Source organism: Abramis brama, assembly GCF_963993115.1.
Source record: "Abramis brama genome assembly, chromosome: 22".
NCBI lineage: Eukaryota > Metazoa > Chordata > Actinopteri > Cypriniformes > Leuciscidae > Abramis > Abramis brama.
Window position 1 is genome coordinate 25,401,860 of NC_139984.1, and position 144,179 is coordinate 25,546,038.

Genomic DNA, 144,179 nt, shown 5'->3' on the forward strand with positions numbered 1-144,179 from the left:
TCTCTCTCTGAAAGCAAGAGCAGCAAGAAGGTCTCACTAGATCAACTGGTTCCAACCATACAGTAAGATGAGCTCTCTGGGACCAGTGCAGCCACAGACTAAAGACAATGTCCCAGCCTCTGAGAAGCTATGAAGCCAAATGAATTGAGTCAGCTGATATTAATACAGTATAGTTTGTGTATAGTTTTAGTACCTGATTCACAAAGGGAATCATGCATATCGGGTAAGGATGCAAACGGGCCCAGATAATCGTTTGAACGCAATTCACAAAAAATTGTTATTGCAATAGACAAAGAGGTTTTTTTACATAGCAAGTCTAATTTACATAGAAAGCATTTTTCTGCCTCAAAGTAAAAAATAAATTGTGTGATAAAAAGTGTAAAATAGGAGATAAAGTCACATAATGAGCTATAAAATTAAAACTATGAGAAACAAAGTAGCAATTCCAAGTTAAAAAAGTCACATTGTGAGATATAAAGTCCCACTGTGAGATATGTCCCAATGTGACAACGTTATATTGTTTCTCACAGTGTATATTTATATTTCACAATGTATGAGACATAAAGTCATTCTGAAATAAAGTCTCAATTAAGGCGCGTTCACGTATGGAAGCTTGTTTTTGCCACAGAATGAAACATTTTAAAAGATTTGGGAGATATAAAGTCAGAATTGCGTGATATAAAGTCGCAATTGCGTGTTATAAAGTCAAAATTGCGAGAAATTTCTTGCAATTCTGACTTTTTTACTCGCAATTCTGACATCTTTTCTCAGTCCAATTCTAAGGGAAAAAATACTTTTTTTTCCCCCAGAATTGCGAGTTTATATCTCACAATTCTGACTTTATAACACTCAATTGCGACTTTATATCATGCAATTATGACTTTATATCTCCCAAATGCGTGTTATAAAGTCAGAATTTAAAGTTTATTTCTCGCAATTGTGAGTTTATCTCACAATTCTGACTTTATAACACGCAATTGTGACTTTATATCATGAAATTCTGACTATAACACACAATTGCGACTTTATATCACGCAATTCTGACTTTGTAACTCGCAATTGTGACTTTATATCACGCAATTCTGATCACGCAAGTCTGAACTGCGAGATGTAAACTCGCAATTGTGAGAAAAAAGTCAGAATTGTGAGATAAAAAGTCGCAATTACCTTTTTTATTTTTTATTCTGTGGCGGAAACAATCTTCCATATTCACGCCATGTAATTACGTAACGATTCTTAACTGCCTTGAAGTTTAATTTTCTGAGAGCTACGACTTGTACCACATGGCCGCTGTACCACCTGACCACTGCAGATTTGAGGTGTGTTCAACTTGAAACGGTGTATGACATCAAAGTACGGCAAGAGTGATTCGAAAGCATACAAAGCTTTATTTACGGTAATTACGGCATGGCGTGAACGCAGCATTGCCTTTTTAGCTTTTACTATGAGGTGGAAAAGAGCTTCCATGGCAAGGAAAGTGTTTATGCTTAAAAAAAAGTATAGCACTTTTAAGGTGTAATTAGTCTGATTAAACTTCATTATCAGTGGTTAGTGCATAAGGTGCAGGTTTTGTGCTGATATACCACATGCAAAAGTGGCAGTAGTTTACTTAATTTTCTCTGAATGATCTAATCGAGACTCTATTCTAATTGAGTCAAAGCTGCCAAATATATAGTCAGTTCACAAAGTAAAGTGTCAATTCAAAGATTTCACACACTTCAGCAGTAATTTCTCAAAACCTTGTTGCTTGGTTTAAGTTCAAAGTTCATATACACAATCAATGATACTTTGTTTGCCTCATCATCCGACAGTTGTCTCAGTGGGTGCTGGGAACGCCATGGCCCACCGTTAGCTGAATGTGATCGCTGTGCTTGAAAATGAAACATCATCGAGGTTTCTCATGAATCAAGCTACACAGTTGGCGCTTTGGGTTCTGTGACTTGAGTCTATGATAGCATTTCCCAGGGGCCAAAACCTGCAGAGTGAAGAGAAAAAAGAGCCTTTAACCAGAGGACTGATCTCTTCTGTGAAAAAGTCAAGCTCAATGGAGTGATATCAGTGCAGAGAGCACACCCACGTCCCACTCCAACCTAAACAAACCTATGAAATAATGAGGTACACAAGCCAAAAAACGCTGACGCTAAATTAAAAGGGGAAGAGAGAAAAGATGCAGGAGACAGATAAAAAGCAAAAGTCAGGAAGGCGAGCTGCCAGACCTCCTGAAGCCAAAAGTTTAACGCTTCTGGAAGCTTAATAATGTCACCTTTCAGAAAACTGTTAACAACAACTGTTCTCAATCAGCGGGGCGGTGAGTCAGCATTTGAATTAACTTTAATTGAAATAGCGCTCACATTTGGGTTGACCCGCAAAAGACTAGTAAATAGTGTGGCAGAGGAGTTTGAGGAAAAAACTGTACTTTACAACAGTTCAAAAACAAGATGATTTGATGCCAAGAGTAATGAAGTGAAAGTGTTAAGAGTCCAGAGTGCTTCGGAGCTTTAAACAGCGAGGTGTATTTGAAGAGGTGTTTCAGAAACGGGGCTCTTGCAGTGCTGTGATAACTATTCGGCATTTAAAAAAAGAATGTTCGAATGAATTTAGAATGGAAATACATTCAGTGGATGACTATTACAGAAACTCTGCATAGAGAACTGATTGTTGAAAACAAAGTAAAATGAAAATATGACTAAAAGGATGGAACTTGTTTTTGCAGTGAAATGTATACACTGAATTATTTTTTCTTTTTGACTTGCTTTCCAGTAAAAATATTTAGACAAGATACATTTACTGCATAAGATATTAAGACTTTTCTTAGATCTTAACTATAATATAGACTATATACACTTTTTTAAAAGTTTTAAAATTAATACTTTTATTCAGCAAGAACACATTAAATTGATCAAAAGTGACATTTAGAATTCTATTGTAAATAAATGCTGTTCTTTTTAACTTTCTATTAATCAAAGAATCCTGAAAAAATTATCACTGTTTGCACAAAAATATTCAGCTGCACAACTGCTTTCAACATTGATAATAATCGGAAATGTTTCCTGAGCGGCAAATAAGCATATAAATGAGTGAAAGGATCATGTGACACTGAAGTTTGGAGTAATGATGCTGAAAACTCATATATTCAAATACAGAAACAGTTATTTTAAATTGTAATAATATTTTACAATATTACTGTTTTTACTTTAATCAATGCAGTCTTCGTGGAAATAAGAGACATTCAAAAACATTTTAAAAATCTTACCGACCCCAAACTTTGGAGATGTTTTTTAAACATTTTTAATATAAACAAGTTGATAACAAATAAATCTGCCAGTGCAGTAAGACAAAATACATTTACAGTACTGTATTTAAGATACAATCAATAAAAAACAAGTCTTAATATCTTAATATTAAATATATTTTGTTGTGTTTGAGATATTTCTTTATATTTTTTTTTAGATATTTTGAATGTTTTAGATATTTTAGTTGGACAATTAGACTAAAATACTTATCAAGACTAGAATGTTTGCAGTGTAGAACTAAAATACATTTTCATTGGGCTTTAGAAGATGTTTATTCTTCTTCAGCTTATTGAGCCCTTGTAAAGTTTCATGTGACAATATTGCTTGTGCTTGGTTGAGCAGGCCCACATTCCATGCAATCGCATTATCGTTCTTAGAAAAACACTTACCAGGAAGTAAGTAGGCCTACTTACTAGTATTTGAATTACTGCCAAAGTGTGGCTTCAGTCTTCAGGGTTTAATGGGGAAATGAACATAATTTGCTATGCGAGTCATTGTTTTACTAGCAATATTATGTAATGATATATAACACATAGTAGCAGCATGATAAAGGATAGAATCATCTGAGAAGTCATTTAATACAATCATTAAAATGCTGAAACGCGTGTAATGTGGATCTTTGGAACCAGGCATTGATCTTCTATTCGTTTACCATCTCTGAGATATTTGATATGGATACTTGCTATAAGACTAAAAGGTCTTAAAAAGAAAGACATTTAAAAGAGTGATATTTCAAGTATACTGTATCTAAAGTGAAACACCTGGTCCATAACATCGCAGTAAAGAAAGAGGCTCTGAAGGGTTGTTTCTCCTCAGAGATGCTCTTCTCTGGGTTTCTTGACCTCCACACAGAAGCCTGATGAGATTTCACTGCCTGCAGTCCAGTCATCTGAAAACAAGGATCACACATGGTTCACAATTTGACTAATATCTAAGCAGGATGGTCACATGGAGTTGGCTTGAAACTTGCCCACTAAAATACTGTATGTTTTCACCATCCCTACACTGTACCTGAAATGGCAATAATAACAAACAGTAAAAAAGAAAGAAAAAAATCTGTACAAAATGTTAGCTATACACAGTCATGTTTTTTTTGTTTTTTTTACTATGGCGATACCATGTTTTAGACATTAACCATTTTTCCGGACATATACTATAGTAATATCATGTTTTTTAGGACATGGTACAACATGTACTATGGTAATACCATGTTTTCGGACATGTACTATAGTAATGCCATGTTTTTTAGGACATGGTACCACCATGTTTTTGGACATGTACTATGGTAATACCATGTGTTTTAGGACATGGTACCACCATGTTTTTGGACATGTACTATGGTAATACCATGTGTTTTAGGACATGGTACCACCATGTTTTTGGACATGTACTATGGTAATACCATGTGTTTTAGGACAAGGTACCACCATGTTTTGTTTTTTTTTTGGGGGGGGGGGTGGCGGCGGTTGACGTACTTCAGTAATACAATGTTTTATTAGAACATTGTACCACCATGTTTGTTTTTTGGACGTACTGTAATACCATATTTTTAGACATTTACTATAATGCCATGTTTTTTAGGACATGATACAACCATGTTTTTTACATTTACAATACAGGTTTTCAGATATGTACTGCGGTAACATCAAGTTTTTTAGGTCATGTACCATAGTACTACCATGGTACTTAAATTAGTATTACTAACTGATACTGTATCATGGCACGACCATCGTACTTTTTTGGACATGATAAATCTACTGTATTACTGAAGTACCTTGCACAAACCATGTGAATATAAGTAAAAAAACTTTCACTTAAGAATAAACTTCTGAACCCACACCAGCTGAAATTATTCTTCCCCCAAACCAAAAAGTTTTTTTCAGCTGGTTCTGTTGTTCTCCTTGGTCAGTCTCTCACCATCTCAGGTGTCATTAGCTATTGTGCGTTTCTTTTTATTTTCTGTGTAATTCTGTTTACAAAACTGCCAAAGCCACAATTGCTAGGAGACCCATTGTCAAGATTCCTGCTTAAATGAAATGGTGCGGCACAAAAAAAGCTTCTCCTGAAACCTGTGTGTGTGTGTGTGTGTGTGTGTGTGTGTGTGTGTGTGTGTGTGTGTGTGTGTGTGTGCGTGTGTGTTTTGTTTCACCCCCAGACATTCTTATGGAAGTCTCTGGCAGAATATCAGCCCTGCTCTGCCAGCTCTTGTTCTTTTAGCTTTTTTTGCAGCAGACGATTCTCTCTGTTCACAATCTGTCTCTCTATATCCCTGCAATGGTCATTAGGATCAGTATTACAAAATACAGTATGAGGATTCAAAAGTGAGGGATGGAAATCAGTTTAAGCGCGTTGTTGCGTGACTGTAGAGAACGGAATGATAGAGACACATGGTGGGTATCTGGCTTGGATCTCTTTTTGTTGACTATAGCCTGACATATGATGTTCAGTATTATTGTTTTTTTAGTCAATTTATTGTGAACGGCTCGACTGAATTTGTGGAATATTTTGTAACAATGAACAGCAGCACATTTGTAATAAAATGCATCTCTCAGAAGTAAAATCATGTTCATATGTATCAGTCTGACGATTGATCAAAGATGAATGGACACCATCTTATGTGCTGAAAAGCAAAAACATACTTTACAGATGATGTTGTGGCGTTTTTGCAGAGAGAATAATGCGTCCTTTGTCTTAATGACACATGAAAATACAAGTTCATCTCTCATTTGCAGGATGATGAATGGAGCCTGTCCCGTTAAATTCTATCATTTAGCCCAGAACACACTACAGAGGTTTAAACTATTCACAATTACAAGCACGAACACAATAAAAGCTAAAATGTATTGGTCTAAAAAACACACAAATGCTTCAGCTGTTGGAATTTATCATTCATGACCAGATTTCATTTGGAACTGTAGAATATAATCATGGCATATTTTCACATTTCTCTCCTTATATAATGAATACATGCAGAATAATAATGACTGACCAATGGTGCATCACAAATGCTTATGAAACAGGATTGTTTTCTCGCTCCTTTGCTATATATTAAGTGTCATCCTCAAAATTTAGACATACTGAATGGCACATAATTAATATTTTAGTAGACACATAAAAGTTATGAATAGCCCGCAAAACATCGTTAAAAACCAACATGATGTCATTATAATTCGTATAAACGTCTTTATAAAGCATGGTTCTCGCAAAGGTACATTTTTGTATGTTTGTATAGACACTGAAATGTAAAATATTACTTACAGCATCAACAATTTTTACAACATCAAAGCATAAACTTTTACATACAACTTGTCAGATGTACAAACGTTTGTATATCATTTGAGGTTAATGCAATGTTGAATTCATGGAATTAATAGGTTCAGTAAAAGAGTGAAACATGTTAAGTTCCAACTTTCGCCCAATCTACCTTTTCTTTCCAAAATATTGGAAAATATTGTTGCATTTTAGGTTCGTGCTCACCTTTTAAAAAATAACGTTTGAAAAATTTCAGTCCGGTTTTTGTCCATTGCATAGTACAGAGACTGCCATGGTAAAAGTTGTTAATGATTTGCTGATGGCAGCTGATTATGGACTCTTAACTATACTTATCCTACTTCATCTAAGTTCTTTTAGATAGATTATTCTCTCACCTGGTTTAGATCTTATCTCTCTGGGCGCACTCAATTTGTCCATCTTAAAAATTTCAGATCATACTCTTCATCTGTTACCACTGCTGTTCCTCAAGGCTCTGTTTTGGGCCCTCTTTTATTTATCATTTACCTACTATCTCTTGGTTATATTTTTAGGAAATATGGTATTAGTTTTCATGTGGATGACACCCAGCTCTATTTGTCTTCCTAGAAAAATTCTACTCTTCTTTCTTCTTCCCTCTTGGACTGTCTAGAAGATATTAAACCCTAGTTTTCACACAGTTTTTTCAAGCTGTTTCTTCTTGTTGGCACTAAATCCAATTTGGCAAAATCCAACAGCTTTTCACTTTCTCTCGATAATTCTATAATCTCCCCATCTCCTCAGGTTAAGAGTCTGGGTCCTTGAAAGTACTTTGTCTTTTGAAACACATGTGAACAATGTTACCCGGTCTGGATATATCCACTTACGGAACATCAGCCGTCTTTGTCCATTTCTCAAATCTAATACCACAGCCATTCTTGTACACACTCTTCTCACTTCACGCATTGATTATTCTAACTCTCTCCTATTTGGGTCACCTCATAAACTTCTTCATAAACATCAGTTGGTCAAGAACTCAGCTGCCCATATAATTACTTGAACCTTCTCGCTTTCCTGTTCTTTATCATTTTCACTGGCTTCCTGTTAAATGTCATGTTTACATACTAGTTTTTTAAGTCATGTTGATGATATTTAATCACCAAAGAGATTCTAAAAATATGTTTTTTCATAGTCATTTCAAGATGTCATAAAATTTCGTTCAGTGACCGTTTTGATGTTTCTTGAACACATTACACAAGGTCTGCACATTAAATGTGTAGAAGAGTCTGAGAGAACAAAGGTTTTTTTATGAAAAAAATGAATTGTGCCATGTTCTATTTGTTTAGAGGTATGCAGTTATGCAGAAAAATGAGATGTTATATTGCTGATGATCTTGTAAAAAAAAAAAAAAAAATATATATATATATATATATATATATATATATATATATATATATATATATATATTGATGGTCTGAATGAGATTGTTTAGCTAGAAAATAGAGACTGTATGCATACATCAGTAGATTCAGTACTTTTTGTAAGTTTTTACATGCATAATTTTTAAGTGAATTAATGTTCAATAAATGAAATAATTTGTTTAAATGAAAGCTTTTTTTATTGTTTATTACAAAAACACATTTAAGTAACAACATAAACCATTAAAAATGTTACCAAAAAAAATATGTAAAGATAACTTGATTAGATTGTGTAGAATTAACATGATCCAGACATGTATCTAAAATAAAAGAATGTGAATATGTAGGATACTGTGTACCCAAAAAAATTATGTGGAACCAGTGTCCATAATTCAATTGAGTAAATCCAATGAAAAACATTTTCAGTGTAGAGTACAAGATTCAGCTTCTCACTTTTAAAGCTCTTCACAATCTTGCACCCTCATATCTCTTGCATATCGACTTGCTCCATATTAACATCCCCAAGCGTACTCTTAGATCTTCTTCATCTATTTCCCTTGTTGTACCCTCTGTTCATTTAGCCACTATGGGGTCCAGGGTATGTCCAATTTATACTAGAAAGGGATTGTCTGACTATTTTTAAATCATGTCTTAAAACGTATCTATTTAAATGAGCTTTTTCTAATCAATTTTAAATGATCTAATATCTAATTATCTAAATTGTCTTGTTTTTTATGACTATCACTCAACTGTACAGTGTCCTTGGGTGACACTGAAGACTGAGGTAATGATGCTGAAAATTCATCACAGGAATAAATTACATTTGGAAATTTATTCAAATAGAAAACGTTACCTTATTTATAAGAATATTTCACAATATTACTATTTTTACTGTATTTTTCATCAAATAAATGGAGCCTTGTTAAGCCTAAGAGACCCCTTTCAAAAATATAAAAAAGATCTTTCCTAATTTTGAATGGTAGTGTATGTGAAAACACTAAATACAATTTTTTTATGAATATGAATACAAGTTCACCCTGTAAAAAAAAACATTTAAAGGTATTAATGTCAAAACCATGAATACATTAACATATGACCATCCAATCGCCCTCCCGCTCGCCTACATTTACATATCAACGCTATTCAGTAACTGCCCCAAGAAGGTAGATCAATCATTATTCGGCAGGCACATGATTCCCCTACATGTATGGGACCTGAATACTGCCATCTTTGCTCATAGGCACAGATGCATGTTTGTTATTGCCAATGGCACCACTCATTTTAATCATTTTAATCTTGTATCCACATATCAGATCTACGCAGAGAGCTTATTATAGTGTGTGGTAGGAGTTGAATTTAGTCTCATTTACACCAACTCACATAAGTCAAATTGAAATGCTCGCCTGCCATTTCCCTGTTTTGTATATTCAACCACATACAGTGAATATAAGTGGGCAGGGGGTCTTGTGTGATTGTGGGGGCTCAGGAAACAGCACCTCTGCCTCGAGCCATGCTGTGCTAAGCAAACACATAATGAAGTTATGCAGCCTTAGTGTTTTTGAGGACTGCAAGCTTTCAAACCACAGCTCCGTTACTGCGCCTGGCGGCTTCAATCCAGATGGATACAGTAAAAGCACAGAACTCATGCACCGCAAATCAGAATTTAAAACCCCATCAAGATAAATTACCATGTTTACTAGGTAAGATAATCCCCGGGTACAGAAAGAGTTCTCTTTCCGTCTCTATAGCCAGGCCTAGATAGTTTTGATCTGGCTCTATGGACAAAAAGTCATCCACAGTGGAGACAACAAGCAGTGCGTTTACATGCACCCTCATAATGCGATTATAATCGGATTTTGGCAATATAACCTTTACCTCATGTAAACGCTCAAACTGCATGTATGTAAATACTTCGATCAAACTGCAATTAAGCTTATAATCGTAGTAACCATATTCGCATTAAACTATGCAATAAACAGGACCTTGGAATGACATGAGTGTAAGTAAATGATGACATTTTTGAGTGAAATTCTTTTAATGTAAACTGATTGAAAAGGCAGGAAATTACTTATATTCAGAGCAGTGACATGCAGCATGTCGTACCTCTTGCAAAAGTGGGTGGGAAGCTATGTGCCTTCAGACTTTGGATGATCCTCAGACCATAATCACATGCTTTTTGAATCACAAACTGGCCTTCTGTCTTTCGACATGGTACAGTGGCCACACTCTTTCATATTAAAGGCCTGAAATCTGGCCATCAATCTTGTGTCTCAATCATAGAAATGATGCCAACTCCATTAGTAAGGTTTTAAACCACCGGCCCAAGGATTGCTAGTTCGGATTGAGTCCCTGTGATCCTGGCATGGGGTCAGAAAGCTTGTGGAAACAGTGGAGGGGGGAGAGTGCCAAAAGAATGCCGCTCTGGTATCCAGCCACTCTTATCAGCTGACGGTCACACCACTGTGACCCAACTGTGTGCGTCCTTACATACTGTACATTAGTCAGGTACTAGACACATGTGACTGCATGTGACTGCACAGGTATAATCAATCTTACACAGAAAAACAAACACTATGTGTGTGTATATATATCCATACATATACAAATAAATTATTCATTCAAATACATTTAACCTGATAGGTCATGAGTTCTGGGGTGATTCATGAGTCTTTCTGACCAATTCACTGAAAAGATTCATTTTTGAATCAAGCTTTACTGCTTGCACTATATGTTTGCATTGTTTTTCCATTGGCAAAAGACTCTAGACATCATTAAATTAAACATGAACAAACTAAACATCTTCAAAGTCATTCGGCTGCAGTGTAGTTGTTGCTTTAAATGGAACCAGTACAGAATGAGAACCGAATCTTGATTTCCCAACCCTACCCTGAACTCCTATTTTCATGTGGCCTTGGGTGCAATTCCTGGGTGCACACCTTTTTGAAAAACAGCTTTTAAACCAATCAAACAAACCGGGCTCTCACGTCAATGGACTGTGAGGCACACCAAAATCTAAAATGTTAAAAACGCTCTCAAACGTACACACACTTTCGCAGAAACACACATGATGAATTTTCTAGTTAGTATTTAACCAACAGAATAGAATGATGATTACTATGATCCATACAGTAAGCCTCATTCCTGCTTAATTGGCTCCATACCCACCGGTGAGGCTTACGAGCTGTTTTACCTAAACACACTGCTGTCAGCCAAGAGCAATTACTGCTGGGACAGTTTAGGCTGCAGGGACTCAGTGGGGAATGGTGCAGCACTAAAAAAATCCCTCAACTTCAATTTAAGCTGCACGAATGTTCAGAGAAACTGAGATGTCGTGCACCGTGGGAAGTGGAGGCTTAGTTTCAGAGTGATTATTTGAACCATACTGAGTTGTTGTAAATCATGTGTTTTCAAACAGATTTAAATTAGCTGTATTTCAATTCCTTTAGTAACACTTCACAGTGTTAACAGTAGAGTAGAATTTAAATGTCAAAAGTAAACATTTGAAAATTATGAAATTGATAAGTCTGAAGTTTCCAACAAACATTGAGGAGGAGTAAATCACAATGCTAAAGATATATCAATGGCTTCTTACCACACTCCGGTATTCTGAAGAATTCCATTGGAATACTGGGCGGACCTATCAGTTTTGACTGACCAATGGCAGACGGCGGTAGTGATCGTAAAACATGTTTGAAAATAATCATTATTTTGCAATTCTGTTAGTCTTTAGGTGCACATAAATTGGCACATTTAAATTGTATATTGGAGGTATTCAATAACCTTAAACATCTGTTTTCATTTTTAATACATGTGTTCTTTATTTTTGGCATTATCCTAATTTGCATACAACATACTACTTCTCCATGCTATGTGTACTATAATATGTGCTGTTATATACTTCACTGGTGACAAGACTTAACACTTTTGTGTAGTATACAATATACCAGTAGAGGAACAAACTATCATGTCACAACAATTGCGTTTGTATGCAAGTGCACTGGTGATGGTTGAGGAGAGATCCCCTGATATGATTGTAAAGCGCTTTGGTTGTACAGTAGTACATATGAAAGCGCTATATAAATGCTTCATTCATTCATTCATTCATTCAAGTGGCTCCTCCTTGTACCACAACTAAAGCCGAGTTCACACTGCACGATTTTTGTCCCAATTTTCACTCGCCGACAGAAATCGGAGGCAAATCGGTGCTCGTTCACACGAGTGACAATCACGCAGTGTGCATTATCAAAGACGCAGACGCCCGTGAGATATTTGGCATGCCAGAATATCAGAAAGCATGGCTTCGGCTCCTTCTCTGTCTATTTGGACCCAAGAAATGGGGGAAAGTTTAGTCGAACTTTGGACCAAGCATCTTGCGGGCTACCATTTTTAATAACAATTCCGGTCTCACTCGTGATCTTGTGTTATTTCCTTATCACTTCTCACGTGTGTTTGGTTGTGAAATGTAGTTCGTGGACCAGTCAGAGCTGTAACCTCCTGTCGCCAATCCATCCAACAGTGATCTGACGACTTTGAAAATCGTGCAATGTGAACTCGGCATAAAGCATTAGATCCGAATAGACGTCATCTGGAGTAGGAAAAAAAATCTTGAAAAGGTTATACAATAATTGGTGAATCTGACGTCTTGCTAGGAGCTGTGGATTGTTCCATAATATCAAAATGGAAAAAAACATACACAACCCATACACTATTAAAATCAGGCACTTCTACCAAACTGCACAACTGAACAAGAAGGGCAATTGTCAGTGAAGTGACCAAGCAGCCAGAATTCTTTGGACAAAATGGAAGAAACTGTGGATGTCTGGACAATCTCTCAGCGTGTCAGAGATTTGGCCTCCATGTGCGAGTGGCTAGAAGGAAGCCACTGTTAAAGAAGGCCAACATGAAGTCACTCAGTTTACCAGAAGACAAATCACTCTACATTTTAGCACTTTGTCTCAAGAGAAAAGCTCCATGTGATGCAATCAAACAAGCAAAAAATCATTTCAAACAAAAATGATGTCCAATAATTCTGTGTAATTGCCAGTCATTTAATTAAATCTAATATGTTAAATAAAATATGTTCTGGTACTACCAATGAGCCCAAGTAAGTTTAGATCAGAAAGAAAAATTCAAGACATCAAGTATGTTAACCGGTCACATTCAAAGTATTGGCGAGTAAATAATTCTGCAAAAGAAAAAATATAATTAATTCTGAAGAAAAGTAGAATATTAGCTTCCAATTAATTTGTGACAACAGTCAACATTTTACTTTCTTGCATTGACTATAAATCCAAACAAACTTTGGTCATCATAAATCTGAGGTTTCAGTAATTTTAAATGACTGAAAGGGAGCGGTCTTGTGCGTTGATTCAAATGCCCAAACATTTACAACAATTTAAAGTATTTTTTAAAATTAGGTTTAATGTAATGTCCCTGGTATTGACGTCAAGCCTAAAAGTCCCTGACGGAAATTGTGCACTGTCTGCCCTGTCCCAGACCTGCATTTCCTCTAAGCCGTTGATGATGGGCGAGGCCGGCACTTTACACAGACCTGCCTGAGGTGTTAAAGAGCTGCTCTCACTCACCGCACACACCGGCCTGAAAAAGTAGCTTTTAGCATTAACACTCATGATTCAACGCTCCTATTCAGCATGTTTAAAATTAGACCCCATCATCACAGAGATACAAACGGCCAAGTCACAGAAGTACTACGGATATTTCCAGTCCCTCTGACCCTCTCGTGCTTGTGCGAAAAACACCCAGAGCCGCGTGTAAGTATGCCACATACCTGCACTATAAGCGGCAAGCACACCTGTCTACCCCTGAACACGGCGCATCCCGCAGCAGAGGAAGTGCATGTTAACTCTTATGGTTGCTGACAGACTTCTAGAACTTGCCTAAAGTTACAAAAACTTACTGTTTTTTTGTCCTTTTTTGTGTTTACATAATCTCAGATAACCTCAAGGTCTGTTCCAAATGCAAACGCTGAGCAAGCAACGTCAGTCCAAATCAACAGTCACAATAGCTGCAATATTGTGAGGAAAGATCAGCAAATCCTAGAAATTAAACCTTGTCATTATTAGGGCCCAAGCCCTGAAAGGGCGAAGGCCCTATTGTTTCCGTAAGGATTATTATTTATTTATTTTTTTATTTTTTATTTATTTTCTGCCTTTTTGCCACTTTTGGGGCCCTTAACATTCTCAAAAACTCTTGAAATTTTGCACACACGTCAGAACCTGCGGCCATCAGGGCCGGACTGAAGCTGGTACCCGGGCGTGGCAGGGGGGCTCGACAGCGCCCCCTGGAATGGTGTCCGAAAACTTGGTCCATAAATCAAACACGCTTGCATGTAATAATATGAAACTCATTACACATATAGATCTCATCGGGCCGAACAACTTTTGTGCTCTAAGTTTTACGCCAGCCCAACAGGAAGTCGGTTATTATACGTTGTTTGGAAAACGCATACAATGGAATGTGAAATACTCCTCCTAGGGAATTCATCCAATCACCACGAAACTCGGTGTGAATGAAGTCAAGACATTGAGGATGAATTCTTGCGAACAGAGCCGGACAACTTTCTAATTTACAGTCATTAGCTCCGACCAACAGGAAGTCAGATATTTTGGTTTGAATGTGGATTTCTTTGCAAAATCGGCCTCTGAATTTTTACCCACTCATCTTAAGTGGTTTATTTTATCCCCACCAAACTTTTTCAACATGATGAAAATACATTAAAGATGCTAAATTGTGAACGGATAATAAATATCTCAAACGGTTTTGCTATGGCGAGGGATTAAAGTAATGTCAAAAAAGGAAACACTAAAAGCCTCATATCTTCTAAAAATGTAGCCTACATTAAATTTAAAGGATTTGTTGTGGAATATTTTGAGTGTACAGTGAGGAAAATAAGTATTTGAACACCCTGCTATTTTGCAAGTTCTCCCACTTCGAAATCATGGAGGGGTCTGAAATTGTCATCGTAGGTGCATGTCCACTGTGAGAGACATAATCTAAAAAAAAAAAATCCAGAAATCACAATATATGATTTTTTAACTATTTATTTGTATGATACAGCTGCAAATAAGTATTTGAACACCTGTCTATCAGCTAGAATTCTGACCCTCAAAGACCTGTTAGTCTGCCTTTAAAATGTCCACCTCCACTCCATTTATTATCCTAAATTAGATGCACCTGTTTGAGGTTGTTAGCTGCATAAAGACGCCTGTCCACCCCATACAATCAGTAAGAATCCAACTACTAACATGGCCAAGACCAAAGAGCTGTCCAAAGACACTAGAGACAAAATTGTACACCTCCACAAGGCTGGAAAGGGCTACGGGGAAATTGCCAAGCAGCTTGGTGAAAAAAGGTCCACTGTTGGAGCAATCATTAGAAAATGGAAGAAGCTAAACAATGACTGTCAATCTCCCTCGGACTGGGGCTCCATGCAAGATCTCACCTCGTGGGGTCTCAATGATCCTAAGAAAGGTGAGAAATCAGCCCAGAACTACACGGGAGGAGCTGGTCAATGACCTGAAAAGAGCTGGGACCACCGTTTCCAAGGTTACTGTTGGTAATACACTAAGACGTCATGGTTTGAAATCATGCATGGCACGGAAGGTTCCCCTGCTTAAACCAGCACATGTCAAGGCCCGTCTTAAGTTTGCCAATGACCATTTGGATGATCCAGGGAGAAAGTCATGTGGTCAGATGAGACCAAAATATAACTTTTTGGTCATAATTCCACAAAACGTGTTTGGAGGAAGAAGAATGATGAGTACCATCCCAAGAACACCATCCCTACTGTGAAGCATGGGGGTGGTAGCATCATGCTTTGGGGGTGTTTTTCTGCACATGGGACAGGGCGACTGCACTGTATTAAGGAGAGGATGACCGGGGACATGTATTGCGAGATTTTTGGGAACAACCTCCTTCCCTCAGTTAGAGCACTGAAGATGGGTCGAGGCTGGGTCTTCCAACATGACAATGACCCGAAGCACACAGCCAGGATAACCAAGGAGTGGCTCTGTAAGAAGCATATCAAGGTTCTGGCGTGGCCTAGCCAGTCTCCAGACCTAAACCCAATAGAGAATCTTTGGAGGGAGCTCAAACTCCGTGTTTCTCAGCGACAGCCCAGAAACCTGACTGATCTAGAGAAGATCTGTGTGGAGGAGTGGGCCAAAATCCCTCCTGCAGTGTGTGCAAACCTGGTGAAAAACTACAGGAAACGTTTGACCTCTGTAATTGCAAACAAAGGCTACTGTACCAAATATTAACATTGATTTTCTCAGGTGTTCAAATACTTATTTGCAGCTGTATCATACAAATAAATAGTTAAAAAATCATACATTGTGATTTCTGGATTTTTTTTTTTAGATTATGTCTCTCACAGTGGACATGCACCTACGATGACAATTTCAGACCCCTCCATGATTTCTAAGTGGGAGAACTTGCAAAATAGCAGGGTGTTCAAATACTTATTTTCCTCACTGTATCATAAAATCAGAATAAGGTAATAAGGTTTCTGTCTTATATATATATATATATATATATATATATATATATATATATATATATATATATATATATATATATATAAATATAGCTGCGAGCAGCGATGAAGGGCCAAAGCCGGCGGCACCGCCACCCCGGTGCCTTTAGGTAACCTGCCTTTAGGGCCACCGGCTTGGGCCCGTAATCGCTGCTCGCAGCTATATTTTATTTATTTTTTTTGTTGCAATTTTGTTCAATTGTTCAAATACTATTGCAGTTTGATTTGTAGAGCCAATTAAATAAGCAATTTCTCTGAAAAGTGTAAGCACTTTGGAAACATTAATTGAGCATCCTGACCAGCCCAACACAGCAACAACAGCTCAATGGCAAATTGGAAACCTGTTTGAAAACCAAACTACACACTTCAGATGTATGGCTAATCTATGGTATATTTGCTATGAATGCTGCATTCACATCATGTCAGAATTACAGCAATTACATGATTCCAGGTTGTAAAAACCATCCACCTCTTTATCAAACTCATAATTACAAATTATAAAAAAAATGAACTCAAACTTCTCTCACATGAACATTGCATTGTAATGTCATGTAAAAATAACCAAAATGACAGCACCTTAAGTTAAAGGCAATTCAACCAAAGCAGGACATGAATACATTTTGGAGTTATGACTCATGATGAGTGTTCATAGAAACATCTTAGTTTTATTTGTTTAGCACTTTTCACAATCCATGATGGTTCTAAAACAAACAATTTCTGAGGATGTGAGAAAAGACTTAGCCTTAGCTTATCAAAGACTTAGAGAAAAGACTTAGCTTATCAAAGTATGCTGGCTCATCCATTCATGCAAAAATGTGTACTGTACTGTTTATTAGAACTCCTGGGGTGTTTTGAATCAGTCAATCTGTGTGTGGGGGGGAGGGGCGGGGTGTATGGGTGTGTGTGTGCACACTGTAAAGACATGGTGAAAGAACTCACTGTTTCCACTTTTATTTTCCACTGAATAAACAAACCTGTTAAGGGCAAACATGAACCTCACCTTCAGAAAAGCACAGCATAAGGCTTTTGCATTCATGAGGTAAAAAAAAAAAAAAAAAAAAACTCATCTCAATCATTCCATACAGATTTTAGCCGATTATATGCAGGACTATTGAGTTTCCGTTTGATATGCTTTAATGAACAAAACTGAAAATTAATGAAAAATGCATGCTTTTTTCTCTGGCAGAGCACAAGCGACATACAAACTTCTACAATCTGCTTTACATTTGCAACAAATATCCCTCTCAAAAACACAAAGCTATAAAGCTCGCTTTGCATGCGTTTAAGCGCTCCCCGTTGAGTACATGTGCGTGTGTGTGATTGAAAAGCAACCATCGTGCAAAATGTTCCCCTGTACAAACTGCACACAGTGGGGTCTATACATTCATAAAAGTTCTTTGAGAGGGCAGAGAGCACAACTTTACCAGCCCAACATGCAGAGCGCGTTTTTATACAGCTTCACCTTTGGCTCGTGATGAGTTGTTTTGCAAAAAGAAATGAAAAGTGAATGTAAATAACATAACACAGGCCTCATGTCCCCGAACTCATAAATTACTGTGAAAAGCAGCACTTTATGGGCATTCTTTTGGCCTATACAAAACGGCCCCCATCCACCCTCACATAGAATGGGCCTCTTTTTCTCTCGCTCTCCTTCCAACTGTTATGTAACAGGGATCATTATCAGCTATCTTTGAAGTGAAGCGAGGGAGGGGGCGGAGCTTCTCTAGACCCTCAGTTTCATTCTTGTTTATGGTTACTGTTGTCACAGTGATAGTAGAATCCGTCTATCGGGTCTTTAGTGGTTTTATATCCTTGTGTTTTTGTGACTGGTTCTCTTGGGAGATTGGGTTTCTGTGTTGTTTTTTCTCTGTACACCACTGTAGCTGACAAACTTTCTCTCTTCTCCCCACTCTTTCCTGTTTTATGCACTTCATATTTCCATTCCACACTTCAGTCTTTTTCCTAATCAAAATTTAATGAGTGGCAGAAAGGAATTAAAGACACACACACACACACATTCTGAGGCACTGACAGAAATGAAGGCAAGAGGTTTTTTTTTTTTTTTTTTTTACAATTTCTTAAGAAAATGTGAGTGCTGCTTTCCCGAGTCCTTTTCTTATTCTAAATCTGTGCATTTTTTACCAGCTTTATTGTCCACCAGTTAAAAATGTACTTAGAAAAGCACTAGCACATGCTGCACGATTTGAGGTATCATGTATGTTGTACAGACCGGTAAAGGATTTAAATTGAACACTGATGCAGGGTTTGTTCAGATCAGTAAAAGCAACAGTCATAGACAGTAACACTTACCTCAGCAAACACTTCTAAAAATGTAGGTCATCCATAACAGGCATCATTTATGAATATAGAAACACACACTGTTTAATGCAAGGCTGTGTTTACTCTACAGACGAGCATATCTGTTTTGAGAGAGCGAATTTTTTCAACTACCGAAATTGGGTTTGGGGTAACATAAGTGAGTTTATTTACGAAGCAAGTTTATTTTCAGTTTGAGTTTGATTTTAATCCTTGCGGTGCCGCTTGTGTAATTTTCGCCACACCTGAACAACTTCTAGGTAAACGCTTCACCGAGCTGGGAGTCTATGAGGATCCCATGGTAATAATGTAATTAGGGAAAGTTCAAACACTTAACAGTTTTTATGTTAATTTATTCAAGACGCCTTGTTCTCAAAGTCTTCTGAGGACATGATGAGGCCAGATCATACAGCATGTTTACAGACACTTGCACAGCTTTTAGACAGACTGTGGGCCTCACAGTACAAGCACTGGGTGAAGAGAGAGAGAGAGAGAGAGAGAGAGAGAGAGAGAGAGAGAGAGATGCAGTGAGAAAAAAAGAAGGACATACAGAAAAAGCAGCGTGTGGGTATCAGAACAGAATCCTGTTGTGAGGAGTTTTGGCAAAGTGCCCTGGTGGCCACAGATTGAGCCATACTGAGGTGACGAGTCGGCACTGGGGGGCAGCCAGGAAAAAATAAAACCAAGCTAGATTTATAGAGTCCTTCATAGTTTGACAAAGATACCCCCCATAAAATGATTTTACAGACTTTTACTTCCTGTTAAAACAGGAAGTTGGGATGACTTGTCATATTGTTAAATAGCCAATAGTTTTTAGTTATGTCACAGCCATTACTTTATACCATATATGGTATAAAGGGGAGGGACATTCTCATTCCAGAAAGAATTGTATTGGATAAAAGTCTGTGTAGTGCAGGATGAGTCATTAATAGTCTGAATTTCCAAAAGACTAAAATTCTGTATTCTGTATTTCTGCTAAAAGTGAATTTTATCAGATTTTTCTAAGTACACTACAGAAATTGACAGAAAGGACACAAAACTCATAAATGTGATAGTATAAATGTAGCCTAGTTAACGTAGAATCGCTCTAAAGATGATGACTAAATAAAATAAAATAGGGCACATTTTTGCAGTGGTGTATAAATCATTTGTGTGAAGCTATAGGGAAAAAAGCTGACATTTAGTAATGGCATGCAGTTGTTTGCAAAAATAAAATAAAATCTGATCTTAATAAGTATAATTGACTTGTTTTCCATTTGAAAATCCTTTAGACAAATTTACTGTGCATAGATATCAAGACTTGTTTCTTTCAGACAAGACATCCATTTACTGATTTTTCCTGCATAGCAATTTGGAAGAGAAAACGAGAGTCTGTAATCGTCTTCCTTTCATTTCATTCATCTCACAGGGGCCAGAGTGAGTCGGAGGGTAGTTTTCAAGGAACCGTTTTTCAGAGCGTGCTTTGCCAGTCCTGTATTTGAGAGCGAGTTTTTTCACGGTCCCTAACTGAGCCAGAACGTGCTTATTTTGAAATGTGCCGAGTGAAAGACTTGTGGAGCGTGTTTGGGCATGGGGATAGAGGGGCCCCACAACACCCCTCCAAGCGATGAAGGGCCCCAGCAACACCCCCTCCCATTCTTGAGGAGAGTCAATCTATGGCCCAAATGGAGATTTCAGTGTGTGAGCCGTGCTGTCTTGTGCTAAGGAAATGTGACTACACTCAGTGTTTACACTCTCTCTATGACCCCCTCTGTGATAAGTATAATATATTCTGATCATGAGAGACGGCTCCTTGGCTCTCGATTGGCCCAGTGCGATGACATCATGTTCATAAAAGCATGTTAAAGGCTATTTTAAAATATTTTTTCAGAACAAAGAGAAAGGGTTTGTACCTTTTTGTCTCAAAGGCATGCACAAAATGTACCGTACACTCTGTATCTGTGTGAATACTGTGTGGATACATCTTAAGGCTACTAACTCGTACAGTATATGTGATCTGTATAATGCCTCGTTTTATTTTTAAAAGTAATGGAGCAGACATGTTAAAAAAGGGAGTAGGAAGGAACCACAAAGGGCCTTCTGGTGCCCGTTCGTAGCCAAAGACACAACAACACTGATCTAATTTGATGTGTTTGGCAGTGAAAGGGCTGTGGAGGGCACAAAATGTACCAGTGTTCTCTCTCGCTTTCACAAACACGTGAAGACAGGCCCACATAGGTGTATTGCAAGTGTAATCATTAATTTATCCTAGAAATGTTTTAAGGACTACATTCACATCAATATCAATCAAACTCCCCAAATATGATTATCGAGATTATGATCATTAGCAAAACAAGCACACAAAAATGCCAATGTTATGAGCCATATGTGCTTTTAATGCTATAATATTATGTGAACCTTGCTGGGTTGGACCCTGTTTTTCCTTCTGAACTGCCTTAATTCTTTGTGGCATAGATCCAACAAGGTGCTGGAAACATTCCTCAGAGATTTTAGTCCACATTGACATAATAGCATCTAGGGATGTCAATTTACACAAATTCCCATGATCAATCGATTAATTAATCGATTAATCGTTTGCAATATGCGTCCACTGCAGTGGCGTAAAGCCAAAAGCATGACAGGATGTGCAAATGCTGCTCAAAAAGCCATGTTCCTCACCAAATGAATGAGAAGGGTTTTAATCTAAATAAAGGACTAGTAGGATTGTAAAATTAGTCTATGTGATTGATAATTTATTAAATGGCTTATTTAATAATCAAATATAACGACTAATACAACGTGTCACCAACGCTGCCTCAGATGCGTGCTAGTCAGAATGTGTAACTCATGTTAACACGGCAACTAAACCCAAAGAATTCACGATTTATTAAAATAGTGTTCTCATTAATGTTATGTAATGACAGTCCCAATCATAGTTATTATTAGTCGTGCATTGCTATTTGAGCTGCGCACACTGAATGAACACTGGTAAACTGGAGCACTTTGCTAGCGCGTTATTTAACTCAAAGAAACTCATCATATATGAGATTAATCAGTACAAAATAAGCACATTATAAATTACATCTGCACAAAATGATGTGAATGTACAAGTGCACATGCATGAACCTGCTTACTTGACATCGATTAATCGTTAACTTCCCTAATAGCATCACACAGTTGCTGCAGATTTGTCGGCTGTACATCCATGATGCTAATCTCCCGTTCCACCCCATCCCAAAAGTGCTCTATTGGATTGAGATCTGGTGACCGAGGAGGCCATTTGACTACATCCTAAAAGTATGTACTCTTGTGAGTTTGGGCCAAACAGATCTTCACGGAAGTTCACATTGTTGTTGCAGGTGAAATATAACATGGATAACATTAAATAAAAAACTTTTTATCAGGTTAAATGTTGCTTATTAGTCACTAAAACGCTTTATCTAAACCTCTCTACTTAACTGTTGGATGTGCACATCCACCATGTTTGTAGTTTTTCTTAACACTTTTTATTGTGTTTGTAATTCTGAACGAATCCTCCTATATATATATATATATATATATATATATATATATATATATATATATATATATATATATAAATTTAAAAAATTAAAATTTAAAATACATTTTCTGCAACCATGACAAGCTAAAACAAATCTTTATCATATTATAGCAGTTATATTAGACTGAGGGACCCTTGTACCCCAGATGCCCTTAAAGGCACACTGTGAAACTTTTCAACCTTCATAATATATTTCCAAGACCCTTGTGATGGTACATCGACTTACAATAGGTTGAATGACACGTCTGCCATAGCCTGACGGGGTCTGTATCGCTTTTACTGGCACTATGTAACTTTGGGGTTCGGGTAGTAACCAGAGCACAAAAAGAACTACAAAATTCGACTGCTTTACGGCATACGTCACTTCCCCCACCACTTCGTCAAATTTGGACGTGAGAGGCCAACCAGCGTTTGTTTTCGGCTTTCGTGCGTATGTTTTTGTCATGGGGCTGTTTACACCTGGCCACTTCATGCGTTTTCTCAGATGGGATAGCTATCTGATCGTGAAAAGACCAGGTGTAAATGCCCTCCAAAACGCATTCAAGACGGATTTGAATCCGATCGCTCAAACCACTTCAGGAGGAGGTCTGTGCAGCATTCCAGACGAAACTGGACAAGTGTAAATGCATCATGTAAATTGTACTCCTCTCAAAAATGCTAAAAATAAAAACGCGTGAGAGCGTGTTATAGGCTATATGTTATAGACAGATATGACGACGCGGTAACCCTTCCTTTTACAGTCCTCTAATTACTAGGTATTTACCTGGTAAATATATGGTAAGTTATAGTTGGTTATTGGTAATTACCACAGGTAACAAGTATGTAAATGCAGAGAAACTACAAACTAATTACTAGGTATTTACCTGGTAAATGTATGGTAAGTTATAGTTGGTTATTGGTAATTACCACAGGTAACAAGTATGTAAATGCAGAGAAACTACTAAGTATTTACCTGGTAAGCATATGGTAAATTATAGTATTTTAGTGTGTAATTACTTAAGGTGATTATATGCAATTACAGAGAAACTACCAGGGAAAAAAACACCACTGTTAAATATCAACTCAACAAAGTACTGTGTACTTGTTACCTGTTTAGGTTGGTAATAACTCCGATTTAATTGTGTACTTCCTCAGAATGTAGGCAGACAATTTTTAGAAACACCTCCAGTATTACCCATCAATTCAAGTTAGGTTTGTAGTTATCCTATGGTTATGTTGGTAACAGTCCATGTTTATTTATTACTATCTTGAAATTAAGATGGTAGTTTCCAATAAATTACCTTGTCTTACATAGTTGTTGTTCATTGCTACACCCATTTATAGAGAGTTTATCAAATAATGTACCTTACACTTACCTGGTAACTACCCCGCAGGAACAGTTTTCCCTAATGTCATGGCACATCTTAAATACTGGGTATGTTCTTGCAGATGTTTTTACAATTTACTCAGTAAGTAAAGTGCAACTGTACTGTAAAATGAAGCCTTGTTTATTTCCATGGTATTACCGGAATTGTACCATATCATTCCCTTTTCCATAGTCACATTTTTTTTTTTTTTTTTACCTCGTATGTCCTGCAACGTTACCAAGGAAAACATGACAATTTAGCAGCTACTCGGTAAGTAAAGTGTAACTGTACTGTAAAATGAAGCCTTGTTTATTTCCATGGTATTACCGGAATTGTACCATATAACTTGATCATTCCCTTTTCCATATTGTCACAATTTGTTTTACCTCGTATGTCCTTCAACGTTACCAAGGAAAACATGACAATTTACTCAGTAAGTTAAGTGCAACTGTACTGTAAAAGGAAGCCTTGTTTATTTCCATGGTATTACCAGACTCTTACCACATCCTTTGCTACTGCTTAAACATTTTTGAAATCACAAACTTTTACCGTGTGTTCTGCAACTTAACTAAAACATTCCAGCCTGGTCTCATTGTTAATACGTAGTATTAATACGTAATTTTCAAAGATAGAAAACTACATAGGCTACAATTATGAAGAAAAACAACATACGTGTAATCACAATAATTTATTTATTGCGAAAATGTCAAAACCGGTACCAAAAGTCGTTCACATGACGATGTATTGCAGTCACAGTCCTCTCTTTCAGTATATAATAGTTTTGAATGAGGTACAGAGCAGAATTTAAGTTATTAATCCATGAAAATGTTAATCCGTCTTTGCTCTGTGTGAAGGCGCGCGCGCTTCTCCATTTCAAATGTAGTTTACCGACTGTAATACGGCATGTCGCAATCTGTGACGAACATAGACGAACAGGCGAGAGCCAATGAGCGTTTGATATCACTGCCGTAAAACATGTCGTAACGCTTCTTGAGGGCGCAATTTTTGAATTTGAATTCATCATTAGAGGTGGGCGATACTCCAAATTTTGGTATCGATCCGATACCAAGTAAATACAGGGCCAGTATCGCCGATATCGATACCGATACCGATACTTTTTAATTTTAAAAGCATGCACTTGAACTTGTATGCACTTTCCTGTGCTAGAGCAGTGTGTCATGATTTATGAGGTGAATGCATCATTAATATGCTAAATCTGAAAACGTTTTCATGACTACTAAATATTTTGTGATTTGTGCTCTCAACTCGCCTGTAATTATTAGTCAGTGACTTTTACAAAACTACCCTAATTATAGTAAAAGTACTATTGTACACTAGCCTACTGTTCAAAAGTTTGGGGTCTGTAAGATTTTTAATTTTCTTCTGCATTTATTTGATCAAAAATACAGTAAAAACTGTAATATTACAATTTAACATAGGCTATCTGTTTTCTATGTCATACTAACTGTAATTTATTCAATTGATCAAAGCGTAATTTTCGGCATCATTACTCCAGTTATGATGATAATTAATTTTAATATGCTGATTTACAGCTCAGAAAACATTTCTTATTATTATCAATGTTGAAAACAGTTTCATATTTTTTTTGTGGAAACCATGATGCAGAATTATTTGATGAACCAAGTTGAAAGAACAGCATTTATATGAAGTAGATTTTTTTAACAGTGAAAAACCCTTGACTGTCACTTTTGATCAATTTAATTGTTGAATAAAAATATTAATTTCATTAAAAAAAATCTTACTGTCCTCAACATTTTGAACCGTTATATACACTTTTGCTTTGTTTATTGCAAAATAACTCCCGATTGTTTCTCTGTCATCTAAGCAAGGCTTCGTTTCCCAAACGTGCCTGTGAGCTCAGCGAAGCACCAGCATTGAACGCTCTCTGTGATTGATTGGTTTCGTCTTGTATCCAGATGACTAGGAGAAAAAGTTTATCCTACACAATTAGCCGCTAACATTCGCTTATTTTTCCACTTAGAAGCTTATTTTACGCACTGAATTGCGTGCTAAATTAATAAAAATTACTGGTAAAAAAACACACACATTTGGATCGATATTTTTATGTGAGGATCGATCCTTTTCGATACCACGTCAGTATCGAAGTATCGATATTTTAGGATCGATCCGCCCACCTCTATTCATCATCACGAGCGCGGGATTTGACAGTTACAGACTGCGCTGCTGTGATAGCCTGTGAAATGGAGATGAAGATCACTCACTGGATAAAGGGCTGAATTTGGATCTCTTTCTTGCAAACGTATGGATTCTAAAGATTTGGATTATATCAAGTATAATAAAATTGATGTCTTTTGTGAATTTATGTTGGGTTTTGGTGTATTATTGTTCTATTGGAGAAAACGCATTTTGTGTCTCACTGTAAATAAACTATAATATTAAAATGGTTAAACGATTAAATAAGGTATTTTTAAGGTTTTAAAGTGTATTCTTGTTTAACTGCATGTAGGCTAATCCTCCGAAACGAGTTTGCAGCAGAAGGCACGAACAGAGCGAAATGTTATTAGTCTATTTCTTGAGTAAACTGCATAAATGCGACTGAAAACGTAATTGATAAGACATTTGAATGCAATAGAGTCAAAACATTAATGCCACGATTTTAATATGTAAATAATTTACGTTTTTGTGCTGTTAATACGTAAACATTTTACGTTTTAGTGCTGTAAATACGTCAGTATTATACGTTTTTGTGTGTATAAAACGTAAGTAAATGTACGTATGGTAGAATTACACTTTGCGTAAAAATACACACATATTCTCATGAGATCACGTTGAACATTCTCAGTAAGTAAAGTGAAACTGTACTGTAAAAGGAAGCCTTTTTATTTCCATGGAATTACTGGGATCTTACCCTATAATCTGTAATAGCTACAGCTACAGCTATTACAGATTATAGGGTAAGATCCCAGTAATTCCATGGAAATAAAAAGGCTTCCTTTTACAGCACAGTTACACTTTACTTACCGAGTAAATTGTCATGTTTTCCTTGGTAACGTTGCAGGACATACGAGGTAAAACAAATTGTGACTATATGGAAAAGGGAATGATCAAGTTATATGGTACAATTCCGGTAATACCATGGAAATAAAAAGGCTTCCTTTTACAGTACAGTTTCACTTTACTTACCGAGTAAATTGTCATGTTTTCCTTGGTAACGTTTCAGGACATATGAGGTCAAAAATTGTGACTAATATGGAAAAGGGAATGATCAAGTTATATGGTACAATTCCGGTAATACCATGGAAATAAACAAGGCTTCATTTTACAGTACAGTTGCACTTTACTTACTGAGTAAATTGTAAAAACATCTGCAAGAACATACCCAGTATTTAAGATGTGCCATGACATTAGGGAAAACTGTTCCTGCGGGGTAGTTACCAGGTAAGTGTAAGGTAAATTATTTGATAACATTTACATTTACATTTATTCATTTAGCTGACGCTTTTATCCAAAGCGACTTACAATTGCTATATATATGTCAGAGGTCGCACGCCTCTGGAGCAACTAGGGGTTAAGTGTCTTGCTCAGGGACACATTGGTGTCTCACAGTGGATTCGAACCCGGGTCTCTCACACCAAAGGCATGTGTTTTATCCATTGCGCCACCCACCTAAACCCTAAACTGATAAACCCTCTATAAATGGGTGTAGCAATGAACAACAACTACGTAAGACAAGGTAATTTATTGGAAACTACCGTCTTAATTTCAAGATAGTAATAAATAAACATGGACTGTTACCAACATAACCATAGGATAACTACAAACCTAACTTGAATTGATGGGTAATACTGGAGGTGTTTCTAAAAATTGTCTGCCTACATTCTGAGGAAGTACACAATTAAATCGGAGTTATTACCAACCTAAACAGGTAACAAGTACACAGTACTTTGTTGAGTTGATATTTAACAGTGGTGTTTTTTTCCCTGGTAGTTTCTCTGTAATTGCATATAATCACCTTAAGTAATTACACACTAAAATACTATAATTTACCATATGCTTACCAGGTAAATACTTAGTAGTTTCTCTGCATTTACATACTTGTTACCTGTGGTAATTACCAATAACCAACTATAACTTACCATACATTTACCAGGTAAATACCTAGTAATTAGTTTGTAGTTTCTCTGCATTTACATACTTGTTACCTGTGGTAATTACCAATAACCAACTATAACTTAACATATATTTACCCGGTAAATACCTAGTAATTAGTTTGTAGTTTCTCTGCATTTACATACTTGTTACCTGTGGTAATTACCAATAACCAACTATAACTTACCATATATTTACCAGGTAAATACCTAGTAATTAGGGGACTGTAAAAGGAAGGGTTACCGACGACGCTACTGGAACACGCATCACCGCAGATGAGCAACTGAGCATAGGCTATTCATCAAGAGAACGTGCAAACTATCGCAAATCAAAGTGAAAGTAAGTCGCAGACGCTTAACACACAGTCATCATCATTAAAAGTAAAGAAATGAAATGATCTTACCAGGGCTGTTACTGCTCTCTCTTATTGCGGTCTTTGATTTTGAAATTTTAGCTGATGATCAATAAAATGCTGTTCATATCTGTTGCTTTCGGTGACGTGCACTCCATTAAATCTGCATACAGCGCGGGAATTGAAGATCGGATTTAAATCCGTTTCGCAAAAACACATTTATGTGACCAGGTGTAAATTGAATTGTTTCGATAAATCAGATCCGATCTGAGAAAACGCATGAAGTGGCCAGTAAATAAATCTCTTATTTGTAAACTTGTTTGCATTCTATGTTGTATGTTGTTGCGCTTGCTTGTAGTATGTTTTTTTATATGCTGTTCATTCATTTATTGCTGATAATTAGACCAGTCCAATAATTTCCACATATGTCTAGCTAGCTTTCGATTATCAGAGCTGTTAACAGACTTGCTAAAAAAACACTCGTTTCTCTTACGTGTTTTTTGCGTTATGTTTTATTGCCTAGCTTGCCTCACGAACTAGTTTGCCAGCTGACCTCTTCTTCTTCTTCTTCTTCGTTTTATTGGCAACCGCAGCCAGCTGACCTCAGGTGTTGTGAGGTGTATTTATCACGTAGTCCTGAGGGATATCAGACGACGCTGTTGACGTTGATTCTTGCGATTATCATGAGAACAGTTTTTAATATCTCACATAATTATCAGGACATAAATAAGCCTAACGTAGAGGTTGTAAATAGTGTAACGAGCACAATTTGCAAACTATTATGATAAATTGCAATAATCATGTCTTCGGAGTCTATCTGTGCCTATTCCATGCCCGATGCAGGTACCGGTGTACAGGGTGGGAGGTGGGGGGGTGGAGGGGTATTTACGACAGTGCAAGTATTCCATAGCGACTCTAGGGGTCGCTGTTTGACAAAAACACAATTTCTTCACAGTGTGCCTTTAACAAAAGAAAAACACTGTTGATCCAGCACTGACCCAGTGTTCCAGCAACACGCGAACACACACAAACAGAAGACTGTGGCCTACTTCATCATTCTTTGAAACCAGCTTGTTAGAAGCTGATGAGGGCGGCCATTTCTGATGAGTTCTGACAGAGTGAATTAAACAGGATGCAATCAAAGTCTACCATTATCTATTCAGTGTTTTCTCTGGCTCACATTCTATTTTGGGCACAAAGACTTATATCCGGAATTCATTCCTTTTGAAGCAGCACAAAACAAATTCTTTGTCATGTTGGCAATACTTCAGGATAAGACAGATAGTTCAAACACGGACTCATTAGAAAATTGCAACAACAGTGAATTGCTAAATTATATAACTGATATGAAGCACCCAGATTTAAAAAGTACCAAGAGTCTAATTTTCCTTGTAAACTGCACAACGAAATTGTACTATAATACAATATGGGTAGTTATTATAAAGAAATGTAAAAATTTGAGGTAAAATGTGTAATACTATTTGGCATTTATTGTGAAGACGTGGGTTTCCTATTCGTTTTTAATTATCCATTAAAATTGCACTGAGAAATGTTTTTTGTTGTTGTTGTTGTATGCAAGGGGGAAAAAAACTGTACATCTGAGAAATATCATTAAGAGGATGAATCCAGTCCTGTTAGTGGCCTAGAAATAACTTTTTAGTGTAAATGGAGTATATGGCCCTTTAACAGCCAATGCCATGTTAAAGTCACATCATGACCTGCCAGGTCATTCAAACAGAGTTACTACTAATAATAACAGCAACAATAATATGTTTGCTTTGAGACTTTCAAAAAATATGTTTGCTTTATATGGGACTTTCAGCCAGTGTGCAAGCATAAACATGAAAAAGTGTTTGGTTCAATCCAAAATGTCTGTTTCATTAATGTTTAGTATGAGACAACAACAAAACAAAAAATATACAGCTTCAGTATGAACTGGGCAGCAAACCTCATGCATCCACACTGACAGGCATCAATATAAAGTTCAAAACCACTGTGACAAAAAAGAGCCAGTGACGTGGAAAAAAAAAAACATACTGAGTGAAACTTTAAAGTTGATTTATATAAAATGAGGGCAGCCATTTTGAAATCAAATGACCAGCCATGTCTTACAATTGAAGTTAACAAACAAAACCATCCGGCCAACTTACCACAAACTCTAGTATCTCTAAGAGAATGTGAACTTTACATGTCATGCACAAGCCAACCTGCAGTAAAATCACATAAATGTGTGGATTCTCCAGACCTGGTGGGGGCAGCAGAGAGACTAATGATAAACTCCTGTGCTGCGCCCCAATCCGCCTACTTCTATGCCCTACTGTTTATCCTACAAAACTGCAAAAAAATTATATAATCCAGCAAATATATTTCCCTTAAAAGCACTCTATCTTCTAAACAATCCTAAAAATAACTAAAAAATCAGAGGCATGACCTGACTGTCATCAGTATCCACTTCTTCTTTTTTTTTTTTTGCAATGCATGAATGAATGTATGAGACTTTCAATTCCTTAGCCACTATGTAAATAACTACAAAAATAATAATATTCAGTAAACAGTAAAACTATTTGCTCTACAAATTAGTGTTTATGGTTATGTTAATAAATTAAAGTACTTCCCTATTGTAGGCGAAAAAAAGTGTGTGACAAAATGTCCAAATTCACAGTACTCGTAAAATAGAAGACAAAAAGTAACTGGATAACCTACTTCTTCTGACGAGATTCTGAAGTGTGCATATACGATGGACACTTTACAATCCCATGATGCCATGAGAGAGGATTTGTGAATGGCAGTGAAGCGACACAACTGACACTGATACAGTAGATCACAAAATAATGACAGCATGACAAATGTAGTACGTCAAGATTACAAACTACACACTGAATAAACAAACCTATATAAATACTATAGAATACTATATATAGAACTTATTCAAAATAAGAACCTACTCAAGAGAGCATGCAATTTCAGATGCAGCCATAGTGGATTCAATGCACACTGGAAAGCTGCACATTAGTACAGCGGTTTAAAAAGCACATTGCAATAAAAACACAAGACTTTGGTCTTTGGGCAAACCTGAGGTTGTACCTAATTTAGTAGGTACTTTTTATTTCATAAAAATAGTTTTTGCAGATATAACATTTCAACAAAGTGTAATTTTATAACATTCTATTGCAACATTTAATCAAAGGGTAGGTCTGGCTAAGCTCTGAATATCAAGTGACCCTATAGAGCCGTCTCTGCTCTGTTCAATGGCCCTGTAAAACTGTTCAAGATGTTGCCCATCTGTTCTTTGAACCATTGATCATCGATCATTGGCTCACAGCATGGAATAAATTCAGCAATGGCTCCCGATTAGTCCAGCAGAAATGACTCAGCATTCATGCTATTCAGGGAGTCTGAATGCGTCACACACTGCTTCAGCAGAGAGATCCATGATGGTGACATACAGCTACGGGCGGCTTTTATGAGATCAGCAAAAAATTGGCAACCACAAACTCTCAAGTAAAGCAAACGAGAAAAGCTCTCATTGGACATAAGAGTGTTGTTCCACTGCACTTAGTAACTTAGAAAAAGCTTTATTTAAGGTTCGCACCGTTGAAGGGAGCCCATTGTATAATGTTACACAACACTGAGTAATTCTCCTCAGGCTCGTTGGCACAATTGCTCAGTTTCTTTCTAAATTGTGTCTCTGTGTTGGTGGTTCAAGACCTGATTATACGATCAGTAGTTTGTCTGGAGGGAATGTGCTTTACTACTAAATTCTGTGTTGATTTTGGCTTGTTTCTACACATTGGCAAGCAGAGCTATTGTATACATGCTTAGATTGGAGTATTCCATCTTTGGTTGAAGATTAATGAGACAGATTTATGCTATTTTTGTTTTTTGCCAAGTGAGTGTTGGCAGATCATAAGGTGATCGAAATAACTTTTCATTACCGTAACGTTTTAGGTATGGGTGCACAGAAAATATTTCAACTATGTTCTCTGGATTCATGCAGATTGTCTTTTGCTAGGTGAAAAGTCTAATCACTTAGAAAAGTAATAGCACGCAGATACGCAATTTGAGGTATAATTTACGCACAGAAGTTTAATACTTAGCCTTAATGCTTTTGTATAACCCCAAATCTTAAGTATGAGCGTTAGTTATAGTGATGTTTGCCTTAGCACTAAAAATACTTTTGGAAAAACTTATGTTGCATTCTCAGGAAATATCCACATTGATAATTACAGAGCTTTAAAATCTTCAATATCAACTGACAAATCATCAAAAGACAGGGCAAACTCTCAGTCCATTTCTGAACTAAGATGGATTGGCGTTCCACCCCAATCAAATCCACATGCTTTCCTCGACAGGCCACGGTTACATCAGTTAAAGATGCATTTAATGGCCCCGAAAACACTGACGTCATAAATAACTGCAGAAGTGAAATGGAGTCAAGAAACATAGACATGTTCATGGGCCTCTATACACTACCATATAGTAAATATGGTCTTGTCTTTACTGAGACAAGAAACCATCTCGGGTTACGACTGTAACCCAGGGAACGAGACGCTGCGTTGAGAATCAACACATTGGGGAACGCCTTCAACGTGACGCGTCTGAAGCCTGTATGGAACTAGTCCAATCTCAATTGGTGTTGCGTCATTGCGTCACTTGTGATGTTGCATGTGACGGTTATGTGGAAGCTATAAAAGGACGCTGGATCACAACAGAGTCAGCTTCTGATAGGTCGAAGCAAGTCGTTCTCAGGAGCGCAGGAAGAGTGGCCAAGGGACGCAGCGTCCCGTTCTCTTCTCAGGGAACGAGGGTTACAGTCGTAACCCAAGACGTTCCCTGAGAAGGGAACTCGCGCTGGGTCAAGAATCGACACATTGGGGAACGAAATGCCCACCGCGCCACACTGACTAGTATCCACCCTGGTGTGAAGCAGTTGGGCACGAACCTTTGGACGAGGTGTCAGAGATATACAGTATGTAAACCTGAAGGTAGCCTTCCTGCTAGCTCAAGACGAGAGAACTTGTGAACCCAGTGTAGAGGGCAGATCCAGTCTATAATGTTTTATGAAGGTGTATGGGGAGGCCCAGCTGGCGGCATCACAGACCTCTTGGAGGGAGACCCCTGCTAGCAGGGCTTTAGAGGACGCCACTCCTCTAATTGAATGGGCTCTTATCAGGAGAGGACGAAGGCTTATTGCGTGCCTCGTACGCTGAAGAAATAGCCTCTACTATCCATCTGCTAATAGTTTGTTTAGAGGCAGGGGAACCCTTCTTAGGTGACCCAAAACACATAAGCTGACTTCCTCCAGCCCGAGGACCTGTGTACGTAGGCCTCCAGAGCTCGGACCAGGCATAATAGATGTAGCTTAGCTTGATCAGGTGACACATGCGGTGGAGGATGAAATGCCTGCAAGATTACAGACCGTGCCACATTTGCAGGCACCTTAGGCACAAAGCCAGGTCTAGGGTGGAGAATGGCTCTCACTCTGCCAGGAGCAAACTCCAGGCAAGAGGGAGCAACAGATAGCACCTGCAGGTCCCCCATTTTTTTTAGGGACGTAATAGCTAGCAGGAAGGCTACCTTCAGGTTTACATACTGTATATCTCTGACACCTCGTCCAAAGGTTCGAAGGGTGCCAGGGATAACCCTTCAAGAACCACTGCCAGGTCCCACGTGGGGACCCTGGTCTGGACGACAGGCCTCATCCTCCTAGCTCCACGAAGGAAATGTACTATTAGTGGGTGTCTCCACATAAGAGGCGTGTGGAAGGCAGCTATGGCCGCCACATAGACCTTAAGCGTGGACGGGGAGAGCCCGTCAGAGAAGCGATTCTGGAGGAACTCCAGCACTGAAGCCACTGGGCAGTTAACTGTGTCCAACTGATGTTGTCTGCACCATAAAGTAACTACATTACATTTTAACCCGCTGGGGTCTGAGGTGTTTTCTGGGCCCTGGAGGTGTTCTGACATGCTCTGACATTTGTGCTTATTTCTGTTACTTGTGACATTTTCATGGCTAAAGTCTGATTACACTGTATTCAGCACAAACTCTGTTACAATAATATGTCAGCAGCATGTATGTAAAAGTTTGTAGTTTTGAGATAATTACATTTGTGCGTGGTTTGTCAAAAAAAAAAAAAAAAATTGTCACTGAAATAAGGTCATGAAACCCATACTGATTATTTATTCACAAGACTTTTGAAAATTGTATCACGTAGCCTTGAATATTTGCTTCAAAACTATGTGAAAATCATCCTGCATACTCATTCAGATAAAACAATATATTGATTTAAAATTTGTAAGACATGTTTTGTGTTTGAAAGCTGTATACGAGGAGGCGTGAATCATCATGAATATTGATGTGTTTCACACCTGAGAAAGACAAAGACCCTCCCCTAATGGCCCTATCAGGTGGGGACTGTGAGAGAACTATAAACAAAGAATGAGGAGAGATTTAAAAAAGAATGGCTTTTTGATTGTTTGGATTTATTTACAACACAGCATAATCCAAAAATAATCCACAACAAAGGACAAAAAAAGCACATTATTGAACACACTGATCTAAAGACAGAGACTTGAACAGTCACACACCTTTGTGCCATTCCTGAAACCTGTCATTTCCAAGGTGTTTGATTTTTCATTTTACCATGTTCATGTACAGAGACTCATGTGAATGTTTAAGTCAGCAGGACTCATCAGTGGCACCTGGTCCCTGTATAAAAAAAAATAAAAATAAAAAAAACTGTGAACATGCTGCTATCAAGAGAAACTATAGGGCTGCACGATTTTATATATATATATATATATATATGATGAACACCAGGTTTGTTGTGCCTTGTAGGCTTATACTTGTAGGGCTTCATAAAATAGTAATAACAATAGCCTATAGTAGGCGGTCTATATATCATTAAAAAGGAACACTTCAGTAACACTACACTAGAGAAAAATATACAGGTGAAACTCGAAAAATTAGAATATCGTGCAAAAGTTATAATTTTGATGATTATGGCTTACAGCTTATGAAAACCCCAAATTCAAAATGTCGCGTTTCAGAATGAACTTCACATTGAGAGAGACGGCAGAACGTGCATTTTGTTTTTTATTATGAGTGTACACAAATAAAAGAAGACATTTAACAGTTTTGAATGATGTATAACACTGTATAATGATGTGCAAGATCAAAATCAACAGAGTATTTTGAGTCTCTTTTGCACTGATAAGAAAAAAAGCGAGCTGGTCACGCCGGCGTGACTGCCGACCCCAGAGGGTTAATGCATACAGTTTCCTCATGGAGGAGGCTCTAGAGTTTAGGATCGGTGGAGCTAGAGCAGCATCCATGCATTTCGTGAAGGTGCAAGTGAAGGGAAGAAACCGATATTGGTACGCCTTTCCCCCGAAAGCGAACCTCAGAAACTTCCTGTGATGGGGAAGGATGGATATGTGGAAGTACGCGTCTTTTGGAGACCAATGGGAGACAGGGAGAGTATTCAGGAAACCTGCTTGAAAACAGTATTTGCAATTCTCTTTGGTGAAGCTTCTAGCACAGAAATTACACACTTCAGCTTTAGCGATTGTTAAAAAATCAAGACTTCTAATCAAAGAGCAAATAACACAGCATATAGGACTTTTTAGATTGTACTTTCAGATTGTACTCATGGATTGTCATCATCATCCATCGAGGTGAAAATGTCCCTATGAACCATTTATCTGTCAGAGAGCAGACTGTTTGGAAATCATTTACGTCATTGCTACCTGAACAGCAAAGGTTCACAGAGACAAATATTGATTGAATCTGAGCTCTTACCGTCACTGTAAACACATGATCGATAACACAGAGGACTGAGAGAAAGTTGTGTCTGGTCAAGCCAGGCAAAACTGCGTCAGAAAGCGTCAGAGGTTTCTGTTTGTTTAAATTATATATTTGAACAAAATTATTTTAATTACAAACTAGTCTCAATACATAAGACTTTATTTGCCTTTCAGGTTTACCCATTAAAAAAGTTTTACACATAAATTATTACTTTTGTGAAAAAATCTGAATAATCATGGCTGACTGATTAATATGAAATAATTTTCTTTCCTTAAAAGCACACATTTCATATGACGATTTCTTTTTTTTATTACGTGACAAAACATATTTTGCACTGTGCAAAGATTACACATATCTGACACACATTAACTTAGCACATTCTTATATGCAATAAAAAAATATACTACTAATAATAGTAAATATGAAGAAAAAACGTACAATTTCCTATACTGTAAATAATGTAATTTGATATCTTTGTACTGGATCAAAGTCTTTTTTATTTGTACAAATTCTAGCTGACTAAATCCACATTAAGTTATGTAAGTTTCCAGTGTTGATGACTGAACCACAGATAACGGTGTTTTCTAGAGCTGTTGGTATGATATTCTAGTAAAGACTTTGATTCCTAAACCATCAAATTATGGCCACTATGCAAGTTGTTGTAAATTGCTTTAGCTCTATATGAAAAACTCACAGAGGAAAAACTCACAGAGTCTGTGAGTGTTTTATTATGGAAGAAAGATTACAGCCACTGTTTCGGAGTTTCGGCGAGTTCAGGAGAACAAAGTGTTGAGAATCATTTGCATTTCCTCCACGTATCGGATCCTAGTGCTCAGACTATAATAAAAGGCATGTGATGTGCTTCCAGACATTTGGATATGACAAAAATCTGGTAAAATAAAGCATCTGGCATTATTGCTTTATTTCATTATTGATCAGTTCAAGTGTTGAAACTGCAATGTTCCCAAGGGCTGACCAAATTTTCTTGCATGCAACAGGCTCACACACATGAGATGAGTAAACATTTTTCATCAGGATATTTATTAAGTTCCAGATGAGGTTAACGGGTTTGGAAATCTGATATTCTGGTCTCACATGGGATAAAACAGAATCTTAAAAGGGATAGTTCACCCAAAAATGAAAATTCTGTCATCATTTACTCACCCTCATGTTGTTCCAATCATCTATGACATACTTTCTTCTATGAAGCACAACCAATATTTTGAACAATGCTTCTGTGTTTTTTATCCATACAATAAAAGTCAGTGGGGTTCAATCCTGTTTGGATAACCTGTTTGTTATTTTTGCAGTTCTGTTTTTTGTTAATTTATGTACTTTTTAAATGTAGCACTATTACCCACTATTACCCATACATGCATGCTAAACACTAATATACACACAACATACATTCATGGATCACCCGAGACAGGCTAAATTGCATGTCTCGCAATGTAAACATTGCACAGCTGTGTGAAATGAGGCCATCACATTATGCAATATTAAACAGTCTTCAGAAACCCTCCTGATGAGGGATTTTGCACAACGAAGTGCATCTTTTCTCAATGTCTCTCTCTCTCACACACACACACACACACACACACGTACACACAATGGGGCTGTGAGCCAATAACCTTCAGCAGAGTGAAATGAGTGCATGTCTCCTCCTTTCGCTATTGTAACACCATATTGTCTAATGATAACCCCGGTCCTTGCCAGCCTCAGTCAGCTGGTAATATATTTCTTAATCTGTATCGAAGTGGAACAGAAGTGCCATGGGGTTTATGAGTAATTCATTCCCAGTGCAAAAAAAAAGAAATATTTATTCTATGCAGTCAATATATCACAGCAGTGCATCCAAATACTGTTCAAAAGGATTTTTGCTCATCTAGGCTACATTCATTTGATCAAAAATACATCAAAACATTTTATTTTTTATTATTACAATTTAAAGTAACTGTCTTCTATTTTATTATATTCTGAAATGTCATTAAAATGTCCTGTTATGGAAAAGCTGAATTTTCAGCATCATTACTCCAGTCTTCAGTGTCACATGATCCTTCAAAAAGCATTCTGATATGCTGATTTACTGCTCAAGAAATATTTCTAACAGCTGTGCTGCTAAAAAAATGTGTGTGGAAGCAGTGATACATTTTTTTTCATGATTCTTTGATGAATACCAAGTTCAAAAACAGCATTTATTTGATTTGTGTGTGTGTGTGTGTGTGTGTGTGTGTGTGTGTGTGTGTGTGTGTGTGTGTGTGTGTGAAAAAAAAAAGAAATACTGATGTGAGATATTAGACAGGGTTTTTCCATGCTTGACATCTTGTATTGTGTTGCTGTCCTTTCTCTTCAGCAATCAATTGCCTTTCCTTTGAGCTGGGAAGGAAAAAAGGGCTTCACAGCTAACAAATACACTTCTGTTTTCAGGCTTGTACTCGCCAGGGAAAGGAATGGCTGCCAAGGTTTGAGGCCTGACACATGCCGCATTTAGGTCTTGATGCCCAGTTCTGATTTGTTGATTATATCCAACCAGCTTTTAAAAGTGACCCATATCCGATATCTGCATTTATACTTTACACTTACGCGAAACCACCAAGGTAGACGTAATGAACCGGAAAAGCTAAGGCCGAAAAGGAAGTAAAAACGGCGTGATTTGGTCGGTAAAACATATCACTGAGGACTGAAACTGATCTGAGAATGTTGGAATCCAGTTGTTTTCTGCTTACATGTGTCATAAATACAGAATTATAGACGATCAAGTCCATTTACCTACGTTTTATATACATCATATGAGTTTCTTTCTTCTTATGAACACAAGAATATAATTTAAAGAATGTTGGTAGTCAAAGAGTCGATGTAGCCATTGACTTCCATCGTAGTAAAAAAAATACCATTGAAGTCAATGAGTTCCGTCAACTGTTAGGTTACCAACATTCTATAATAACGTTCAGTTGTAAGCCATTTATAAGTGATTAGTTAATGATGAACTAATCATTTACAAAACATTCATAAATGAGTAGCATTTGAGTAACATTTTATGTATGTTTTGTAAATTGTGTTACAAGTCATTTACAATTGATTAGTTAATGATTAACTAATCATTTAAAAAACATGACTAATCATTCATAAATGATTAAGTAGTGATATGTTCATTATATGTTTTGTAGATTCAGTTATAAGTCATTTACAATTAATTAGTTAATGATTAGCTAATCATTTACTAAACATGACTATGCGTTTCATAAATGTTTAATAAATAATGTTTCATTTTTTTGTATGTTTTGCTCACATCAGGTGCACAGTGGTTAAAGACTCCATGTGTTTCAGAGAAGCTGTCTATACCCTCACCAGTCAGCACTTACACTGCAGTACACACTACAGTGTTCAACACCTGTTATAGATGTGTAAACGCATGAATAAATCATTTACAACACTTTCTGCATCCCCTAATCTAAAGTGTAAACTATTCATCACTTGTAAATGTGTTACATATACCTACAAATGATCTGTGCGTGTATTCAAGGCATTTACAACACTTTTTGCACCCTCTAATTGCTACATATATATATACAAAATACATTTATTAAACATTTATGAAACGCATATTCATGTTTTGTATATGACTAGTTAATCATTTACTAATCAATTGTAAATTACTTATAACTGAATCTACAAAACTTACATACAATAATTAACATATCACTTATTAATCATTTATGAACGCATAGTCATGTTTCGTAAATAATTAGTTAATCATTTACTAATCACATGTAAATGACTTATAACGGAATTTACAAAACATACATAAAATGTTAGTATATCACTTGCTACTCATTTATGAATGCTCTGTAAATGACTAGTTCATCATTAACTAACCACTTATAAATGACTTACAACCAAAAATGCTTCATGAACAATGTATAATGTTAATGTTTTGAGAACATTATTAAAGACCAGATAACTTTGAATGAACGTTCGATTTGTTCACAACTTTGAGAGAACCTTGACAGAACGTTAGCCAAAGTTGTGAGAATGCTCCCTGTTAACTGGGTATGCAGCTAGATGTGCACCGATGTATTCAAGTTCATTCCTTGTACGTGAACACAGAAAACATTTTGTGCACAAAGTGACTGCAGCACCAAACCAGGCTTTGCCCAGACTCACAGTAAATTAAAGGGATTGACAGTTTTATTACCGGAAGAAAAGAATGCGTCTCAGGCTGGAAACAGAGGTGAGAGGAGCTGCCAACATCTCCGTTCCTTCAAGATGTTTCTAGACTGAGATCTTGATGAAGAGATCAAGTTTCTACACTTTTATATCCTTTGGACTTGTATCTAAAATTCTGATCCCTCCTGCAAGACAAAAAGAATCCCGTCCGCATGAAGTTTGGATATGACAACATGAAAACTGAATAGCAGAGAGAGAGAGAGAGAGAGAGAGCCTTCAGAATACTGACCACAGCAACAATGTTCAAATCTGTGTTTTATTATCTGGGATGAATCTGATGGTAATGTTGCGGTCAGAGGTTCGATTGAGAATCCTACAAATGTTCACCACAAAGCTGTGAGTTATAATGAAATCCTGTGCAGAGGGAACAAAAGCAAAGCAATATGTGCAGGAATATTCATAAATCATCTCACACATGTACACCAGTAAGTCGTTTTTCAAACTAAAGCTGTCAGATTCCACTGAGAATTAAAATGCTCTGCTTTTTTAGGAGGAGAATGTTAATTTATAATAATTGAATGAATATATATTATAAACTTTTACTATAAAAATATGTGATGGATTCCATGTGATGGAATACTTTTAATAAATATTTTAAAGGAGTAGATACTTTTTTATTTTTACATGTATAGCCATTCATAGAAAATATATTACATTATAATGTATTGTGTTGTATTGTATTGTATTAATATTATTCTGAAATTTTATATTATATATTATATAAATATTATTTAGTGTATTAATAAGATTTTAATATTATTTTATTATAAAATGCTATTAAAAATTACATGAAATTAAAATGAATTTAAAACAAATACTGTCAATCAGTTTAATATAAAAAATATTTTGTCCTTGAATTTTGGTTTCTCTATTACTACTTTTATAATAAAAAAGGAAGTGACCAAATTTGAGCTGTCAGTTTAAAACTTTATATGGAGTTTTCATATAAAAAAAAAAAGTAAAAAAAATAATAAAAATATAATATATATATATATATATATATATATATATATATATATATATATTTATTAATAAATAAAAACATCAATTATTTATTTGTACTATTTTAGTAAATATTTAATATTTTTAACACTTAATTTCTTCCACTATTTTTAGAAATGTCATATTGTTGTCAATTAAAGAAGGCCATAACATTAATAACAGGACGATCAGCAATTTGATTTGAAATGTTCCACAACATATCAATTTTTATTAGTATTTTATTGTAAATTGCACAATGCAATTGATTAACACTTCAAGACATTCATTGCCTAAAGGTGATGCTACATGGGGCAACATCTTTGAGCAATGTTGCCAGGCAATGTTTCTTGGGCACTTTCCCATTGAGAATGGGCAACAAATTTATATCTGGATACTTTAGATCTCACCTGGTTGCCCACTGACTGCAACATTGCTCAATGTTTCAAATCTTACAGAAATTGACCAAATGGAAAATGCATCCTTATTCAGGTTTCAATGAATGCCTCATTTGTAAGCAACTCCATTTAATCGTTAATAAAATAAGTCACCACATAATTTCCTGTGACCTGTCATGCGCTTGACCCAAAGTTACCTTGGTGTCATGACAGATGGATCTACTCTTTCCAACAACGGCAAATGCTCCAAAAATAAATCTGTCAAATGGCTGGAAGACCATTGCGTTTCCCCGAGCACAGCAAGACCCGGAGAGCTGAGTTCCCTAAACAACTGTGAGTGTTGAAGCCACCACGGGAAGACTGATTAATAGCTTTAAACCGAAATAAAATCATAAAACATGTTCATTTAATAAGTTGCCTGGATAGTATACTGTAATAAATCAAGAAGCTCAAAGTACTTGCTGACATAGAATAGAATAGGTGCATTATATGCAATAAGTGCATTACTTATTAGTGTAAACGATCCACTGAAAGTTACTTTCTTACTATGAACCTAAATTTGCCAGCACTCTGTAAACAGCTGACTCTCCTCTAAGACCTCATGATAGTTGATCTGTATGATATGCAACAAGAAAACAAGAAAATAAAAATAAACATTACATTACATTTCCGAGAACCAAATCTGGAGTCATCCTGACAGGACTGCCGTTTATGGTCAAACAGGTCCAAGATCAGTCATATTAGCTAACGTCTGGAGATATTGGCAATCTGCTGAGGATCGCCTTCATACCAGTGAGCATGTCCAACAGATGGCCATAAAAAGAGAATCACTTCACTGCATTCTTCTCTTCCTGACTCCCTCCCTCTCATCTTTAGGAGTGCCACATGTGGTTGGGGGCTTGTGAAGGGAGCAACATAAATTGGAGTTGTCAGCCATAAACATCAGGGCCCTTCACGAGCATCATACTCAATCTGTCCTTATCCTGGGTGACTCAGCTTAAACAACATGCGCTGGACTCCTGTACTATTGGTTGTTGTTCTTGTTGGAGATGTTGTTTAGATGTTAGTGAATCTGATTATGTTGCGGACTACAGTACAAGATGTCGTTCCCTACAAGGGAATAAACACAAAAATCCAATAAAAACAAAATAAACACACAAAAAATCAGGTATTAAGCTTTTTGAAACCTTACATATATTCATAGATTTTTTTGTTGTTGTTGTTGTTGTTGATATATTATTATTTATTCATTTTATATTTTAAAAAGTAAATACTATGGAAGCTTTTTTCCACCATGCAATAAAACAATTTAAAAGGTAATTTCGAGATATAAACTTGCAATTGCGAGTTATAAAGTCAGAATTGCGGGATATAAACTCACAATTCTGACTTTTTTCTTGCTATTGCGAGTTTATATCTCGAAATTCTGATAAAAAAAGTCAGAATTGTGAGATATAAACTCGCAATTGCAAATAATAAAGTCCAATTCTGAGGAAAAAAAGACAAGTTTATATCAAGTTTATATCGTGCAATTCAGTCGAAAAATATATCAATTAAAATGCTGTTGTCCTAAAATAAATCTTTTATCAGCATCAGATTATGAGAATCAAACAAGGTTCATCTGTAAAAGATTGAACAGATCTACTAAAGATCTCTTATGACATATTAACCTTTACTGTTTGGCTCACTTATACTCTGTTGTTAAAAAGAAAAGCACATGGCTGCTTAAATGCTTTCTTTCTTTAGGAAGTGAGTGGTTTCAATGTAGGAGTTGGAATTATAAGGCACGATTTCTCTCTCGACCCCTTACATAGTATTTTGAATTGGTACAACTATAATTAGACATCACTGGTATGAGGCCATGAGTCATTCTAAGGCAACATTGTATATCAGAAGCCAGCAATACACTCTACACAAGTGCACAAAGAAATCGCATCTATTTGAATTCAATTACTCTGCAAAATGCACTTACAACTGTTGCCGTTGAGTTGTTCAAACTGGAAATAAGTTTGCTCTGACAGACAATGCAGTGCACAGCTGTGTTTCCATTCACATCAAATCGATCATGTAGCTTTTTGCATTTGCATTCACATACTTCAGTATGTTTTGAGCCTAAGCTATATGAAAACAGAGTAACTCGAAAACAAAAAGTTCTTATTTTCAATTTATTTGTAAATGCATCTGATGTATATCAAGAAAAATATATAATATTTATATATATATTGAATTGTTATTATGTACATTGGTTTACATTTTACAGGGGACATTTATACAATCAAAGATATGAGATGCGTCAGTAAAAGAATATCCGGTACTCTCTGATCCAACAACATTTTGTACAAAGTCTGTACATACAGTATACATACATTCAATGTTGGCCATAAGCACCGATTTCACCTAGACTTCCATGTAGACGGCAAGGAATGCATCACTAACAGTACGCAGCCTCCGCCTGGGTGTCTGTGTGACTCGTGACGTAATTTTTCTGTGTTTTAAGTGGGGTTTTGAACAACGGAACCAATCATGGACTGGATGGCGGTTTTCTCTTTCCGAGAGCAACAAAAACATGTTTGGCACTGGTCTGTATGTTAAACAGGCACCAACAGCAGCAAAACATTCATATACTGTATGTAGACAAATGTGTTTCCTTCATTCCTAGAGGAATCTTCTGGTCTGCGAGAGGTTTGAGTGGTTCTAGTTTCTTCCCACTCTGCGATGTCGGATCTGAGATCAGATTTCCTGACCACAACAGTTGCTAAATATTATAAGCAGAGCAGCAAAACGACACCATAATCGTTTCTATGTGTTCCTCTAAACCACAGTCAAATCCGAGCACATCACACTATACGTACTGTATATATATATACGTGGATGCATCTCTAATACCGCTGGCTGTTGTGCCTGTTGGCGCAGTACAAAGTGCAACAAGTTGATTCATCACCTGAGGCACTCTGGGTAACTTTGTACTTGTTTCCATTCAGGCTATTGTTTTGGCAAAAACAGATTGCATAGAACAGATTGCATTGCCAAGGTTGATCCGAAGCTCTCCTAAAAATCCAATTATACAACACGGTATAATTTAGTTAAATATTAGCATTAACTATCAGCACCCCACACGCATTCTTTAGCGAACACATGGTCAGCATGCCCTATCAGTAGTCAAGCTGTGTCCATGACTACAGTTCCCATGAAGAATGTCCTCTCTGAACTCCAGATGAGTTCCAGACTACATTTCCCAAGCATGAGGATTTGAGCTGCAAGAGTACCCTGTGCGGGAGCTCGCGGTTGAGGCCGGTTAGCACCTTGCAATTCCAGTTCATGTCATTCAAGCTCGTCTCGCGGAGACAGTTTGGCAGATCGTGAAGTAGTCCCAGGTCAAAAGGACTGTTTGAGGCAGGTTAGAAATGGTTGATGCGTGTGTTTTGACCTAGCTTAGCCATCAACTGACTGACTTGGATCATGGGATTTCTCAGATGTAAAATGTTGCATTGCTGTCAAAAATATTTTCTAACCGCAAACACTTCCCCACAAATGCCTTGGCCCCAGCTGCAAACATTTAGATTAGAGAAAGGCATGGAAGGTTTTGTTTTTTTTATGATGAAAGCAACCAATAAAATGACAAAAATGAAAAGAAGAAAGGTTTTGTATTGACAACAAAAGGGGAAAAAATTCAATACTGATCATGAGGCCAATTCACATATGACAAATGTGCGTGTTTTGACTTCCGTTGATTCGCTCTATGGTCTGTCCAAGAGGCGTTTCACAGTTTACTAGCATACAACTGAAAGTCAAGAGGAAAAGCCTCCATGTTTGCCAATAGCTTATAATGGCACAGTCCTACCAATGATCAGTAGTTCAAATGAACCCGAGTTTTTTTTTTTGGTTTAGAGGAGCTAAACGCGTTACGTTGGCAAAAAGAAGCGATTTTTATTATCGTGATATTGAGCAAGGAATGTTGATGACTGGCAGATACATCAACAATTCATACCTCAAAGTACAACAAAAAAAATACTTTGAATGTTACATGTTGCAAAAAAAAAATTGTTCTCGGAACATAGAAAACAATCATGAACACTACAAAAATACAATCTACGAAGCTTACAACATCTGTGAGGCCGACAAGTCAAGTAACAGTTTCAGAACAAACTCTTCTTCAGTTCATCCAAGCCTCGCGTAATAAATTATCACAGTACCACAAATTATTCTGTCCTTCTCTCTTTCTTTGTTTTGTTCGTCCGTTCTTTCTATCTCTATCACTCTCCATGGTGGGAGGGCTGTGTGGGGTCAGTGTGCAGTGCGCGCTGTCCTGCTGCTTCGTGGAAAGCGATGGACTTTGATATGTTTGGACAGGTGATCGCTGCGGGCAAATTTCTTCTCGCAGACAGGGCACTGGTAGGGCTTAACTCCAGAGTGAGACCGACGATGCCGTGACAGCTCGTCCGACCGGGAGAATCTGCAAGAAGAATCCAGAGATAAAGCCAAATATCAATGGTTGTGCACTGATCCGATTCATGTTTTGCATTTTTTGCATTTTTTTTTTTTTCTCTGTGAAGCTCATGCATTGTGAAAAGCACTGTACTACTTGGCTTTTTGCTTTCGTTTGTATTTTGATTTATGACCGTGTCTAAAAAAGGCAGAGGGCCTAAATGCTTCATTGACAGTTGTTTTGAAGACAACATGGTCCTTATTTACTCTGTATGTTCCTCGTCTTTGTAATCAAGGTAATCTTCGTTTAAGTATGCCAACTTCTTCCACTGAAACAACTATCCTCTTTCTTTTCAAAACCATTATCCTATGTTACGCCACAGTTTCAGGATTTTGTTTTTTCTAATTGATTATCCTTTTTTTTTTTTAAGAAATGCATCAGATTATGGAATAAAAGTTTGTGAAAAGAAGTCATGCATTTTGGAAATACAAAACAATGAGCAGAACAGATCATAAATCAAAGCCTACTTGGACAAGAGAGCTCATTATTCACATTAATAAACCCTACTGCACATCTTTTTGTTCCTGTCTCAGTGTCTTCCCTTAAATTTGTGATTTTGTAAGAGCAATCGTTGCTGTGAAATCAGACAAAAGGTAAAAAATAGTGCTGGAGTTACTGAGTAACAAAATGAAAAGCACTGAATCAGTGAGAGTGAAATCCTTTTCACAGGCTTCGAGTTGAATAGTTTGATAGGGAATGCATGCAATGTCCATTAAAACTGTCAAACAATTGCTCAGTGTCTTCACAACTGAGCAGCAAATGGTTTGAGCTCGGAGCAGATCTAATGAGCAACTATATTTAACTTGGCGCTTAACCCAATGCTCAAGTTCCAAAAGTAGATTTGCACCACATTCACGACTGTTAATGTTTTCTGAAAGCAACTATAAGAACCAAGACCCAGGAGGAGGAAAACACACCGCTTTTTTTCTTCTTCTATTTTAGAAAATATGGAAGCATTTTCTTTAACTCAATTTGCAGTTCTCTCTTTCTCACGTTATACCATATACCCTGCACAGACCAAAGTAATAGAGACTCCTGGGAAATTAGTTATATTACATCCCTGGTATACAAATAACTGTCAACTTTACACTACCTTTATACTACCAATATATATCTTACTCAATAAAAAGCATCTGAAGATAGTGTGTACTTCTTTCTGAAATGAGAAAACCAGGAGAACCAACTCTTGCTCAACCCCATGCCACGGTTTCACATGAAGCCATAGGCGAGGTAGTATCTGTTTCTAATGTACCGGGAACATGTGTAGAGTATTTGCAAGGCTATAAAAAACAGTCTCTCTCTCTCTCTCTCTCTCTCCAGCTAGGCTTTTCTTCCAGTTTTACAACAAGCTTAGACAGGAAAAGTACAGTTGCAGCTATGCTAACAGTAATGCACTAGCTTTGTGCTCAATCCAAAAATAAAACCCCTGCAGCGACAACATGACTAACAAAACTAACAAGATGATTCTCATTTCATACTCAAAAGAGATGATATCAGCATCTTACTCACATAGCATAGGTTAACTACTGCATGATGCCAAGCAAACTGTGATGTTTTTTTGACTGACAAAGTATCTCTCATTCTGTAATATCGCATGCATGGTATGCGAGTAAGTCTTTGAAGCATGTTGGGATGGGATGGTGGTGGACTAATTGTTGCCCTGTGGGATAGGATGGGATGAGGTGCCCCTCCTTGTTGGACGTCAGAGCTCACAAACAGAGCTGTTTCAGCACGCTCTACAGCATATGCTATTAACTAACTTCCATTCAAATGCATTGTGGACAGAGTTATTCATTTGCAATCTATGATATCTATGCCCTCAACTTTATTCCAAATCTGCATTTTCCATTGCAAAACCAGATGAGCACTTTGGTTTGCTCTCTTACACGCATATGTTGATACTGCAAACTATATCAGTTCCATTGCAGCTTTTCATGCAGGTTTTGTCCTTTATTAACCTTTGTGTGCAAGTAGTATAAAATAAAGTATGTACTTCCTGGTTTGTTTCCAGGTGTATGGCCCTCTAAGAGAAATAGCAAAGCACAGGACGTCTGTGCAAAGACGTTAGCATGCTGCAGCTAAGCCAACTGGTGTGTTTTCCAGTCAAGTACCATGTTTAAAGCTATTGTGAGTGCTTTTGGGTCTAAGAAATTTCCAATCTAAGTGTGAGCAGGGTTTTGTGTGTTTGTGTCACTTGGACACTTTTATTTGCGGAGTACCAAAGGAATGCTAAAAATGCTGGCAAAGCATTGCTGAAGCCAGGCTTGAGGCAGCCAATGGGGCATTCTTCTGTTGCTTTCTTCCCTACATCCATTTCCTGACAGTGTCTCGGAGACCTCAATCAGACTCTCAGACTGCTGAAGGACAGTCACTGCCAACTGCTATCCAGAAGCAAGGCTAACCAAGGTCACTGATAACAACAGACCTCTCGAACAGAAAGTGTTTTCATACTTGATTAGGGCCCTCTCCCTGTCTTTCGGGAAATTATTTTTTACAATAATTAGGTAATCTTACAGAGTCTTAATCGGACATGAAACTAGACAAACCAGTGGATTTACAAAAACAGACATCTGAAAGAGGGACTTGGAACCTAGTAATAACTAAATCAGGGATACTACTACGACCAAGTGCTTGAAGAATGTAGTTACTCAAACTTGATAACTAATGCAATCAATTGAAGATTACACTTCAGAGTAAACATCACCCACAAGCATACAAAAATATAAGAACCAAACTCGTCTCTGTCAAAGACCGGCACTTGAAACTTTATCTATCCTGTCAATCCTGACCTCACTACAACTGCTGGTGCACTTTACACAGTATCCAGACCTGTTCAGAAAGATTGGAGCTGGACATAGACTAAGAGTAAACAAATGAAGCAGTGAATAGGGCAAAGTCTGCCTCTTCAAAGACTTTATCTAATCTGCAAACAGCAGAGATAACACAAAACAAGACCCAAAATCTAAGGACAAATTGTGAATGAAATTTACAGGTACAATACAAAGTGATTATCAAGCAATGTTGGGGGAGTAAAGTAGCAACGTTACTAACTAAACTTAGTTCAGCTGTTTTCAAAATAGTATAGTTTTTTGCAGTAACATGCTAAAATGTTCAACGAGTAGTGGTGTAGCATGCCCCAATTGCATGTTTAATCGCATTGTATTTTAAATGCAACATTACAGCCTTTCAAGTAAAGGTAGTAACCAAACTTGCTCTACTAAACTGTACAAGCTATCCTTTATGTTACATTATAAAGGAGCATTACCTTTATGCTCATGCAATTCAGGGGTGTCCAATCCTGCTCCTGGAGGGACACTATTCCTGCAGAGTTTAGCTCAAATCACAATCAACCACACCTGAACCAGCTAATCAAGGTCCTCAGGATTACTAGAAACTTCCAAGCAAGTGTGTTGGGGTAGGTTGGAGATAAACTCTGCAGAACATTGGCCCTCCAAGTGCAAGATTGGACACTTCTAATGTAAGTGGGAAGGACACTTCCACCCAAGAGAAGAACACTTCTCATTTTAAATGGGCACTTACATTTAAAATGTACAAAATGCCTTAAAAGCAAGGAATATGAATAATAAGATAGCATATCTTTAGATTTGGCAAGTCCACATAGAGTCCTAAGTAGCCTCTGTTTGAAGTTCATTCATGGACAACAAAGATAATGATGTACCACACTGCTTTCGCAATAACTACAACTTATTGGAGTGAAGCCCTTTGTACACATACAGACCTTGACAGCTAACCTCAGTGTTTGAGTAGAAAAAAAAAACATGTGTACAGCAATCACATTTGTAACTGTACAGAACAAAAATCTGTTGACTTATCTGTCCAAACAACATTTTCAAAGACAATGTATAAGTTGTGGATACCTGTCCTTGTACACTCACCTCCAGCCACAGCCAGGCCAAGTGCAGGCAAAAGGTTTCTCGCCTGTGTGTCTCCTCAAGTGGGCCTTCAGGTGGCTGCTCTTGGTGTACATCTTGGCACAGCCAGGGAAAGTACACTTGTGCATTTTAATAAGATCAGCTACTGAGCTCTTTTGGAATTTGTGACCCCCAACTACAAGCCCTGCTTCCTGGCCGTCACCTGTTCCATTCTCCCCGAGACCTAAGGGCTTAGCGGCAATGGGAACCGGGGCAATACGGACAAACTTGGAGGAAGAGCTGTTAAGGCTGGCTTGAGGGATCACCTGAGGTACCAGGGCGAAGGTTTGACCCTGGATGTTTACAAGGAGCTGGGTTATTTTGATGTCCGAGGCAGGTTGTGGTGTTGGTGGCGAGGGGGCTGTTTTAGGGCTCAATTCCTGTTTCACTTGAATGGGCTGAAGCTGTAGGATCACAGGCATGCTAGGATTCTCCACCACCACAACCTTTCCTGAAGAGTCCTCCTTTTTCAGTGAGCTTTGAGGATTTGTGGAGGCCCCTACTGTGGATTGCACACTTTTTGGATCAGAAATGGCGTTGACTATGTCACTTGAAACAGGCACTGTTTGGTCTAAGCTTTGGGCCCAAGGTTCTGATATAGCTCCTTGGATGCTTGTACAGGTCACTAGACCCTCACCGGCTTCCTCCTTCAAGGCCACCACTTCCATGTTCTCCTCTAGGAACTCTTCGATCTCCTCCAGAGTGGGCTGAAACAGTAGCCCAGCATGGTCCTCCAAATCTCCAGGGAAAACAGGGAACTCGAAGCACTCCTCTTTGGTGGTGCGGTCCCGTCGTGACTCCCAAGCCAGACCCATGGGAAGGACAGGAGGGACCATGGGAGATAAAATGGTAGAAGAGGACAAGTTTTGGCTCAAAGTTAGGGACTGAGAGTGAAGGAAGTCAAGAAGGCCATCTTGGCTTTCTCCACTTGAGTTACTCCCACAACTAGAGCCCAACACCTGAGACTCAGGGCTGGAACAGGAACGTGGGCTAGATGAGTCACTCAGGTTATCCTCTGAGAATGGAGATGGAAGCATATGGTACACCCCCTCGTCTGTCACCATATCCGATGGGTTGTGGGCTGGCAGCAAACAAGTGTAAGGAAAGAAAGTCTCTGCATCAAGCAGCAAGTGATCCACCATTCCTGGCTACTGCCTGTCCCTAGCACGGCGGCCACTTGTACAGTTCCCTGTTATGAATGATGCGGGTCTTTCTCTGTCTATAAAAAAACAAGAAACAAATTTGGGATTAGCAATAATTTGACATTTTGTATAACATTTAAAGAGATTTACTGTACAACAGTTTTCATGGCTGTCCAACTGAAGTGACTTTGAGACAAGATTTTTGATCTCAGTATGTATACATGCACTTTTCAAGTAAAATATCAGTCAGACTAGAACAATAATTTGTAATAATTTAATCCGACTGAATTCACACCAGTCACGTTTTTTGCGAAGTCTGCGTTAACAGACCTAGATAGCTAGACGCCGTTCATTATGTACTGTATACACACGTTAATCAGATTACAATTAGCCTTGGCATTTTTTCGGTGATGTGCAAAGTGAGTTTAATCCTTCAAATATTCAATGACTTAGCAAATACCAGTTGAAGTCAGATTCTAAAAGTGCATGTTAACATACTCGGTGCAATCAATTACTCTGTTTCACTCCACAAGAATATTTTAGAAAATAGCCAAGCAGCGGCTAATGGCTAGGCTACCATTACCTCCTACCTTGTGGATGTGTGAGACACTGGAAACAATTTACTGTAATAGCTGTATAAGTCAACGTTAAAACAAGGATGTGAACATGATACTCCCTCACTACAATTCTTGCTATAAGCTAACCACATTAAGACAAGATAGCATTGTGTGCACACAAAGAGTCTTAGTTAATTGGAAACCAAGCATATTAAGTGATCCTGTTATGTGTGAGACAACTCATCGTTTAATCAAAAAGCTATCTTCAATAACTTAAGAGTTTTCTCCCTTTTTTTTGTCTGTGTTCTATTTGATATATAAAAAAAATGTTTAGGCCTAGTTTTCACTCTGTTTAGTTTACTCTCTTAGTTTTCACTCTTTTATGCTTTCTTGTTAGCATAAAAGACCAACTGTAGTGCTGCTATCAGCATATCAGCTGTATGTAAGACATCCAAGAAAGCAACATTGTTCATTTCTGGGAATTTGACCACTAAAGTCTAACTTCAATACTGAAGCTAGTAATTACATTATAGCATTCCTTGGCCCATGCACTGAAATGAAGAAAAAGAAATCTGTAGCAACAGAAATGCAATAACCACTCCAATAGAGATTTTACTGATACTGTCATAATAAGAAGTAATGATAAGTATTTACCAAATGTAAAGCAATTATGGAATCTAAAACAACTCATGAAACAGCGAAAATGTAAATGGTAATGTGCACTCATGGTAATGGTTGACAACTAGACCCAATCTTTCTATAAGCAAACATGACTCATGTTTAACTCATCCTTAAAACATACACTACTCAAGGTCTAGGCCTAAGTCTATAGATCTGTCATTAGGCATCGCCACAGGAAGCTGAACGAAGTAGCACATTAATCAGTACTGGAAACTTGGTGATTAAACGCAGTGGTGATTCTAGCGCCCCCTGTCTGCTGCAGAATGTCCGAGAATAACCCTGACATCTACAGGCAGTGTCAACACCCACATGTGTTCACTGCAAACTCTGGAGGAGACATTGTTTTTTAAATACCCTTAGACGCTTTAAATCTCTCGTTAATTACTTAACGTTCGACATCACATAGCCTGTGTTTCCATCAATTTAACTTGCCACAATATGCAAATATTAACTTTGTCACTTTTTATACTTAATTATACTTAAAAATCTTAGTATTTTTGTAGCATTCAAGTGTCAAGTGTTACATCCATGTTACAAAAGTGTACTTATTAATATTAATGAACTTTATGACTACACATGCAAAGCGCTGAATATTTGATTCTACTACTTTTGTAATCATTTAAAACTAAAAATATTAATTACGGGCAAAATGTGAACAGTGGGCCTACAATAAAGTTCGAAATATGCAACGTGCATGTTTTAATAAACTATTAAATGTACAATATAGGCTATAATATATTTTATTCACCCAGCCCCGTTTACCCTTTAAGACTCTCGTTCTCTCTCTCTCTCTCTCTCTTTATATAGTTAACTCAATAAATACAGTGAATTCTAGCTGTTTTGCTTTATTATTATTATTCTGCAGTATCTGCCTCACGTTTCGACGCAGCAAATAGTTGCACGCAATTTCCGCGCATGCCACGCGACTACTCGACGCGCAAATGAAAGCGTAAAAACAATCAAACTTACCTCTCTAAAAAAAACCTCGGATTAATCCTTGCCGTTTAAAGTTCTAGTACGATCCGTTTCTCTTCGCTAAAGAATGCTTCATTAGCCGTTAAATGTGCCCTTGAGACATGAAGGGTCTCATGGCAGATCATGCTCTCCTCTATAGTAGCTATTACGCTGCTGTCACACGATCTTGTCTTGTGGGCTTTAAGACTAGATTTGGGGAAGGCTGCTGAAGGCTCGCCTGCTCCACACACTGGGATTGGTGGAGCTGTCGACGGAGGCTGGACTCTTGCCTTTTGTCGTCAATGAACAGCAGAACAGTACACGTTTGCTTCTGTCAACTGTCGGAGCTTTAACTCTTGCAGGGGTGCTGTAATATTAGTGCATCTGATCTGAGTTCAAAGTGCAAACGTTGTCATTAATGAAGGGAGCTTTTTATTTCACATTTTAATAACAGCACTATTATAGCCTACAATAAACTCATCTCAAATGGCATGAGTGTTGTGAGATTAATCTGATGAGATTACTGCTGCTGACAATTTAATATGGGATTTAAGTGCTGTCCTCATAGACAAATTGCATATCAAGCATTTGAATGTGACAAAAATGTTAATGACTACCCGATTCATGCTTTTTCATTGATAAATAAACTATGAGCCTGTGAAAATATTTCTGTGTCCTGGATTAACTTTTAACCAGTCTAACTTAAATGTATGAGAGGGAAGAAAGACTTTGAACCAGCATTTTTTCTGCAACTTTTCCAGGGTGTGTCTAAAACTCATGAGAAGAAGAAAAAAACAAGACATTCACAATAAAGTCAAACAACTCCAACCAGTACAATAAGTACTGATAATAGGCAGTCAACTAGGTCAAAACAATGTTGCTAGATAAGATTTTTCTGCCTGCGCTTGGAAATACAAGGTAGCCTATATGGCCATTAAAGTAACAGATAGAAAACATTTACATTTATATATTGCAGTATATAAGTGGCGTGCAAGAATTAATACAAATTAACTATAACTACATATTTATAGCACAGACAGACAGACAGAAAGATAGAAAGACAGACAAACAGATAGATAGATAGATAGATAGATAGATAGATAGATAGATAGATAGATAGATAGATAGATATGTTAAAGTCCCCCTCTGTTGAAAATCAGGTTTTTAATGTTTATATGTCTATGTGGTGTTTTTTAAGTAAGCAATAAGGTACTCGAGGCTGAGCTGTATCGTGAATAAGTCACGGCTGACGGGCGTGCAACCCCTTCAACCATGACTTCTTCACGATACAGCACTATCCTGGAATACCTTATTGCTTTTATAAAACTGCTGCCACACAATACAAATATTAAAGCTGAAAAATATGTATCTTTGCAACTTTCATGAAGTAAAATCACTAAAAGCATTCCTTCCGCTGGAAAAAGTAGTCCCTGGCCGTAAACAGCAACAGAAGTTACATTGTTACGCCATTAGATAACAACAACTGTCTATATGAGTGAGTCAGTCGGTAGAGAAGACTTTTATATTGAAAGGACTCGAAATTGTGAACACGGAAAAGGAAGACGCAACTGACGAATGACTAAGTTAGTGTGTCACGGAAAAACCCCTTGACTAAAAAGGACAAGATATCGCAGCGGACATTCAAACTGATTTTTTATAATGAATATAGGACTGACCTGAAGGAAAATGCTATATATACACACTGTAAATGCAAGTACTCTCGCTTACTCGATCTCTCAATACTCTACTCTATAAGCTTCAATGATCAATATCAATGAGAACAAACGTATGTTTACGTTGCTAAGAGTGCCTGCTAGGGGTGTTGTGTAGTGATACATAGAACCGTTGGGTGAAGCGGTCATAGTCGTGTTTTATCGTGAATAACACACAGCTATTGACCAATCAAAATCAAGGATTGGAACTAACCGTTTTATAATATGCTTTAAAACAAACCATGTGCAAATTCATCAATCAGCACTTTTGCTGTGTATTTTCTCCTTAAAATAATCTGAAAAACACGGTTTGAAATGGACTACATGAGGACTTTAAGGATCATCTTGGACGCAGCTTACACACGAGGTGTTGTTGTTGTTTTCCGCTTGTGGCTGTATGAAGTCACACAGTGTATTTTTAGTAGAGGGGATCAAATCTGTCTCAGCTAACTCACCTCTTCAGTGCTTACTGACAGTAAACGTGTTTTGTTTTTAGATGGTGTCCTAGAAGCCAAGCAAGACTCACAGGTCTTCAAGCACTAGAGTGAGCAGTTTCATACTTGTACTGTGGTGAAGTTATGGTGCCAGTGGGTGGTCAAGTAATGACAGAGGGCAAACACAGACCTGTCAGCTGAAGAGAGTCAACCTGTTTGCATGATTGACTTTATGACTGCCAAATATTTTTGAACTTGTCAGCAAAACTTTGGTCAAAACTAGTTTTGGAAGAAATACTGAGGTGTAACCTTCTCTAGTCTAAGACATTATGTAGATTTGTTTTCTCATATTGCCTGAAAAACTGTGTAATGGCCAGGTATAAGTGTTGCTTTGTAAATACTAGAAATATAAATGCTACTACTCAGGTAATACTGCTCACTCGTATTAATTTAGCATGTTTTTAATATTAACATATGACTCTGAGTCTGAGTTACAGACTGTCACTGTCCCTGGAAAGAGTACAGGCCATCAAAAATGCCATTGAATTAGTTGATTTATTTATTGATAACCTAATTTTGAAGCAACCACTCAGGTACAGTAAACTCTGGCAGCTTTGGACTCATCATAGTGGACATATGCTATTAAAAATAATGGTTCCACATAGGTTTTGCAGTCTGATGCCATAAAATAATTTCTTTGGATGCTGTAGGAGAACCTTACGAAGTTCAGTGGTTACAAAACATCTATGGACTGCTGCTTCAAAGAACCCAGATGGACTTCTTCTGTTAACAGATGATGTCTGGAACCAATAAACTGACCTGAAGAAACCTATGAATATTCAACTTAAAAACATTTTGTATACAGCGAAAAAGGGTTCTAAGGTGCTGCAAAGAACCACTGGAGAAAAGCCAGCCACTAAACAAGACGAGAGCGGGTGTTATGTAAGCTGTTTTCTGAACGCTAATGCTGCCTGAAATCACCACATGGCTCGTCCCCTGCTGAACTTCCTCTCGTTTACTACGTGTGTTAAGCAGCTAAGAGCGTTTCTGTATCTGCTTTAGAGGATTACTGTACAGCCTTTCACCCACTTCCTATGATAGCAGACCAGACTGTGTGTGTCCAGATGATATGAGATTAAACAAATACAGTATCGCTTTTCAGTTTTTCTATAAAAACAAGCACTTTAAACAACAAAAAGATAATAATGACGGTAAAGAGAGTTCATTAAAAGTCAAAGAAGCTCTAGTTTTAAAATCAACACTTCATATCGCGAAACAGGATATTCTGTATAAGGGGCCGTTTACACGACACTAAGTTTGCAACTGAAAACGGAAAACTTTTTATGCATTTTGGCAGTTCATTTACACGATAACAGTGTTTTGGGGGCCTGAAAACACAAACGTTTGAAAACGGGTGCAAAGTGCAAGTTTCCACATTATCGTCTCCATGTAAACTACGAAAACACAAATTTGTGAAAACGGTGACGTCATGCGCATGCGTATTATGTGTTCAGTCTACAGTGTTTCTTTACAAAGTCACATCGCCAACTACTGGCCTGGCATGAATAATACAGCGCTTTTAGTCATTTTTGCAAATCCTTGTGAAGGGGATTGTTTTGACATCATTGTTGTCTATACACTAAATTTTACACTAAATACAAAGAGAAACTTAAAATGTAGGGTACGTTTACACGAAAACGATGTACTACAAACGGAAATGTTTTTCCTTTGCGTTTTTCGAGTACAGACGACAACGCTGTATTATTCATGAAAGTCCAGTAATTGGCGATGTGACTTTGTAAAGAAACACTGTAGACTGAACACATAATACGCATGCGCATGACGTCACCGTTTTCACAAATTTGTGTTTTGTCTAAATGTCTAAACCATCCGAGGTAGACTGACCACGAGCTATGAGGTTGTGAAACGAAGGTTTTTGCTCCTGTAGAAGCTATAAGTTCGTATGAAATCAACCTTGTTTTAAGAAAAACATGTTTTATCCGCGATCTTATTACAAAAAACTACACTACCCACAATCCTAAGCGTAGCAGCAACGTCTGCTGATTGGTCCAACTCGCTGTTACCATAGAAACGTTTACCTTACTGGCGAACGGCCCGCCGCTGTTGTTGTAGTGCACCGGGTTGCTCTGCGTCAGGACGTAGACAGCCATTCCTCAGCTTTCACGCTTTTCCACTTGAGAGTTTTCATTTACCATCCGAACCACATCGTCTTCAGGCAGGTTGCGGAGAGATTTGGTCCAGCGGTATCTATCGGACTCCGCCATTGTAAAAAGCTAACCGGAAGAGCCGTATCCCTACTAAAAGACGTACTTCCGGTCTTCAATTTTTTCGTGACATAGGCCTATTAGACTGAACACGTAATACGCATGCGCATGATGTCACCGTTTTCACAAATTCGTGTTTTTGTAGTTAAAAAACTGTATCGTTTTCAAAAACTTGCACTTTGAAACCCGTATTGGGTTTACGTTTACAGGCCCCCAAAACGCTGTTTTCATGTGAATGAACGGCCAAAACGCATAAAATGTTTTCAGTTTTTAGTTAAAAATGGTGCTGTGTAAACACCCTAAGACATCAAGTAATTTCTTTCCAAAAAGTGACTGTAGGAAATCTTAAAAAATGAAAAAAATAAAATAAAATCTAGTCTCTATTATAGAAATATGATGTTTATCAGGCCTTGCATATATTTTCAAATTAGCAAAACAAGGATAAAATTAACACTGTTATGACAGTGTTGATAAATGTGCATTAGTATCACAACACAAAGAGGGACAGAGGCCACAGCTTTCAGCACAGTTCACTGCAGGACACACTACAGTCCCCCAGGATGCATCAATCTTTGTCCCTTACTTTTCTTAGTTTGTTTATACCAGAAAAACAACACACCCAGAGTTCAAGGGACACTTACACTTTGATTGTCCTCAAGGTCGTTTTTACCCACAGTGTGGTCAACAAGTACATTTACACAGAATGAAAATTGCTGTTTTCCCTCTGCGATCAAGGTTCAAAGAACATATTCACAGGGGGTCAGCGCTGTTTGTCTCAAAGAAGCATAACAATGACTATAGACATAGTAAATTGCATTATATGTAGTAATAATAATCATACTTATTATTATTATTATTATTTATAAATCTTTATACACATTAACGACAACAGCAACAATAATTTAATAGTAATAATAATAAGAACAAATATTATTGTTGTCATTTATTACAATATTAATAATGATGAAACAATGATGACAATGATAATAATAACAATAATAATAAAGAAAAGTATTGTTGTTGTTATTTATTATAATAATACATATGTATACAACAAAAACAATAACAATAACACAATAATATTAACAATACTTTATATTAAATAATATAATAATACTTTATTATTACTACTACTAAATTATTATTAATTATAATAATAATAATAATAGTTATACACATTAATAACAGCAATCATAATAATAATTGTAAGATATTTTATTATTATTTATATGAGAAAACAACAACAATGTATTGTTGTTGCTGTAATTTATACAAGAATACAATATTAACAACAATAATGATGATGATTTGATGTTTGTTATTTATTATAACAACACATCTTTATACACATTAACAACATCAACAATAATGTGTGTGTGTTGTTGTTTTCAGCAGAAAAAATAATACGTATAAATATTTATTATTGTTGTCGTGAAAAAATAGTGAATGTAATAGGACTGGCTGATTGTATTTATCTTTATGGCCATTAAGTATTTCAAATTATAAAATATGTTTATATTATATTATATTATACAGTTATATATGAATGATAGGGTTAATGCTTAAGTTATTTGTATTTTTTTTCCAGCAACACTTTCACCAATAAATGTTCTTTTTCTTCTTTGTAATGGTTAAAAACAACATGGCAAACCATTATCCTGTCAGTCAACCCTTGAACTGTCAAGCACCTGTCATCTCATTAAACCTCTATAACGTCAGAGCCATATCAGCAACAAAACAAGCCGACAGCTGAAGTGTCCTATAACCATTATCAACTGACAAACACATCTCTAATTTGATCAAATTTATCATATTTTTATCACTGTTGTTAATAGCCCTTTTTTTAAAGGCTGGTGGGAGCATAATTTGAGCCCAAAAGGTACTTATTATGTAAATGTCACTAGCAGGCTATCATTAAGAAAGGAGAAAACTTTAGTGTAGTTAAATACTGGGTCAAAATAAAGTACTTACATATCTCTCGCATATCTATAAATACCAGCAACCTGGACATGTTAATTTCCTCCCCCAGTGACAGGTGGAGTGGGAGGCCTTTTCGTCTCAAGACACTAAACTCTTTCTGAACTTTATGCAGGTCACAACACCAGAGGATAACTGGACAAAACCAACTACATCCCTGGAATACTGAACGAAAAAACACATACAAGTCTTCAATGAATTTAAAAGACCATTGCAATGAAATACTAATGGTATAAGGTGGTCTCTAAGCAAGGCCTATCTTGTGTTTAGCTGTTTGCATACTGGTCTCACAGTCTGACCAGCTAAAAAGTGACCAAAACCCATCAACAGACCTGCATTCCAGACATTTCATTAGAAAGTAAATTAACTTATCACAGAACTGATTTGGTCCCATTAAGGCAATAGTTCACCAAAACATCATAATTTGGTCTAGTAGCGAGTAAAGTAGGACTGGTTACATTTGAACGGAAAAATACACACAAAATTATGTCAAAATATCCTCGTAAACACAGTCGGTTATGTCTTAAGTGAACGTAAATAGTTGAGAAAGAAAACGCATGTGTAACAGTTTATCGTAAAGTGACAGCAGTGTGTTTGAAAGCAGGTGTCTACCAGCGGATCCGTCTATCAGTGGATATATTAGGGATCCGCTGATAGACGCCAGCTTTCAAATGCTCCCGTGTGCACACGATGAAGACAACATGTTTTTGAAGCGTTGATCATTGTAGCCAATCACAGACATATATGTTGAGCGCGTGAACGCAATGGCCAATCAGAGGTGTTTAAGAATCAGTTCAATGGTGCTCAAAATGTTAGAGGGAAATGCTGGTATCGTCACGTTTTTTACAGTGAGGAAAATAAGTATTTGAACACCCTGCTATTTTGCAAGTTCTCCCACTTAGAAATCATGGAGGGGTCTGAAATTGTCATCGTAGGTGCATGTCCACTGTGAGAGACATAATCTAAAAAAAAAAATCCGGAAATCACAATGTATGATTTTTTAACTATTTATTTGTATGATACAGCTGCAAATAAGTATTTGAACACCTGAGAAAATCAATGTTAATATTTGGTACAGTAGCCTTTGTTTGCAATTACAGAGGTCAAACGTTTCCTGTAGTTTTTCACCAGGTTTGCACACACTGCAGGAGGGATTTTGGCCCACTCCTTCACACAGATCTTCTCTAGATCAGTCAGGTTTCTGGGCTGTCGCTGAGAAACACGGAGTTTGAGCTCCCTCCAAAGATTCTCTATTGGGTTTAGGTCTGGAGACTGGCTAGGCCACGCCAGAACCTTGATATGCTTCTTACAGAGCCACTCCTTGGTTATCCTGGCTGTGTGCTTCGGGTCATTGTCATGTTGGAAGACCCAGCCTCGACCCATCTTCAATGCTCTAACTGAGGGAAGGAGGTTGTTCCCAAAATCTCGCAATACATGGCCCCGGTCATCCTCTCCTTAATACAGTGCAGTCGCCCTGTCCCATGTGCAGAAAAACACCCCCAAAGCATGATGCTACCACCCCCATGCTTCACAGTAGGGATGGTGTTCTTGGGATGGTACTCATCATTCTTCTTCCTCCAAACACGTTTAGTGGAATTATGACCAAAAAGTTCTATTTTGGTCTTATCTGACCACATGACTTTCTCCCATGACTGGATCATCCAAATGGTCATTGGCAAACTTAAGACGGGCCTTGACATGTGCTGGTTTAAGCAGGGGAACCTTCCGTGCCATGCATGATTTCAAACCATGACGTCTTAGTGTATTACCAACAGTAACCTTGGAAACGGTGGTCCCAGCTCTTTTCAGGTCATTGACCAGCTCCTCCCGTGTAGTTCTGGGCTGATTTCTCACCTTTCTTAGGATCATTGAGACCCCACGAGGTGAGATCTTGCATGGAGCCCCAGTCCGAGGGAGATTGACAGTCATGTTTAGCTTCTTCCATTTTCTAATGATTGCTCCAACAGTGGACCTTTTTTCACCAAGCTGCTTGGCAATTTCCCCGTAGCCCTTTCCAGCCTTGTGGAGGTGTACAATTTTGTCTCTAGTGTCTTTGGACAGCTCTTTGGTCTTGGCCATGTTAGTAGTTGGATTCTTACTGATTGTATGGGGTGGACAGGTGTCTTTATGCAGCTAACGACCTCAAACAGGTGCATCTAATTTAGGATAATAAATGGAGTGGAGGTGGACATTTTAAAGGCAGACTAACAGGTCTTTGAGGGTCAGAATTCTAGCTGATAGACAGGTGTTCAAATACTTATTTGCAGCTGTATCATACAAATAAATAGTTAAAAAATTATATATTGTGATTTCTGGATTTTTTTTTTTAGATTATGTCTCTCACAGTGGACATGCACCTACGATGACAATTTCAGACCCCTCCATGATTTCTAAGTGGGAGAACTTGCAAAATAGCAGGGTGTTCAAATACTTATTTTCCTCACTGTAAATTTCAGTACAGACTACTTTTGACAACACTAAACAGAACTGGAATCGGAACCGCTAAAATTCAAACGATAGCTAACTCTAATCAGCACAAGGCCCCCATGAAACATAAATAGTAAGGGCCCGTGCTGTAGTCACCGAACGCTACGGCGCTGAACTTCAGCAGGACTTGAGAAGACAGCAGGGCTGATGGGAACACCCTCTGTGAGAGCGAAGGCCTCAAGCCTCTCACACACAGCGAGGCTGAACCAGCCAAACGACCTGCTGTTAAACCAGCGTGCTAATGTCACAGGAGTTAGAATTGTTTTAATATTAATTTCCAGACATCCTGTTGTTCCACTCTTAATAATATCACCTTGTTGTTGCTCACGCTGGGTGTGCAGCTCAAACCCTGTGAAGCTGATTAAAGGTGATGGGGGTAATTTTTTCGATATTAAAACACTTTCTCATATCCCAGAAGAGAGCAATAAAGTAAACAATCCCTGCATCCAAATAAGACTACTTCCATACAATATAGTAGGCGAAAAACAGTATGTGAGCCAAGTAGTATATCCGAATTCATAGTATTCATAAAACAGTAGGTGAAAAGTACCCAGATGACTTACTTCTTCCGGTGAGATTCTGAAGTGCCCATGTGATGGACGTTTTACTATCCCATTAGTCCATGGGAGAGTATAACTGAATGGCAGTGAGGCGACACAAGTGACGCTGTAGGTCACATGAGAGTGACATACAACATGGCGGATGTTGTACATCCGAATTTCAAACGCAAAGTAAGTTTCAAACCAATGTAGTACAGTACCTACTCTATAATATGTGAATTCGGACGTAGCGAATTTTCAGGCTCATTTAAAGGCTTTACCAGTTAGACCCAGCTGGTGGATTTCATAACAACACCATTATAATGACAAAAAGCCTGTTTCTGCATTCAGAAGTAGCTATGTTTCTGACTAAAAAAGACATTTTCTTTATATTATAGTAGATATTGCACCCGCTGACAGGCTAAAAAAATAGTCTTGTAATTCCAGGACTACATGCGGCAGTCCATCAATGTATGTTCTTTTAAATACAATAAAAGCCACAGTATCAGATGGCTGAGAGAGTAAAAACGACAGCGGCCATCTGTCTCCTCAGCAGCCTCGACTGAACACTTACAAAGCACATCAAGTGCAATTATGTAAATTATATGTAACTAGTGCAACTCTCAATTTCAGTGCAATTCTCCTGGGCCGTAGGCTGTACACTTATTACTCACTGTAGCACTAAATTGCCTTCCCCCCCACCCACCCCCGTAAACTGCATTTACAATATATCTGTTTGTCCACATTTTAGTCTGCATATTTGTTGACTCATGCACTGATGACCACATCAAATATCAATATGTGTACTGACTAATAAAGCCAAATCTGAATAGCCTCAAGTAAAAGTATCTGAGAGCATTTGACATAAATATGAATGCCAATGTCTTGCAAATGCATTATGTATCATGTACTAATAAACAATTTTACAGCATTTGTAAATCTAGGTTCATGTTCATTTATAAATATATTTGTAATGTTTTTGAAGTAGCTCTTAAACCTCACCCAGATTTTTTTATTTATTTGTGTAAAAACAGCTTTGAAATATTACTTAAAATAACTGTTTTTGATGGCAAAGATGAATTTTCAGCATAATTACCCCAGTCAGTGTCACACAAACTTATTATTTTTAAAGTTGAAACCAGCTTAATCTTTTTTTGTGGAAACCATGACCCATTTTTTCAGGATTTTTTGATGAATAGAAAGTTCAAAAGAACAGCATTTATTTTAAATTGAAATCTTTTGAAACATTATAACTGTGTGTACTGTTACTTTTTATCAAGTTTATGCATCCTTGCGGAATAAAAGTATTTATTTCTTAACTCCACTCAAAATCTTACCCAAACTAAAAGAGATGAGAAATGGCTGGTCAAAAATAGCTTTTAAATTCTAGATTGTAGTCTATAAAATTACATTTAAATGTAATTCATGTTTATTGCAGTCTTATGTAGGAAAGCTATTAATGCAATTCAAGTAATGAGACTATAATGATTAGTTAGTAAATAATGACAGGATTTTCATTTCTGAGTGAACTATCCAATTTAGAACAGCTCCAAACCAATGAAGTACCAATAAACAAATCACAAACACTTTGATTTTGAAGGGGCTAGTGATGAACAGTTAGTTGAGAAACTGTAGAGAGGGGAGTGGTGAGGATTGATGACACTGTTACAGATAATGTAGGTAGTGTAAGTGAGGCCCTGTCCCAAAAGGAACCCCAAGTCCACACTTTCATGACGTAATGACGCTTTGACTGTCAGGTAGAAGTTTGCTGGAGCTCGCGGGCTCAGTAAAAGTGCGCATCGAGGGCGCATATCGGCCACAAAGGGGACGCTCACGGTCTCTTCTGAAACCTTAAATGACAAATTGGACACCCTTCAATTCTTGTCTTACCAGACACGTGCACGCAACGGCTATTGCAAGCCCACATGACCACAAGTCCACATGAAGTGTGCCATTTGGGACAGGGTCTGAGATGGTCTATAGCCAAGACACTAACAGTACTAACTTTGCAGACAATTCTCAAGTCTCTGTCTCTACACTGTCATTGAAAAACGACTTCAAACACATTGTTATATAAAAGCAGTTGGAGATGAGGTAAGTGGAAACATGCAGCCAATCTATCATTGTTTTCCAGTAACAGAGAGCACACTTCACCAGAAGCTAAGTACACACGTCCTTCTCCCTCAGAGCCCCTGTTGATATTTGCCCAGTTTCCCTAAGCTAAGCTTGCGTCTGACCTACTACCATATTCTGACAAAACAGTTTTTGTGTGAGCCTCTTTAAAACGTTCCATTTTCAACACATGTTTGCCTTATTTCTTTCCGCTCCCTCGTTAAAGCAGGCGAAGCGTCACGGGCCTGAATGATGCTGTCCCGCTGTTACTTTTCCAGTGCAAATAAATAAATGAAGAATATATAAACACCTGAAAGCCATCAGTCCGCAGGCAATTTAGCGGCGTGCGTAATCTAACTGAAGATGTTGCGTATGCTAATGAAACTGAAACTTTTCTTTTTTCCATGAAGCCACAAGACGCATTACAAGCTAAGTGCTTGTATTTAGTGTGAGCTCATTGCAAATGTTATGAATATCCCTGTTCTTCACTGCTTACATTCACTACACCCTTTCAGAGGATGACAAGCTGTTTTTCACAAAGCCAGCCAGTTGCTCTGGTAATGGGAAACAGGTTAAGATGGAAAACAACTAGTTTGATCAGGATGGGTAAAAGACACCGTATTTCTTCTGCAGCCACCCCACCACCTCCTCCATGCCCAGGAGACAACAATTCTCAGAAGCACAGGCGCCTCCTGTGTAACGAGACGTCGTTAAACAAGAATTCGCATTTATGAGTAAACTCTGGTACCCTCGTGTCCTGGGACGTCACTTCTGTTGCATGCTCGCTGCTGCCACTCAATTATTTTGGGTGTTCAGTATTGCAGACATAAGGTTTGTCGACACATCTTTGTTGGGTTTGGTTGAAGTTAAAGAGATCCTCCATGCAAAAATGAACAACATCTGTTATCATTTACTCACCCTCATGTTCCTCCAAAACTGTATGACTTCTTAAAAGAAGACATTTCAAGAAAGGTAATTGTCCACACAATGGAAGCCAATGAGCTGCAATGTTGTTTGGTTCTGCAGAAGAAAGAGATGCATACAGGTTTAGAATCACATGAGGGTGAGTACATTTTGGGTGGAGCATCCCTTGTGTGAAAATCTGTGACAGAGAATCAGAAAACTTTAAATAGCATTAATTAAATCTGGAAAACATTTATTGTGCCGCAGAAGAAAACAATAGAAAGTTTCAGTAATGATAGAGTTATTCAGCGTAATTGATTTGCCGGCCGAACTTTCCTAACGCATGGATTTTAATTGCCTTTTTATTGCAGCATTGGATGCTGATCCAGACCCCTGCGGATTCTTTTGTGGTTTTGGAGCCGAGTTGCGCAAGGTATTACTTCGACAGCACCACAAAGTTCTCCGCTCTAATGAGAAGCAGTAAAGAGCCTCTCATTGTAAACATTTTCATCGCTGCATGTGGATCTGCTCTCCTAAACGTCTTCTGCTGCGGTCGATCAATCCGCCGTGACTTTTTTGTTTATGATAATTACCTAACAGCTCCACTTAAGACCAAACATTATCTAATCTGAAGGAAATGGAAGAGTGTTAATGTTAAAGTTGTAAAGATACAGCGGCCTGTTTGTACTGTATGTTTTTCTTTTGGCTTCTCTCCAGTGAGAGACTAAACTTGAAATAAATGTGTATTTACTTATAGCTTTCCTATAATGCTAATTATAATTACTGCAAACTAACCCTAAACATACTCCAAAAATTTAATTTTTAGAACTAATGGAATTTCTAAATGGTTTTTAAAATGAGGATATTCACAAACATTCCCAAAAGGAGGTTTTGTCAAATTTAGGTCACTTCTGAGGAAATCTGTCATCAAAGTATAGCTAAATATAAGGGTTATGGGGCTAAAAAACAGTATAGTGCCTTAGCATGCACTGCTTATATGAACTTGCACATTAAAGAAGTTTTCTGTTACCACTAGAGGACAGTGATCGGACAAAATGTTCCCTTTACCAAGTACAGCAAATACCTACCCACCTCTGTTTCTCTGAGGACTGGTGAGAATACTGTATAGGTGCTGGGGAAGCGTGTGTGGAGAGGTGTGAGAGTAAACTTAGCCTTCCAGCGATGTTTACTCATCGAGATCCATGTGGGAGAAGTGCTGGAGGACTCGAATCCTCTGAGAAGACCCGTGGGAAAGAGACGAGAGCCAGAATAGTACCTACATAAAACACACACGCGGTATCTGTCTGCAGGGGAAACGTTAGATGAAATGAACTGAGAATGGCCAACGTGTTTGCCAGGCAGATTGTTCCCGAGATGTTTGAAGCAAAAGTTCAATCAGGTAAGCTATGAAGCTATTAAAAATAAAAGTTCCAAAAAGGGATTTCACAGCAATGCTATAGAAGAACCATTTGGGTTTCCCCAAAGAACCTTTCAGTGAATACCTCTTAAAAAAAACATTTTTTTCTTGGTGTGAACAAATATTTTAATTATCTAAATAACCCTTTTCCACTATAAAGAACCTTTTGTGGAAAGGAAAAGTTCCATGGATGTTTAAGGTTCTTCATGGAACCACAGATTCCATAAAGAACTTTTTATTTTTTTATATTATATTTTTTTATTTTATTCATTTTTGCAGATATTTGCCTTTATTATGATAGGATAGTATAGAGTTGACAGGAAGCGAGTTTGGGAGAGAGAGAGGGGGACAGGATCGGGAAAGGTCCGCAAGCAGAAACTCGAACTCGGGTCGCTCGAAGTGCAACGGTGCTATATGTCGGCACTCTGTCCCACGAGGCTACAGGCGCCGACCAGAACCTTTATTTTTAAGAGTGGTATCATGAAACCAAATTTTGAAAGTTTATGCATCGCAATTGGTAATGAGAAATGAGAAGAATGATAAAATAAATTTTGGTCTGTTCAACACACAAAACTATCACATGCTGATATTTTGGTGCAATTTTGGAGCTTGATATCTTGGAAACATCTACTTTTGTGTTCCATGGGTTTGAAACCTCATGTTGGAACCTCATGTAAGTAAATAATGACAAAATGTTCATTTTAGAGTGAACTGTCCTATAAATTCCCTCCTCTCATAGGCATAACCACAAGCTGACATTGAGGACAGATGGTAAGTTTTAGAGAGATCTCCCCAGTGGATGTCAAGAGACCCTTGAGTGTCACACACAATCAACACTTCACACTGATCACCACTGGAGACTCGTCCCGATAGCAAGATGAGCTGACTAATGCAGTCCTGGCACATGGTTTGCAATACAATCAACTCTCAAACTATCATATAATGTATCAGAATTATGCATTAGCCTATGACCGTTTAAAAACGCAGTACAATGCTAAATAAATAAATGTAAATGTAAACTATCATATACTGTGCTGCGGTGTTTGTTAAGGCTGTTTATGCTTTAGTACGGCTGCTTTGTCATGTTCTCACCTTTCACCTCTGCAAACTGTGACATTTCCATCCCTTCCTACACACACGCAACTAGAAGGAAAAAAAAAAGTTCAGCATATATTCGCCACCAGATGCCAGTCAAGAGTCAAAGAACTACATTAGAATCCCAAAACAATGAATAGACGGCAAAAAGAATTGAACAGAGTTCTTTATTAGCTATTAAGCTGTTCTTCTCGATTACTTGTCATCCTAATGTTTAAGTTGGTGTGAATATTGTTGGGGACAAAGACATTTCAGCCATCATTTACTTACCATAATCTCATTCCAAATCTGCTTGACATTATTTCTTGTATGGAACACAAAAGGAGAAATTCTGAAGAATGTCCTAGTTCCTCATTTCCATGCAATTACAATGAACGGGGACTGATATTCACAAGTGCACACCTATCCATCCATCCATCCTGTGAATAAGCATGATAAACTCTTCAGAAGCAAGCACAAGACATTCATGCTTTATTAAAAACACAACAAAGAGATATAAAACGAACATCTTTGCCTCACACATGTCGATATACAATCTTGGCAGGAATGTTTTACATGGTAGCACTTTGGCCAGCTGTGTTTACTATAGCTGTCTTTACTATGAAACAAATATCATTCAAATCTACAGATTAGCAACAGTTAGAACATTTCCGATAGATTACTGTATATATAAATATGGAGAAAACGGTATTCAACATTAAAGTATCTGAGCAATATTTTGATCACAGCAACAAGGATTATGGAGGAAATACAAACATAAATTGACGTCGAATGTTATTGCACTATTCATTATGTACAGCAGAATGAAAGAATGGAAAAATGAAAGATTCCACTGGAATGCTCCAATCTTGCCAAACATTCAATGAGTCTACAATCATTTTTTGAATGGAATTTGAAAACATGGCAGTGTACGCAAGGGTGAACCTCACGAAAAATGTCAAGAAACATCCAGGTCATGCGTCTACTCCAAATTCAAAAGAAAGGAAAGAAAGCCTATTTCTAGGGAAATTGCATTTTATTTTGAATTGAGACATTATTTTCATGACAGTTAGGAGCATCTTTATTTCATTATCAATACTGCAAAGAAAAATAAACTACTGAAATTAGGCACGATATTAAAACTATTATTTTTACTATTAAAACTTCTAATTAAAAATAATTTCTATGTTAATGTTCTAAATTCTAAAAACTAGGAATAAAACATTTTTGATACTACAAGTCATTTTAGGCATCAAAACATTGTAAACTTATTGTATAAATTACATTATGAAAAAATGGATATTTAGAGATTTGCTGATGTTTACAGTTAACAGTGTTATTAACATTTAGTGTTTAAATAGTGTTTTTAAAAAATATAACTTTAGGTAAGCATTAAAAACAATAAAGGTAACCCAATAACTGATATAGAGTATAGTGCATCCATAATTTAAATTGTAAATTATTTTTAAAGTGCAATAGTAAGTGTCGGTAATGGTAGCATTCACTACCAAAAAAAAATAAATAAAAAATATTGGGTTCTGGCCAATTTTGTCATAAAAATAATGTAACAATGCATGATGTCTTAATGGTCGATTTGGGGTAAAATATGACCCAGGCATTTCTCCATGAGATTCACCTGTAAAATCCACCTTTGTCCCAGCAGCTTCCTAAAAAGAAATCCCTATCTCTTTTTGTGGTTCTGCTGATCACCTGATTTATCTTTGTCACGCCATCCGTCTGCACACTTCCTGTGCCCATTAACCTCTGCTGATTACACTCTGGATATTTCTTCCCTCAATCTTCCTCTCTCTGGTTGAATTGCACTGATTGGCACCTCAGTTTCTCCAGGTAATTAGCTGCATCCACTCGAGATGTGCGGAAGACTCCGAGTGCGCCGGTGTTCCCGCACAGGCATCTGTTTTTCTGCCACACGTAGCTACTTATTAGCTCCTTTCATAATCGGGCACAAATTAGAAAATATTTACACTCAAAAGTGTGCCGGCGCAACTAGTTCAGCCAGTGAGAAAATTAAATATATATATATATATTGGCCCAAGAATCTACGTGAAATGCAAAAATGATGCGTGATGTTAAAGGTGACCTGTGCATGCGTGTTTGGGTATTACGGCGTACAGCACAGCTTGCCAACCACTCGCTCGTTCTGTCCCTCGAGTGTGAGAGCACAGAGACTCATGTTCCTGGGTAAATTTCATTAAGAAATGTCCAGATGATGTTTCAAGACAAAATATAGAAGAAAAGACTAAATATGATATTTTACATACAGTAAGTGAAGTCTGTTTTAAGGCCAATTTTTTTTTCTGCATAGTGACAATCCTCAAATTCTGTTTGAGTTATATTGTGCTATATAACTTCAGTAAATAAGTTAAAGTAAAGTATTTTTTAGGGTAACAAGAGATTTAGGAATGAGAAAATAATGTCTCAATGCAATAAATCTCCATTTATATTGTCTCAATTTAATGTAATGTATATGAATTGTATTTTCTGTAAAATTTGATTTATATTTTATTGTTTTCTCATCTTTATATTTTTGGGTGAAAAATAACCCAGACATTTCTTTTTAGGAAATTCACCCTCTTTTATCATCCACATCTTCCATTCCAGGCAAGCAAAAACTGCTTTGAATGATCACTGGCTGATTATTAAGTATTACACCACACACTTACATTAACGTGTTCCTGATTTCAGTTGATTATTATTGTAACTACATAATATGCTACTGCTAACTGATGTGGAAAGTAAAAATGTGCATCCCCAGTGACGGACCCGGGGGGGTTCAGACGTGAACATAGAGCTGTGTTTGAGGGAGAGGATAAAATACTGCTCTGGGATCAGAGGTGGACATTTATCTGTGGTGTAGGAGAGGGGGAGAGGGCTGGTCTGGGTTCAACGCCTCTGCTCTTCATGAACGAAAGCAGCTGGTCAGGGATCTCGGCCAGGACATCCTTGGCCAGTCGGGCCATGCTGAGCACCTGGTTCCCGGATCGGTCGATGTAGTCCCGGAACGGCACAAACTAAATCAGAGATACAGAGATGAATCTCATGAAAAATGTCTTTCTGACTTTACTAAAAAAAAAAAAAAAAGAAAAAAAAAAAAATCAAATATATTATATAATTTAATATGATATTTAACAATCATACATATTTAACAATTATAAATACAAAATATAATATCATAATAATACTTAATTTAAAATATCTAATAAATAAAATAATTCCCCCCAAAAAAAAATTCACAATTTTTTTTTTTATTTATCTCTAAAGCTTTAACAATTATGGGACACGAAAGTGTGCCATATTTGTGGAATGTGTCACATATCAAAACCACTTATTTTTTATTATGGTAACACTTTACAATAAGGGTCCATTTGTTAGCTACATTACTTAACATGAACTAATGATTAAAAACACTTCTAAAGCATCTTATTATTAATCTTAGTTGAAGTTAATTTCAATATTTACTAATCCTTTATTAAAATCAAAAGTTGTGTCTGTTAATATTATTTAATGGACCTGAGCTAACATGAACTAACAATCAACAGTTGTATTTTTATTAAATTACGTTATTATTATTTAGCCTAACATGATTTAAATTATTCAAATGAGAAAAATGTATAATGTTAAATTTACTCAGGGCCAAATAGACTTTTTCAATGATGTAATAATCTCAAATAGGTAACAATTTGTACCTGGACAATGTCTCTCTCAGCAACACGTCCCCTGGAGGACACCCTAACCTCATCTCCATCCAACTCCTCCATAGCTGTTACATCAACAAGAGAATAGTTACATCACATATCTTATTCTTGTTTCGAGACCATCTCTGTTTCTGCAGTGCCATAATCTCACCATCAAATTCAGCAGGGCCGACTCCCACGATTATGATTGACATGGGCAGGGACGCCGCCTGAAAAAAGGAGAGGTAGTGTGTGATCGGTGCCCTGCTAAAAAGATGATTGTATTTACAGAACATCATGAAGGTCTAACAAGCAAAAATGTCTCACGGTGACCACAGCTTCTCTAGTCTGCACCATGTCGGAAATGACACCGTCTGTGATGATCAGCAACACAAAGTACTGAGAGCCATCTGTCACCTCTGATGCAGACCTGAGGATTTACAGTACAGTTAGACTTAAGAGCATCTATATTCTAGCAAAAAAAAAGACTTCTCAGAAACTAAAAATGCTTCCAGGGAAAAGGATTTAATATGTCTGGCTGCAATAAAAGTGCACTGCTACGTGGTTGCTATGGTATTATGGGTGACTGCAAACTGGACCAAGTCAAAACAAGTCTCTATGATATTCTGATTCCTTGAAATGGGTTTTTGAGTAACGCACACACACAAATACTATAATACTTATTAAATAATGAATAATACTTATTCATACTTTGGAGATTATGATTTTGTGTTACAGCACAGGAAATATCTGATGAAATCCTCCTTATTTTATCTATTCCCTTTTCTCAGCTTTTTTTTTATTAAGTCTGTCTGTTCCTTCCAGTCCATTGACCCTAATAACCACCTCCAGATATTGTCTCACTTACGAGTCACGACACGCAAGAAGTGGCGAGCCCAGAGATGAGAGTCATACCAAGTTGAAAAGTTGACCACTTCAGCAGCGGGCGATCAATATCTGCCTCTTAAAGCACCTCTGCCGTTCTGGGAGTTTGGTTTTCTTTAGATTGAGAGATTTAGCTGGATCTGAAGAAGCCTTGAAACTGACAAGGGCAATTAAAGACTTCTTCACGTGTGTGAAAGGTTTAGGTTTTTTGTCATGTTGTGTGATGTACTGATATGACACGATATACATGACAAGTTTTCAACTGAAACCCAACATTCTTCTCCTGTGGCAAGTTTAAAGAATACTAATTATCCATGTTTTTCTGCTTTATTTTAGCAGGATTTGATGACACAAATCACCCTTATTATGTCATGACTTTCTGTGCAAAACATTTTTAATAAATGATCAAAATTTTTGTAGCTCAGTTTCAATAAATAATCGGTGACTGGAGAGGGCGCTTTGTGCTGTGAACGCTGCCTGCATAGTACATCAAAGTTCCAGCAAGCAAGAAAAATCCTGTTTTCCATGATATGTCCCTTTTAAAAAGTTTCTGCGTGGTAAACATCAGACCTCGGCTGCATCTGAGCAGCAGGTACACTGTGTGAAGTGTTAGTCAAGCACAGGATTCTGGAGGAGTCTTCGGAGAGCGTGTGTGCGCGTAAGTGCATTTGTGTGGAGCAAAAGGACAGGCTTTAGAGTGAATAACAAGTGGATAGTGACAGGAAGGAGTTCAGCTCACAGGGGAGACAGAAAAAAGACCAGGGCAGAGAGACAGAAAGAGAGCTCAACCTTGTGTCAATTGCAGGAGGACTGTTTAGCTTACTGTGCCACCTGGTTGATGACAGGGGAAAAGTTGGTGGGGCCGTAGAGCTGCACTTTACGAAGACAGTCATAGTACGCCTCCAGCACACCTTCGATGCCGACGCAGTTTGCATTCTCACAGTCGGAGTTCTACGAGGTCAGAATACACATGCATTGGAGAGAACCTCCACAAGTTCATATATAATACATGAGGATGTATGTAGTGTATAGAAGAAGAAAAAAACATTTTGTGCTCCATCAAAGGAAAAATAAGACATACCGGTTTGGAACGACATGAGTGCAAGTAAATGATTTTCATCTGAATTTTCACTAATCTTTAGCCATCCAACATTACTGTGTAGTTGTGTGTGCGTTTTTAATGATGGCTCTTTTTGAGCCGCTACTCACCAGGGGAAAAACATGAGAGATCTTGCCATCAGGAGGGAGTTTGGCTCCAAAGCCATAGGCAGGGAAGAGTTTGTCACTGTCATAATCCTGGACGATTTCCCCTACGGCTTTAAGGGCCATGGCGTATGTGTTCAGCTGATACGGGTTCATGTAGTGGAGCGATGTCGGCTGTGATGGATTTCCTGCATTCAGGTATCAATCAATACAAGTTTAGACACAAGTGCAAAGACATTGAGGCCAAATTCTAAATCTAAAATGGACATGTGACCTTTGCATGCCACACAAACACAAATGGTTGTATTTCAGTCAATGAAGATGGTCTTACCATTAGAGGCGGTGAAGTCTATTGCTACAGTGAAGTTCAGCTGTGTTCTGTTTCAACATTGAAGAGTCACAGTCAAAAGATGCAACCAATGCAGTATATAATCATATGGGTGCTTGACATGATTTGCTAATTTACATGTTTCAAAATTTTGGGGTCAGTAAGAAATTAATACTTTTATTCAGCAAGGGTGGATTACATTTATCAAAAGTGACAGTAAAGACATTTCTAATGTTACAAAAAAAATCATTCAAAATAAGTCTATTCATCAAAGAATCTTAATACCAAATGTTTTATGGTATTAGAAAAAATATTAGAATGATTTCTGAAGGATCATGTGACACTGAAGACAGGAGTAATGATGCTGAAAATTCAGCTTTGCATCACAGGAATAATTTACATTTTAAAAAATGTAACTAAACAGTTATTAAATTGTAGTAATAATTCAAATTGGTATTTTTGACCAAATAAAAGCAGCCTTGGTGTGCATAAGAGACTTGACCACTAGTGAAAATGCTTATTTTTTCGTTCTCCCCCTCATATAACAAATATTAGTTAGTAGAGATGTGAGAATAAACCTCACTCTCCGGCCTCAGGAAGAGGCTGCAGTCTTTAGCATCCTTTTTAGTGCGCCTGCTTCCCATGCCTCCCATGCCGGTTCGAATCACGCCCAGATGTGAGTTTCCCGAATGCATTGTTAACCAACTATGGTCGTTATCAGCATAGTTCAACGAGTCGGTATTTCCCAAAACCATATTCCAATGAACATCCGCAAACAGCATCGCAAAGTTGTGTGGTTGGAACGACAGCTCTCGACCTGTGGTTAGAAGCATAGTTTCTTGTTTGCATGACGTGGACTTAAGTCCTCATCCCAGTGCCAGAGAGATGGCTGCAGGGTCATCAGCCGGGGACCACCCTTCACTAATGTTTCGCTCCTTTAATCCCGGAACATCTCAAGGTGGCGGCACAGCGAGAAGGGACATATCCCAACCGCTCCCTACAGCCAGCTCTAGGATCCTTGCTTTCCCCATGTTCTAATCCTTCCTCCGAAGCGAAAGCCAAAAGCTCCCTTGTTCTACCTCCTCTGCCAGGTCTTTGAGAGCCTTCCTCAGGTTTGAGCCTGAGATTCCAAGTGACTACAGAAATCGCTGGGTAGATGTTCCAGTGTAGCCTCTACCAGGCACGGCGTCATGGGTGGGCCTGACGGGCCTAGGCCCACCCACTTTTCAACAGGCCCACCCAAAAAATAACTAAAAAATAATAATTAATATATTCTAATTTTGTCAAGAATTATAAAAAAAATCGTCAATAAGCTCATAATTTGTACTAAAATAGTCTAAATGTACGGAGCCCCTGAGGGGACCTGTGAAAAAAAAAAAAAAAAATAGGACTTTCGCGTGCGCACGAGAAACTTTCGCGTGCGCACGAGAAACTATCGCGTGCGCACGAGAAACTTTCGCGTGGGCACGAGAAACTATCGCGTGGGCACGAGAAACTATCGCGTGCGCACGAGAAACTTTCGCGTGGGCACGAGAAACTATCGCGTGCGCACGAGAAACTTTCGCGTGGGCACGAGAAACTTTCGGTTTGCGTTATAGCGTCATTAATACAAATGTGGAAATATGGATGATGTATATATCATTTATGTTGTTGTTTGACATGTTTTGAAGTGTATATTTTAGCAAAAATCTCAAGCAAGGTGCTATTAAAGACAAGACTTAGAGGCATATTTTAGTCACAATTCAAATAATTGTATTAACTTTGAATATAGGCCTACTTTTAATAAACTTTGTATTTGTATCTGTATTGATAAAAAATAAACAACAGGCTAATAATCTTCTGCTACTGAGATGAAGGAAACATTTTTTTAAGAAGTAAAGTTCACAAGATTGCTATTTATCTTGATCAAACTGCAGAATAAAATAGTCATCCTCTGCTGCAGTTGTACGGATTCTTAACGCATTTATTGCAACTACATTTAATCTTTTTCTCATCAAACAACCAGATTAACGAATGGTTCGACACAACCCGTACCGAGGAGCCTAGACAGGGCTTTCTTCTGTATAGATATACTGTATACAGGGTAAATGACGACTGTTGGCCTACCATGGTCGCCCTCGTCCAGTAAGTTTTAAATAATAATAATAATAATAATAATAAATTAAGATATAAATCAATATAATTCGTTGTAAATTAAATATTTTAAACAATAGCTACAAAAAGGTAATAATTGACTGTATAGTCCTAACGTTCATGCATGAACTGTCATTCAGACTTACTGTCTAACAACCAGAGAACAGAGAACATCAGAGATATTAAAATACATACTCTTCTGAGTTTTATGATGTAGGCCTTTTTTATTAAAATGTATTAGCCTAGAATTTATAAGGATGCGCGCTTGTGCGTGGCGCGCTCAGTCATGTTGAGAGGGAAACACGCATTAGGCCTATATTATTAGGCTAGTATTCAGAAATAGTGTAAAAGATCTGTAAATAAAATACAACATTAACATTATAAACACTATTAATAACATATAGGCTATGCGAATTTTACTTCCCCATAGCCAAATCCTTAAATGAATGGAATCAGAAAACAACAAGAAATGAAAAATAAGTAACCACTTATAATAATAATAATAATAATAATAATAATAATAATAAATGCATAGTAGTCTATAAAAATAGCCCATTGTGCCCTTTATTACAAACAACTTTTAGCCTATTTTAAACGCCAAGCCTAAACGAATTTATTTGAATCGAAACTGAAACTATACCGCAAAGTTGGGTTCGCGCATCTTTCGTTCGGTCCAAAGTTTAATACTGAACAGGAATTAATAATCATTTAATAATGAACCGGCTGTGATGTCAAGTTAATGCCAGAAGTGAACCGATGTTGTTAATAGCGCGATTCGCCGGCGCCATCACTTGAATTTGTTCCTCAGTTGGGGAAATAACTTAATACTTTATCGTTTCATACTCTGTCATTCGAAACAGTAAAATGTATATTTTTATTTGTGTACATTCAAAATGAATACAAAATGTCATGCCTTTGAAAAAGAAAGAAAACAACATGATGCGGACGTGTAGAACTTTATCCAAGAGCTGTTGTAAAGCCTATAGCCTATAAACAATCTGTTACAGTTATTTTCTATATTCAAAAGCTGCAACCATATTGTTAAAAGCGCTATATAAATGAGGGCGACTTGACTAGACCTGACTAGAAATCGAAAAAAGAATAGTGACAAAGAAAGCTGATGACTGTTCAATGAACATTCTGCAAAACACTTTTGTGTTCACAGAAGAAAGTCTGAAAAAGACAATGTTTTAAATTTATATAAAATATAAAAATATAAATTTTAGATAAAGGTTTGATTTTTTTATTCAAAATGCAATTAGTGTAATTGAATCAGTGTGTCTTTCGTTCAGTATAGTTTTTTTTATTTAATATTTAAAGTAGAAAATTAGAAAAGAGTTCCTTTTTCGTTTTATAAACAATATTTCTAAAACGTTTTTCGTTCTGAGGTAGAAAATTCAATAAACAGCTTGAATTGTTCGATTTCTAGTCAAGTCAAGTGAAGTCGCCTTCATTTATATAGCGCTTTTAACAATATGGTTGCAAGCAGCTTTTGTATATAATAGAAAATAACTGTAACAGATTGTTTATAGGCTATAGGCTTTACAACAGCTCTTGGATAAAGTTCTACACGTCCGCATCATGTTGTTTTCTTTCTTTTTCAAAGGCATGACATTTTGTAGTCATTTTGAATGTACACAAATAAAAATATACATTTTACTGTTTCGAATGACAGAGTATGAAACGATAAAGTATTAAGTTATTTCCCCAACTGAGGAACAAATTCAAGTGATGGCGCCGGCGAATCGCGCTATTAACAACATCGGTTCACTTCTGGCATTAACTTGACATCACAGCTGGTTCATTATTAAATGATTATTAATTCCTGTTCAGTATTAAACTTTGGACCGAACGAAAGATGCGCGAACTCAACTTTGCGGTATAGTTTCAGTTTCGATTCAAATAAATTCGTTTAGGCTTGGCATTTAAAATAGGCTAAAAGTTGTTTGTAATAAAGGGCACAATGGGCTATTTTTATAGACTACTATGCATTTATTATTATTATTATTATTATTATTATTATAAGTGGTTACTTATTTTTCATTTCTTGTTGTTTTCTGATTCCATTCATTTAAGGATTTGGCTATGGGGAAGTAAAATATGCATAGCCTATATGTTATTAATAGTGTTTATAATGTTAATGTTGTATTTTATTTACAGATCTTTTACACTATTTCTGAATACTAGCCTAATAATATAGGCCTAATGCGTGTTTCCCTCTCAACATGACTGAGCGCGCCACGCACAAGCGCGCATCCTTATAAATTCTAGGCTAATACATTTTAATAAAAAAGGCCTACATCATAAAACTCAGAAGAGTATGTATTTTAATATCTCTGATGTTCTCTGTTCTCTGGTTGTTAGACAGTAAGTCTGAATGACAGTTCATGCATGAACGTTAGGACTATACAGTCAATTATTACCTTTTTGTAGCTATTGTTTAAAATATTTAATTTACAACGAATTATATTGATTTATATCTTAATTTATTATTATTATTATTATTATTTAAAACTTACTGGACGAGGGCGACCATGGTAGGCCAACAGTCGTCATTTACCCTGTATACAGTATATCTATACAGAAGAAAGCCCTGTCTAGGCTCCTCGGTACGGGTTGTGTCGAACCATTCGTTAATCTGGTTGTTTGATGAGAAAAAGATTAAATGTAGTTGCAATAAATGCGTTAAGAATCCGTACAACTGCAGCAGAGGATGACTATTTTATTCTGCAGTTTGATCAAGATAAATAGCAATCTTGTGAACTTTACTTCTTAAAAAAATGTTTCCTTCATATCAGTAGCAGAAGATTATTAGCCTGTTGTTTATTTTTTATCAATACAGATACAAATACAAAGTTTATTAAAAGTAGGCCTATATTCAAAGTTAATACAATTATTTGAATTGTGACTAAAATATGCCTCTAAGTCTTGTCTTTAATAGCACCTTGCTTGAGATTTTTGCTAAAATATACACTTCAAAACATGTCAAACAACAACATAAATGATATATACATCATCCATATTTCCACATTTGTATTAATGACGCTATAACGCAAACCGAAAGTTTCTCGTGCGCACGCGATAGTTTCTCGTGCCCACGCGAAAGTTTCTCGTGCGCACGCGATAGTTTCTCGTGCGCACGCGAAAGTTTCTCGTGCCTACGCGAAAGTTTCTCGTGCGCACGCGATAGTTTCTCGTGCGCACGCGAAAGTTTCTCGTGCGCACGCGAAAGTCCTATTTTTTTTTTTTTTTCACAGGTCCCCTCAGGGGCTCCGTATAAATGTTTAGTTTTAAAAACAATTTTAAAAAGCTGGCTATGTCTATTTTGATGTTTCTGCGCAAGTTCAGCAGACAGTTCGGGTTTGTTCCGATCAGAGCTCGTGAGCGGAGAGCGCATTTCTGAATATTCCGCTCCGCTCGTTCATTCCGCAGGGTCGCTCGCTCAACCCAGAATGGCCTGCTGGTTCGAAAATATGTGGAATAAGGGCTGCCTCCGACTAATTTTTTTTTCTAGTCGACTAGTAGTTGTTCATTTAAGCCATTCGTGGACAAATCGCCGCTTTATATTAATTTAATTACTTAAATAGGCTATAGCCTACAGGATAATAAGCGTTATGACCGCACGCATAAAGCTTGCCACAACCGGTTAAAGTAATGATTATGAATGTGTCTAAATTAGCAAGGAGACATTTAATTGTTTAGTAATAAACTGGTGTTTTCTGTGTCGCTGCAAAGATGAAGTTGACGATGCGAGTCCGAGAGAAATGCACGCCAGAGAGAAATGCACATTTCATATGGATTATATAATCAGAGAGTAGCCTATAGCCTATTTATTTTGGTTTTAATATTTTCGTTTAAAAGTAGACATTTCAAGCTTTCTGTAATATATAGCCTATATTTCTCAAATCTGTGAGGCACAAGCTGAGTTTCGGCGCCTTCCAGTTCACATGCAATGCAAGTGATCGTGTCGGCGCCTTATTACATTGTCTTATTTATTAAATACGGGCAATTGATTGATAAAACATTGATCAAAATTAAGATACAATTTATACAAAACGAAAATCTTTTAAAAAGAGTTTTCTATAAAACAAAACTTAATGAAGTCGTCAAAATCATGTTTTACCAAAAACAGCGCCGTTTGCTAGGAGTGCGCCAGCGCCTCTGCCTTTCAGCGCCTCTGCCTCGCGAGTGGATGATAGCCCTGCAGACGCCTAGCAATGATATACCTTTAGTGGTAGTATACCTTTAGTTAAGTTATACCTTAAGAGTCTTCGTAGCGCGCTAAGAGACAATGTTATCGGAAAATGCAGCCCAGGTATGATGCGTAACGGAGATTCCCAATTCCTTCTTTGGTCAGAACCATGGAGAGCGATCGCGGATAGGTCTGTCCTATGCACCGAAACTTTTAACAATGCAACAAAATATTAAAAGAGCATCAAGCTATTAAAATCTATATCATGTATACGCACAGATAATATAACTGTAGGCTATATTAGTCAATATTTTTTATTAGGTTAAGCATTGATTGGATAACGTTTTTTTTTTTTTTTAATTTAACGTTTTTAATTTAAGGCCCACCCACAATTGGTCTGGCCCATCCAAAACTGGAATCCTGGCGCCGTGCCTGGCCTCTACAACCCACTTCCAGCAAAATAAGCAAGCTGACATCCAGTACAATTCTTTATCTTTTATTTCGAATATACACAAATTTCATTTACGTCTTTTAGTCCGTCAAGAGATTTAAAGCAGCGCTTTTGAAGAGTGTGCATGTGCATACATGCTCTAGTACGTAAGAACGAGCCTATGATTGAATCTGGATATGAAGCAAAATAACTGAAAAATGAGAATTTCACAACTGCTAGTTCAGCAGCGAGTCCCCCTTTTGTTTAATAACAGCAGCAGCTGAGCTGACATGAACAAAGTCTGATCCATATTACCCATGCTTCGAAGGAAGCAAGACATCTGACCTTTAGTACTAAGGAGTTCACATGCTCTATGTCACACATTAGATTAATAACCTAGAAATAGTTCAGAATCCAAATATTAAATTTTTACTGAATTGCTAAAACACATTTCTCGAAACCATCACTTACTTTCTCAAAACCTTCAACACAAAACCAAATCTTCAAACTGTATTCAGAGAACATCTGACTCAGACTCAGCCTTGACAACACTCTCCACACCTGGCTCTTTCTCGTTGTCCTCCTCTTCCTCCTCGTCCACCACCTCTTACACATACTTTTCCTCCTCTCCTTTTCAGATTGTTTCCATCTATTGTTCGTATCAACATTCAGTGCATCTGTGCCACCTATGCACTCAGAACTGGCTTATTTTGCACAGCTGAGTTGATTACATCATTAGAAATAAGTGTGAACAGTTTTGAGTCGATGTGTGTAAACGATAACAACTGTGTTTTAGTTGCGTTTAATTTTCCTGCCTGTGTTTAGCGTTTTGCAACACAAGTGCATCACAGTGCGATATGTGTTTAGTGAGAATGTGTTTAGAGTTTTGCAAAAAGAGTGCATGAGATTTGCAAATGGTGTCTAACTGCCTGAACTTGTTGAAGGATTTACAGAAAGAGTGATTTATTCAACAAATTGGTTTAGGCTATGTTGAGAATTTGGTTCAGAGTATTTTGGTTTATTGTTTTAACAATTCAGAAAAACTGTACATAGATTTCCATTAATTTAATTCATTTCTTTGTTTTAAAATGTTTAAAATATTAATACTTTATTTCCAGGTTTAAATTCAATAGATTTTCAATGTGGACTCGTTTAACTTTTGGATGTTACATATATACAAATTTATAATAGACAAAAAACAAATATATAAATGCATATTTATATTGCTAATTAAAGTACACTAGTAGAATATGCTGAGAGAATTCAGACTTCTACTTAAACTTACATTTCTATGATGCAAAATTCTGAGCAAGTTATCAAAATGCTTCTAACCTGGACATGTCAAATGAATAAATAAGTAAATAAATAAATAAATAAATAAATATTCTTGCTTTTTTTTATATACAGTACATAATTATGTTTTTATCAAGTCAATGCATAATTCAAGGTTTAGTTGTAATTAAAAGGCAAGCATATGGTATGACATACTGGTATACTGAATCATTGCCTTGATTTCAGTTGTTTTGAAATGAGTATGTGATGTTTGCTTTAGCAAAAATGTTTCTACATTTTTATTAGAGTTGTCAATTGATTAAAAATGGGCTCCTCACTTATTTTTTGCTATCTGCTCTCAGTAAGCATGTATTGGTGATGCAGTTTTCCCTTATAAAACATGAAGGTTTTACTTCAAGCTTGAATGGCTCTCCAGTTATGGAATTTAAGGGAGATTGGCCCTCATTTATCAATCTTGCGTAGAAACGGGCGTATATATTGGCGTAAGATTATGCTTACACTCCTCTCATCGCCTGATTTATGAAGCTGTGCGTACCTTTGAAATTCTGGTGTACGCAATACCTGCCCTTGATAAATGCCGCGGCTGAAATCGATCGTCATTAGAATAACACGCCCCTATATATTCAAGTCTCCGCTTCCCCCACGCCCTCATTTTACGCCATGGACACACGGAAGACGGCAAAGAAGAGAAACTTCTTTGAGAAAGAGAAAGCGAAACCAGGGAAGTGGAAAGAACCAAAATTGATTTCTAGATTTTTATTATTAATGACGCTTATTGTTATTTAGAAGAAGAATGTCGTTATTATTATTTGTATTATTATTATTATTATTTAAAAGAAGAAGAATGGCATTTTTATTATTTTGTCAGTCTGAATTATTTTTTTGGTCATTGAAAGCCTTTCATTACTAAACCCAGTCCGTGCATACCTGCTGGGCCTAACCCTGGCCTAACCGTCGTTTCAAAGAATAGTACAACGGCGAGCGCGTCGAGTATAAACGCCTCGTCCGTTTGGGGAGGTGCGCGCGCAGTCTGCGGAGACTCGCGCTGCGGAGCCAGGCGAAAGTATAAACAAGGCTTGAAACGTCAGGTAAAGCGCACAGGCTCGCAACTTAAGGAATACATATGCCTACAATTCAAATGCTTTGGTAAAGTCACACAAATTAAACATTGAAGTCCATGTTGCACAAAAATAAACACTGAAGTTTATAATTACTATGTTTTTGTTTTTTTACAGTGGGTCATAATATATTATATCTTTTAGTTTGTCAGTGCGTTTTGTGGTGTTAGGAATTGTTTTTTTGCGCATTCCCGCACTCAAAACGTGCGTACACCACCTCCTGAGCTGGCGTAGGATTTGAGCGTGCCGTACGCCAACGTCCATATTGATAAATCTCAAAGTCAACGTGGTTTTGGGTGTACGCCAGGTGTACGCTGGAAATTTGGTGTACGTACTTTTGATAAATGAGGGCCATTGTGTGTATTTTTAGCATTTTATTTTAAATAATCACATTAAATTAATGTCAAATTGACAGCCTTAACTTTAATTTGATCCTTCAAACTATTTGACTATTACTGGGATACATGGCACAAAAAACGTATATTCCTATAGTGCATTTTATCAATATTAGTATTCAACACACATGCTGGTAATGCCTGAAAAAAAATGATGGTAACTAAACTGTCCTGAAAGCTCAATGACAATAAGATCCACTTCTAGTTTATTGGTATCGTCTCGAACGCAAGATATTCAGATTGACTAACTATAATTCCACAAATGGTTTACATGCATGCCCGATACAGCTGCTCTCTAACCAGTTAATCTGTATCTTTCTCTAGACTAATTTATCCAGGGACTTTTTAAGGGGCACTCACCCGCCCCGAATGAAGTCCACAAATGTGTACTCAGATTCCACTTTGAAGGACAAAAGTGTTACCTAGAGAGAATGAAAAAAAGAAAGAGAGAGGATAGATAATGGAAGTCATTATGAAAATAAATCAGAAGAGGAGAGCGCTTGACAGGTAATTCATTCACACGTACCGTGCCAGAGTTGACGTATTTCTTTTTCCGGCCTTTCTTCTTAGGATTCAGAACCTGAAAGAAACAAAAAGACACCCATCAAGCATGGCTGAAAGGAATATGACATATTACTGAAGTGTCCTCATATGTTTTGTTTTTTTTTCTTTTATGATTCATGAAACATTTTTGGCACTTTCATGAATACGGCCCACGTTGTTGTCCCATTACTTTTTAAGAGGCATTAGAGGAGCATGTTTAGAACTAATAGATATGTTAGATAAAATATTATCTAACAAAAAATGACCCTGACATGAAAAGTAGCTAGTTTTCAACACATTAAATGTCTGTATTCCTCCTCTTAGCCTGTCTTCACCTTTTTGGTTGTATCTAACAATGAAAATCCAGTAAAAATGAACAGTATGAAATGAATATATACATAAACAATTAAAAACAAAAAAATGCTTAATATTTCTCACTATTTTTGTTTTTTAAACCAGTCAAAATAACTAAAATGTGTTAAAGTGTTGTGTTTTGCCAGAACTCACAAATCAATTAATCAAAATGAATTTGTAAAAAATTATGTTTTTACCTCATAAACATTGAATTGGCTCTGTCCACGAGACAGCTCTCTATAGCTGGTTGTAAACTCGCCGATGAAGTCATGACTGAAGAAAAATGAAAGCGTTTACTCATCTGAGGAATATTTAATGAACATTGCATGAGCATGCAGAGAAGAAATTATTTTGGCTAATGAAAATTTGACTTGAGTTATTCTTGTTATGCAGGGTAATTTATGTGTTCGTAAACAGAATATTTACTACCCACAAGGGGAACACAAGCCATGAAGAACAACGTACCTTCCATCTCTGTCCCAGTCATAAACATCAATCTTCACTGTTCTGGAGAGATCACAAACAAAATCAAACCTCACAGCAAGTCAATATCTAAAATTAAGAGCAGACAGCCTGAATTTTCTCAAAAGGTCAGAGTATAACGGGAGCCTGGTGAGTCCACAAAGCCAGTCCAAAATAACACCAGCACTGGCCGCTGTCTCACTCCAGCTAACTGCTGGGATTATTCCCACTGCCACAGTGACACAGCTGCCTGTTTCCACAGCTCACGGAACCAGCGGTGCTTCGTTTCAACACCTCAGAGCTCAGTACACAAGTCTGAGGGATGCTTTAAAGGTGCAACAAAAAATATATTCCTCTCAAAAATCATACACTCCTATCAAATAAGGTCAAAGATTATTTAAATGTTGGGGACATTGATACAAAGGAACTGGCTCTCAGAATGCACCCAATAATCCAATGCATAAAATCAATACTGATCTTTACTCATATCATATATTTACTGTATTAGGGCTGTCAACATTATGCACAAACCAAAATTTAAATATGCTTAATGCTTTTTTTTCTAATTCTTATTCTTATGAAGACTTCAGATGAAGTAAGATCTGAATCAACATCCACCAATGCTACATTTTTCTATAAATCCTAATCATTTGTCAACAAACAAGTATTCCTCACTTCAATGAGCTCTTTCTTTCTGCCTTAAAATTAATACATTGTTTAAATTAATATATTATTGGCTAACTGTGTGATTTGTATATGTACATTTCTGAAATACATAACTTGGACACAGTCACCTCTGATAACAGATCACTCTAAATTGTAATGTAGACATGCATTTTCTGTAAAGCTGCTTTGAAACAATATGTATTGTGAAAAGCGCTATACAAATAAATGTGAATTGAATTGAAAATGTGAATTATTTTTCAACATTGTTAGTGCATTTATTTAACGTTCTGTTCAACATTGTTAGTGCATTTATTTAACGTTCTGTTCTGTGTGATTTCAACAATCTGTATTTCTCATTAAATGAAGAAAGACATTCTGTATGGATAATATATTTCTTAATCAAACCCAGATGAAAAGTTAAACTAAAGTAATAAAAGCATTCTTTGTGTGGTGAAACAAACAATTGATCCAAAAACGAGCAGAGGATCAATGCACATGAAAAAAAACATCTAAATGTCTATAAAGTGGAAAAACTATAAGGTTTTAGAATTTAATGCTTTCAGTTTTTTATGCAGTTGTATCTGAGTAAAGAGCACACAAATGACATATTATTAAAAAGGAACTAAATGTGTTGACTAGGAAAAACATTATGAGTTTTATTACAATGAATTTTTTAATTGACAGCCAAAATGTTTTTAAACAGGAATATTTACATGTTTAATGAAATGAGTGAATATTTAATAACCAGTATTTTATTTGGAATAACATGCATCAATTAGTAGTTCACAGAAAGACCGGGAACATGTATTAAGACAGGTCGATATTGTTTTCACATCATCTTAAAGCAGGGTTATACTCTTTGTCAAGGTTTTAAAGAGCCTCACCTGTCATAGTCTCCATTACAGAGAGCTCGCACTGGGATGGTGAAGGGCTGCCACACAGGGTTCAAAGTATTCTTTACCACCTCTGTTTTGTGACAGATAGTGAACCTACAAAAGAGACAAATCAAAAAGGAAATCTTATTTAAAGGCTTGCTATGACAGCTGTATGGTTTTCTTTGAAGGAATATGTTTGAAAATGAATACCAACAAACTACAGGGGAGCATCAATACAAGTGGTTAACATCAAGAGCAGCTCATGGTGGGCATGAAGAGCCTCTTGGGTTTCACAAAACTACCATCCATAACCCTCTGTTATCAGTCAATTGAGCTAACACTTAGGGATCATTTTGTGTTTTATGGGTTTTTATGTTAAGACTGAAAACATTAAGCTAATACCATGTACTAAGCTGGCATGAAATTATGAAGATACATTTTATAAAGATATAAAATTATGCATCCTGATAAAGTTCCCTTGGCCTTTGGAATTAAAATAGCCCCACATCATCACATAGCCTTCACCATACCTAGAGATTGGCATGGTTTTATTTCAGTTAGCCTAATAGCTGGTTTGATTTGCATTGAGAGATGATCTTATGGAAAGTACTCCATGCCAATCTCTAGGTATGGTGAAGGCTATGTGATGATGTGGGGCTATTTTAATTCCAAAGGCCAAGGGAACTTTATCAGGATGCATAGTATCCTGGATCCATGAAGTAACTGGCCTTTAAAAATAAAAATCTGCCTGCCTCTATGGGTATTTAACATAGGGGTGTCCAGACTTATGCACCCTGTATTTTAAGGAAGAACATTTATTTATTTACGATACATTATTCATTCACAAAGAAAATTGGTGTTCTTAAAGGTTGGATTTTTCCTATTTTTTTTAATTAAGGCATTAAGTTCAATTTCCAAAAGATGATTTTTTTATTCCTCTTTTTAGTCAACTTTAGCATGGGTGTCTAAACCTATGCATAGCACTGTAACTGTCAATGACAACAACAAAAAAACTTTTTACCTGATATGACCCTTACAATGACTTTTGTTAGTGTAATATAATGTAGTTGTCTGGCTGATCATTTTTACGGGAATGGCCATAACCAGGGTTCTGGGGTATTTTGTCAACCTTTTATGTGTACCTTTTAATTGGGTTAACTCTCTCCATTCTGTCTGTTTTGGGGGGATAGACTATCTAAGTAATTTTATTATTTGATTATTATGCATGCAACAATACTTATTACTGTAATAATTTTCATTAACAATCATTTCTATACGCATGATAAGTAATAAGAACATTTTCTTAGCATGAGTTCGTGAAAGGTTAACTACTAAACTGAATGAAATACCATAGCCTTCTTCATGGCCAGTGTTTGCATATTTGGCACATTTCATTCTGTAATATACTAATCTACAGATCTGTGTACTGTTGTTATTATTCTACTGTTTAGATACCGTTTCTTACAGACAATGTCATGATCAAGTTTTAGTTTGGAATAAGAAAAATGTACAGAGGTCTGGACCTCGGTGACCTCTTAGCTTGCAAGGGTCATGGCTAGGGTCAAACTTCACCGCTGGCAAAATAGGCTTCCAATAAAACTTGGCTGCCTATACAGTATAAAGTCGAAATCGGTGCTACCTGACTAGAGAAAACAGAGGGGAAAAGGCCGTTGGCTTCCCTTTGGGCCAAATAGTTAGGGAAAACTTAATGCACTGGTTATGCTGCAGTCGAAGGCCACTCCCACCAGTCTGCCATGGATACACTTACAAGAGTCAAATACCGCCTTGCTCTAGTAGGAAATACTTCTTTGCAAAGTGAGTTACTTTTGGTTTCCAGTGAAGGATGCGTAAAGTTATAAGTAGTGGCTAAAGGCTGCAAAGAATCATAAATATTGAGAGAATACCGATAAAGAAAATCTGAAAAACATCTGTGTTTGTAGTCAACATTTCAAACTGGATGACCATGGACACAGTGTTTTAGGCCAAACGGGGGTGGAAAACTGACACACAAAAAACACTGCCATTCAGTCAGTTCTGCCCAAAGCAAAATGCCATCCGGTACAGGTAAGAAAGCTGTTGCCATAGTGTTCCATTTTTACCATAATGCTGTTTAAAGAGTAGACATAGTATGATAAAGTTTTCAGTGATAATCCAACACTTGCAATAAAACTACACTTGCAATTTGTACTATTAATAACCCTCTGTTGATCCGACAGTGGGCGGGGATACAAAAATGTGGAAGCATAATCCGTAGTTTTCACGAAAAGCCCTGGAGCTGGACAAATTAATGTATTTCTTGGTCCAGGTAACACAGAGAACGAGTAAACATTGTTCTTTTACATTATTATCGACATTGTAACAATACAAAGTGGGTTAAAAAATGGTTACACTTTATACTTTAGTTTTTATCATACCTGATAAGGGCACATTGTTAAGATGATGTTCATTAGTAATAGGAAGCACACTAAATACTCCTTTAGGCACTCATACTCACGTGCCATCTTCATTGCTGCGGTAAAACACCAGGAAGGGGTCGGACTTCCCGAAGAAATCCTTTTTATCCAACTTGTTAGCACAGAGTTGCATGGTTGCAATGTCCTGTTATAAAAAAACTTTGATTACTTTGGGATGGATGGGAATAGAATATTCCTAGAGCTACCAAAAACAAACAAGATGCACAAACAAGCAAACAAAGCACATGCACTCCTGACTCTGAGTCTTCGAGACTGGCACTATTATATCCAACAATGCATTTTAATTGCTGGCCTCAGTTAACATCTCTCCAGAGCAGGAGTTCAGGACACAACAAAGGCAAAATACTAGGACAAGAAATCATTTCCACAGAGAGGACACACTTGTGTTAGAGGAGAACAGCAATTTATTCATACATATTAATGCTGAGCGGAGGTCTCCAGTGTTTAGCTATTTATTGGTGCTGTTCTCTTCAGAATACCAGATCTCTGGGGAGACCCTCAAGACCAGGAGGGAAGTCACACATGCAACAGATTTAATTGGATCTTGATAGAGAGAGAGAGAGAGAGAGAGAGAGAGAGAGAGAGAGAGAGAGAGAGAGAGAGAGAGAGAGAGAGAGAGAGAGAGAGAGAGAGAGAGAGAGAGAGAGAGAGTGTCTAGGGAGAACTCGAGGAACTACGGTCGGTCTGTGTGACACACTGGACAGACAGCTCTCATCTGCCTTTTAAAACGGTCCGTCCCTCTTGGGGAGGAAGAAGCTGTATTTGAGGTGAACTGTCACGGCTTTCTGCCAAACACTCCCTGTAGCTACATACTATTACAAGGACACAGAGGGACGAAATTGTATATATATACATAATTTGTGCCATCTGAAATGAGATTTATGTGGTTTTATGGACTGGCCCAAGGCACTAACAGCCAAATTGTGAGTGGAATGACTGAAAAGAGATGGACAGGGTATTAACATGGATGGGACAAAATAGTGAGCCAAATGCTGCACTTGGCATGATTTTGCGGTCTTGCATTGATCGTCGTAAATCTTCAAGGGTGGAGGATTAAATGTGTCCAGGTCACATTTCAACCTGATATCTCCTTTCTTTCTTTTTTTAAATTCTTTTTATAAAGAAAATAAAGATAAGAAATGTTTCTTGAGCAGCAAATCAGCATATAAAAATTATTTCTCCAGTCTTCAGTGTCACATGATCCTTCAGAAATCATCTTTATATGCTGATTTGCTGCTCAATAAACATTTCTTCTTATTATCAATGTTGAAAACAGTTGTGCTGCTTAATATTTGTTTGTGGAAACCGTAATGTATATATTTTTTAGGATTCTTCAATGAATAGAAAGTTCAAAAGAACAGCAAATATTTGAAATAGAAATCTTTTGTAAACTTATAAATGTATTTAATGTAATTTAATGCATCCTTGCAGAAATCTTACTGACCCCAAACAGTATAAACTGTATATATATATGATCATTCTAATTTCTGTAAAAACATATATTTACTGTATTTTTATTTAAAATTAACATACAGTAAAATTTTATTTTATTTTATTTATTTTGCATAGTACTAATGTGAATTTGATGCACTTTAAGTAAATTAAAGTGCAACAGTTCTCCCATTATGTATGAATACTTTAATATATGACAAAAAATATCATCTATTATTTTTTTAAATATTTATTTTAGTTTAGTTTATTTTAGTTTAGTTTAGTTTAGTTTAGTTTAGTTTAGTTTAGTTTAGTTTAGTTTAGATTTTGCATTGCAGTAATGTGAATTGGGGAAGGAAATCTGCTAATTACCATAAACATTTTGTAATGCAAAACAAATCTTAATGGTACTACAAGCTTTCTTTCCATTAAACATCCACAATGGATTACCTTGAAAATCTAGATATTATTTTGCTTTTTCTGTCTCTCAGTACCTAACATAGCACAAAAAAAAGGCACTTCACCTCTGATATTTAAATACAATGCTTTAGGCATTCAGCTTGATGAAAGATAGTAGACAATGTGTGTGTGTGCATGTGTGTCAGTTTTGTACTGACCCGGCAATTGCTGAGTTCCTCAGCTGTGAAGATAATGTTCCCGCATTTCTTCCCTGGAATGCCCCTGAGAAAAGATAGATAAATGCTTTTAAACTTTCAATAAAATGTGGGCTAACGTTTTAAAGACAAGAGTTCAAGTAAAACCCTCGTGAAGACTGGCAGAGTTATAAGCACTCTGCGAGCCCACTCAAAATCAGGACAAATAAGACGACTCCATTTTTGTGTGCTTTTCACAGAGTTGCTGGAGCGTTTTTTGCTGCTAAGAGCTTTCTGCAGAACAATTCGATTGCACTGGCGGTAATGGTGGGCCACTTCAGGCGCTGAATAGCCCACATCGAACCTCTGAAAAGAACATGATTCACCTGAAAAGAGGGAAAGTGTAGGGAATGAGGGGGAAAGGTGATGAGGGTTAGCTAGAAAAAAAAAAGATTAAAGGCTGAGGGTGAGGACTGAAAGACTGAGGGAAAGGAGAGAGATTCTGTGAGGGAAAGTGATGGAACAATATAAACACAAAGACAGACACTGTACGCACATTGATTTTGGATCTTAATACATGAAGTTCAAAAACGAATTAATTTAAACTGAAATACTTCTGAGTGAAAGAGGATATTTAATGAAAAAAATAGAGATTTAATCTATAAATTGACTGGTTTGTGAAAACTAAGTAATGAAACATAAATGGGTTTGGTGATGTTGACTGAAGAGGAAAGTCATTTCAGAGGTAGAGAAAGTTATTATATGAAAGACATTGACTCTGATGAAAGACATTTTTTTCTTTAGAATAGCATGCAGCGATGAATCGTTCAAAATTATCAATAGGGTCAATTTTGATTTCATGCTGACAAAAACGATCCAATAGCATATACTTTAGTCTGGGTAGTCTACAGTATATTTGTCATAAAATTATAAAAGGAGATGATTGAATCCAGCTCCAAAGATCTGTCTCCATGGCCACAGAGACTCTTTCATCAATTTAAAAAAACCCATTCTGTGGTCTCATGTCATCTTTGCATTTAATTGGCTAAAACGGGCTTCCCATGGGAACAAATACCACTGCAACAGTTAGTGGCAGGTTAGTCTGATACTTTAATACAGCCTTTGACCCTCTATCTCTTGCATAAACTCACAATGGTAAGCACACATTGACCTCCTGACCACCCGCAGGGAAGAAATCCAGTTAAAGCTCAATGATGCCAAATAGAAATTTCGACTGAAGGACATTTTAGACAGGCAAGCGTCCCACCACGCCTCTCATCTCCCCCCTCCTGAGACACATGTCAGATCCAGACATGCAGGTAAGACTCAGTGAGGCGGATCTGCCATGGAGAAGGCTAGAGGTGGCATGGAGGCTGAAAATGACTCTTGCAGTGGGAAGTGTTTTATCAAGTTATCTCCAGTTGGCTGAGCTGTAATGAATGCAATTATATAATAGTTTTTAAAAATACATTGCTATATATTACTTTCTTGAAAATTTAACAGTGCATTGTGAAGAAATAAAAAAAAAAGAACACCAAGACTGCAACTCTAAAAAAAAGGGTGCCTTTTGTTTCCCTAATTAATGTGCAAGTAATATTGCCAGCAGCCATATCACCCTGAAGCCCAAGACTGGTTGCACACTGAAGCTAAGCAGGACTGAGCCTGGTCAGTACCTGGATGGGAGACTCCTGGGAAAACTAGGTTGCTGTTGGAAGAGGTGTTAGTGAGGCCAGCAGGGGGCGCTCACCCTGTGGTCTGTGTGGGTCCTAACGCCCCAGTATAGTGACGGGGACACTATACTGTCATAAAGCACCGTCCTTCGGATGAGATGTTAAACCGAGGTCCTGACTCTCTGTGGTCACAAAAAATCCCAGGATGTCTTTCGAAAGAGTAGGGGAGTAACCCCGGCATCCTGGCCAAATTTGCCCAGTGGCCTCCTAATCATCCCCATATACTGATTGGCTTCATCACTGTCTATATACACTGTCACGTATATATATCTTTCGGTGGCAGAGGACTGTAAAACTGTAAAACACTATTACGATCAACCATGTTACTTTTGGAAAAGCATTATCACAACAAATAGAAAATACATTTCGAAAGTGGTTTCAAAATGGAACAGCTTCATAAAATGACCCAAGATCACAAATGCAACATCCAAAGTAGAGAATAAACAATACAGGACTGAAAAAACACAAGCTACTTAGGGGAGTTTGGGAGTCCAAGGACACCACTAGAGGATTTTTTGCTGCACAAGTACAAAGACTAAGTAGGAGAGGGTTCAGCTTGTCTGAAGAGTTCACGTCTTGCCCCAGGCATCAAATCATCATGCTCAAGGTCACACGTGGCTCATCATAACCGTAGACTCTCTCATTACTCAGTACCAACCAATGTATAACTCAAGACAGCTGTCAGTGTCACTAACTCTGCATTCAATTTCCTGCTGCTATGGAAACAACTTATAAAGGTGAGCCGAGGAGGTTTTCAATCCCAACTTCTGCTGCGAAACAGGGCTTCATCACTGCTACCGAACACAAGAGAACAGGAAGTGCCACTAGTGTAAGTATACTGGAGCCTACAGAGAGGAAAAGAATGAGAGATAAAAATAAAATAAAAACGAAATAAAACTGATTGACAGGAGGGAAATGAATAAGGGAATAAATTAATAACATTTAATGAATGACATTTAACATTTCACGAAGAAATGTCTTTGTATTAAGAGTTATTGCACTCAAATACCTTGCTTTCATTTAAACCACATTGTGGAATGAAACTATTCATGGTCACAGGCGAAGAATACACTCTTTTCCAGCTGGGCTGTCACCTCTCTAACACAGCATATCTGACAGACAGAACAATAGCATCTCAAGATTTTATCGGAGAGCTTCAAACTCCCCACCACCCCCCATTTTACTGTGTCAGTGCCAAAAACATCCTCCCTGCATGTTTAATCAGAGTCCTCGGCAGACAGGATAAATCCGGGCGCCATTAGAACCGAGTCCCTCTTACAGGACACAGACATCCAACACTGCTGTATCTATGTCACAAACGCATCTTAAAAAGCACTTAAAAATATCATTCCAGTTCAAATTTGTTATTCAAATTAGTAATAGCTGACAAACATGAAACTGTACCCACATATCAATTGTATTCACATTTTACATCAATATACCAAGTGACATTGTTTGGCAACAATAAATAGTCTACAGATAGATAGTCCGACAGCCCCATTGGCTTCAAGCTAGCTACCTAAGCATCCCCTTACTCCTTTTCAATAATTATTATTAATATAGTTATAAATTATTAAATATATATTATATTGTTTATTATTACTATTAAATATGTATATAAGTATTATATTAAAAGTTCCTAATTACGTTTTGGAGGTGTCCTACAATAGGTTTACATGCATCCAAGGTAAAAAAAAAAAAAAAAACTTTAATTTTCTCATTATGCATTTGCAGCATCACCTCTTTTCTCACAGTGCCAATGGTTCGATCAAGAATTTTCCGAGAGCTCTGCTCTGATTGTCAGTCGGTTGTCATTGGTTTACTCTGATTAGTCAGATGGCCCAATCTGTTGTGACTGGTCAGATGGCCAAGACTGTTGTGATTAGTCTAATCTGATTGGTCAGATGACATAGTCCATTGTGATTGGTCTACTGCTTACAGTGTGTGTGTCAGAAATCAAACTCCCATATTCTGAATTTCAGCTCCAGATGTTTTCTCAGCACTTGTGCACACAGTGCTATGAACAGTAACAATGGTGTGACTCCTTATCCTTTGGAAGTGCATGCAAAGTGGATTTGCTTCCACAGCGCAGAAAACAACATCTTCTCGACATGCTGACAACACAAACTAAATGGTATCATAAATTATACTTTAACTAGATTTTTACATTTTCTACGTAAAATTTGACTGTGCTTACTCATGTTAAATTCGCCACCACAATGGCTTGAACTCGCTCCCACAGTGTTTGGAACGGTTTCTTTGTTGCTAAATGGTTGCTATGTGGTCCAAGTCAAAAGAGCAAGATTACGATATTCTGGTCTCTAGATAGACGCAACTGGAGTATTGGATTTTTCTCTATTTTATCATTAAACAGTAAATATAAGTTACTTAGAAAAGTAATAAAACACCTCTCGATAACAAGCTCAACAATCTAAACTCTCATTTATGGCACAAACAGTACAGCACAACTTCTAATACTTACATTTATTGGTTTGTTCATAAAGCATATACCGTTAATTATTAACTGAACATCAGTGTATTTTATCATATTGCTGTTGTCGCTTCGTGTCATGAATAAAAATGGCCCTCAACTGTAAAAAAAACAAAAAAAACAGTACAATGCACAGCCTCTTGGGGCTTTATTACTTTAATTTGTCATACAGCTCTTCAACGGGCATGTAAATGTGACAAAATCATGCAGCTAAGCTTTGTTGTTCATGTACATAAAATGGTATCATCAATATAATGGTGCCTCATAAAGGTGAATTACATGAATTTTAAAATACTCAAGCTTCTAAAAATACAGTTCGAGAGACGAGCACGTTGTGTTGCTGAAGTACGCTGCAGGTTCAGCCGTGGGAACAGACTGTAGAGAATGAGTAAGCCGGCCAATTAGGCAATGATGGTGGGGATTTAGTGAGCATGCATTAACTGATCTCACTGTAGGAGAGATACTGTTCGGTCAGGGCAGGTTAATAGCTGTCAAAAATGCCCTGCTCCAAACAGCACTCAAAACACAGATTGTAGAAGTGCATATCACAGCAATTAAGCAGCAGATAAATGCCTGTCGGAAAGGAAGTATTGTAGCGAAATGCAAATATATTCTGTATCTGAAGTGCCGGATCCAGATAAGGACGGTGATCATGTGACCGTTAACTCGATTATGCATTATAAATTTTAAAGGCCACACTGTGTTTGCAGGTCTCTGGCTTACGGACTCGGCGCACACACATCTGGCGCAGGAGTCGGGAACTGTGCTTAAGTTCTAAGCCCATGGTTCCCTGACTGAGCCCTCCTAATAAGCCAGAGATTCATTTGAAGGTCAAAACAGCTGTGTGCACAGATAAAAAGATCTTGAGATACGCTTAACCTCACCCACTAAAATAGCATCACCAGAATACAATGTAAACAGAGATATTCATGTGCTTTTGGACTTTTTTAACTTATATGGGGATTTCAACCGGAAATGCAAATTCTGTCATGCATTTCTTTCTTCTGCAGAAAAGATTTTGAACTGTTTTTTTCATTGTACCTAAAAAAAAAAAAAGAAATCTTCTACATATAATACATATACAAGTTTAGACTGACATGGGGTTGAGTACATTACAGAATGTTCATGTTTGGATGAGCAATCCCTTTAAGCCGCTAAAAATATGAGGAAATTGATCTTGGTGCACCAAGTTTGAATATGCAAATAAGATTTGAGCAAAAGTAGAGAGGAATATTTTTGGGGAGTGACGACTTTGTGTGACTTTGAATATACAGTAGTGCACAAATTACATGGGCTATTCTTAGAGGGTGGATAATTCAAGACAAAATTGTCATTTTTAAAGGGACACTTCACCCATTTGCATTAAGCTTTGTATCGTTAGAAACCCAGTCATATTTTTGAATGATTGTGCATTATTCCCTAATTTTCCTCTGAGACGGGAGAAATACGGATTTTAGTGTTGCAGTTCCTGCTTATAATGATGTAAAAATCGTCATTTTGCGTCATTCTGAGCAGGAAGTCCCATATCTTTGTAGAGGGGTTGAGACTACAAACACTCGTTCCTTATTTTTCCAGGGGGTGGGACCCACTCACGCTACAGACCTATTACAGATCAGTGGGTGGGACTTCACTTGCAGAAACTAAAAGCAATATCCGCCATCTTGTTTGGAAGCTAAGCTAACAGGCGCTGTGGAGCCAGATGTGAAGTTATGACACTGGCGGAAGGTACTCAATACGAAATGGAAGAAGAGGATTTCGAAAGTCTGATGCTCGAATCAAATGTTCGTGGCTTTATCTGATTCTGATTTTATTATCTGGAGGCAGAAGACCTGCCTGTCACGGACGCGCACACTTGCGGACTGAACATCCCGGTACCATACAATAATTCACCATTTCGAAAGAAATACAAACGAGGAGTAATTCACTAATGAGTTCGCCAACTAACTAGAAATTTTGTGTGAAATGAATTTCAAGCTCTGATGATAGCTAGCCTTGTAGACGGAAGAGTGATTTCTCTGATAGGCGGATACCTCATAGGCGGTGTTCTGGATTAGTGGGAGTGGCTTGCAGAGCTGTGCAATGTGGTGCATTGTGGGAGTTGTTGTCTTCCATACAAATGCGCCCTAAAGTTACTTTCTGTCTTTCCTCAGTCAAGAAGGCACCAAATTCGAAATTTATGTCACATTTCGACTACATATATGACCCACAATAAAGATGAATGTTCCCACGGGTGAAATGCTCCTTTAAGTGAACTATTTATTTACTCTCAGTTATTGGTAGCACTTTACAATGAGGTCATTTGTTAACATTAGTTCATGCATTAGTTAACATGAACTGACTATGAGCAATATATTTTATACAGCATTACTGAACTTTTAACTTAACTAAACTTTAGATTTTTGATCGATATTTTCACTACAGAACAGATGTCTCTAGGTGTCAAAGTGTGTAGAGTACCAAAAATATAATTGTTTTCCGCGCAAAAATCCATTTCAGCTACTGATGTCTGTGATAGCCATCATCAGTACACCGACTGTGGTGTGTTTGGCAGTTTATCTGGACACACTTATACATCTCAGTGTAAGCCTGTGACAGCGCTGCTACTATGATGAATGTCTCCAACACTGAGGGTATTTTCACAGAAAATGTCATGCTTTCTTTTTAGCTAATTAGAACCTCAGTTTGAGTATGAAATAGATTGATCGAGTGTGTATAAAAACACATGGGCGTAACATTTGGTAATTTGTTTTTCAGCAGTGACCAATGACAAATTACCCACCTTCTGATGGGGTAATTCTTCCTACCTGCGTGGCGAGACATATTTTTGGAGCTTATTTGAAATATTTTCAATACTCATACATAGCAAATAGATTGCATTCTGCGACAATTTAAAGCCCTGAGCCGAAATATTGACACCCAGTCCTGTTATTGTACACCATTTTACATTCTCTCCTCTCAAATATTCCTGGACCAAAACCAGGTTGTCTATAAATATTTTGCTCAGCCTGACAGTATATGGCTCTCTTCTATCCACGCACATTTTCTCCACAAATCCACCACGCTCACATGTGGAAATGAGGCCGGAGAAAAATCAAGCCCGAAGGGCCCTGAATGTGTGGCGGAACCTCAAATCCCCATCTCTGAGCATCCCGTGGCATCTCTTATCCTTAGGACTCCCTTGGCCTTATCTTGCGAAAACAGAGGGAATTAGATGTATTTGCCCAAATGCAGTGCTATGTAATTGAAAAGCCACTAGTCTTGGTGGGTTGCCATAGAAACCAGCAGGTAATAGAGTAGTACCTCTTCCTCCACACTTCCACCCCAGTGTGTTACAGTATCTGCCCACTAGCTCTTTAGAGAGACGGGCTGACCTACTAAAATATGCCTATTGCCGCCAACCTTTTTCCTAATCCGCTGCTCGCCGCTTGCACAGCACAGCAGAAAGCGTGACATAAAGGCCAAAAGGAGATGGTCCATTTAGTGTTTTTTGCCCCATGCCGTGTCACCATCAGACGCATTTGCAAAAAGCTTGCTGTCTACCATGCTGTGATACAGAGCCGTTCTTCGAGGAAAAAAATCAGCTGTTAGAGAGGACTTACAAACTATTTTTCATGTCATTCAGGGGTTTAGTCACACAGTCTAGCCATATCTTCAATATTTTTTATTTTGCTTGTTAAAGTGGCTTAAAAAAAAGCTTATATTCCGATTATTAAGGAAAGGCATGTGAATTTCACATGTGAACACACTAATCACGTGTTTTGCTTCATATGTCATCCATTATTGTTGTTAACTAAAATTAAAACTTATATTAAAACCTAAACTTTGAGTATAAACTATAAGTTGAAATACTAAAATTACTTAAACTAATACTGAAATAATATTAAATAAAAAAATTAAAATCAAATTAAAATAAAAACTGCAAATCTAAAAATAAAATCCAATTTAAAATATTAATAAATATTATAATAGTTTATAAATAATGCAAAAATAACTATGATTTCATCAAATTCTGGATGTATGAATAGTTTAAAACCTTAAATTATGTGATTGTTATATTCTTAAAAAAAGGTAAATGTTAAATAGACAGATTTTAGTGTGTGTGTGTGTGTGTGTGTGTGTGTGTGTGTGTGTCTGACAGGGTTGATACATTTATATTTACCATAATTTAAAAAAAAATCTATATTATTTTGACAGTTAAAAAAATTAACAAAAAATAAAATAAAAAATAAAACCTAATTTAAACTATCAATAAATACTAAGTATATAAATGATGCTAAAATGACTGCATTTGAGGATTTTCTGAAAATTGCATGTAATTCACAAAATCATATATGATTCTGTAAAAATTCATGCGGTTCTTCCGTAAGGCCAAATGCAAGCGCAAATCCCTTTGAAGGCATCATCCAGACATCCTATTCTGTGCTGCTGAAATAGATCATTGATGTGACCCAGATATGCTGGACAGTGGCAGCCTGTATCTTAGCATTAAAATGCCACAGTCTCTAGATACAGAGTGTCATCCTTCCTCAAGTCGTAGCTTAATTAGTTTCCCTTTTTAACCCCCCGCCAAAGCTTCGGGATCTATTCGTACGCAGAACTGATCTGGATTGATATAGAAAGTTCGCTTTTGAGAGACCCCAAACAAGCACCTCGACCGCGGTTAAAAGCATCGATTTTCGAAGTGCCGTCAAAGAGCTGGAGACCGTAAAAGGATTTTGATCCACAAGCTGCTCGAAAAAGATCAATTGATCAAGCCTTTTCTCTTATAATCATGGTGAGAGCACTTGCTATATAAATGAGCTCAGCTGGACCATGTAGGCTAGATGAACTTATGTCTTCCATGTGGTTAAATCCGTGGCCTGAATAGAGACCCAATAGGATTTGGAGAATTTTTCAGTACTGTTTCCATGGTACTATTTCTTCTTCAACGTCGTATCAAATAATCAAAGACTTACGAAAGCACCCGCTCGAGTCTTGACCCAGTGGACCCAATAATCTCTCCTAGAGTGCAGAAAGTCTGGCCGAGGAAGGACTGTGAGAGACAAAACAATGAAGGTACATCACAGTTATGTGGGTTCCCTGCTCCACAGTCACAAATCAGCAGTGACAGTCCTGTCTGGAAAATCTCAGAAAGATGGTATGAGGACTCACCTTGGATACTGTATGTCACTGAGTATAAAGACAGGTGAGGCCTGGCTGATGAAACTCTAAGCAATGGAAGGGGTGAATCAATGACATGGAAATGCATACAAAAAAGCGAGCAAAAAAAACAAAAAAAACAGGACGAGACTTTGAGAACTACGACAGACTGTTTTTCATGCAGTTTTAAAGGACACAGAGGGTCTGGGCTTTGAACATGACAACACTTTTTTCTTTTTAAAAGAATGAGAACTGAAAAACAAATCACATTCCCTTTGTAACTATTTCTGACATGACGGAAAACAAGCAATGGATAAATTACACTCATTTACAGCTTGTACCTTCTGTTATCCATATCCATCGTAGCAGGAAAGAGATCAAATCAACAGAGTAAAACTAGCAGGCATTGCATCGTGGTTCTTGTCTATTCATTAGAATGCAGGAAACGGCATGTGAGACATTAAAGTTTGCTTACATGTTTTGAGATGTTTGAGCTTCTTGAATCCACATTGTATCTGTGTCAAATAAGCAAAAGATTGAAAATGAACTGGAAGATCATTTCTAAGTATATTATCAAGGGATTTGTTTTTCCGAAACTAAGGGCAGAAAAGTTCCGTCATCCACTTACACGTCAAACCGAAGGTTCTGCTTTTCTTCGAAGAAGTAATCCAAGACAAACTTCCTTACAAAGTCTGGGTTGAGAGTGTTGTCAATCACTTCTGTTCGGCCAGACTAAACAAGAATAAAAGATGCATCATTAGCTAAAAAAAATGCCATGGCAAGATAATGAAACAACATCTTTAGAATCAAACTACTGTAATATTGCAAAGTATTGTCTATCTATCTAAAAAAAAAAATAATAAAAAAAAAAAAAAAATAATTAGGTACAACAGGCCTTTAAGTCATTTTTACCACCCAAAAATATTAGTGAAAGAACATGCTTAATCTTGTCAGAAGGTCAAAGAAAATATCCTCATGTTTATTTTTTTGTGCAATATTTCTAACCCTGTTGCCAAAATGCCAATATAAATGCAGTTTAAAACCCTGAATTGTGTCATTTTGTTATATTATTAGAAAAAGTAAATGTTTAAAGAGTACCTATTTTATGATGATTAAAAAAAACACAGAATGGCTTAAAGGGTTGATACATTTTAAGAATATCTTATTTTGAAAAAAATTCTTGTTTACATTAAAGAAGAATATATATTTTGCCATTTATAAACACCACTATTCCTCCATTGAAACATGATGGTTGAGATGAATAGAACAGAAAACCGTAAATGAAGTTGATATTATTCACTCATCTGCATGTAAAATCTGCACAGAAGGAATCACTGATGTGCCAAAGCACAATAACAGTTGCTATGATCATATTTTCATGATCAGAAGCAAAATCAGCCCTCAGACTTCCCTTCTCTCCGCAGACTCAACAGCAGCCTGAGCTCTGCATGAATGTGGGGCAGGAATAGCAGCTCAGTGTGAGCTCGTACAGCTTCCTGCCAACGTACACATCCCTGAAGCAATCAGACAGTGATTCCCATTGGGCAGGAGTCCTCGGCGGAGCTCACCGACGGCACAGAGTAATGAACTATTGATTCCTAACTCAGATTCAGACCCCAGATCATGTTCTCAACACCCCAGACACATAATCCCACCTATCAACTTAGTATCCACGCTTTCCATTATCTGCTCCTGGAGAAGTTCCTGGAGCCGATCGGTCCTTGACTAAAGGTTCAGTGACCGCTGGTCGCTGCATTATCTGTTTAGGGGAGCAGGCTGTTTATAATGCAGTTGCTATGCTTGCTTTTGGAGGTCGGCTACTTGTAATGTGAGTGGGCACTTGAGTGTTGATATGCATGCGGAGAAAGCCACTGGTCCAGATACACGCTAGCTATTTAAAAGTACAGTGAATATTTCATGATGCCATCTGGAGAGCGAGATATCTCTAGAGAAGTCCAGAGCGCTCGCTGCATTCCTCGAGTTTTCAATGGCAAACTACTGTTTTTTTTTAGACTGGCGATTCTTTGAACAATTAGTAGTTGCATTTACAATTCTGCCAAAAGGGTTGTCATAGGATGATTTTAAAACACTGAGAAGCAATCTAAAAATCACATTGAACTGTACAGAACCAGAATTGTGCTGTCATTTTTTTATCATTATTTTATAACAACTTCTTTGCAACTGTCCATTTAGCAAGGCATAATAATTTCTGTCATTTCTACTCCATTGTATGAGTTTTCAAACTTTATTATTTCCATCGAGTTGAATTCAAAGAGGTAAAAAAATACAATGAATTTCAATGAATTTTATTTATTTTTTAAGCAGACTTAAGTGCTTATGGCTAATAAAACTATGTTAAAAAAATTCTCCCAGAATTAGATTATCATTCATATTTTTAAATTTTTTCTTATGCTGACCAAGGCTGCATTTATTTGATAAAAAAACTGCAATATTGTGAATTATTTTATTATTGTGAAATATTTTAAAATGCAATTTATTCCTGTGATGCAAAATCAGCATCATAACAGTCTTCAGTGTCAGATATTCCTTCAGAAATAATTCTAATATGCTGATTTGCTGCTAATGAAGCATTCTTATTATTATGTAGAAAACAGTTGTGCTGCTTAATATGTTTGTGGAAACCCTAATGCTGTTTTTTAAGGATTCTTTGATTAATAGAAAGTTCAAAATAAAAGTAAAAAATAGAAATCTTTGTAACATTACAAATGTCTTTACTGTCACATCTGATCACTTTAATGTGTCCTTGCTTTATAAATGTAAAATCCAATTTTGTAGATAGGCCTAGTAATATTGAATGTTCTAAAAGAAACAGTCTCATGAGATTTATCTGGAAGGCAAATAATAGAATGCACATCATAAAAAGAAAAGAAAAACAGAGCATCCACACAAGCGCAGATAAGAGGAGGATGGAGGAGAATATAGACTGATAGACACAACAATCTGATAATAAACCGAATTGAAAAAAAAAACATGGTGGATACAAAAGTGCAACAATGAATCACATCAATAAAACTGCAAATTGTGTCCTAATTGCAGCTTGTGAAGTCGTGGCCAATGGACCATGTTAATTGATAATACAGTTTTTCAAGAGGCTAAAACACAGCATGCTGAGCACTATGTTCTGTTCATGTATAAAAAGCATACTAACCTCTCTCCACTCTTTAGTACCAATTCCTTGAACATACAACACAACCACTGTGAAGAGAAAAATGGAAAATAATGGTCAAACACAGAAAGAAACAATCAATAAATAGATAAAAAAAACACCTGCAACCTGTGCACAGTCTGTTTCCTTAAGTGAAGCTAATGGAGGTGCTTCACTGAGAGCTTCATCCTACCATCTAATTAGAAAATGGCTTGGAGAAGTGCCTACTTCATGGGATGTGACCAGTATGGAGTATTAGTCCCAAATCCAGGCCCTTTAAGTGGAAGTGTGCAGGAGCAGGTGTGAGAATCTAATTCATCAATAACTTCACTGACTCATTCAAGAGGAGTCCAAACAGGAAATACCCTGACCAACAAACAGACTGCAGCTCTATGGGTGGTCATTTGAGTAGATGTCAGAAATGACTTGACGAAACACCATTCAGTCCAGCAAGATCTTGAGGAATACTAAAATGCCACAAAAAAAAGGACTCGTCCCTTGCTCTATAATCTGCTGAGAGACCTCGTTCTCAGAGAAACTGTGATATTTGTGTCTGAATATGGATGATGGATGGATGGATGGATAATAACCATACACATATAACTTCAGAAATGACTCTATCTATTTTGCATTACTAAATGAGGTCAAATAATGTAAACAAGTTCACTATCCTGTTAATTATGTCAGTTAACACTCATTCCACCCCAATGGATTTTTTTTCCCTGAGAATAGCCCTGGAATTTAATCACTCTGAAATAAGCCCAAAATAACATTTCTTGTTTTACATGATGCAAATGTTACTCAAAACAAGGCATTATGAATGCATCTCTCTGTTGCACTGAACAAGATTAGACTGACCACATTCATTATTTTCAAGTCCTAGAAAAATCTGCAGTAACAACACTGGGGCGGCGATTTCACATAAATTACATGGAACAATCATCAGAGCACAAAAATCATTTCAGGAAGAATAGAGACACCTATTCAGGTATGACCTTTGCCAGATCAACCGAGGAACTGATTTAGAATAAATCTCAGTGCAAATTATGGCAACTCAGATGTCAGTCAAGCGTTTGATTGCTGTGAGCATTAGGGTGAAGGATTAATAAATGTTATAATTTGGGCTTCTCTGACTAAAGCAGGTTTAAAAAGGCAAGTTGAAATAAGAGTTTTTTTCTCCTTTTTCAACTTTCCTTCCAAAGTAGTCCCTTTGATACGTCTTGAAAAAGCAGAGGGGGCAAAAAAAGATATGTCCTAGGGGTACAACCCTTTCAGCAATGGCCTCACATACCAAATAGCCATGAATAACTCATCCGAAACCTTCACACTTGTTTTCAAGGCAAGAGAAAAATAATTCATGTGAATAGCATTCACAGCTACGCAATTGACATCAGTTGGGAAGAGAAAATGCTTCGTGTTTGACCCTCTGAGAAAAAAAAAAAACTTCTGAATAATGCAATATTAAAATACGGTCACGTTTATATTATCATGCAGGACGACCATTTTATTACCCTTAAGAATAGTAAATACAACTCAGTCAGAATTATTATACCGGTATGCTCATTAGTCAATCAAGAAGGTCTAAATGAATATGTATGCAGAATTTTAAATGCTAGCTATATTAAAGCTTTTTGCATGCAGTCTTTTGAGCCGAATTTTAAATAAAATAGCTTCCTAAATACTGGGCAGTAAACAATGTGTTCTGTCTATTATTTCTAAAAAAAACAGTACGAACACATTATATCGCAGTAATAAAACCATAATAAAAACCATAATTAAATCCAATTTTGTGTAAACTTCCAATTTAATAATCAGTCATGGAAGGGATTTTAAATATACAATGATATATATATATACACTGAACAAAATTATAAACGCAGCACTTGTTTTTGCCCCCATTTTTCATGAGCTGAACTCAAAGTTCTAAGACTTTTTCTATGTACACAATAGGCCTATTTCTCTCAAATATTGTTCACAAATCTGTCTAAATCTGTTAGTGAGCACTTCTCCTTTGCAGAGATAATCCATCCACCTCACAGGTGTGGTATATCAAGATGCTGATTAGACAGTATGATTATTGCACAGGTGTGCCTTAGGCTGGCCACAATAAAAGGCCACTCTAAACAGCATCTGAAATCGAATACTTCACTACTATATAATATGCGAAAAAACAGTATGCCAAAAGAGTAGTATGTCTGAAATACACAGTATTCCAAAAAAGTAGGCAAAAAGTACCCGGATGACCTACTAGTTCTGCCGTGATTCTGGAGTGCGCATTCATGGGCTGCGTCCGAAAACTTAAAAATGCTTTGAGTCATGTTAGCTTCTCTTCCTGTCTCCTAAGATACCTTCATCTGATAGATTTTTTAGGGCAGGATAGATGTATCCTTCACTACCTTTGGTATCCCACAATCCTGTGCGTTCCATTCAGTGACAGTTGAGCTAGAAAAATAAAGATGGCGTCTGAAATGTCTTTGGATGTAATTTCTAGCGAGAAATTACTATTTTAGTAATTAAATATTTGCTTAGTTATCGCCAAAGCTCGCACTATTTTGCTGTAGATCATTAAACTGTTAAGCTACATCAGAAGTCTGTCCGAAATCAGTTTAGCAGGTACCTTTGTGCGCAAACGCTGCCTACAAAGTCATAGTCAGCTGCCTAAGTTTTCGAATGCAGCCATGGACACTTTACTATCCCATGAGGCCACGAGAGAGGATTTACGAATGGCAGTGAAGTGACGCAACTAACGCTGTAGGTCACGTGACAGTAACAACATGGCAGAAGTAGTACGCCCGAATTTAATTCATACTATCCATATTCATACTAAATAGAACATACTTTTTTAGCAGCAAGTAAATTCAAATGCAGCACCTACTCAGACAGTATGCGATTTCAGACACACCAGTAGTTTCAGTTCATCACACTGGAAATGGAAGCGTATTGCATTGTGAAACACAGTAACCTATAGCGCTCTTTGTTGTATGCATCAATGTTTTGGCAAAATTAATAGGTTATAACAGGTATTCCATGCATACAGAAAAAACTGCATTCTGTCCATAATATCTAATGCAGAAATAATTATTAAAAAATACAGATGGACTGCTTTGGACATGACAAGGAACAACCACTAAGGGCCCGTTTACACCTGGTATCAAGAAACGTTTTGGTCGATCGGATTACAAGTGGACGACGCTAAATACAGGTGTAAACGGGGTCTAAAACGTTTTGAGCTTGTCCACATTCGACCACTTCCAAAAGAAGTCCGAAAACGCATTCAACCAGATTGCTTTCATAAAGGTTTTTCGAACACATTCGACCACATGAGCATTTACAGATGTAAACATTATGGATTTAAACACAGCCGAAGATAAAAAACGTACCAAGCACAATGTTCTCTCACGATTCCTGATTTCTAACACTCACTCACATCGTTCGACGTGGTCTTGTGGCTGTCAGAGCAGAAACGAAAGCTGCTGCTCTCCGTATGTTTTTCCGTCATCTTCTTTCACATTCATATGTAAATTGCTCAAGCTTATTTCGTCCATTAGATCGGAAGATCTGAAAAAGCCCATCCATTTACCCACCCATAGACCCTCCCTTTGAAGAAATCAGTACAGAAGAGGTCAAAAGTGGACAAAAGAGACGGATTAAAAAACACGGTGTAAACAGGAATGTGTCTCCCTCGTCTACTTGTGATCAGATCGACCAAAACGCATCTTCATAAACAAGACTCAAGACCTAAGATCAAAACTCACCTGGTGCTGACCTTGAGAATGTGTCGACATCCAGCAAACTCCTGGAGAAACAGAAAAACAGAGATGCTAAAGCACAAAACAGACAACAAAATAATTGCTGGCAATAAAAAGCCAAGAAAAACAATCTAGATGATCATTTTTGTACTGTTTTATTGAACAGATGGTTGCACAGAAACAAAAGCAGCTTCTATGTTTGTCGTATATGAACAAAGAGACTCATTGATGCTCAGGTCAGAGCAGGCTTGAATTTTCTCCTGCCGAACATCAATAATGAAGGTCTTGAACATCAAAATGAGTCAACATTAAAATCAAAATTGACCCCTATTTACTTTATTATTCTTTTTAAGAATACAGTTTCCTTGTGTTCATTGAGTGTTTAATCACATTTTTAATTGACATGATAATGATGGTTAATGAGTAAATAAATAACACTTTTAAGACATTTTGGAGATAATGCATTATCATCAACATACATAACGAATGATAAATGATTTTTTTGTCAGCAATATCTTACCCTTGCTTTTTTAATGCATGTTCCTGGTCATGCATGATTCACCAAAATGTAATAACTTGCTCTTCCTCTAAAATGACTTTGCTTTACAGATAAATTCATGAATTTCTTACTTTAACAACTTGACTTCATTCTAGTACATAACAGCCAGCTTTCACAATCTTATCAGTTCTCACATGATAAAATCAAGTCTCATCCTACATTTTTCACATTGCGTATCTTGTTTTAATTCAAAATGCAGCACACTACAGAAGTTAAATGGGTTGTGAAAAGCATTTCACATTGACCTTATCTCTGTAAACTAAAATATATTTCAACAGGGACTAGGCCTATTGATTTAAAGTAATGTTTCATAACTGCTCTGATGGCAACAACATCTATTTAAGGTTTGAGTTTCCATCCATCAGTCTGTTATTGGTTTCTGACGGTGCATTTAAATTTAAAGACCAGACTGTTTTAAGACAGGCATGATGGATGACCAGTAACAGGAACCCATAGATATTCTCTCAAAGGAGAATTGTGTTTGTGGAATAAATAGATAGAGGAATAGAAGAAAAGGCTAGGGAAGTACAGCAGAGAGCACATTAATCCATCCGACCGAGCAGAGAATCGATTCCATCTCTAGTCTGCAGGATGCGGCTCTGAGCAACAGGAGGTATTGCCTGACATCTGGTGTGACGCCAGCTGTGACGTTTTAAGCCCGAATAAACGGGTCCTGAAGCTCTGGCATCTCAACAGGGAGCGCTTTCACGTGTGCCATACTGAGGGGGATCCCTTGACATACCGTGTGGCTTGGGTTATTGGGTTTTAGGTGATGACCTTGATCAGAATAAAACCGGAATAACATACTTCTTTAGGGTTGGGCATTTTAGTCGACAGTCTCGACACACCACATTGAACACATGAACTTTATTACTGGATGTAATACAATCACCAAGAAATTCAGCAACCTCCAAATCAGGTTATGACGATCAGCTGATACATAATTCAAAGTTTGACACATGCAAAAAGAGCCCGGTAGACCTATATCTGTATCAGCTCACTTCGTTTTAAACAAGACATGAAAACTTCACTCAAAGGAAAACAGACTGACAGTACAGTACAGCATTTTCCTTTCTGATGCTGCCAGGTTTGAGTCATACATTCAATTAAATATACAGAGAAAATGGTTTCCTTTGCTTCTCAAAATATGATCCCAAATATTTACAAGCTTACAAGTTTACAAATTTACAAGGAATTTACAAGCTTTCCCTGACAAACGCAACAGATCCTTTAAGATCTCCGGGTCTGAGAGTCTTCAACACATTCCCTCTGGTTTCCATCCAGACTTTCCCTTATCGAGTGACACAACGGCATCTGGCGCAATCTGTGTTGACAGTGACAAACAACCTTGATGAATTGGCTTCCCTTGTGAACAGCTTCCACAATTTGCCAGCATTATGCAGTGACAGAAAGACACTCTTTCACTAACTTGTTGCTGTGCAGTGTGGTATCCGTTTTGAATGCTCGTATGCGACTTCATAAAAGATTAAAGTTTCCCTTTGGAGTTTCGCATATGGGTAACTAACTACTCAAAGCCATCAAAAATCTAATTGCTGGTTGCTTTCCATGGTAATTCCAAGATAGAAGCACAGTTAGTATGCATAACACTAATTAAACATGGACAATGTGTGTGGACACCAAAAACAAAGGGTTGAGTGATGCTAAAATTCAAAGGGTGTGGGATAGGCCTACATTTTTAGGCAGCGGCTATTTGCACTAAGTGTAAATAGCAACTAGTTAGTGAAAATAGCATATTTTCTTAATGATAAATGCTATTTACACGAAATACAAAGAGCGATAGTATTTTCTGTAAATAGTAGTTAGATGCTATAATTATAAATAGTGGCAGATACTATTTGCACTTCAATTTTGTTGTACATTAACGGTATGCAATAATAACAGAGTGTAAATGATTTTATTTATTACAATTATTAAATTGATGCCGCCTTTTTGGGACAATACAGCCCTCCCTACACCTACACCCTAACAGATAAACACTTTATTATTAAACACACGTTAGACACTTTATTTCCACTTTTCGAATGTTTTCTTCATTTTTATTGAAAATAAATGCCTTTCCGATCTGATATGTATGGAGCCCCGCACAAAACATGCACGAAAAAAGTAAATCGTGCGCACTATTTACTATTTTGTTCCCTCGATTTGCTAAATTGTGCGGACGATTTACTAATTTGTTCCCTCGATTTATAAATCGTGCGCACGATATATAGCAAATCAAGGGAACGAAATAGTAAATCGTGTGCACGATTTAGTAAATCAAGGGAACGAATTAGTAAATCGTCCGCACAATTTAGCAAATCAAGGGAACGAAATGGGCAATTCCACGCAAAACTGTCACATCCATAACGCCAACTAAATACAATGGCATTGTGCTGGCGTTATGGATGTGACAGTTTTGCGTGGAATTGCCCAAATAGTAAATAGTGTGCACAATTTAGTAAATCAAGGGAACGAATTAGTAAATCGTCCGCACAATTTAGCAAATCAAGGGAACGAAATAGTAAATAGTGTGCACAATTTAGTAAATCAAGAGAACAAATTAGTAAATCGTCCGCACAATTTAGCAAATCAAGGGAACGAAATAGTAAATCGTCCGCACAATTTAGCAAATCAAGGGAACGAAATAGTAAATAGTGTGCACAATTTAGTAAATCAAGAGAACAAATTAGTAAATCGTCCGCACAATTTAGCAAATCGAGGGAACGAAATAGTAAATTGCATGATTTAGCCTACTATTTTTTCCTGCATGTCATGTGCGGATATGATGGGAAAAGGAGTAGAGCGAAAAAAAAAAAAAAAGAAAAAGGCAGATTCGAACTCGTGTCAATTTGCGTCAAAACTTTCTGCCATGCACCTCACCCCTACACTATTGCTACTGTTGACAATCCAGCGTCTTCCATAATTTTGTCTTCCAACCAGTGGGCAAAGTTAGTGTAAATAGCCTCTGCCAACAAGGTGGGCTATTTGCACTTAGTGTTACGAGTGGGCCCTCTCTTTCTCAAGTGTTTTGAGGTCATCGCAAAAGTTGTTGTTTTTTTTACTGCCTGTAGTGTTTATTCCATCTGAAAACTGCAGTGAATTTTATGTATGGGTATGTTTTTGCAAAAAGGAAATTGCAAAAATGTATTTGAGCCTAGGTTGTAAAAATGTATTATTTTACCCAAAATGATACTCTCATCATTTACTAACCCTCATTTTATTCCAAACCAGTATGATTTTTAACTATTTATGAAATGAAATTCAACCGTTTCACTTACTTTCAATGTCCATAAAATGAAGGTAAGTGGGGTCTAAAACAACACTAGACACTACTGACTTTCAATGTTTGGATGAAAAAAAAATTATTTTCACATTTTGCAGAAGAAAGTAAGTCATACAGGTTTGGAACAACATGAAGCGGAGTAAATTCTGACAGAATTTAAATTTGTTGGTGAACTATCCCTTTTAAGACTTAAGTCACTTAGAATCTGAACATGACACTTTTATACTTTCAGCCATGTAATGTATTAAGTCCACAAACTCATAGCCATTTGTACCCTGTCCTGCTACACTTTCTTTTTTACCACAGAGATGTCATGATGCCACGAGGCGCTGCCTCAAAGAGAAGCAGAAACCCACTGGGCACCTAAAAGTGGCGCATATTTCGTTGCTGTATTTCATTTTTCATAAATCCTGAACTGTTGCATTCATATCCCAGCAGGCTACAATGAAATATGTACCATGAGGTACCACTTGCTCCATTTTCTTGTCCCCGTCTTCCACCTCAGCCAAATTACTGCTGAAGGCTCAGCGGGCAAAGCCTGGCGGCCACAGATGTGTCTCATGTATAAAGAGACCTCCCTAGGATATCTGGGCAAGCAGTGTCTGAAGTGAAGGCTTTATGCAAACACACAGACAGCATCAGCAGTCAACACATTCATTATTCAGGAAAGAGTCTGTGCTGTTGTTTGTTGCCAGTGGTGTCTGTCCAACAAGGAGAAATCGGTCCAGAGGGACGCAGTGAGGGAAGAGGTCAGCCAGGCATTAAAAAAATGTTGACCTTCACAGATTGAACTGTGTTTGATTAAGTTATTATTTATAAAAAACAACCAATCATACAAGCATGTTGAGTAATGCAAAATACTCAAAAAAATGCAGCTAAAAATAATTTCTTAAAGACTTCACTTTTATGTCAAAAGTATAGGTCATGTGTGTGAAGCACAAATAGACATTAAAAATAGACATTAAAAATAAAATAAGACTGAAAGATCAACATAATAATATCTAACTCCTTCCAGACATCACGTACAGCAAGAAAATGGTCGAACGCACCTACGATGCCCAAAAAATGCTGTCTAGGCAGGGAACTCATTAGATTTTGAGACACAAACTGCAAGTCATGAATGCTAATAGACAACATCATAGAAGATATGAGATTCCCCCAGAACCCTTACAAAAAAGTATTGTGGTAATAATACCATGATACAGTGATGCTGTCAAAAAACAATGTAGCCAAAAATGATAGATGGACCAAATGTAAAAGTTAATGACCTGGAAAAAAAATCTAAAAATTACTGACCACTATTCTGAATATTATGAAGACTTACCCCACAGATTTGTTATGTAAAAAGTACCAAAAAGTATCATGGTACTATTTTTTTTCTTTCTTTCTTCTGAACATGGTACTGCCATGTTTTTGGACATGTACGTACCACGATATTACGGTTACCATCTAAAACCATCACTGACTGTACTGCCACAGTACTGTTTTGTAAGGATATGGTTGTTGGTGCCCCAAATACCATGGTTCTTCAGACCATATTCATGTACCATGGTATTTATAGCCTACGCAACTCTACTTCGCCCCAAGCAAGAGTGATGCTTGTCTCATAGATGCACAGACTGCCCAACATTTTTCCAATTGTTAATTTTTTGTTGACTCGTTAATCGACTGTATTTGTATTAAGACGCTTCGTTTAAAGGCACCTTCTAAATGACTACATAACTCAATAGTTTATATTTTTCTCAATTAACAAAAATCTATTGGGAAGAAGGCCAGAAGATAAAAGACACGATGCTTTTAAGACTTAGCCTAATCATTGAATTGTGAACATTAACAATAACCATTTTCGCTCTTACCTGCACGAGACGCTGATTTCTATTTTGGTGGCAGGTACGCTGCTGTTTAACGGATCAAACTCCCCGATCGATGCCATTGCAGCTCCTCGGGAGTTTGAGATAAGTCTTCAAATGCCTCCAAAATCTGGGTCTCACTCGTCTCTGGCGTCACACGTGTAATATAACCCACCAAACTGGCGCAGAAATGTGTCTTTCCTTACAATTTGGACAGAGCGAACATCATCGGTCCGTCTGAGTCTGACCCCCTCGCGCACCTGAGGAGAACGCGCGCGCTTGATCGGCAGGTAGAGTCTGACTGGACCTCCTCTCGTCCTTCCTCCGCGTGGACACTCCGACTCCGCTTTGAAAACTTAAATTGAAAACATCAATTTTTAATAGTACAGAAGCCATTCAATATTTAAGAGATGTGGTGTCAGATATGGATCTGAAACCTTTGGGGACGTTTAATCTATTGATGTGGGGAAACGATTTTCAAACATCCAGTTTCCCAAACGCCCACGGCTTTTAAAATCCGGTTGATCCGTGGTAAACGTCGATGTTGCGCAGTATAAATAGCAAAATACTCGAGTATTTCCCATCACATTCCAACAAAAAACGAGTTATGAATCTGCTGATAAATCGGAAAGCACTAAATGCCTTTATCTCGAAATCTAGTGAGCTGCCTACACAAAACAGCGTGTTTGGCCATCTGATGTTCGATTTAATCGTCTTAAAGCATCTTTATGATGCTCAAAATTGCTGATATAGGCTACTAACAAAAAGTAGCAAAAATATTCTTTAAGGTACCATAGTATTATGGTACACGATAATGGTAATCATTCACTGTACAAATTAAGCACCTTTGTATTCAAAATCTAGTGAACTGCCTACATAAATAGCATTTTTGGGCATCAAATGTTCGATATAAACGTCTGAACGCACCTATGATGCTCTAAAGTCTTCATACTATTTTACACGAAAATGGTAACTATCCACTTTATCAAAACTATATTAAATCACTTTTTTTGTAAGCAGAATTGTAGATTAATAAATCAGATAGGCTATTGTTTTGGTGATGAATCAGAAACCAGGTTGGTTCTGTCTTAAAATCTAGTGAACTGCCAATCTAGACAACACTTTTTTGCATCATATGCATTGGGCAGCGTAAGCTTATGCTGCCTTAACTTTTTTTTTTTTTAATTAAATAAACAAACAATGGAATGGCAAATTAAAAATTAGGTAATCTTTCAGTAGGCGATATTACCATATCATTACCATGCCTGCTACAGTACTTTTTTGTTAGGAAAAATTTATTTAAAGCCATTCAAACTTTCTAAAGGTGAGATTCAAAAGAGCCATGGTATTTTTTTTCTGTCCTTTCTTTTGTAATTGAATCCCCTTTGGTCAATTTGATTTGAGTTTCTAGCCACCTTCGAAGTGACCAGACTTTTAACCTAAATGTTAATAAAACTCTGGTGCCCTGCGGGAAGATAGAATACTGTTATATCTTCTGGACGCTTTCCCTAACGGCTAGTGATGGGCAGTATTGCTGCAGCGCTCCTCAATTGCTTTCGGGAGATGGCACATTGAACCTCTTGGCCAAGAAAGAAAGTGAAAGAGAGAGTGTGAATGGGGAGAGGGGGAGAGAGGGAGAGGGGGGCAGAGTTTGCATACGTTCCCATCTGGTTACCCAGCCAGCAAGCGAGCAATCGGATGAGAGGAACCTCTCTAATGGAACCCATCTACAGGGAAATTTAATTGTCCTTTGAGGTGAATCTCTGCTTAGCTTTCCAGTCACAAACTCAAAGCAAGAGATGGATAGGAAAACAGGGTGTGGGAGACTCTCATTACACCTGCATACAAAAGACCGCCTGTGTCCCGTCGTCCTTGAGATGCCAGAAACCTACAGCTTTGGAGAAGAAATAAGAATCCACAGCAAGCTGCACAATATGCTCATTAGTGATGTGTCAGTCACAGTGACAGTTCATGTATTGTTGTTCTAGAGGAGCAAAATACAGATATAAAATCATATTGAATATAAGACATGACAAAATAAATTAGACCTGCCATAAGAATGTTCCATCATTCCCTCCTCCTACATCACTGTCCTGAATCCTGAAACCTAGGGTTCAGAATTTGAACAAACTCCTAAGCCTGAAGTATTGAACTTCACCATAAAAATACAATCAGACAGGTGGCCAAATAAAAAATAAATAAAAAATCCCACGGAATTACATTAAATGAGGGAAATATCTAGAGACCGGATAGACCAACCACCCAATAGACCATAACAACCAAAAAGCAATGCATTTAGAAAAGCAATACACCATTATAACACCTAATATAGCTACACCATTCTGAAGGTGACTTGCGAGAGCAACACTCACTTTTCCTTCAGAAAAATCTAGTTCTCTTCTGGCGTTTGTAGGTTTTCATTGTTCAAACACTTCATTCAGACAGTCTGTTCTTCCAGATTGTGTGGATTCTCAATTCAAGCAGAAACAAATGGAGCGTCTTATCAGCAGAGGACGCAGCTCCAAATCTTCTGTCACAGATTCCTTTTCATACAATGCAGTATGAAATCAAATTTCATGTTCTTCTTGGTCTTTTTTCGCAAACAAGCATGAATTGTATCTCCTAATATTTACTAAAGTGGCACACATTCACATTAGTGGAAAAGCAAAGGGAATTGTAAACGACCAAAAAAAAGTTTTTCTAAATTACAAGGTTCATGCACACACACATTCAAGTTGGCATGAAATTGAAATTAAAAATTCACCTAATCTATTTCCTAAATGCATGTTATAGAACTTATTGTGAACAATTCATATGTGCATGTTTAATTTAAAAACAGCAAGTTGACAAAATATAGACTCAAATTATTTAATCAACTATGATTATATTTCACATTCATCTGCCTCGTCTTTAGTGTAAAACCCACATATTAAAATCCAATCAATGAAAAGAAACTAGTCTCCGGCCCTCATTTTAATCTTCGATAAGCCCTTACACTCTGCTGTACATCACAATACAGAAGAAAAATATTCCATTTCATTGCGTCTCACCCAAGCGAGACGAATAATCAAGTGGCCCAATGGTACTTAAGGAATACAATTCCTCAGTGGTTTAATGTATTTATGATCACAAACAGACTTAAAATTGAAATGCTTTTCCAAAACCACCATGGTAATTAATAGCCAGTCGAATCTTTTTAAACATTAAATCAAAAATAGGAAAACAAGGCAACAGTCCAACACATGCACACAGAGCGAATGCAAGCTTTCATGCTGGTTTACATGGTTATCTTCTGGTTTGAAATTATGCAATAGAATCTGGAGCTACACATCTGACCGATTAGTGGAGGAATAATTCATGGGAGGAAGCAGGTTTTGAAGTTTGGGAGAAAAACACGTGGACAAGGAAAAAGCGTCTAAGTTTCTCCTCTAAAGATAATGGACACACACAGATACACACCACTGAGCACCAAGACGCCCTGTCTAGCTCAAAAGGCTGTTTTTGAGAGAGCCTTGAAGTGTGAAGAAACTGAGTTTGAAGGTTTCTCAGTGAAAGCTACAGTGCCCCCTGGTGGCGAGGAGAATGTACAGCCTATGCTATGTCCCTTAGTGACTGTGACATGTACGTGTTTTTTATTGTTGACAGTGCTGATGGATAAAGGAGAGAACGTCGTCTTTAGACAGTTTGTCGGGGTTGATCCGCGTCTGGGAGTCGTGAACTCGGACGCCTTCCTCCCAAGCCCAAAACAGCCGGTCTTTATGACATGCACTGAAACAACAGAGAAACAAATGAAAAGTGACAGTAAAAACTTTGAAATTCTATTCCAAATAAAAAAGAATCATGAAAAAAGTATCACAGTTTCCACAAAAATATTAAGCAATTGCTTTAACATAACAATAAGAAATGTTTTCTGAGCAGCAAATCAACATATTAGAATGATTTCACAATAATAATACTACGTGAACAGTATTTTTGATTAAATAAATGCAGCCTTGAACCTTCGCCATTAAAAAACATTAAAAAAAATATTGCCAATCCCAAACTAATTTTGAACAGTAGTGCATGTATTCAATTATACATTAATTATTTAATTATTAACATTAAATATTAAAGGAATGTTAAGCTCTACTGACTGCATCTGTGGTGCCAGAGACCTAACAGAGAATTTTGACAAGAAAAAACTGTTTGCAGTAATGCTCTTACAATAGAAACCGGAGTGGTGCAGGTACGAGGTCAGAAGCCAGAAGACTAATTCGCCGCTCGCTCATTCAAGATTTTCCTACTGGGTTTTATAATGGGTTTTTTTTAGATTTGTAACTTGACTATACTTAGACGTTTTGAACAAAGTAATTTACACACCCATAGGGAAAACTCAAATTTTGAAGCAGTTATATTTTGAAAACGTAGGTTTCTAATAAGTAACTAGGTAAGACAGCTTGGGGTGTGAGTGATTGCAGTTAATGTTGTAGAAAGTTATGTTTACCACAGGCTTTATTTTACTCATAAATTGAAAAACCCCATAGGAAAATCTTGAAGAAACTAGCAGCAAATTATTTTTCCAGGTTCTGACATCATACCTGCACCACTCTATTGGGCAAAATTTTGCATGAGACTAGTGTGACAAAATCATTAACCGAACTTGTTATAAGTTAAACTCAATTTAAAAACTGTCATGACCCTGTAAAAGCAGTTAAAGCAGTTGTCATGATGACAAATATAATACAAGCATTACATTGGTAAAACGTACCGATGTAAGTCCCACAGCTAAAATAACAACCCGAAACTTTCCTTTGATAAAACTGCAGAGCAATAACCAACCAAACAGTATCTAAGAAAACTGCAACACGAATAGAAAAGGCATGTTGAGGGTTTAGAGGGAAGCTCCTTTGTTTGAAGGTCAGATGCTACAAAAAAAACAGAAATATTTGTGCAACATCCTCATGAAAATTCAGACTGTGTAATGGAATTTTCCTGCTAAGGGCTTCAATCCAAAATTGGGTGCCAGTGTAATGCCAGTTAAGCAGGATTACTTCATACACTTTAATACTTACTGGAACGGTGCCACAGAACCAGGAGGCAGTGCATAAGTTGATTCTTTGGTCTGCTTATTGTAGAAAAACTTTCTTTTAGAACTTTTGCTGAACGCCATGGTCCATGGATCTGTCACAAAGAAAAAGAGAGAACCAAATAATGACAAATTCATCTTTAACAAGGCACTCCACTGATATTATCCTGTTGCTCCATCCCTCTCCCTCACCATTAACAGTTTTGATGATGTAAAGGCCACTGGGAAGGAAGTGACGGTCATCTCTGCCTGTGTACGAAAGTCTTGGCATCCCTCCTGAGCTCTTGGTTACCTTCATTTCCAACCTGAAGGGAAAAAAGACAATGAGTGCGTGTATAAATATATATATATATATATATATATATATATACACACACACACATATATACACATACATATATACATATAGTGTGAATGGGGAAAAATCTACATGTATGTGATTGATGTGGTGGAACACACCTCACAAAGATCTTCTCCATCTCCTCTAACCTATAGACTTCCTTAACTCTAATAAATGAAAGTGAGAGAGAGAGAGAGAGAGAGAGAATGAATGAATGAATGAGGCTGAAACAGCGAGCATCCTGATTTGCAATATCATCATAAACATGAAAGATCCTGTCTAGGCTCTAGTAAAACACAGTAACTTCATTAATTTTACATACTGCACCCTCCGGTGTTCATAGGACTTCCTGGCCCCCAGGGTTGTCACTGACATGGCAATTAGAACAACCGCAAAGAGAAAGGAATATTACCGGATCGGGTTCATGTCTGGCCTGCTGGGTTTGGAGACGGCTTTCACAAATTTCTCTGCCATCTGGATTCTGCACCAAAAACAAGTTTTTTTATACATATATTTATAAATATAAACACAGATTATCAGTCAGGTTTGCATTTAGATCATAATAAACCCTAATCAACAGCAATCAAATCTGATTCGTGAGGTCAAAATGAGTGATCATGGACTACTGATATTGGGATGTCAATCATATCTCTAAAACAGCATTTTCTTTAAAGCTGCTCTCAAATAATGTATTATGAAAAGCGCTATACAAAAAACTAACTGAATATCTAGAGGGAAAGATAGCCAATGGGCAATATAATGCTAATAATATATTATAAGAATATAATAATTGAATGTTAGCAAACAATACATACAAAAATTGCTGACATTAAATGAACATTTATTTTAAGTAATCCTGATTTATAGCAATGTTTTTAAATCAATACAGCAATGAACAGCAATACTGTTTACATATCAGGAACTATATCTTTTGATTGCACTTTATAAACGTGCCTAATAAAATAACTTTTCAATGAAAATTTCCTTGATATTTTTATTTTGTATTAAGTGTAATGATTTCTACATGGAAGAATTTAGGAATGGGTTCTGCAAAAGACCTCGGGTTGAAGTGCTGATCTCTGACGTCAGTGCCGTTGAGAACAAGAGCATCGAGAATGTGCACGGCATTGATCCTTCGCTGGGCTTTTCCCTGTAAGCACATATACAACAACTCAATATATAACTTCTTACTAATATGCACATATCGTTATTTTACTGGAATGACATAAGAGCTCCTTCCTCTTCCACTAATCATTTCAAGCTGTTATTCAACACTGTTCTCTCTACTCCCACTTATAATTATAGGGATTCTCTCTGTTCACCTCTCCCTTCAGCTCCTGAACGATCTCCACACTCAGTAATGTGTCTCTGGGCAGCTCCAGTTTGAAGTTCTCCAGCTTCTTCCAGCGTAACGGGGCTTTGCCGTCCCACGTGTAGATCTGAGATCTCTGCATACACAAACAGTGTAGGTTTTTCACCCTTTAAGCAATATATAGCGATGTATGACTAAACCACAATAGATATAGCTTATATAACATATAAATATAGCTTATATTATATAAATATCATACAGAAAGATATATTCCTTACCCCAAGTCCCAGGAGAAAGAGTTGCTCTCCTCCTCCCACAATGCACCTGTAGTCCAGTACGTGCTGCAGTTTATCCAGATTTCCTGAGTTCAGTGCAGTTGGTCTAGAATTAAAACTGTCCATTTCTGACCCCTGAGATAAAAAGACAATAAGCAGAGAGAAACATTTACATTTTTTATTTATATAAAAAATACTACTACATACAACTACAAAATCCTCACAAGGACATATAAATTAATTACAAAAATTGCTTTAAATATTCAAAGCAATTAAAATAACTAAAAAATATTTGTGCATTACATATATGAACTGTATTTGGCTACAAAATCTTTTAATGACATTAAAAAAACAATATTTAAAAAAAGAATTATTTGTGCAAAACATATATACAATGTATTTTAAAAATACTAGTAAATCTCACAATGACATAAAAATAAATAATGCTTGGAAAAAATAAAAAACAACAAGAAATAATATTTTGCACAAAGATAAAAAAATTAAAATTCAGTTAATGAATATTCTAGAAACGTTTAGAATTTTTTTTAACTAATTGAAAACATACTGAAATAGAATAATCTTACTACCAGCATAATTAACATCAGAATACTTAATCAATACCTTACAATTTAAACAATTAGGGGTGTAACAATATATCGTGTCACAATATATCGCAATACAAAAATGCAACAATATGTATCGTGGATGGTGACAATATGTCTCGTGGATAGTTCACCCAAAATAAAAATTACCTTGTGAGAAAGAATTGAAGTTTTCAGAGTCAGTACTACATTAAACTACAATATATTATGTTGAATATAATGTATAATAATGGGGGAATATTAGTGGGTCCTGATAATGCTTATGTTATAAGTCTTATGTTGCCAGTAAAAAGTGGCCCACATTATTTTAAATATATCTAGCCAGTGACAGAGTGCAAGCATATTCATCTAAAATAATTCTGTATTTTCAGGTTCAGAATCATGAATATATTTATTCTGGTGTCACCATTGTCCAAGCCTATTCATTTACACCCACAATGTTATATCAAATTTAGCATTTAATCAACAGTACATTTTTTCTTAACCTTTTATTTTATTGTTTATTATTTCTTGGAGTATCGCAATAATATCGTATCGTGAGTTCAGTATCGTGATATGTATCGAATCGTGAAATTAGGGTATCGTTACACCCCTATAAACAATATATCAATAATAAATCGCATTACATTAAAACAACTGGGAGGGGATGTGCTTAACTGTAAAACTAAAAATGCCACAATATGAAAACTCTTAAATGGCCCAAAAAAGACTTTCGTTTTTGTTATTTTTCTCTTCACAAAAATATAATTTCTTTATTTTTTCCTTTTATTTAGGGGTGAACTATGACCCTGACATTATAGGTTGTGTGTGATTCAGCCACTTAGCGTTTCTTTTCTAGAACATCACATCCACAAGCACAGAGAATAGCTACATTCCCAGCTAACTCCTCAAAGCCCACACACACTCTTACCTTCATGAGCTCATAGAACTTTGCTTTCGGATCTGACGATGGATGTGTGACTCTGGCTTTATCGGGAACCTGCACAAAGATGAAGACGTTAAAGGTCACAATCATTCAAATCAACATCATCCGCTCATTCTTAGATACCTACGCAAAACAAAGCCCTTAACTAAACTTCAGTCCACTATGAAGTGTTAGGCGAGTGAGGTCAATCCATTTAGTGTTTGGACTCACCTCCCACAGTTTGAGACATTCTTTGCGAATGTCTGCTTGCTTGGTCTCAAACAGTGTCCTAGAGAGACACACAACCTTGTCAGTAATGCATATACAGACGCAGACACAAATAAAAGACAGTTTGAAATGAATGCACTGAAACACACCAGAGGAAGAATGTGTGACTCACGTATCTCTGACGTACGCGTGGATCTTAGCCAGCGCTTTAATCTGTACCGCACAATGGCTGCAAGACAAGGGATCAGAGTTCAATAAACAAACCTAAGCATGAATGAATGCATCGAGGGAGCCGGAGACAAAGAGAGGGAAAAAAGAGGGTCAGAAAGTGATGCTGATACCTTTCATTTGAATTGATCATGAATTGGAAGAAGTCAGTGTCTCCTTTAATGATGTCCAGAGGGACGACTTCAGTAACGTCTCTGTCTGAGTCTCTGAATTGATTCAGTTTCAGGTTGATGGTGAACATGTATTCTCTGACAGCATCAGTGCCTGGCTTTAAACCCTTGCACACCACATACCTGCACGAGGAGAACATTAAAAAACGTTTATGCATGTTAAAATCCTTCATCCTTTCCTATCTTATTATGCAGAGACAACTGTAAGTACTACAGCTAAATTATATAAACCAGCATTAAATAATTGCATTAACTATTGGCAAGATTTTAGAAAGGACACCTAGTCTTGTGCAATGATTAAACAGCTATTTGGCTATTAACCTATAGCCAGAAGGGCCTATGTGACATGAGTGAAAAGGGAAACCTTTTTTATTTATAATAATATGCACAATGAGACCAGGAATGTGCATTAGGCACATAACTAGGGTCAATTTGGATTTTCTTTCAACACCTTTTTTCCATTTTAACAATGTCAAATGTATTATTTTATTCTATTCTGTAATCTATCTTTTATTATTTTATTATAACTTATTAACAAAAAAATATTAAGCAGCAAAAACGTTGCCGTTTTAAATGTCAATAATAATAATAATAATAATAACAACCATTGTTATTATATAATTGAGCACCAATAATAATAATAATAATAATTGATCATTGAGCACCAAATAAGCATATTAGAATAATTCCTGAAAGATCCAGGATTCAACTTTGCATCACATGAATAATCACATGCATCACATGAATAATTTACATTTTCATATATATATATATATATATGTGTGTGTGTGTGTGTGTGTGTGTATATATATGTGTGTATATATATATATGTGTGTGTGTATATATATATATATATATATGTGTGTGTGTGTGTGTGTGTGAGTGAGTGTGTGTGTGTGTGTGTGTGTGTGTGTGTGTGTGTATATATATATAAAACATTTTTTTTTTTTTTTTTTTCAAAACAGTCACTTTAAATTGTAAAAATATTTCAAAATATTAGTGTTTTTGATCACATAAATACAGCCTTGGTGAGCATAAGAGATACATTAAGGCTTGAATTCACAGACAGGGCATAGATTTAGTCAGGATTAGGCCTTAGTTCATTAAAGGACATTAAAGAAGCTTTTATAAACGTGCCTTGGTGTTCATCTCGAGACAAAACAATGGCACTGACATATTTTAAGATTTAACTTTCACTTAAAACAAATCAAACATGCATTTTAGTCTGGGACTAGGCTTAAGCCTTGTCTGTGAAACTGGGGGTAAATGTAAAAAATAAAAAAAAATCTTAATTACCAGTAGTGTAAAAATAAATAAAATGTAGCAGTAAAGTTTAGGCCAATTTCTGACATATATTTATATATATAAAAACATATATTGATATGACGAACAGAGAGACCCAGGTATGCAAGTAACAATACTGACTGCCGGCAGCTCTTTCACATCCCCAAAGGTCTCTCTCACTCTTCCACAGTAAGTAACACACACCTCTCTGAATTGGCAGGTCGGCTGGTGACGGGTTTGAAGAGCGAGACCCTCTCAAAGCAGAGGTACAGCAGATAAATCAAGCCCACGCTGAACGGTGTGAACAGGTCAAACGTTTTACACACAAAATGGCCTCCTGTAAAACAAATAATTTCTGTTGAGATATGGTAGCAAAAGGTCAAGCTTTCAAATAATTACCATTAATCTACTTAAATGGTCCATATAATGGAAAACAACCAATCAAAGAGGTAATAGGCTGTTTTTGTGACTGTACCTTTAAGATTGTTTAAGTGAAAGGGTAAGAGAAACAAAATGTAAAACTAAATTACAAATGTTGAAGTGCACAAAATCTTAAAATTATAAGTGGATTTAAAAAGAATTTTAAAGTTTGTCTCTTTAATGCTATGACTGTAAAAAGTATTCCCGTTGATTTGATACACCTAAAATTAGCTCTTTTCTCAGTCACATAATTACCTTCCTAATTACAGGATTTCAGAATAAATACACTTGTGTCTGGACCCATCCCAAGATAAATCCAAACAGATCTGAGACAAGGCTGTATAATAATATCAAAGCTAGAACAAGAGTCATTAAATAATCTTCAAAGCCAAGAAAAAGACATTATTAAAGGGATGGGATTATTTCGAACTGCTGTTAAAGAACTGGCTGTCCTCCAAAACTGAATGTCTGGGACTGAAGAAAACCATGGGTCCTTTGGTAATCCAAAAAGACACAGTGCTCCATGACACAGATGACTGTTGATGTCGAACATCCCTAGTGAAAAGTGATCAGGCTTTAATGATACGTTTCTACTCAAGGGGCATGAAGACTCATGAGAGAGGAAGAAAAAATAGATTGAGCGAAACAAAAAACATCCTTGAGAAAAACAAGGAGTTCACAAGAGCACTTTAATCATCTTCCATTAGGAAAATGGCCCAAATCATACACCAAAGGCCCAAAAAAACAGTGGCCCCATTCAAGCATCTATGGAATAAAACTTTTAATCTCGAATGGTAACAATCCCATTTGAATTACCTTTTAACATTCGCATTCAAAATGGCAACAACAATCAAATAGTGAATTTGCAAAGAGAGAGTTTACAGTTAGTGTGTGTGCTTGAACTGAATGTGATGGAACAAAAGGATGCAAAATAATGGCAAACTTAGTCAAGTATTTCTATTGAGTTGCAACAAGCATACAGCGCAAATGATGCAATCCGAATAACAAAATTACTCCTTTGAGCTGGTTATTTTACTGAATTGTTCAAAAAGACTCACAAACTCTTCAAATCAGTAACTTTAAAGAGTTACTGATTAAAAAGTGTTCACCCCCAACCCCTTACAATATTATTATTTAAAATTATTATTATTAGAAATAATATTGTAAGGGTTTGGGGGTGAACAAATTTTTTTATTTGAATAATGTTGCATTCAAATCATTTATTAAATGTTGCATTTTCTTTGTGCTAATCATTGCAAAAAGTATCACAAAAAAAATATAATCTCCAAGGGAGTGAATTTATAGGCGCTTTATTTATATGCATATAACCAAAACCACACACAATACCTGGTCTGACGACAGACATGGCAGTGAGGAACTGACATAGAAGGAGCTGTTTGCTCAGAATCTCCTGAATGTTCTCTTGGCCCTCCACAGAAAAACCCTGATGAACAACACACCATCACAATATATCGACCAATCACACAACAACAACAACAACATTTACCTTTAAACCAATTACAGAAGAGAATGGCTTACCCCATCTGCCATTAAGAAGTGCAGGCCCCGCCCCTCAGTGCTGTCTAGGACAAAGTTACGAAACGCACTGATGTTCTCCGGCCGTGTGATGTCACCATCGCCATCAATCCCACCCTCACCTGTAATGAGACGTTCAAAATAAATTCTTAATTTAATTTCTATCACTAAATTAAACATTTAGGTATTACATTAAAATGCCCCTATTATGCTTTTTTCAGATATTCCCTTTCATGCAATGTGTAATAAAGCTGTTTGTGAATGTAAAACTCTGCAAAGTTTCAAATAAGAGCAAAGTGCACGAGTTCTTGTCACAAGTTATTCTTAACAGCCTGAAACGAGTCGTCAGTAATTACAGTCTTACTTCCTGCACAAACCTACATAGGTTTGTAACAAATCTGCATATTGCCCACCTATGGTTTTCATTGGCTGTCCGCGATCAATGTCTACTTTTATCCTCAAACACTGTAGTTGTAGCTGAGTGGAATATGCTGTACGAAAGCAAATCCACTTTGGTGCACACTCAAAGGATGAGTCGTCGGGCTCGAATTGATACGGTAAAACTGAAGCCATCATCACTGTTCGTATCACTGTGTGTACAAGTGCTGAGAAAGCCTCTGCAGCTGAAATTCAGATATGGTAATGGGTGTTTCGTTTCCTAAACGTGTTGTGAGCAGTAGACCAATCACAACAGAATGGGCCGTCTGACCAATCAGAGCAGATTAGACCAATCAAAACAGACTGGGCCATCTAACCAATCAGAGCAGAGTCTGGTCTCAGTCAGTTATTACATTGCAGCATCAACTCTATTCTCACAGTGTCTAAAATAGTTGGACAAAGCATTCAGACTCTCTTAAAGGGATAGTTCACCAAAAAAAGAAAATTCTGTCATTAATTACTCACCTTTATGTTTTTCCAAACCCGTAAGAATGACCTAATTTACCAAATTGTTTACAAAATATTAATCTCCAACGCACGATCACGCAACAACGTCCGCTCTCATGTCAGCACAACACGCATGCGTTGTGGTGCTCTTATGAACGCACGTTGGAGATTAAGTGGTAAACTGAATTCAATAGGGTGTTCTTCCTTTTTCACATGACTGTATATTATGAGAAAATTACCATGGATGCATGTAAACCTATTGTAGGAGACCTTCAAATAAAATGAAGAACTTTTAAAATAGCACAATAGGGGCACATTAATATTCTTCATCAATAAACTCAGGCAGCATACCGTAATAGGCCTCAAAGAGCTCGCTGGGAGCAGCATAGAAATCTTCCAGTTTGAAATCGTTGGATCCTTTAAGCGTCATCCCAAAACCTTTCGCATGCCAGCCCCTCCGCCACAACACATACTCTGAGAATCCTCCTGGACCCGCGCATACATCTCCAAAATACAGCAACTCACCCTCCTTATCACGAGTCAAAGGCTTCTACACACAGACATTCAATTCATAAATGAAATTACAGAACATATTTCAGTCCCTGATGCCATAGATTGTGTAACTGTGGTCTCACCCCTTGAGAATCCTTTGGGTTAGTGAACATATAGTCAAAAACGTGATCCATGTTTGCCATCTTCATAGCAGCTCTGAGGAGAAAACAGAAATTTAGAAAAGATATGCTTCTGCTGTGTGTGCGTGTGGAGACACAACCCACCTGTTGAGAAAGAAAGCCCCTCGGATAGTTTCATAAGGGTTCGATCGAGTACGCGCTCGCCTCATCTCCTCGCCCTCCAAGTCATCAAACACAGACTGAAAAGAATTACAAATAAAAAGACGTGTTACATTATTACAAGACACAGAGCACAATGTATGTCAAAGAAAAGCACATCATCTCAAAACATCACTAATAACCATAAGAAATGTTTGAAACACTCACTTTGCAGCGGAGAAGGAGATGCAGCAGATTCCCTGAGCAAAATTCCGTTTCATCGTCAATTTTTAATTTTCTCTAAGAAAATAAGCATAGGTAAAGGTATGCATATAAACACGAGAAGCTGAAAAATAATATGAAATGAGGTTTTTTACATTAAATTATGTAAACATATTCTAGTAGACCCCATAAACAAAAGTATGAACGTGTAAATGAGCATAATAGGACCGCTTTAATCATTTTTACCTTGGAAAGTGAAAGAATGTGCATTTGATCTTAAACTAATAATTTCAGTTCATCAGGTAATATGTGCAGCAATACCTGTCCAAAAGCCATCCAATCCCTCAGCTCGTCTGCATCTGGGATCTCTGGAGAACCTTCTGGAAACCACGAGACGACTTCTATAGCACTTGGCTGAGAGAAAAGATGTGAAATGAGGGAGAAATAATGGTCCTGGACTGATAAAGTCTGTGTCTCTGTTCTTATAAGAAACATTTTGGCAATGATGCCGTACCTCTGGCTCATCTTCCCAGTCTACATTGAGGTCGCCCTGGAAGCCCTTCAGGGTCAGACCCAAACCCCGCCTCCCACGCTGGGTCGATGCTTCTACGATCTCTTTCCGTCCTTGACCATACTTTCCCAAACCCTCACCTTCTCTGAAACCCATTTTGGCCTGAAGGAAAGAGAGGAAGACACCATTTTTAATGTGTTAATATGCGTTTAACAGGCTGACAAGATGGTTAAAAATGACAGGAGGTGCTGATTTTACCATGAGTTTCTGAGAGACTGTGTTGTACATAGAAAAGTTGGAAGAGGGATCGTAAGAGGCATCGCTGCCCTCGGCATTCTGGGAATCACCAGGTCTGGAGAAACTGGGCTTGTGATCCTCAACATCACTGAGAGACTCGCTCTGACTCGAGTCTGGGAGACAAACATAAATAAACATGCTTACATGGACTTACACTATAACCAAAAGTTACAACAGTGTGAAGTGCCGGAAGGAAGCTCCTCTCTAACCCTGACTGGTGGTTCTTTGAGAAGACTCCTCATCTTCATCAGAGGAGTCCTCACGGAGAGTCTTCCTCTTCTTCAGAGGCTCATCTGATGCTGGTGCCCCCCTCTTCATCTTAAATTCAAGAGGTCCAAGAACCTGCATTCATTCAAAAACATGACAGCACAACATAAAAACCAAACCAAAGATGTATAACGTGGCACTTTTTTTACTCAACAATCATCAAGATTTTAGGTTAAAAAATAAAATCATGTATAAAATAAAGTGTGTATTATTTGAAAGTGTTGATGTTTTTTACCATTTAAAATTACCTTTTGCCTTCCCTAGTTTATTTTCAAGGAATATACATCACCAAATATCCCCATTTGGTTAATGGTTGATTAACCCAACCAAACAGTTGATATGGGAAAAAATACTATGGAAGTCAATGGAGCCCATAATCTGTCTGGTTACTAACATTCTTCAAAATATCTTATTTTGTTTTCAGCAGAAGAAAGAAACTCAAACAGGTTTGGAACGACATGAGGGTGAGTAAATGATGACAGAATGTTCATTTTTGGGTGAATTATCCCTTTAATTCAGAAAATATTGTCAACGGCCAGAAAAACAATATGTTCACCATGTTTTTAGGAATAAAATGTTATATAAATCAGGTGAATTAAATATGAACAAACCCGTCATGTAAAAACAAGAATATAGAAATCAGACAGGGGTATAAATAAAACTGGAAAGTTTGGTGTACGTTCTACTGAAGTGGAGATTTCTGACTCAGTGAATGAGAACAAAACTAATTTTTAGAAAGCAGTCTTTAAAGATATGTACTGTAATAGAAATCAACAAATCAAATAGATAAAGTGTAATAAAATAAATTATTCAAATATTTTGAATATATCACTAGGCTATATTCTTCATAATATATACATTTCCTAAAACATTTCGATTTTGATACTCAAGGAAAAACTACAGGTGCTATTAAAACGATGTAACACAAACCAGACGCCAAGCAAGAATTGTATCGTATATTACTTTACTTCCATTATATATCAATTAAGCTAAACTTCATTTTCAGCAGCTCAATAACTCAAAGCAGCCTCGTTTGTATTTATCGGTTTAAAATGCCATAATGAAAATCACCAAACTAAGGTTTTCTTGTCCTTGCTATCACATAACTGCAAATATTAGGATTTATTGGGGATTGTACGATGTACGTTAAATGGTCTTGTAAACATCAGTGTGACATAAAAACAAAGTGAAAACACTCAGCTTTTTAGGTTTCGATTTCACAAGAAATGATGCTGCGACACTCGTAAACATACCTAAAAGGAAATATGCAGCTATAATCCTGAGTCACCTCCGAAATGTAAACTCATATTTGTATCCAATCTGTAAAATTTCTTGACAATTTCTGCTTTATGTTCTATTTCAAATGTCAAATCTGGCCCGCGTTCCACTTTCAGTGGGTCTTACCGTGTTGCTGTCGCATGATAATTACGTCACAAATGTGGTCAAATAACAAATGCCTGAAAGATAGCTGAAAATAGTAATTATGTCGTGCTGGCACAAACTTCCAATGGCGAAATGGTTCATGAATATTAATAAGACTATGCAGTTGTCGCTTGATAACCTTCCAACAACGTAGCGTAGGCTTGGCTTATAATACGGTCAAAAGTTTATATAGCCTACACCTTGCTTGCAGAATCTGCAAAATGTAAATTATTAAAAAAAAGTTTAAACATTCCCTGATGCTCCAGAAGGAAACACAATGCATTAAGAGCCATTCAAACTTTTTAAATTTGAAGATCAAGGTAAATTGTATAATTTTGTCTTCACATGTAAGTATGCTATCTTCTGTTGCTTCCGAAGGGCAGCCTACTAAATGAAAAAATATGATAATTAAATAAAATAAGAAAAATTTAAAAAGTTTACAATGCATCATGTTTCCTTCTGGAGCATCAGATCAGTGAATGTTTGAACCTTTTTTAATAGTTGTGTTTGAGTCCCTCAGTTGTCCTCAGTGTAAAAAAAAAAAAAAGGATATCAAAAAGGATCTCAAATTCATACAGTCACTGCTGGAAAGTGCTCAAATATGCAAAAGATGCAACTGAAGAATTTGCTGATTTTTCTGAAGAACATTGGGGAGTTTAACTGCTCAGGACAAACAAGAACAACCATCACAAAACAAAAAACAATTGTGTATCATCCAGGTAACAACACACAGTATTAATTGTCACCTCTTCTTTTTAACTTGTACATGGATGGTCTTTCTGTAGAGTTAAATAATTGCAAGACTGGATGTGTAATAGGTGATAGTCTCATTAACCATTTGTTGTATGCTGATGATTTAGTTATTATGTCTCCTTATAGCGCAGGATTACAACAGCTGCTTCGAGTATGTTCACGTTATGGTGTGCAGCATGATATTTAATTTAATGTTAAAAAGAGTGTGATCATGATTGTTAAAACCAAAGAGGACCTTAAGCAAAATTTTCCTTCTCTTTACATAGATGGCAAAGTTTTAAATGTGGTAAATAAAGTAAAATACTTGGGTCACATCATTAGAAATGATTTAAATGATGACGATGATGTGCAGCGCCAATGCTGTAAGTTGTATGGGCAAGCTAATATGCTGGCTCGTAAATTTTATATGTGTACAGATGATGTTAAAATAGCTCTATTTAGGGCTTACTGTACTTCTCTCTATACAGCCCACTTGTGGTGTAGGTATGCTAAAGCTAAAATGAAAAAGCTCCAGGTGGCATTTAATGATGCGCTAAGAATTTTGCTTAAACTCCCAAGGTGGACAAGTGCGAGCCAATTGTTTGTCTCTAATAATGTACCTACTTTGCATGCTGTCATAAGGAAATGTACGTATAACTTAATATGTCGGTTGAGTGATTCAAAAAATAGTATCATAATGGTCTTAAATTATATTATATTAAGTGATACAAGGTATTTTTCTAGTTTCTGGAAGCATTGGAATGAAAGCTTGTATGTCTTTTAAATTTTGCCTGTTGTTTGTCAAAATTGTTTGTTTGTATGTATTTATTTTATTTTATTTTTCCTTTTGTATATGGACCCATGAGTCTGAAATAAAGAATAATAATAATAATAATATTAAGAATCAAGGGGATGTAAACTTTTGAACGGGGTCATTTTTATAAATTCAGCTATTTTTTTGTCTTATGGACTATATATTAACATTCTTTATGTACAATATCTTATTCAGGAAAGTAGGCTACTAAATAAAAAGTAACTTGCATTTTGTATGATTCCTCTTATTTTGTTAAAATAATTAACATTTTGCAGATTCTTCAAAGTGTATGTAAACTTTTGAGCATGACTGTATATCTTATATATTCTTCCTCCTGTTCCTCTCTTCAGTGGTCCAGCAGCAGGTCAGTTTTTATGACGTCCCGAGCATTGTTTTCTAGTCCACAAGGCTAGACATCACTTAAGAGGACACTTCTAAGCTGATCTGTTTGCAGTATCATGTTGCCTTTGGATAGTTCAAGGTCTGTTTAACCCTTATTAAGGTGGGACATTATACCTGTCATAAGGGCAGATCTGTCCTGAACTCATTAGTCACATCAATTGTGCTGAAAGCAACAAGCTGTTAGAGCGCTCTGTTCTTTATTTTCTTAAGAAGCTTTGATTACTGGCTCGCGTCATCCGTTACAACAAACAAGGAAACAATGAGATTGTGACCTAATCCAATGTTCTGCATCCTAAATGTCAATCAGGAAAGTACATTTGTTCAAGTTCTTTTTGAGTCGAGAACACCTGCCATTACAAGACCATTTCACGAATGAATCGCGATTTGTGAACCGATTCAACAGATTCTTTCAAGACACCATGAAATCAAAATTGACTTGAAAATTGACAAAATTGAAAAATTTAATAAAAAAATGTATTCTTTTTTTTTTATGGAAGATTTATCCTTGCACATCATTATTTTTTAACTCATGTGCCATTGTAATCTCTAATGAAAATAACCTTCCCAACTGCAGCGACATCTCTCTTCTGATGATGTGTTTACTGGTGTTAGGGCGGGACAACCTGTCACTCACATGAGATCACGCCAATATCAAACCACAATGGTCCAACGATCCAATCAATTCCCCATGGTCAAAATCAAGTCCCGCCCTACATTTATTCTTGTTTGGGAATCAGTTTTACTTTGAAATACGTCACAATAAGGGAAGAAAAGACTATCACAACTTCCGTTTCATGCTGTTTCACTTTAAAAGAATTGACTCACTCACAAATCGGACATCGCATCTCAGTCTGAGCAAGTTTTCTTTGTTTTCGATTTATTTGGTTTGAACATGGAGCGATATGTTAATGAAATGTAGTAAAGTAAAAGTTTCCCAAAATGAAAATAATAAAATAAAGTAAAGATACTTGAAAAATGTATGCGACTCAAGTACACTAGTCATTTTGTACAATTCATTAATCGCTATTAGCATTGGCCAAAACAACAGACTATAATAGACTTAAACAGACTATAATAGACTTAAATATCTGCCCTGGATTCCAGGTTTACTCAAGTTTTATCAGAGCAAACAAACACGCACCGTCCCTTCACAAAAAGATAGACAGGGTCTTATGCAGACATGTGACCAGTTATATAAGGACCCAAAGCTTTATAAGTCTGCAGGTGTGTGAAGAGCGGTGACAGATCCGTCTGGTGTGAGTGTGTGTGTTTGGACGACGGGAACTTTTTGGTTCTCTGGCTAGAGAGAGTCCAAGAGCTGTTGCTGAGATGTTCTTCCGCATTCCTCTCCTGACACCTGGATACATTCGATACCTGCAGGTAAGTGTCCTGTTTCTCTAAAACAAACTAAATAAGCCTTCTCCAAACAGTGGCTTATTTTCTTTATGTCTGAGGTCCTGGAGATGACTTTAAATGTAAACAGAATAATGTTCATTTCAAAACTAACCTTTTTAATATATATATCCCAAACAGGGAATACATTTTTATCATTTTATTCAGCATAGTAACATTAGTTCTAATAATGAAAAAAAATTAAACCCTAGCAAAATGATTTTGTATACAATACAATGCAACAAATATACATGAACAACTAGCATGCAACTTTTACAGTGTATACCAATCAGTCATATTTCATGATCCATGTTAAACATACTGTATATCAAACATTTTCAGATGTACTCCTCCATGCAAAATATATATATATATATATATATATATATACACACATTTACAAAATTTTGCATGGAGGAGTACATCTGAAAATGTTTGATATACAGTATGTTTATATGGTGTATGCTTGTAATGATTATAGTTTGGTATATAATTAAGAATCATTGTTAAATAATAAAATCTTAATACAATAATCAAAGTGGCTGAGCATATAACAGATACATTAGGGCACGAAAACACATTCCAGTAAAGCAGATAAAGATCAGACCAAATTAGACCAAAAAATATATTTTTTTATTTAAAAAATATACATATATTTTAATAAATGTGTATTGCAAATCTATTTATATAGCAAATGTTTAAATATTACTCAATTTAAAATCATTTCATCAAGGAAAATGACACTGAAACAATATGAATATTTACAGTAATCTGATAATATTCTGTCGGTTTATCTGTGAGATTATCAAGTCCAAAAAAGCCTTTCTGGATCAGAATCACGGCCTGTCTGGTTCTGGTTAATTGGATGCCGAGCCCAATGACATGAGACGCTTGCTGCAAATCTCTAAAACTCTCTTTAGCTATTTTAGGAAACAGATTCAGCAGTAATTAACTTTGATGCTTTGGTGTTTGTTTTTACATAATATAAATGATTCGCCACTGGGGTTTTTGAGGGAAGATTCAAACTGAAAGCACTGTATATACGCTGTAATACACTTGACTGTTTACAAAACACCTTAAATCGTATTCAAGGAAACTGCCTAATTATATTTTGTTTATGTTGATAAGCTTAATCTTCTTATCAGTCTTAATCTTGATCTAGGAAGTTCAGTAATACTTCTGAAACTCTGATATAACAAGCTTCTGAGAACTACATCATTGATCGATTATGTCTTAAGAAGGGCCATAAACGCTGACCTTAGACCTTTTGCTTTCAGACTCAGGCGGCACGGAGCGGTCTGCAGAGGGAAGGGCCCGTTGTACCCCGCTTTGCCATGCTGCTAGGCCTTCTGGGTATCGGGATGTCAGGATACAGCTCTCGACAGCTGACTCTACACCACAAGCCATCGCCACATCTCCTGCGGTGAAACGCAAAGCAGAAAGCAAAGAGAAAACGCATCTTTTTTGTTTAAAGGTGCGTTCTTTCTTAAACCGGCATCCTTTTTCTGGTTTCGAACAATCCAAATATCATCATTAGAGTTTTACCACATCATGCTGAAGCTCATAGTCTTGCTTTGGTTGCGAGGATGGCCGATCCTCAACCAAGCCCTTCCAAACTTGTTCTTTAGCAACATCAAATGAGTGAATTTAATGTTTTTACTCTTTTTAAAGTGCCCCTATTATACTTTTCGGATATTATCTTTCATGCAGTGTGTAATATAGCTGTTAGTGAATGTGAAAGGTCTACAAAGTTTCAAAGATCCAAGTGCACTATAAAATGGAGTTATTATCTCCCAAAAGAAAGAACCGATTGCCTGAAACGAGTCGCTACTTAAGGAAATTTATATTAGTGTAAAATGTGATTTGTACCTACTAGCCTGTTGCTTAGTTTGTTATATTTAGCAGACTGAATAGGTTCTGTAAATATGCTTCATATCACTCAAACCTGGTTGAATCACTGATAGCTTATTGCAATTTAAAATGTTATCATCAAACGTGATGGCAAATAGGCTTTCCAACTAGTGTAAATCATATTTACATAGTATAATGAAATGTATCTCTCTCACAAACATGTCCCGCGTTGTCCTACAAAATCAGATCTACTGTCCTGCAACCAGGTGGTCACCCTATGCTGCAATGTATATTATGAGAAAAAAAGTGTTTTTTGACCATGGATGCATGTAAGCCTTGTTGGAGACCTTCAAAACTCAATTAGGAACCTTTAAAATAGCATTATAGGGGCGGTATAATCTAGTTAAAAATGCATTGAGGGTACATGACAGCACCCTTCTGAATCATAAAATGACAAATGGGACATTCAACGGTCTTGTGGACCTCATGGGTATCCTTCAATCCACCATTTATCCCTGGAATACATTTTTGACATAATGTGTCATGATTTTTTTTTGCTATCCAAAATATGTTTGTGCACCTAAAGTTCCCGAAGAAGACCACCACAGTTTCCACAGTCATTACAATCCAGCCAAAAGCCAGCAGTCAGACTAGCACACGCATTAATGCTAAAGTATGACTTCAGTTTGTATTGATTTCTGAAAGTAATTATGAGAGGCATAATGCTGTCATTTCAGTCACTATTTACAGGATGGGGCTTCATCCTTAAAATACATTGAACATGTAATATTACTAATTTCTCTCTGGCTGTCAGGATGTAATTTATTCCATTTATATAAAAAGAAATACACTTAAAAAATATTTATATTATATATGATTATTTATATATTCTTACATACATTTTATTATATATTGACATACTTGTGTGTTTTGAGTTCTAATGTACATATCATGTCAATGTAAATACATTTATTTAATGCATGTATTTGTATTTAAAATGTAATTGTGTTATATATACTGAGTGCAAAGTACTGTATGTATTTATGAATTCTTTAGCGTTGAGAGTAGGACAGTGTTTCTATGATGGGCCTCCAGCTTTCCCTCACAACTGTGATCCGCACCTGGCTTTGTTCTTCACATTTGGGCTTGGCACTCTGGTTTGCCAACCTCAGTGTCACCCAGAAAGCAGACGCCAATGTGCAACAACACCCCTGAAATGCCCACGAAGGACACTGACCTAGCAGAAACTCTCTCCTAACTAGGAATCTGATCAATACGATCTCTTAAAGAGTGTTTGTTTATGGGAAAATGTTTGGCGTTGACGTATCTCACCGACAGCTAAATGTCATTGTTATTGTGAATTATGTGAACTTGAGCGCTGAGTCATGGAATGACATCATGACGTCTCAGACAGGCACTCAAGAAGAGGAGCTTATGTTCTTAAAACGGTCTAATCTGCTCCTTATCCAATTACAGCTGGCTGCTAATAAAAGGTCAAAGACCTTTATTTAGAGAAGTCACCAGCAAATGACCAACCATTTCAATTGAGGACATTGTTTTGAGTCTTTGTGCGCGCTCTGACTGATTGCAGTGGGTGTTTTTTATTGTTGACTTTATTGACTATAATGACTGTTGCCATTGTGACCATTTGAAGGCTCTTTGCACTTTGATGGCAGGAATGATTGTATTTTCAAAGCTCTTTTTGAATGAAGAGAGAATTGTAATATATCTTGATTGTGTATTTATTTAGAGAATAAAATATTCAAGCACGTAAAGAGACATCACATGCATGGTTTTATTTGTTTTTAACGACCCTACAAGTTCGAAAAATTTGCGGAAAATATTTTCTATTTTTAAATATTTTAAATATAAGGGAAGAACTAAATATTACACTTGGTTATGGTATTTATCTGGCAAACATATTACTACAGCTACAGGTTTTATTTTACTATGCAAAAAAATGCAGAACATTGACTACATTATCATTTATTAATATTCCGTTGGTTCTCTTTTGTTTTTGCCTGTGTTCATAATTTCTTTGTATTACAGCCTGGCAAAAAAAATTATGTCTGCACAATTTGCCATGTTTCATTGCATTAATAGAACTATTGACTCCAAGTACAATTATGCAATATTTTCACAATTGTTTTTATAATATTTCATAAAGGGTGAATGTAAATTTTCCTTTCGGCCAGTACTGTACCTATTTAAATGAACACATACCATGGATTTCTATCGATTTAATATTAAGCAAACTTAAAAAGAAGTAAGTAATTAAAAAAAATAAAATAAAATAAAAATATTTTAAATTTTGAGTAAACATATTCATACGTTACTTGAACATATTGTACGCGCAAAAATTGTGACTGAAACTTCAACACTCCAAAATGATTTGGTTTTGAAGTCATACAGTAGAGGGCACCACTGCACCAAAACCTCCCAAAATAGCAATAACTTGAACTTTATAAGTAGCCTAAACATTTCATCCACCAAAATCTGATTACAACATACTAAACAGTTTATGTTTGTGGTTATATAAGACAGAGGAACGCTAAATAAGAGTTGTTTATGAGTGTCTGATCTTCCAGACGATCACCTGTGGTGTTTAGTGCCTATGTTGCAAATGCATTGACCCAATTCAGCTGTTAAGCTCTGCAAATCCTTACCCGAACCAACCTGTCGGAATTACTTCCTCTTACATACGACCAATCAAAAACATACATTCAAGCAGAAAATAAATACAGTACACAAACCTACAATCTACCGTCTTTGCACTCACATATTTGTTGTGTTAAGCTAATAATCTGCAACTTTCACAAAGGCAATCTGCTTATGTTTGCCTCCCGGTCATTACAGATAATTGTTCTTTTGCCATTGCTCTTTATGTGTGTGTACATAAATAGTTGTGTACACAGAAAGAGAGAATAGGGGTAATATCCTCAGGATGAGTCAGCGTGTGACCCGACTGTCTTACTTGATATGGGTGAGGTGAGATTTAAAAATGAACGGTGCTTTTTCTCTCAACTCACACACAAAAAAACTAGTTAAAAAATGATGTTGAAACATTATGTATCTTGTTAGAAGCTCGGAAGGAGACATGCATATACAATGTACAATACATGATGTAGCCTCAGTTATTGCACATTTATTTATTTGTTATCTTCATGATCCAGTCAATTGACAATGAATGAAATCAAATCCAGTCCTGCCTTTTTCTTGTTGAATACCTTGTTTCAAACTATGGAAGCAAATGCTGTTTCACAATGATTATACTGACTGGAAAACAAAATTCTAAATGTTTTTGAAAGAACGCTCTTATGCTTAACGAGGCATTTATTAAATCAAAATGCAGTAAAAAAAAAAAACAGGAACATTGTGAAATAGTGAAATATACATACAGTATACTTTTGTTGTATATACTTTTGTGTGTGTGTGTGTGTGTGTGTGTGTTTAAAACAGTTGTGCTGCTTAAAGGTATAGCGGAGGATTTTTTTACTTCCGGGTGGAATGCCTATACTATTGGTCCTCCTAATTGTCAATCATTCTGGTGAATCAATCAAACTTTTCAAAAAGTGGAGAGGGCGGGTCTTATCTAAAATTCGGAAAGATCCTCCGCTATACCTTTAATATGTTTGTGTAAACCATAATACTTTTTTACAGGATGCTTTAATGAATAGAAAGTTCAAAAGAACATCATTCTTTTGAAATCAAAACCTTTTCTAACATTAAAATGTCTTTACTGTCACTTTTGATCAATTAAACGTGTCCTTGCTGAATAAAATAGTTTATTTATTTATGAATTATTTATAAAATTCTTACGGGACACAAACTTTTGAATGATCAGCCCACAGTCTCACAGATCATATTTGTGCACATCATTAGACCAAACTCTTATCACACCAAAGCTCAACACAGGTTCTGTGTTTATGTATTTACTGTAAACATGCCTGTATAAAGATGTCTGATCTGACCCTTCTGATCTGTAGTGTGTGTGTGTGTGTGTGTGTGTGTGTGTGTGTGTGTGTGTGTGTGTGTGTGTGTGTAGGGTTGGGTTGGGTTGGGTTGGGTTGGGTTGGGTTGGGGGGGTAAATGCGTGCATGTGTGTGTGTGTGTGTGTGTGTGTGTGTGTGTGTGTGTGCGTGCATGCGTGTGTGTGTTTGTGTTTGTGTATGCGTGTGTGTGTTTGTGTTTGTGTTTTCTCAGATAAGGTCAGCTTCTCTGTCTTGTTTAGAAGCAGTGTAAGCTGCTGTTTCCAAGCTAGCAGTCTCGATGTACGCCAGAGCCCAAAGTGGGAAACAGTAAACTTCATAAACGTGTTCATAACTTTCAATTTCATAATCTCCTTAATAAAGGCCCATGGGAAGCTTTAAAAGTACTCTGCATGTGTTTTAAGACATAAGTACTCTGCATGCGTTTAAACTCTTTAAGAAGTTAACAAAGAATATATTCTTCACATTTAAAGCATGGGAACATTCACATCACATGAACACATTTATGCATTATATACCTTAGATCTGACTAATACAGATTAAACACACTTATTAAATCTTTACACTGAAAGTCAAATGGACATGCTTCTTAGCACTTCACACTGACTGTATTATTCACATTGAAAGTGAACACATTCATAGTATAAACAGCACATTTTGCTGTTTCTTGAATTTTGGCCACCTTTATTGTCCCCAGAGTTGATTTTTATGAAAACTTACAGATTTCAAATCTATAAAGGTCAAATTAAAACTGTTAGCTTTTACACAAATTATGACTGTCCTGCATTTCTTTAGTTCTTTCCACCACAAGGAACAATTTTGTCTGTATCAAAATGTTATGAAAAGTACTTGTTTACAGAAGAGACAACAGATCTTGAGATGCATTATATATATAATGCAAAAAATTATTTGATTTTGTGTATTTAACACATAAATTGCTAGCTATAAAATTATATTTAATTTTATTCAAAAAAAATGTGAAATGTTATATGAAATGTTATTTCATATATATGCCTATAACTATGAAATTATAATAGGAGGGTCAGCAATTCTATTTTAAAAATGTTCAAAAAATATATAAAAAACAAAACACATGAGAAGAAACACCCATAAAGTGCCCTACAAAGCATTTGGACACCTAAGTCATCCTTCAAATGTATGAATTTATTTAATTGTGTTATCATTAAATGCATTCATAGAAATATCAAAACAAGTTTTTATTTATATCTTTATTTTTTACGTCAATCCAAGTTGCAGCTGTTAAAAAAATAAATAAATCAACTAAATCCAAAGTGATTTTAGTGGAAGTATATGAAATTAGTTTCAAATGTGTAGTTGTAGGCTATATGTTTTATTATTTGCTTAGAAATGTAGTTTGTTTTTTGCCACTTGGTTTGATAATTTGACATAGCCTACATTTTTAAAGGTGGGTTAAGTGTCCAATTTTTGGGACTCACTAAAGTCTGCTTAGAGTAAATGATAAACTTCTACACTAGACTAAAACTCAGGAGACATCATTTGACTGTTCATAAGACCTCCTGTCCCGATAGGAGGGTCTGAGGGGGGCATCGCCCCGCCCCCGTTACCATGACAACTAGATGATCAGCGGCAATCTGATCCACAATGGGAGGAGCGGCTGTCCAGGTGCTGCAGCCCAACAGAACCAAGCCGAGGTCTCAGACGATCATCAGGAGGAGATAGTGGCCGGAGGAAAGTAGCGAGCGTGCGTGCGTGCGAGGCAGGGCGCGTTCACAGTCGGGTTATTGTTCTGATTTAACCGCGATCTTCTCACGAAGAGTCTCCACTTGCATCTCATGGGTTTGGAAATACTGCGCTTTTGATATACAGCGGATATAATGTTCAAGAAGAGCAAGAGCAAAGTTCTGGTGGATGAAGCGTCAGAGGAGGACGACGTGGCGTGGCATCACGAGCGCGCGAGGAAGGTGAGCTGGGATGTTGCCCGTGGGCTTCAGTTCAAACTTCAGTGATCAGATGTGATCGTGTCTCATAGTTTGGTTGTTTCATATTTCTGCATGTGTAACGTTACTAAGTTAACTGTACTGTTTATAAAGCGTACGCGCCCCCGAGTGAGTCGTAAAGTCAGATTATGACAACAATAGCGAAACCATTAGTTTTGAAATTATTTATAATTGAATCCACTTGTTTTGAAATCGCTCTTGTATGACAATATGAAGTTTTTGAGGACGATAAAAAGGTTATTTCAGTGTATGCATAATACTAATACGGGGAAATTGTGTATGCATGCAAGTATAGGGGAAAAGAGAGCATTTGAGAATTATCTTTAAAGTACTGAGTAACTGTTACAGTGTGTTTACGTGCTTTTTTGCGTCATAACTCGGTTATGTCATATTTAATAGGAGTGACATGCACAGATTAGGCCATATTTTGGCTTAGAAATCAAAATGGAATCATTTGGCCTGTATTAATCGGAATTGTGGCTCATGGAAACATCATATTTAGAATTCTAGCCTACATCATAACTGAATGTTTCTTTGTAAGCTTGTCATCGGCCATTACTGTCAACTAGGAATATGAGTATTCATATGAGTACTGTCAACATGGAATGAGGTAATAGGACTATGAATATGGCAAAATGTGCTTATGAGTATGATATTATAGAAGAATAGAGCCCATATGAGTATGATGTTATAGAAGAATAGTAGAGTCCACATTCTCAAGGATGAGGATGAGTGACAGTATGCTAGTGTTCATCAGTCATTTAGGCTATGCTCCAACAGAAGAAAAAAAATCATGCTTTTGTAAATCATTTGCATCACATACTGTCATATTCATGAGATTAAAAAATGAAATTATGACTTTAAAAGTTGAAAATGGCTAAATAAATGTTGAGATTGACATAAAAAGTCATAATTTTGACTTGTCTCATAATTGTTATTCTTTTATCTCATAATTATAACTTCGTAATAATAAAACTTTAAAACTTAACTTAAAAGTTAAAAAGTCAGAATTAATATTTAGCGTATGAGATTTAAAAATCTAAATTATGAGATAAAGACTGAGACTATCATCATAATAGTGATTTACCAAAGCATGATTTATTTTTTCTTATGTGGTGGAAATGGGAATCCATAGTCATAAGTGAGCACATAACATATAATGCATGATGTTGTGTATTCCTGTTCTGATTTTCATGGATAAGAACATAAATTGATCTTAATTAAATGTGGTTCTGCTGTGGCTGAGTTTCAATACAGATTCATGGCATTCCGTGCCGTCCTCCCTTTCAGATGTAATGTTCTGTCAGCTGTTAGTCTGCGGGAGTCCGATAAGGTCCCTACAGCGTAACAGCAGGAGACGGTTGCAGATAAGCTTTCTTTCTCTCCCCCTCAAACTCTTTTTTTTTTTTTTTTTAATGTAATTTCAGAAGCTTGCAGTGAAAAGTTAAAGCTTCTCACTGCGTTCTGTGGCCAGTGTGATGACCTTGTCTAGGCCTCAGTCACATTCTTCCCAACAGAATCTGTTCCACAAACATGTTTTGGGTCTGAGGGTACATTTAAACGACAAGATGTACTAAAAACAGAAAAGTTTTTCCTTTGCGCTTTTCGCATACAGGAGACAACGAGGTCAATACGATCCTTGTTCACACTGATCTGTGAAAACAACTAAAAACACTGTATTATTCATGCCAGGCCAGTAGTTGGCGATGTTACTTTGTAAAGAAAACACTACGTGCCTATAGACTGAACACGTAATGCGTATGCGCATGACGTCACCGTTTTCACAATTTAGCGTTTTTGTAGTTTACACGTCGGAGGCGATAACGGTACTGTTTCCAAAAGCTTGCACTTTGAAACACGTTTTCAAAGGTTTGTGCTTTCAGGCCTTTAAAACGCTGTTGTCATGTAAATGAATGGCCAAAACGCATGAAATACTTTGTGAAAGTTGTCATTTGATAGAAGACCTGCTTATGAGAATCCAGATTTTTTTTTAACAGGCCTACTATATGCAGCAATCAAATATATTACCCTAACTGCTACTTATTAAATTAATTTATGTGACAACTGAGGTGATGAGGGGAATGATTATCAGGTGTACAAAAAAGAACCATGGTATTACTATGGTATTCTCAGAAGTGCCATGCATGGAGTACCAAGTAAATACCATGGTTTATTTCAACGTACCATAGTATTTAATATAAAGTTCATATACCATAGTAATCATTTTATTCCATCACTGTACCATGGTACTGCTGCAGTACTTTTTTTGCAAAACAATTAGTAAACACCATGGTAATTTATGGTTTTAATTAATGTTTTGAAAAGATAAAGGAGATTTCAGCAATGTTAAACAGAATGAATGACCAAAAACACAGTATTACCATATTTAAAAAATATAAAAAAAACATTGTGCCATGTCCAAAACCATGGAAATACCATGGTACTTTGGTATATATCGTGGTACTGAATGTTTACATTGGGATTTACAAAAAAAGCCCCTGACAACACACCTATGGTGCTACCATGGTTTTTGGATGTGTACCATGGTTTTCTTGGAGCACCATCATGTAAATACCATGGTATATTAATTTCTGGACCATAATATATTTCATATTAGTAGTAACATGGTATTACCATCTGTACTTTTTCTAAGGAAAAACTTCAAACTTTTCTTACTTCAAAGAAAACCATGGTACTACTATAGTACACCATGTGCAAAACCACTGTACTGTGCTTAAAAACATAAAAATACCATGATAAACCATACTGGCTACAATTTGTAGACCATGGAATTTCCTTGACTACCATAGTATTTCCATTTGATACTGTACCATGGTATTGCCACAGTACTTTTTTTGTAAAGGCATGCAAGGTACAGAGAATATACCATGAAATCGCACTATTGCTGTGGTAAATAACCATTATTTCCACAGTACCATTTCCAAAAACATGCTAGTACTTTTGT

At 36.9% G+C, this 144,179-nt stretch overlaps 5 protein-coding genes and 2 long non-coding RNA genes across 7 annotated transcripts in view; 2 read left to right on the forward strand and 5 right to left on the reverse strand.

Moving 5' to 3' along the window:
- Positions 1-34,646: 34,646 nt before the first annotated feature.
- LOC311073215 lies at positions 34,647-42,718 on the reverse strand. The gene is made up of 4 exons (XR_014604118.1): positions 42,254-42,718; positions 40,442-40,566; positions 40,181-40,337; positions 34,647-34,887 (listed from the first exon to the last, which is right to left on the reverse strand). It is a non-coding gene; the product is annotated as an uncharacterized lncRNA (long non-coding RNA).
- Positions 42,719-43,739: 1,021 nt separating this feature from the next.
- On the reverse strand, positions 43,740-53,580 carry klf15 (Kruppel like factor 15). Its single transcript, XM_084098728.1, has 3 exons — positions 53,356-53,580; positions 49,971-51,225; positions 43,740-46,041 (listed from the first exon to the last, which is right to left on the reverse strand). Exons 2-3 carry the CDS (start codon positions 51,146-51,148, stop codon positions 45,873-45,875), a joined length of 1,347 nt encoding a protein of 448 aa, XP_083954854.1. The 5' UTR covers positions 51,149-51,225; positions 53,356-53,580; the 3' UTR covers positions 43,740-45,872.
- A 12,224-nt stretch (positions 53,581-65,804) lies between these two features.
- Positions 65,805-69,440, reverse strand: LOC311073217 (uncharacterized protein). Its single transcript, XM_084098729.1, has 4 exons — positions 68,572-69,440; positions 68,299-68,349; positions 66,882-67,065; positions 65,805-65,906 (listed from the first exon to the last, which is right to left on the reverse strand). Exons 1-4 carry the CDS (start codon positions 68,598-68,600, stop codon positions 65,850-65,852), a joined length of 321 nt encoding a protein of 106 aa, XP_083954855.1. The 5' UTR covers positions 68,601-69,440; the 3' UTR covers positions 65,805-65,849.
- A 1,158-nt stretch (positions 69,441-70,598) lies between these two features.
- On the reverse strand, positions 70,599-113,640 carry cpne9 (copine family member IX). The gene is made up of 20 exons (XM_084098730.1): positions 113,324-113,640; positions 107,632-107,672; positions 103,880-103,926; positions 101,339-101,442; positions 101,186-101,225; positions 100,527-100,603; positions 91,375-91,438; positions 89,347-89,450; positions 86,862-86,966; positions 85,315-85,356; positions 85,047-85,122; positions 84,479-84,532; positions 84,313-84,374; positions 74,395-74,441; positions 74,070-74,251; positions 73,684-73,811; positions 72,303-72,405; positions 72,148-72,205; positions 71,988-72,061; positions 70,599-71,312 (listed from the first exon to the last, which is right to left on the reverse strand). The coding sequence occupies exons 1-20, from the start codon at positions 113,398-113,400 to the stop codon at positions 71,130-71,132; spliced, it is 1,668 nt and encodes a 555-aa protein (XP_083954856.1). The 5' UTR covers positions 113,401-113,640; the 3' UTR covers positions 70,599-71,129.
- Positions 113,641-116,171: 2,531 nt separating this feature from the next.
- Positions 116,172-130,060, reverse strand: cmtr1 (cap methyltransferase 1). The gene is made up of 24 exons (XM_084098884.1): positions 129,887-130,060; positions 128,576-128,708; positions 128,328-128,479; positions 128,073-128,231; positions 127,880-127,972; positions 127,565-127,636; positions 127,343-127,437; positions 127,202-127,274; positions 126,918-127,116; positions 125,685-125,803; positions 125,493-125,589; positions 123,930-124,062; positions 122,385-122,564; positions 122,216-122,272; positions 122,047-122,104; positions 121,822-121,890; positions 120,313-120,444; positions 120,045-120,170; positions 119,781-119,872; positions 119,135-119,203; positions 118,842-118,889; positions 118,575-118,687; positions 118,369-118,477; positions 116,172-117,085 (listed from the first exon to the last, which is right to left on the reverse strand). The coding sequence occupies exons 2-24, from the start codon at positions 128,682-128,684 to the stop codon at positions 116,950-116,952; spliced, it is 2,490 nt and encodes an 829-aa protein (XP_083955010.1). The 5' UTR covers positions 128,685-128,708; positions 129,887-130,060; the 3' UTR covers positions 116,172-116,949.
- A 3,175-nt stretch (positions 130,061-133,235) lies between these two features.
- LOC311073489 lies at positions 133,236-137,025 on the forward strand. The gene is made up of 2 exons (XR_014604151.1): positions 133,236-133,383; positions 134,673-137,025. It is a non-coding gene; the product is annotated as an uncharacterized lncRNA (long non-coding RNA).
- A 3,704-nt stretch (positions 137,026-140,729) lies between these two features.
- The window catches only part of LOC311073822 (testis development-related protein), a 14,952-nt gene continuing 11,502 nt past the window's right edge, over positions 140,730-144,179 (forward strand). The window contains exon 1 of the mRNA XM_084099832.1: positions 140,730-141,178. Within this exon, the coding sequence (XP_083955958.1) occupies positions 141,092-141,178 (87 nt within the window). The 5' untranslated portion in view covers positions 140,730-141,091. The remainder of the gene's footprint in view (positions 141,179-144,179) is intronic.

Excerpts from the sequence above, each read along its gene's own strand:
- klf15 (XM_084098728.1), bottom strand. The coding sequence starts at position 51,148 with ATGGTGGATCACTTGCTGCTTGATGCAGAGACTTTCTTTCCTTACACT. Across the intron at positions 46,042-49,970 it reads TGGCCTGGCTGTGGCTGGAG|ATTCTCCCGGTCGGACGAGC; the intron begins GTGAGTGTACAA and ends TTCTTCTTGCAG.
- LOC311073217 (XM_084098729.1), bottom strand. The coding sequence starts at position 68,600 with ATGTCAAGCAGATTTGGAATGAGATTATG. Across the intron at positions 67,066-68,298 it reads ACAGTTTGCAGAGGTGAAAG|GTACTATTCTGGCTCTCGTC; the intron begins GTGAGAACATGA and ends TGTTTTATGTAG. Across the intron at positions 65,907-66,881 it reads CAGTCCTCAGAGAAACAGAG|AACCAAACAACATTGCAGCT; the intron begins GTGGGTAGGTAT and ends TTTCTTCTGCAG.
- cpne9 (XM_084098730.1), bottom strand. The coding sequence starts at position 113,400 with ATGGCATCGATCGGGGAGTTTGATCCGTTAAACAGCAGCGTACCTGCC. Across the intron at positions 103,927-107,631 it reads ATTCTCAAGGTCAGCACCAG|TGGTTGTGTTGTATGTTCAA; the intron begins GTGAGTTTTGAT and ends TTCTCTTCACAG. Across the intron at positions 91,439-100,526 it reads AGACTCGAGCGGGTGCTTTC|GGGCATTCCAGGGAAGAAAT; the intron begins GTAAGTCTTTGA and ends ATCTTTTCTCAG.
- cmtr1 (XM_084098884.1), bottom strand. The coding sequence starts at position 128,684 with ATGAAGAGGGGGGCACCAGCATCAGATGAGCCTCTGAAGAAGAGGAAG. Across the intron at positions 121,891-122,046 it reads AATGTCTCAAACTGTGGGAG|GTTCCCGATAAAGCCAGAGT; the intron begins GTGAGTCCAAAC and ends ATCTTTGTGCAG. Across the intron at positions 118,478-118,574 it reads CATCATCAAAACTGTTAATG|ATCCATGGACCATGGCGTTC; the intron begins GTGAGGGAGAGG and ends TCTTTGTGACAG.